Source organism: Malania oleifera, chromosome 10 (genome assembly GCF_029873635.1).
Source record: "Malania oleifera isolate guangnan ecotype guangnan chromosome 10, ASM2987363v1, whole genome shotgun sequence".
NCBI classification, from domain to species: domain Eukaryota; kingdom Viridiplantae; phylum Streptophyta; class Magnoliopsida; order Santalales; family Ximeniaceae; genus Malania; species Malania oleifera.
In genome coordinates this window covers 8,714,832-8,859,010 of record NC_080426.1, presented here as the reverse complement: position 1 = coordinate 8,859,010, position 144,179 = coordinate 8,714,832, and the positions used below count along the sequence as shown (strand labels likewise).

Below are 144,179 nucleotides of genomic sequence, written 5' to 3'. Positions count from 1 at the left end.
GTCATCCACAACACCGATAAATTGGTCACGTCAACAATCCTACTATCATTCACACGACCCGACCCACATTGGGTACCGGATAAAAAGTTATTTTATTATACAACATAACAGCGGAAGACAATATATACATATGTGTCAGAATACAATACCTAGAGTATCAATATACACATAAATACACAATACTATCTCATATCCAAAAACAACACAACCCTAGGGAATCACACCTCCCTAGTCCCAACTCACCCTCTATATCGGGGTCCCAGCTCCCTATGATCACGGAGCTCTATCACCTGATCTATCTCTGTCCCCTGAAAAATTTAGATAATTTGGGTGAGGCACATCTCAGTAAGAAGGAATAAATTATTTACAGGGTGTGGCCATATGAGTTTAGTTATAATACACTTTACTTTTCAAACCATCGTTTCATCTAGGAAAATACACTGATATGCACATTCACATAATCGTATAGATATACAACACAAGTTTTTCTTTTATAAGCTTTAACATCATTTCTCAAATTCAATGATTTCCAACACATATTAACCCGCAAAGTTCATAAGAATAGGGAAGATTACCCGCCCATACAGGTAGCTTCACTCTACCCTAACACGTTATGCAGCTGGGTATGGTCATATCTGATACCGATCAGGGCACTCACCTTACTTGGTAAGCTCTGAAGCGGAGAGTTTCACTTCGCATCAATTATTTATATTATTAACTCACGCGGTTCCTTTTCTCAATTTTATCATTCTTTATTTCTCAATTTCCATTCTTTATTTCATTTATCATTTTAGTCAATTTTATCATTCTTTCACTTTTCATTTCCACTTTACTTTCCGGATCATGAGTATCCTCGGTATCAAATACCAACATCGCATTTGTAACTCATGGCCACCCTGAGAATCTTTCTATACACCCCATGCTTCCCCCTATGGTCACGGTTGTGCGGCCCAAAGGCTAGATCTAACCGCGGTTGGCCGACCCGGTTATATCAAATATCATATCACATATTGCGTCTATAGTACAACTGGCCGGCCTATAACCCTGATCCAGACTCAGGGGGCCCAACAACCCTACACAATGGCACAGTCGACTGTCACGCCACACGCTCCAAGAGTCCGTGTGGTTACACTAACACCACTCGCAACGGTACCGTGCTCAATATCATAACCATCCAATAGGTTTTACCACCACATACCCGCAATCATTATGCGGTATTGGCATTTTATCATTCATATTTCACGTATTTCCACATTTCTCATTTTCATATTGTAGAATTAACATTGCAATATTTTCATTTCACATATTCACATTTCAATATCAGCATTCTCAACACATTTTATCATTTAAATGATATTTTCTCAGTTCATAATTCATCTCATCTCATACTATCATATACATAGCTTATTTCACAATTACTCAATATTTCTCAAAACACATTTCCATATTTCACCTTTCTTCATTTTCTCATGGAACACATTTCTTGCACATTTTACTTTCATCATTTTCCCACGTTTCAATTTTCATATTAAAATACATTTCAGTATCACATATTTCACAGGGTAAATCATCTAACTCAGTTTAAACATTTCTCAATATAAATCATATGCCACACAAATTTCATCTCATATTTATATTATAATAAATTTCAAGTAAAATAACATACACCATTTTTACATATTTCTCAACTCATAATTTTCATAAAAATACTGTTATAATTTATTTCCCTTACTTGACTTACTGAGAGTCTCGCTAGAATCCCAAAATCTCACGCCCTTGGCGTCCGAAATTTAACTCTTGCAATTTACACTTTTTCCAGATTAATTAATCTATTTCTCCAAAATAATACCTATCTAACCTTCCCTAGGTTCCATATACTTCAAATTAATATTTAAACTATCATTTAACACCCCTACTTAATTTTCTGAATTTTACCTGCGAGTTCCAAAATTACACCTATGGTGCTCACCTGGGTCATAAATTTCAGAAATCCTACTTCAGCCCCAGATGTTCAATATTTCGGTATTTCTAAATTAATGTTAATTAATTAAAAATAAGCTCTTTAATAACTCCCGTACCCCAAATTTGGGGTTTTGGTCCAACACCCCGACGAGAATTTCGTCCCGCTAGACTTATAGAGAATCATCCCTAGATTTTCGTGGTGGTGTCCGTTCGTCATTTAGGCTTATAATTTGTAAGAAATTAAAGAAAAATGGAAAAATGACTTACCACAGGAATACGCCTACGCCGCTCCTACCATCGATCCGCTCCGATAGAAATGACGGTAGCGGAGAATGAAGTCTAGTGGTATCTTCGGATTTTCGATTAGGCGAAAATCCGTCACGAAATCGGGGAGAGAGGGAGAGAGGAGAGGGAGAGAGTTCAAAGCTGCGTGGAATAAGAAAAGAAAAGAAAAGAAGAAGAAGAAGAAGAAGAAGAAGAGAAGAAGCCTCAAGCTTCCTTCAGGACAATAATAATAATAATAATAATATATTTAATTAATATTAATAATAATATATTTTATTAATAAAATAAATAAATTTTAATTATTTTTTAAATCCGATTAATTAATTAATTAATTAATTTTTTTTCAATCACTATACTAATCTTCTATAACCCTTTTTGGGGTTATTACACGATTTACATATTAATTCGTAATATAGTAAACTGCCCAGGAAAAATATACTTTCGTTGAAAACAAGGTCTGATCCTCTTCATAATTTTATTTAACTCAAAATACCTTCTATAAGAAAAAGGAGATGATCAACATTACACACTTTGGTTTTTCCCCAAATACAAATAATAATCAAAACTATCATTTTCATATGCCTAATTCATTCCGAAAAGCATATATTACATATACGAGTCTATATACTCAAGTTTAAACCATTCAAATACGAGAAAAAACTGACATAATCTATTCCCCTTACATGTTCCTGAAAATCTGCCTTCCACGTTCTTTGGAACGAATTATAACTTTTCCTTTAACTCGTTGAGGAAAGGGAAACCGACAAGCCAAGAGGAGGGAGAGAGGATTGGAGAGCATGAGGTGGTTGATCAATTAGCCTAGAGTTAGGTAGGTTGTCGATTTCCTATACTTGTTGGTTATAGATGGACATATTTATAAACACGATCCAAAAAAATAATACTATCATGAATAACAATATAAGTATAATAATTTTCATGGTTCTATTATAATTTTCAAGAAATCATTTTGTTCCTCCATTTTATATGCACTAGCAAAGCATGCAAAGCTTTTTCATGCGATCAAGTCTCCCAAAAGTAAGACCACAATATTCTAATAAATGTCATAAACCTTTGCAATTGTAGAGTTGATGCAAATATAACTTTTCACATCCTCTTATTGATTTTTGCAAAATTGACAAATTCAATCTTTTGTTTTTAGAGATTAAACCACATTTGTTGATTTTGTTAAGTGAAAAAATGTCCTCGACAAGGTTTAAGAAAAGAAAAAAACAATTACACCGCGTTTGGTGTATGAATTTTAGCCATTAAATTTGATTTTAAGTGAATTTGAATAAATTTTAACATAACATTATATTATATTTCATCAAAATTTAAAACCTCTCAAAACATAAAATTGAAATCTAAGGAGTCATCCCATAAATTCTCCACTTAAATAACCCATCGTCAACAATAAAAGGGAATTGCTAAAGAACTTTCACAACTTCCCATAAGATGACTTTGCCCCATCTTCATTGTATTTTATTTTTTAAACCGCGATGCTAGAAGGAATAGGTAATTTAAGATAGCATTTCTTTCCTCTTCCGACAAAAAATTGTATTCAATTCATCCAGACACCAACTTTTTCCCAGCGTTGCATTATTTTAATGGGGCAAGATTGCTCCGGGAAAGGCGATACATTTTTCATTATTCAAAAGTCAAAACAACGTAGAACATGGCTACAGATTTTGTTCACAAGGGGAAGGGGTGGCAGCAAGGATGTCCCGGCAATGCAATTCCACATTTCCACTTTTCCTTTTCGCAAAAAGGATATATTTCCCAGCCACATAATGCAGAGATATCACCATCCATTCATTCCTGTGTTTACCCACACTCACAAAACACAGTGGAAATCATTTCCCCTGTGGCCCCACAAACAGCCACGAATCCGTACCTCGACACGAAAAGTGCACTCGCCGGAGCGCGTGGCAGCACGTTCACAGCGCCGGTAACTGTGATGCCGGCAACGGAGAATACCACATTCTAGCGACCTCAAATTCTTTCCGTGCATCAGACACTGACACCCTGCATATTCTGGTTTGTTCGTCGCCGAAACGCGCGGAATAGAGCGAGGGCTCATGTTTGTCGCGTGGAGGTGAGCACATGGAATCCCTGCTGTCCGCGAATAAGATGCCCGCCAACTGCGGATTAATCTACAGCGGCACAACGCGCTCAAACGCGCGTTTGAATTTAGTTTCCCAGCGAGTCGTACATTTTCATATTTTTGTCGTCTCCTTCTCGTCTAGGGGTAAACCCTAGTCACTCTCTGGCTCCGGTCTCTCCCCCCAGTTGCCCATCGATCAGAGTAACTATCGGACCACCAAACCCTAGAGTTCTCCTCCGCTTGGCCGTCTTCTTCCTGGTGTTCTGCATTTCGCGAGATCGAAGTCTGCCGGCCTCGCACAACCGGAGAGTAGAGGCCTCGGAAGCTGCACTCCGGCAAGGCGATCAGCTCGGTCGTTGAAACTTGAAATTGCGGTTTTTATTCAGGTGTTTTACGGTCTTTGTTTCCGGTTTCGTCGTTGCATTTGAGTATTTCTGCAATCCAACTCATGCATGTGTGTGTTCCATGAGTAGTGCAATCATGCAATCTAAATTTCTGTTTGCTTTTGTTTAGTGTGAAGTCAAAGGCACGTGGTCGCGCTATGTAAATTTCGAAGTCGTAATCAATTAATGTTATTTCTAGCAGCCTGGTGTAGTTTGAGTTTCGGGAGTTTGTAGCATTGCGTAGGTTTGTTATTTCTGAGTCCCAAAGTTTGTTATACCTTTGGATTAAAATTTTGTTATATAGACTCCAAATGGTCAATTATTCCTGTGCTGCATTGGTTCTTCTTTGGACTCTTAATTATGTTTAATGGTTTTGGCTTTATGGAATATGCTTCCCTATTGCAGCTGATTATGTAAATTACCCTGATAGAAAAATAAAAGTTGTTTTTGACATGATGTTTACTTGATAGAAAAATAAAATTTGTTTTTGACATGATGTTTACTTTACTCTTTTTGGATTTTCCAGATCCTTTTTTCTGTAATTTCAATGGGAAGTTCACCAAATCACAGTTCAGAGGAGGATACGGATGTGAGTGAATCCGAAATGGATGAATATGAAGATAAATCTTATAAAGAACTGAAGAATGGGACTCACAATGTAAAAGTTTCAGAGGATGCTTTTACTTGCCCATTCTGTCCCAATAAAAGAAAAAGAGATTTCCTTTATAAGGAACTCATCCAACATGCAACAGGGGTGGGTAATTGTACCTCAAATAAGAGAAGCGCAAAAGATAAAGCAAATCACCTAGCACTGGTGAAGTACTTGGAAAAGGATCTAGCAAATGTAGGTGGTCCATCAAAGCCTGTGGATGGGGCTGATCCTCCTATTGGTTGTGATCATGATGAGAAATTTATGTGGCCCTGGACAGGCATTGTTGTTAATCTTCCAACTGAATTTAAAGATGGGCGTTATGTCGGAGAAAGTGGATCCAAGCTGAGAGACCAATTAATAAGGAGAGGGTTCAACCCTATCAGAGTTCATCCACTGTGGAATTATAGGGGCCATTCAGGAAGTGCTGTGGTGGAATTTAACAAAGACTGGCCTGGGTTGCATAATGCCTTGTCATTTGAGAAGGCCTATGAGGCAGATCATCACGGGAAGAAGGACTGGCAGGCATGTAACGGCAAAGGATCTGATCTTTATGCTTGGGTTGCGCGTGCCGATGACTACAATTCTACAGGGATTGTTGGAGATCATCTCCGGAAGGTTGGAGATCTTAAAACGATATCTGATATTATAGCAGAAGAAGCCCGAAAGACCAGTAAACTTCTAACTAACCTGACAAATGTAATTGAGGACAAGAACAGGCACATGAAAGAAATAGAATCCAAATTCAACGAGACTTCTGTGTCCCTCAACATCCTAATTGAAGAGAAAGATAAGCTTCATTTAGCCTATAATGAAGGTATGTTTCATTATGGAGCTCGACTGCAATTTTTGTTTACTCACTAAAGCTGGATCAAAATACAATCTAATAAACTGGTTGTGTAGATCCAATGTCCAAGGGGTTTATCTGTACAGACACTCAATAGTTAGTTAAACTGGCAAATATTTTTCATTATGAATCTGCGTAATTTCAATAATCTTTGTTTTACTAGGCAATTTTAATGACAGTGCTTTATTCTATGTTTATTTGGCTCTTATCAGAGATAAGAAAGATACAGCTCAGTGCACGGGATCATTTTCAGAAAATTTTTAATGACCATGAAAAGCTTAAGTTGCAGTTGGAATCTCAGAGGAAAGAGCTGGAGTCGCGTGTTGAAGAATTAGAAAAGCGTGAGGCTAAAAATGAAAGTGAAAGAAAAAAAGTTTTTGAAGAGATAGAAAAGGTGCTGCATCTTGTGCTTGGGTCTTGCATGTTGTTTCAGTTTAAACCATTTCTACTAATTAAGCGAGTAGGGGACTTTTGTATCATTCTGAAAGTAAAGTGTGTTTAAACTATCACTACCCTATGTTCTACAGTTTTTTAGTGGTTGTCCTCTATGATACATGCTGAACAGTTTTTTTGCACACTTTATGCTTATTTTTAAAATTTAAAATTTTACAAAAAAATAATACCCCTGAAATCTGTGGAGCACACACATCATGCATGCCCGCTACCCAGAGAAAATTAATTGATCTGGTGCTAATTGGTAATGAAGTGCCTGGTTATGAATGTTCGATGTCTCACTGATCCTTGAAGGAGCAAGTCTTAAAAAGTAGCGCCTTAAGTGCTGTTGCTTATTGATTGTGATGGAATGATGGACCAATGAATCCAACTTGCATGACTAGAATGCAAATACATTTAATGTGATGAAGTAATGCGGGCAGTTTTCAGAACAAGATAAAAGTCATTGTTATTGGACTAGTCATTGCCTGAATCCATCAGTGATATGTGTTGCAACTAAATGGCCTGTCTTTATGACTAGTGTATTTGTTTATCTTATTCATTAAATCAATTTCACTGCCAAGTAGTCAACTAAATAATTTTTGGCCCCAATATTGTAGACATCTTTTTGAGACATCTTAATGATCTGCTTCGTTCATCACACACCTTACTTTTCTTTGTTGAACGATTAGGAGATCTTTTATCCAAAGCTTTTTAAAAAACACTGTAGAATTAGCTTTTTAAAAGCACTGTAAAATTATCTTTTAGTCGTGAGTGTCTGGCCTTATTTGTGATTGCAACTTTGGGGCTTTGGCTTGTTTATGCCAAAGCGTTTTGGTCAAAGGAAATCCTTAACACTACAGGTTTATTTTTGTTCTTTCAGAATGCCTTGAGAAATAGTTCACTTCAACTGGCAGCTTTGGAGCAAAAGAAGTCTGATGAAAAGGTGTGGAAATTGGCTGAAGACCAGAAGGTTTGTTGATTCTTTCTTTTTGGAACTGATGAATAAATGGAACAGTTGAGTTGATTTCTGAAATAATTTGTTCCGTGGCATTTGGTCTATTAATTTCAGAGGGAAAAAGAGAGACTTCACAAGAAAATAATTCAACTTGAAAAGCAACTGGATAAAAAGCAAGCACTGGCATTGGAAATTGAGCGCTTAAAGGGGACATTAAATGTTATGAAGCACATGGGAGATGAAGGCGATACAGAAGTTATGAAAAAGATGGAGGAAATATTCAAGCTTTTGAGGGAGAAGGAAGGATCACTTGAGGATTTAGAAGCACTGTACCAAACTCTTATAGTGAAGGAGCGAATGAGCAATGATGAGCTGCAAGATGCTCGTAAAGAATTGATAAGTGTAATTCCTCTGATTTTAAATTATAGTTTCAAAATCCTGACACTGCCAGCAAATTTTTCAAGTCTGATTGAGAGGCGTTTTGTAGTTTTGATGTTCATAATATAAATTTTTGAAAATATGGTTTTCGGGTGGTCTAAACTAGTTTGTGGTCCATTTGGCAAATTATTGGGCTGCCCTGTATTGCTTAATTTAAACAATTTTAAATGATGTGGATAAATTGAAGAAATAACTTCTGATGGGTTGAATAGCAGCATGGAAGTTGTGCAAGTCATGTTACTGATTGGTGGTACAAAACCACCTGGCATTATAGTGATGTTTATAAATCACAATTCCTTAAATCCTTGTTTAAGCATAGGAAGTAGGAACACAGTGATGCTGACTTGTGAGTTATAGGTATTCCTCTTTTTCCATTCTAAACTTCAACTCTTGTCAATATGGGGTTTCTAAGTTATCATCATGTAAGAGGAACACACCCTTTTAGTTGTTGATGTGAATGCTTTGTACTGAGACTTGCTGATTTATCAATGTTCAAACCGGTAACATGATTTGCTGATTGGAGTTTATTTGATGTTTTCTTTGAAATTTTGTATTATGATTTGTTACCTGTGAGTACTGGAGCTTGCTGAAAGACTGATTTCCATTTTATTTGTAGGGCTTGAAAGAAATGTCAAGTGGTTCTCATATTCGTGTCAGGAGAATGGGGGAACTGGACAACAAACCATTTCATGAAGCAACCAAGAGAAAGTATCCTGAGGACGAAGCAGATGAACGAGCTCTAGAACTTTGTTCATTGTGGGAGGAGTACCTTCGAGATCCAGAGTGGCATCCTTTTAAAGTTGTTGAGGTTGAAGGGGAGCATAAGGTTTGGATTTCATAGATCGCTTTGTCATCTGCTCTTCTTATCCCGACTTGGCTGTCTGCATCGCTTCCATTTGCCATGGATGTCATGCATGTGCATGATTTAGTCTTTGTACTGCTAACTGAGATTTGGCACAACATGGCATTTGCATTAATCTGTTGTGATCAGCATAATCTTCTATCACGTGAAATTGAAATAATTGTATGACTGCATTAAAGTGTCATGGTCTCTAATCTTGTACTCTCTCTCTCTCTCACATGCACACATACACACACACAGAAAAGTTGCTGCCACAAACACGCCAGATTATTTTGAACAAAATTCTTTTGCTCCCATTGGCTGCACTAGACAGGCTTCATATTTTCTCACCATCATGATTTATTTAAATTCTTTTGCTCCATTCTATCTTGGCAGAAGCTATAAATTGGATCAGCTGGCTGCTTCAATGTGCCGTGTTGTATGAGTTGATAGTGGCAAATCTAATAAGCTGTAGCAACAGGGTGCTTCAATTGTCAATGCTGCATGAACTGATAGTCCTCTCTCTCTCTCTCTCTCTCTCTCTCTCACCCCTTAAGTACAGATACAAGCATATTAAAACCTTTAACTTGTGCCACTATGCATATGCTATTTACTCATCTGCAGGCAACAAGGTTTTTATACTTTTCAATCAAACCCATGCCTTGTTTTAAAATCTAAAATTCTCAGAAGTGAATACATACAATGCTTGTGTATGTGTTATTTGTGCTTGATTTTTATCATTTAAGTGATATAAGGACATTTAATTCCATTGGTTTTATATTTGTGCTTTGCATTGAATAGTTCTTCCTTGCTTCCTTTGCTTTGATTTTGCCATGTTTTGATTTGCTTAATCCCTGGTACAGGAAATAATAAATGATGATGATGAAAAATTGAAAGGCTTGAGGAATGAGTTTGGGAATGAAATGTACAAAGCTGTGACAGCAGCCTTGATGGAGATAAATGAATATAACCCAAGTGGGAGGTATATTATCACAGAACTATGGAACTATGACAAAGGAAGGAAAGCTACTCTTAAAGAGGGAGTGTCTTTTATACTTGACAGATGGAAAGCATATAAACGCCTAAGAGTATTGTGAAGGTTGGTATTTAGTTTTGCTTTGTGTACTATTTATCTGTCATTTTCTATGTAGTTTGACAATGGTTGATAAATGAAATGACCATTGAAATGTTGATAAAGAATTACTAATTGGATTGTAGTTTAACCATGATCGTATGCAATGGCTGTTGCATAGACTCTTGTGTAAGGGCTATTTTGGATAACGAATTTTATAAATGATGGGTCTAGGTTGTCACCTTGAAGTGACAAGCTGTGTTGCGGCCCATGCATTGTGTCAAATATTTGAGGGTTCTTGCATCATTCTAGACGTGACACAGGTAAAGAAGTTCGTTTAGGAGACTAGGGTAAGATAGCAACATGGAATATAGGGTTAGTTACAATTAAAAGCATGGAGATAATTGACACAATGATTAGAAGAAAAATTAACTAATTTGCCTTCAAGAAACTAAGTGGGTAGGGGAAGCTAGAGAAATTGAAAAATCAAGATTTGAACTTTGCGACTAGAAAAGAAAAACATAATATTGGGTTAGGAATCATTGTAGACAAAGACATATTGTTGTAGATGTTAAAAGAGTTGGGGATAGATTCCTAAAAATCAAATGATCTTAGGTCAAGTGATAACAAATGTCATTAGTGCTTATGCTCCTTAAATAAGCTTAGCAAAAAACCTTAAAAGACAAATTTGGGAAGATACAAATAGTATTATTCAAGGATATTAGGGACTGAAAAAATATTCATAGGAGTTTATATGAATGGACGCATTGGAAAGGACAATAAAGATTACAAGAGGATGCATGGAGGACATGAATATGAAGATAAAATGACTCTAGAGATATGATCTCAGATTTCGCCATGTCATATGATCTTATTACGATGAGTACCTGCTTGAAGAAGAGAGAAGAACACTTAATAACCTTCAAGAGTGGATAAAATAAAAGTTAAATAGATTTTTTCTTAACTAGGAGGATAGATCGTTTATCATGTAAGAATGTAAAGTATTCCCTACACATTATGGAGTTCTAGTGTTAGATATACGTGAAAATATGGAAGAGTAAGGGTAACATAAATCAATGCAAAAATGATGGTGGAACTAAAGGGAGAAAATATAATAAAATTTAAAGATAAAATGATCAAAGAGGGTGATTGGACAAGAGAGGATAGTGTAGATGCAAACACTCTTTGGAGTAGGATAGCTAGTTTTATTAAAAAGATAGCAAAAGAGATCATAGGTGAATCTAGTGGATGATGCTCGGCTAGTAAAGAAAGTTGATGGTGGAATCAAGATGTCCAAAAAACTGTAAAGACAAAAAGAATTTGGTATAAAACATGGCAAAAATATAGAAACATGGAAACCTTTGAAAAGTACAAAGGCAAGAAAAGATGCAAAGAATGCTGTTAGTGAAGCTAAACATAGAGCATATGATAATTTATATGCTAGATTAGATACAAAAGAAGGGAAAAAAGACATATATATACTTGTTAGAGCTAGAGAAAGAAAGACTAGTGACTCAAGTGATTTAACATGCATGAAAAATGAGAATGATAAAGACATAAAAGAAAGATGGTGAAGTTACTTTAATAAGTTGTTTAATGAAAACTTAGTAGAAGGCTTAATCTTAGAATTAACAAATGATAAAAGAGTAAAAAAATTGAGATTTATTTACAAAATCAAAGTTAATGAAGTTAAGTTTGGAAATGCCTAGTTGGTAATGGAATTATATGATTAACTGATTTATTTTACACAAGTATAAAAACTAAGAAAATGCTGAATGGAGGAAAAACACTTAATACCTATATACAAATAAATGAGATATCCAAAATTGTAATAACTATTGTGGAATTAAACTTATGAGTCATACAATGAAATTTTCAGGAATGGTAATTGAATAAAGACTAATTTTAGAAACGATGATCTTAAAAAATCAATTTGGTTTTATGTTTGGAAATCAACTACAAAAACTATATATCTTTTAAGAAGATTAATGAAAGTGTTTAGGGAAAAGAAGAGGGACTTGCATATGGTTTTATTGACGTAGATTATTGACTTGGAGAAAGTGGCTGGGTACTTAGAAATTCTATGGTGGGTTATAGGAAAAAAAGGACTCTGTAGTAGGTGTAGTAGGTTATTGATGTTATTAAGGATATATGTATAGAGTAATGACTGACATTAGGACTACAAGTGAAGAGTCTAGAGAATTTCCAATCACAATAAGTATACCTTAAGCCTGTATCTTTCTGCACTAGTGCTGGTTGGACTTACTAGGAGTATCTAAAATGAGGTTTCATGATGTATGTTGTTTGCAGGTATATTGTCGTTGATTGATGAAACTAGGGGTGGAGTAGAATCTGATTTAGAATTATAAAAGGTAGCTTTAGGGTTTAGAGGTTTTAGGATAAATAAAATAAGACAAAATATCTGAAATGTAATTTCGTAGAACGAATGTTGGTAAAGGATTAAACTCGATGGTCAATATATTAATTGCATTACTAAATTCAAAACTTTGGATCTATTATGTAAGCTAAAGGAGAAATTGAAGTTGTACATAGAATTAGAGCAGGGTGAATAAAATAGAGAGATGATTTGGGCATGTTGGGTGATCGAAGAATCCCCTTAAAATTAAAAATAAAATTTTATAGCACGACTATGATTGTGCTATATGGATCAAAATATTAGCTAAGAAATTGTATCCAAAAAGTAAAAGTTGCTGAAATGAGAATGCTAAGGTATCCAGTGGTATAATGTTGAATGATAAAGTAAGGAATAAATATATTTGTTGTAAGTTAGATATAGCACTTATAGAAGGTAAGATTTGAGAGGGGTCACTCTAGTAGTTTGGGCATCGACAATGTAGGCCAAATAGTGTTGTAGTGAGGATAAGTGAGCTAGTTACTTTTAGGAGCAGTAGAAGGGGTAGGGATAGACCAAAAATATAGTGGAATGAGATTATGAGTAAGGATTTTATAGTTTTTAAATTATCAAAGAAATTGCTACCATCGTGTAAATTGGTAGTAAAGGATTCATGTAGCCAACCCCACCTAGTAGGACTTGAGGCTTGGGTTTTTTTTTTTTTGTTGTATTGGACTTGAGTTCAGTGTTTATAAATCCTGGGATGACTAAGACTCTTTATTTGGGCGACTCTTGTTTTAGTGTGGAATTGCCTACTACCGTCTCTACTAGTCTTTGAAATTCCTTCTCATGGACAAGTGTTTTTTTATTTTTTTTTATTTTTACAAATGGCTCATAAAGAGATGGAATTTGAAGAGGTTGAGGGGTCAAAATTCCAAATTGAAGCCTTGGGAGGATTTCCCAAATGGACCAAATCCCAAGTTTTGCTATTCAAGCAGAGTAGAAATCCTTAGTTCTAATGAAATACCTTTTCCAGACTGGCTCAAAGGGAAAATTTTCATATAAATCATATATGGTTTAGTTTTCCTGCATGAATTGATGAGATCTCATTCTCGCCTACTTTATGCACCTCTTTATATCAGGTTCAGAAGTGCCAAAAGCAGGCCTCATCTTTTTTGTGTTCTTAGTTTATCTTTGGATGTGAATAAAATTTTGATAAGATGGCTATAAAACCAGTTATGTTGAGCGGATCAACTTGGACTGCTAAGAAACATGTCCAAAAAGTAAATGTAGGTGGAATGAAAATGTTAAAGGTGGGCAAATAGTGTAACTATAAGATAAGGAATGAACGCATCCATGGTATGTTAGGAGTGACACTTGTAGAAGGTATGGGAGTGTGATCAATATGTCGGGCATTTGCAATGTAGACCAAATAACACTCCATCAGAGAAGAATCATTTGGTTGATATTAAAAGGTTGCATGAGGGAAAGGGTAGATTAATTATGATTGAGGTGGTAAGCAAGGATTTGACAGCAGTCCAATTTTCGAAGCTATATTAATATGTCGGGCATTTGCGATGTAGACTAAATAACACTTCATTGGGGAAGAATGGTTTGTTGATGTTTAGAGGTTGATGAGGGAAAGGGTAGATTATGATTGAGGTGGTAAGCAAGGATTTGACAGCAGTCCAATTTTCAAAGCCATCATGCTAGAAGGTATAGAGTGCTGGAAAAGGACTTATGTAGACTTGTAGCTGACTCTATCCTGTGGTACTAGAGCTTGGTGGTGGTTCTTGCTGATGTTAAATAAATCTTATATTCAAACAATTATTGTGGGATGTGCAAGTAATAATTGTCAAAGATGAAAGAAAATGACTGCATTTAAATATGTCCTGTTTATTACCCTACTCGCTGAGAAGAGAGAAAATGATCGGGGCCAATAGTCTAGAAAAACCCCAAAGTACAGGTTAGGATATTCGTTTTATATCAAGTTTGCAAAATATAATTGTGCTTCTATTTGGTGAAAAATTTTAATTGCCTTTAATTAATGTGTGCATGTATCATATCAGTGTAAATATTGGGATACCATGTATGTATGCAATCCCAAATTGTTATCATTTTGATTACCTTTCTGAGCGTGATTGATTGGATTAATCACTGTAGGATATCCATCACCTACTTTTGCTCATCAGAGAAGGCAATGATACCTATTGAGCAGTGGAGCTAATTACATCCTGTTATATACAGGCACTTAACTTAGAGAGTCTAGGCCTGTTAACATGGCAGGTTAATCAGGTATCTTGAATCATTCTGAGATGCAACTGAAAACCAGCAAGTTCTCCTCTTCCCCCCTCCCCAGGTTATATTGCTCAATGAATGAAGAGCGGTGATGTTTTTCATCTGCTGATTCTTACTCCTCCACTTCTCCTCATTAACTAATAGCAGGTTTGAGTTTTTATCTGCATTTTCTTTCTTTTTTGTGCATAGAACCTATGGTTATCAATTTTTTTATTTCACTAAAAACACTAGCAATCTAATGTTTGGATTTTATTTTAGCTGGTTTGAGTTTTCCATTGGTTCTTAAACAATATATATATATATATATATTCAGTTTTGACAGTTAAAGAGTGAATGGAATCATTTTGTGGCACCAAGGGGGTGCCAACTCGTATATAAAGAGACCCATTTATGAGGAATAAGATCGAATGGGTGTAAAAAAGCTTGTACATCCAAGAAAAGTGATGACAATTAAACCAAAAATGCAAGGTTTCGATCCACGCATCCTTCATAATTTTTAGTGTTATTTTTTATTTTTTTTCCCTTGAAGATTCTCTCATTTCTTTTCCTACTCACACCCCAAATAAAGGTGAGTGGATCAAAGGAATGAGTTTTTTCATCTTTGTACATGTATGTACAGCTTCAAGTCCAACCTAACATCTTCAGCTGCATTTTTTTTTTAACAGAGCTGACATTTGTTTACAAGGATTAGATTCCCCTCCCCCCTCTCTTTTGCAGGTTGTTTATTGTCAAAATCCTCTCCTTGGTTTATTCCTTCAAAAAAATAAAAAACTATCTTTGTCAGAGCAAAATTTCTCCAGATGGCCTTTTTTGGGGAAATTAACCCTTGTGCAGACCAAGTTCCTTTTTGATGAGGCCCCACTAGTAAGATCTAGCGTTAAAACAACTTCCATTATCAGTATCCGCATTGGATGATCTTCCAAATTTATGTTTACTATTTTGTAGAAAGTAAAAGAAGTCTGAAATGACCTGTATCTCCCAATCTTGATCACTTCTCTCTAATGGGATATTTTAAACAACTACTCCTCTGAAGGAACGAGCATGGGAATAGGAAGGATCTTTTGAGAGATAGGGAAATTGAGATTTCAGAGGGGTTTCTACACACAATCTCCAATGATGAAGAAAAGAATCGAATTTCCTTTGAAAAGAAAATTAGGGTTAGTCTCTATGTCTCATAGTCCTTTAAGTGGCTAGAATGGGCTGGTATGTACAGTTTCAGTCTTTAACTGGTGCATATATATTCTCTTCCCAGTTAACTTATTCATTTGTATTCCATGGGCCAGTATTTGTCTATTCCTCTTATGTAGGGCATACCATCTATTCTGCTGGTACACAAATTTTAGTATTTTTTGAAGGGTAAATATCATTCCTTATTGCTTGCTTCTGCATGCAAGAGTTGCTCCTTATTTGAGCTCAATATTTACCAGTAGGAAGAAAGAAAGATCTTTAATGACGATGAGTTTTCAATGCTAAGAATGCCTTTGATTTGTGGAAAGTGATACACTATGTCTAAAGCATTCATTCCCCAAATTTTGGCCATGGGTGCTGCATCATCTTGCCTATAATCTGAGTCTAAACTCCATGCTACTTTTATGCTGTTTGGGGTGTGCCCCCTGCCAGCATCATCAATGTTTCAGGAAGTTTTAAACTTTGAACCTCTCCATGCCACTGACACTATTGACATATGTGCTTCTGTTGTATATGTGGAATGGTTTTGGTTGGATGACTGAAAGTATAAATAGTCTTGACACTGTTTGCTTATACTTAATGCTTAAAAATCCACTTTTTTCCATGTGCTTTTGTTGGAACAGAATGGGTTAGGAGTTGGATGGCATAAAAAATTGTATTAAAAACATGTACGACCAATTCCACTTCCTTCTTTAGTACCAAGCTTATCATCTCATCACTATATTTAAATGAAAAAATTGTTGGCGGGCCCATCAAATGCTTTATTAATCTCTCTGCATTTTTTGTTGGGGAGGGGTTGATAAACCATGCAATTGTTGGCAGCAGTATCAGGTTCTGTATTCTACAAACTGCAAAACAAAGAAATCATCTTTCCTTTAAAAGGTATGTGAGACACCAATTTTTCCTTAGAAATAGAGGTTGGCTGTGGATGCCTATTCACTTCAGATGGTATATAAATAAATTTGAATACCTGTGCAAAATCATGTATATAATAAACTCCTCATTTCAATAGCATCCTTGTTTATTAGCATTGCAGTTGTAACACAATACATCTTCATTTAATTTGTTTATAAAATTTATTAATTCCTTTAGTTTGTACTATTTTTATAATTTAATTAGCCCTCTGTTTGGAAAGGCCTCAGATTTGGATTTGTATTGGATTTGAATAAAATGTAATATAAAATTGTACTAAAATTTGTTCAAATGCACTTAAATTCAAATCCAATGTCTAAATTCTTTTTGTGTCAGTCGGGAGATTTTAAGATATAAGGTAGAAACCAAAGAAAGAGATGTTGGTAGTTGTGAATTATTAACGAGCGAGTTATGGATTCATAAGTGGTAGGTAAGTACCCAAGATGTTTGTGGTTGTGAATTATTAATGAGTGAGTTATGGATACATAAGTGGTATATGCAAGTACCCATAGACTAGTTATTGGAGGCTTTTTATTTTTCCTGTAGTGGCGTAGTGCCATTAGTTTTCCTATTCTACTAATACTTTGAACAGGGATATTGGACCCCAGAGTAGGGGAACCCCACTTCCATATATGTATATAGAATAATATCCCTTTGAAAGATGTAAAGTCTTTCGGTTCTGGTAATTTTTCTCATATGGAAGCGCTAATGATATTTGATGCTACAGGAAATAACAGATGGAGTGCTGAGGTGAAGTGGCATGCTGGCATGTGTTGCGCGAGATGTCGGAAGACACCAGCATGTGGAAGAATGAGAGAATAATTTTATTTGATGGTTGTACACTTGTACCAGCAAATTGTTTACTCTTGTGTAAATTTTCAAAATTATGTTATAGGAGTATGTGCACCCAGGATACAGCTTTCTGGGAATGAACTGCAATATTGCGGACATATATTGACGTCGTTAGCGGTGTAGAGAAAAACAAATGTGGAAAGAGGACCTGCTTAATCATGTAATGTTCAATCCGTGTTGCATCATTCCTTCACTGATTGTTGAATGGTGACATGGAATTATAAGTATGCCGCAGTAGTATACATGCAAATACGTAGACCAGTCCACCAGGCTAGAAGCAGGACCTCAATAAGGTGACTTGGCATAGATGAGATCCAGCTTGGGCGGGTTAGGCCTAAAAATTGGTATTCTGTAGAATTACAAAGGTGATCGAGGCCGTAGCGCTGGTTTATAGCATTTGAAGATATCGGTATGATCCCCTCGTGAATTAGTGGTGCTTATTTCGTAAGACGAGTAAAACGTGGTGCCATTTGGGGCCACTGGGTAATTTGGTTTTGGGCAGATTGATGTTATTTTCCAAATCATGCATGCATGAATGGTTTATTCACACAAGGTGCGATGTCAACGTGCATGTGTTTAAATTGCATTTCCAAAATTGGATGCATTGCATTTAAATCTAAGGGGTGAATTTATACTTTTAAATTGTATTTTGTTTAAAGAAAAATAAATTTAATTTTAAAATCTGAGTTGTAAGCTTTTAAATATGGGTTAAGGTTGTGTTTGTGGTCAGGTGTTTCCAGCTCTGAATTTAAATTCATATTTGACCCAGATGAAATACAATATGACTTTGTTTTATAATTTGTTTTTTTTTTTTTTTTTTTAAAAAAAGTTCATACAATTGCAAATCCTAGTGTGAGGTGGAAAACTATACATTTCAATCCCCCGGTGGAAAAAGAAATTTGTATTGGGAAGAACCACTCAATGGTTGAAGCAAGATGAAACAAGTTCAATGGTACTTATAAGACGTCAAACAAAAACAGATGGAACATGGGGCTAGAAAAATGCGGAGGTTTTTTCAATATTAATACTTTTTTAGTAAAAATTATTTTAAAATAATTAGAACTTAAACAAAAAGAAAAAGAAAATGTTGGACGAACCAACATTTTTTGGCTGGGAGCTTCTCCTCTTCGTCTGTTGCCGTAGAAACTCGAGAGAAGGAGACGAGGACAAGTAGGAAGTAGCAGGTCATTGGGATATGCTCTCTGCAGACAATGCTCACAATCCTGAGCCTTCAAAATCGAACGCCTCCTCCCTTCGGTCTCCCCTAAGAAAAATTTTTTAGAATAGCAGGATCTGCAGACGGCCTCGTCGTCAATGGAGTCGAAAGACAATCTGACCGTCAGTACTGTGTGTGGTCCGGAAAGGAGTTGGACGCATCGCTAGGGGCCTTCAAGAAGACCAACTCAACCAAATTCTCGAAGCTTTGGAGGTTCCGAGACCTGAAGGTCCGGAGCAGCAGCGACGGCAAGGAGGCCTTTGTACTCTTGAACATGGTTATAGCCTTGCTCCCCTCTGCAGCATCGTGCTTCCCAAGCTCCTCGGGCAATACCAGGTGCACCACCCCCTGCACCTTCCTGGACGACAGCATCATCTGGCCAGAATATCTGGTCAGCCTCGCCGCCTCTCCGGCCAACTGGTCGAACATGTTGCTCTTGTAGTTGCTCAAAACTTTCATGGACTTGGAGGATACCCCCAGCTCAGGGTGCACCAACTTCAACAACCTGTACACGTACCTTTTGTAGACCCTGCTTTCATCCCCACCGCTACTTCTTGTCTCTCTCTTTCTCCTCCGCTTCTTCACTGTCTTGCCGCCGTCCCACTATCTGGTACTGCAACTTCTTTTGATTCGGGTTTCCTTATTGATTCCCATTGGTCTGCAATTTATGGTTTGAAATTTATCCTCTAAACATAATTGAATATTAACATTAATATTGTATTAATTTAAAATATTAAATCACAATTAACTTCATTTAAAAAGTACAGATAAAGATTAATGAGTGATGATTTCATTTTTATTTTAGTTTAATTTGTTGTGGATATTATACATTATTAAGCTAGAATGTGTTTTGGTGTGGTCCCTGGTTCCCTTAATGACGAAGTGGGCAAAAAATTGTTCATTGGTGAAAGGAAATTGTTCATCACGTCATTGGCCTCGGTTTAGCACTAATTATGGTGACCTAACCGTCTTCAATTTGATTTTGGTTTTGAGATCAAAATTTTGGTTTTGCAATACTCAATAGTTTAACTTTTAATCCTCTATCCTTTAGCAGTCAAGTTTTGGAGAGGAAGTCACTAAGAACAGTGTGCTTTCCTTTGATGTGTTTTATCTCAAATTTATACTACGAGAACTAGTTTGCCCATCTAAGCAATTGACCTTATGGTAAGATCTTCTACCTGAATTGGATTATCTTTGGAAAAGATGACATATCCATTTCGACTGTAAAAGTATGACCGATTAGATGAAACTCAAACTTTTCAATTCCTCTTTTTACTGCCAGAATCTCTTTGAAAGTAAAGTGATAATGTAATTCCGATTCTTTGAAGGCACCGCTCTTGTAACCACAAACATGTCTAGTCCCATCTTTCTTTTCTTCTATTGAAGCTGCACCCCAATAGTAGTCACTGACATCAATCTGAAGGATTTTTTTTCCTTTGTCAGGAATCTGGAGTAGTGGTAGCTTCATAGCCATTGCTTTTAAAGCGTGAATTGTTGTGGTATGCTTAGATTCCCATGATGGTGCATCATTCTTTTTCAAAATCTAGTGTAGAGGCGCGGTGTATGTATGTTACCAGCTTTGGGACAAAGTCTGCCATGTAATTGACAATACCAAGAAATTGCTACAGTTGCTTTGACGTCATTTGGTTGTCCGGAAAAGTGCTGAGCTGTGCTACAATATATGGTTGGAGTTCGTACTTTCCTTGGCTAATTTTTATACCAAGAAAATCCACAGTATTAACTCCAATGATCATCTACTTTTCAGACAACATAATCCTATATTGTGTGATTAGTCTCTTAAAATCATTCAAAAGTTTGCCATATGTCTCCTCATCTTTTGAGAATAATAAGATGTCATTAATGTAAACCACGACATGATGGAGTATGAGCTGGAATATTCTGATCATTGCATTCTGAAAGATAAATGGAGCAACTTTAAGCCCAAATGCTGTTTTGGGCATGTCTTTTGGGCTATTGCCTAGTTGCCAAAATCCAGCTTTGAGATCAAACTTTGAGAAGACTTGGGCCTCCAAAAGTTGTGAAAAGAGACTAGCTCGATTTCACAATGGGAATTTATCATCAGTAAGAAAGTGGTTGAGTGGCTGGTTGTTGATGACTAACCTGAGTTTCCCTCTCGTCTACTTAGCCCGTTTATTGACATAAAAGGCTTCGCAAGCCCATTGTGATTTGGTGGGCTCAATTAGCCCTTCATCTTGTAGTTGGGCTAGTTCGGCTTGGGCCAATGTATAATGATTTGGGTTCATTCCTTTGTGACTTGCCTTCATTGGGTTAATGTCTTCATTTTTCTTGAAAGGAAGGTTGACAAAGAATTCTAAATTTTTCCATAATGACTTTGGGCATTTCTTCATGAATTCTTTGTGATTATCTACAAAGTTAAATTGGATGAGTTGGGCCTTGATTTCGTTCATTGTTTGAGTGATATAGAAAACTGTTGAAGTCCTTATCCACTAGAGCAGATAGTTTCGAAACTTGAGTCCTTGTTTTGTCCACTGGATCTTGCCCATGTGTCGGATAATATCGAACCCAATAAACATTTCTTTGTTAGGCAAATTGAATCCATAAAATGTGGCTTTAATTAAGTCCATAAAATGTGGCTTTAATTAAGTGACCAGGATAGAGTCTAATGTAGGTTGGAACACTTTTTCTCTGAATGCCAAAATTTCCTCCTTTTGCAGTTTTGAAACCTTGGGAACACGATTTCCATTTGTCTTTGGGCAGGAAGTTGGGATCCAAGAAGCTGCATGCTGACCTTGTATCAAAGAGAGCAATGACCTTGATAGGCTTTGAGAACTTTTCAGCTAGTACCCAGACTGGAGCTGCTGGAGTAATATGATTTTCTCTTTTGAACTTAGTTGCCATTGTCTCTTGGATGGAGCAAAGGTTGAGGATTTCATCCTCCTTTGTTATGTTGGGACAATCATGATTTTTTATGGGTCGAATGTTGGAGCATTCATAGATCTGGAAACTTTTGAGCTTGTCATCTTCATCGTTTGAAATATTAGTTATTCCATCTGTCTCATATGTCTGCTGGAATGCGAGGATTGACTCATCATTTTGTTCATCATCATCGAGAGAATACCGATTCAATGTTGTCCTCAGTGTCCTAGTCTGTGCTCTTGTGCAACATCTGAACAAGTCTACTCGTTTCTGTTTCTTTGGGCAATCTTTTGCATAACGCCCCTTTTGATTGCAAAATGTAGCATCTTTGTCTTTTTGGGTCTCTTCGATGCTTCCTTTTTCTCATATACTTCTATTTTTTTTTCTTGTGTCTCGACTTTTTGGGTTTCCAGTGTGTTCGAAAATCTACTTCTCTGGGTTCTCCTATTGAGCAGGAGCAAGGTTTATCTCCTTTGCACTTGATACGAAGGTCCTTCCTCTTGCATTCTTTACTAATTTTTATGCCTGCTTTCTGGACTCTCTTATACATGTTGTATTCTGCAGAGCGCATCTAGATTCATAAGAGCACTTTGATAGTGTTTACTAAAGAGGTATTCTCTAGTCTTTTTCCACTTATCTAGAGTTCTTGAAGCACTTCTTCTCCAAATGGATTTGGCAGGCTATTTAGGTTAGCTTACTTCAGATTGATATCATCAGGTCCGCACAAAGTATAATACCTTTTAGAGATAAGATTATAATGCTTCTTAAGATCTTTTCTTTTAAGGGAGCAGCATTTAATCTTTATATACCATTCTCGGGCTTGGGTAATGTGATCTTCCCATGCTCCACAAAATTCTTCAAGGATCTGGGAGATGAACACATCCAGGCTTGAAACCTATGAGAGTCGAAGCTGTCTATATTCTCCAAGGTTAATCCACTAGAATCTTAATCCGCCGACAAACTTTGAGACAACTCGAATGATGAATTCTCTTAACGTGATTCCTTCTTTCATCATTTCTGTCGTACACCAGGCATGAAGTTCTAGAATTTTATTTTGCCATTGATTAGGTGAAGTCCTTCGAGCGAGATAGATGGACCATTTGCACTTGAAGCATTTGAGCTTTGGGGAGGATTGGCTAACGAAGTTCCTTCAGAGAGGTTGATGTTGTCTTCGATTTCTTTTTCATTAGAGGGATTTTTGTATCCCGATCTATGAGTGGATGGTTGAGTTATCATTGCTGCTTTAGGGGATGAATCCTCCTCCTCAGATGAACATTAGGACGAATCGTCCTCTATTATTTGGAGAGCTGGGAGCATTTCATCCTTTCTCAGGATTTCTTTTGGACAGTCTTGGGAAGGTGTCGCCAGTTTGGAAAGAAGCTTGGAGATGGAGTTGTCTTTCTCCAAAATTCCCACATTAGGTTCATGGCTGCTGGTTTTCCTAATCTTTTGTTTGTCTTTCTTCTTGGCGGATGAGGCTTGCGTTGTTTCAACCCTTTCGGTTTAGGTTGGTTGTTGTTGCGTATGCTGCCTCTTCTTTAGATGTAAAAAGGAATCACTTCCTTTGAATAAAGCTTGCATTGATATTGGCTGGAATGTTGGTTGAGGAGAGCTAAATGCCAAGCTGGTTGGTTGGAATAACAGGTCAATCCTGGTCTGACTATGTTGTTGTTGCTGACTCTACTTGAGAGAATTCAGTTGAGCTTTGAGGTGTTGCATTTCTACTTCTTTTTTCTTAAAAGCAGGTGAGAAGGATGAAGTATGCTGAATTATCTGCATGAGCTCTTCATGGACTCTTTAGATTTGGCTTTGGCACTTATCGATTAGAATGACCGTGATGTCAAATCTGTTGTCAACTTTATTTGCCAATTCCTTTTGGTTGTCAACAATCTGCCGGAGCATTTTGTTATGGGCAAGGACATTTTCAGATTGCCAGTTGAGGGTGGCTTCAACTGTAGAAATTTGCTTAGAGGACCCATTTGGATTGACGATGCCAGGGTCTCTAATCTTCTAGGAATGTCTTGTTTTGAGTCTTGGGTCTTCATACTCCAATGGTGGAAAATCATTTTCGTAGTTTGAGGTCCTAATCATATTGACCTGAGGAACATTATCACCTTTGTAGGGATACCTACTATCATCGCCTTGCTGTTCTTCTGGATATCCATATTGTGAGAACCCAAATAATAATGGGATTTAAATAATAAAGAGGAAGGAAAGTGAAGACAGTAACAGAAGGAGGAAGTCGACAACATTGCACTTTGAAAGGAATAACCGAGGGAAATTATTAGGGCTTCGTCGATGAATACAGGGGATTCGTCGACGAAGGTATAAGAGGATTCGTTGATGAGGAAATACTGATAGAGATTTTTTAGCAGACTGAATTTCGTCAACGAGGAGTGGATTTCGTCGACAAAATTATTAAAGGACTCGTCGACGAATCCAGCTTTATAAATATCAAAAATATGGATTTTTACTTCCCAATTAAGAAATCTCTCTCCTTTCTCTCTCCCCTTCGGTTTTCTATCTCTTTTTCGTCAATTTTGGGCCAAATTTACGCCGGATCGACAATCCGAAGCCACCACGATGCTCTTGGGGAAGTTCTCTCCAAATTTGCTGGAGCGAATCGTTGGTGAAAGTAAGTTGGAAATCATCCCTGAGTTGAGAGGTTAGATTTTTTAAGCCAAATTTGGTCTTGCGGTAGTTATAGGAAATGATATACATGTAGAAATACTGAAGTTTAATACTGAGAGTTTTCATTTTCAGGGTATTGGTCAGAAAATCCTACAGGTGTTAGACTAGAATATTTTGGGGGTTTTCTCAGTAGTCAGGTAAGAAAATAAACTAAAACAGTTATTTTTCATGCAAATTACTATTATTTATGAGCAAATTGATTTCCTGAAAATATGTACGATATTTGAATATTATGGAATTAATGCACGTTTGGGAAAAATACTGCTATTATGTTGAAACGTGTATATATGTATGAGATGCTAGAAATCATGATTTTCAAAATACAATGTATAGTTTTATACAGCAAATGTGTGGTATGAATATTATTTTACGTGAAGAAATATTATGATATGATAATGATATGAATGCAGTATGGTTTGAGAAATTATAAAAGTATACAGTACATTATGATTCTGACAAATACATGATAAAATGATTATTTTTAGAATGATGTATTTATGTATGATTTCGGCACGAGGCCGTATTTATGTATGATTTCGGCACGAGACCGTATTTATGTATGATTTCGGCGCGAGACCGTATTTATGTAAGATTTCGGCGCGATGCCGTATTTATGTATGATTTCGGCACGAGGCCGTATTTATGAGACGATCGACACGAGGTAGTATTTATGAAATGTTCGGCGCGAGACCGTATTTATGAAATTATGAAAGATGCTATATTATCATGTACTATATGTTATCAGAACCCGAATATTAGTTTAGTTCAGTTCAGGAGCATGGTACTGTAGCTTATAGATCAGACGTTTATGATCAGATTAGTATTAACCATCCCACGAGGGGGTGGGAGATGGATAGTTAATGTGACTTTCAGTAGAGTGTGGATGTCCACCTAGTAGTTCGGATTAGGGTGTGGCGGACCCATCGTACTTACATACATATTTGACTTGGCAGTGGTCGGCCAGCCATTGTCGGGTCCAGCCTTGGAGCTGCACAACTCGTCATGGGGGGTAATACCTGACATTAGCTAGCTATTCATCCTAAGTATGTTTTCAGTATTATCAGTATAACAGATGTTTTACGTACGATATGATTTACTAGCAATTATGAAAGTATATGATTATTTAGTATGTTATGATAAATGTTTACATATATATGAAATGTACTGTATATGTATAATTGCATTAAACGTTCATGTTGTCACACAACTGTATTTAGTTTATTTTCCCTTAATGAGAAGTTTCTTACCCCCGAACTAAATATATTTTTCAGGAGATCTTGAGTGACCGGCGGGTCGTGGCCGCCGTTGAGTTAGTGATATTACCTCGTTAGGAGGGTAAGGTTTTGTACAAGGGTTAGGATTATTTTATGTTTGACCTTAGAGTTATTTTGATGTTTATGAGGATGTATATAAATACAGTTTTATGATGTTGTAGTAAACTCTGGTATTATGCTTTATGGATGGATGATTTAGATTTTATACTTGCTGCTGCTTAGGTTTTCGTTGTGATTGACAGGTGTCCCTATTACCCATGGGTTCGGGTCGACTTTTCCATTTATTATATTTCATTTTCTATTAAGGGATTTGAGGTCGTTACACATATGGCCATCCAGCTATGTAGTTAACATAATAGTTGAACTTTTCGGATGGTTCTCCCAACAAGCTTACTATCGGATCTCCTCATATCTTTCTTTGAGCCACTATTGAGAATTCTTTTTCTTCTGTTTTCTTTTTTCAATTTTTTCTATTTTGATTATCTTCAAAATCATAAATGGGGTTTGTCAGGTAGTCATTGCATGTGCAATCAACATTGAACCATTTATGTCCATCCTTTGTGTAGGGTTGATACACAGGAGCGTCATCTCTTTGGAAATAAGGAATTGGGATATTAGATCCCAATGCATTTGGATATGCCAAGTTGACATTATGAGATGATGGTTTATTTCTGCCTTTTTCTCTTTTGGATGGATGGGAGATTTGTGGTATGACTGAATCATCATGGTAGGGAAGACTGGTTGGGAATCAGGTGTGGATTTATGGGTTTTTGGAAAATGATATATGGACATCTCCATTTGGCATGGTTTTGTAAATAGGATCATGAAGGATGACTGGTTTGGGGATATGATGGAGTTGTTCATATTTGGTTATCCAGACTTCTGGAAGAAGTTTGATGAGGTCTTAACTAGATATCTATTTGGGAATATGGACATGTCTCGGAACGAGACTGGTATCATAGTTAACTAGGAGTGCATCCTAATTTTCTCTTAGTTCAACTAGGTCAAAGGAATGGTTTTGTAGTATGTAAACCATCTGGTGATGAAAAGTGGCTGCACAAGTGTCAGAGATCTGCGGAGCTCCAACAATTTGAATTTGGACCTTGAGAGTTGTTCGCATACTTGGATAAGTCAGAGGTATGCAGTAGTTTGGAAAGATTATGAAGCTCACCGTTCCTGTATTTAATGTTGTTTGCATAGTAGCGATGTAGGCATGTTCATACTTGCAAAACTTGGAATCCAGTAAAGCAATTCTGGAATTGAGGAGTGGATGCAGTTTGGCTGAGTTAAGGTAGTGTAGAGTATGATAACTTACCTGGAAGGCCGACCAGAGTTGAGTTCCGCTTACGGGCCACACAACCCTGTCATGAGGGGTCAAATCATGACATACAGAGTCTTAGGGAAAGAGCATAGTTATGTATATGTATATGTATATGTTACAACTTTTGTTGTATATAGTATGATATCAGTAGTATGAATAATAGAAAGTTTAGATGATATAAATATTTTAAATTACTATGCATGTGATATATGTGCTTTACAAATTTGTCAGATCATGCAGTTTTAAATACTATTATTATAGTTATACTACTCGGTCGCCATACACTAGTAATAACAAATTTCCACTTATTGAGTGTCGTCTTACCCCATTACTTTACTATTTTTTAGATGAGCCGGTTAGGCGAGCAGATCAGGCTCGCAGATAGAGAGGTTACTTGGTTACCTTGATTGTAGGATGAGTTTGTGACAGAGTTTTGTATTTTTGGGGTAGGTGATACTGGAGGGAGTTGTTTAATATGACTATGGTTTGAATATTTTGAGTTCTGGTATTGTACAGTATAAATGGTTGTATGACTTATGTATCCGCTGCGTAAATATGGTTATATATATATAAAAAAAAAAATTGGTGAGAATTTTGAGGACGTTACACCTTAGGTCTTACTCCTTCATAATTTCAACAAAATAAAATCACTTATACAAAATCAATACTTTCTACCCTAATAGATTATCAACATGACAAGGATATTAGGATAAAATCAAAGTGTCTAGTGCTTTGTTCATTACCGTTTTGGTGTGGAGGATCCACATAAATGTGGCAACCACAAAGCATGCTTAGTGTAGAACTATAACCTGTAGAACTAGAACCTCTGTAGGTGAACAAAGAGATCCATCATTCAAGGAGTGATAGAGGCTCTAAAGGAGTCTCTAAGCTGCCATGACTCAGTGTAGGATCATGAACAAGATAGAGCCGGAGAGAGAGAGTATTTTATTTACTATGCATACTTTGATTAGTTCATTTCAGTTTGATTTTTATGGTTGTAAGGCAAACAAAATTTATCAATTTGATTTTGATTTGTGCAAGAGGTTTGGTACACTACAAATTGATTGTCAAAATAATAAAAAAATATTTTTAAATTTTTATCACTCCGACCAACTTAATTGATTGTAGACCCATGATGAGCAACATGACTCAATAAAAATATTAGGGAAGTGTTTATGAGTATGGATTTTAAACCTTGAATTTGATAAATTTCAATATAATTTTACATTGTATCTTATTCAAATCCAATAAAATCCAAATTAAAGCCTTTCCGAACACATGGTAAATGTAGTTGGCGCATAGCTTTTCATCAGAACACAAACTCTTAAGGTGCATACAAGATTGAAATATACAATGTTCCTATATATATATATTTTGGTAAATGAAAATGCACCACTTGAAGTGTATAATTTTCATTATTAGTCAGCCCTTTGTGGTTGGGCTTCTATTTTATTATATAAACTTTGATCAGTTTAATTTGGTTTCAAAGTTTATACATCGAACTAAGTAAGTCACTTTGGTTTTGTTTTATGCAAGAGGTTTGGTTTAGTTTGACCCGTCAAAATAATTACAAATTTTTAATTTTTATTTTCCACTCAAATCAAATAAATTGTGTGACTACACGACCTTAACAAATGTGGAACCCTTCTTACTTGTTTTTCATGTCAATTTTGTGATGATCATAGACTCACGATGAGCAACATTACTTTTAACAAATACTAAATGAAGTTTGACACATACTTTTCATTAGAGACACAAACTTTTGAGGGTGCATATATGACTGAAATGCAAAATATCATATCTTTCTTTTGATAGATGGAAATTAGCATAAAATTAAATTAACATATGAAATGCATTACTTGTAGCATATAATTGAATGAACATTTTTTTAGAGTTCTTAAGTTGTAATAATTTAAATGCTTTCTTAAAATGAGATATCCTAAATCTCTTGTCTAAGAAACGAAAACCGTTTTATGTGTTTTGTAGTGTAATATACTCATAATTTTTAATTTTATAATTTTTGATAGTATTTATAAACGAGTTTTTTCCCATTTTATTATTAACGATAAATAAAATATTAAATAATACTCTGAATGGGAAAAAAATTCCCAAACTAATGCTTACGTAATCTCGCAGCTTGATGCTGCGAGATTTAAATTGATGGCCACTAAGAAGATGACGCGTGGCAAGTAGAAGACCAAATCTCGCAGCTTAGAGCTGCGAGATTTAAAGAAAGTAGCCACTGAAAAGTTGACACGTGGCAGGGAGCAAATCTCGCAGCTCGGAGCTGCGAGATTTAGGGTGAGGCGTGGAAAAAATTCCTTCTCGGCCATGGACTCGAAGATCTGCGCGCTGGATGCCTGCAATCCCACCAATGGCGACGTAGGCAGCCCACCGAACGGCTTCGCCACTGCAATGCACAGCTCCGTAGCGCCCTCCGTCGTTGCGTCCTCCGATGCCACCCTCGGCCGCCACCTCGTCGAAATCGGCGTCAACGACGTCTTCTCCGTCCCTGGCAACTTCAACCTCACCCTCTTCGGCCACCTCATCGCCGAGCCCGGCCTCAGCCTCTCGGCAACTCGCAGCAACAGTAGCCGCCGCCGCCGCCGCTGCCGCTCTCTGCTCCACTCACCCAGCCTCCCTGCAACACCTCTTGAAGCAGAACTAGTCCTTGCCGCCACCGTCGCCAACACCCCTTGCCGCCGTCGTCGCTCACCATCCTTGCCGGTAGCATCCAGTTAAATTCCCTGTAACTCAATCAGTGGAAGGCTTCTCTGTTTAAATCTTGCAGCTCTAAGCTGTGAGATTTTCTCCCCTTATGCGCCAGATGTTAACTTCCCATTGGCTATTCTTTTTAAATCTCGCAGCTCCAAGCTGCGAGATTTGGTTATCTCCTTGCCACACGTCGTGTTTCCAGCGGCCCATCACTTTAAATCTCGCAGCATCAAGTTGCGAGATTACGTAAGCATTACTTTGGGAAATTTTTTCCCAATCAAAGTATTATTTAATATTTTATATATTTTTAATAATAAAATGGGAAAAAACTCATTTATAAACGGTTATTATTTTATTTTATTTTTTGCATTTTCTTTTTTACAATGCCCATGTTGAAAATACACGGGGCCTTTTTGATTTTCACTAAAACCTCCATGATGCGCCGGTAAACTGAAACCCTAGCTCCAAAAACCTCTAGAATCAAGCTTCAGGTATGTATCTTCTTTCTTTCTTATGGATCTCTTCCATTGGTTCTACATGGTCTCTCTTTCCTTTGTTCGGGGATGTGGGCGATGATTACAAAGAGAGAGGCCTCGAGTGGGATTAACAGGAAGAACCCTCATTCGATATTTGGGTAGAAAATGAGAACGGCGAAAGAGACGAGAATGACGAGATGGTAGATGCCGCCGTGGAAGGCTTTGGCGTCCGAGTCATCCCATCTTTTTCTCTCTTCTCTCCCAAGTTCGATCTGGGTTTTCCCCCGCGATGACAGAAATTCTGAAAAATAGTTACACTTGATATGAGCCCTAATCCCCAAAACTACGAATGGAGATCGATCGTCCCATCTCAATGTGTGTGTGTGTCCAAAAATAAAAAAAGTGTGTGTGTAATCTTTTTTTGCACTTGTTCTGATTCTGTGAGAGACGAATTTTCCTTTTTGTCTCTCGCCTAGACAGAAGTGCATACAGAGATAGTTCCCTTGCCTGCCGTTTGTTCTGCAGAAGCAAAAATTGGCTTTTGAGGGAGAATTGTTGGGTAAGTGGGAGCAGCGGCCAGACAACCGTAGAGGTGTGCATTCCACAGATAACGGGTTTTCTTCATCCCATTTTTTCTACTGATTCCATCTCACATTTCTTATTCTTTTTCTTCTTCGCTATTTTGCCGTTTTTTCCCTCACCCCATTTTTCTGTTTGGAAAAACTTGGGAGAAATACCATTCCGTAGCTTGGTCATTTTCTTCCCGGTTTTTAATTTCTCACTTGGTTTATAATGTCAATTCATATTTTTTTCAGTACAACCGTCAAATGCTACCTCCATGAATTTAAATTCAGCTCAAAAAACTATGAATTGCTTGCTCCCCATATCAATAAAAAAGGGTGATATTCTATAAAAAGATTACATTTTAAAGAAGGTGAGTGGTCCCAGGATAGGGCTGTCTAATTGTATGCTAGTGGCTTAGCCCCATTTAGCCCCCATTTGAGAGCACCTAAAAAAAGTGCTTATATCACTTATCACTTAAATGAAGAACTTTTGATTTATACTACTACAAACATTTGTTGCAAAAAGTGGTTTTCTAGAACCACTCTTTTTTTTTTTGATCAGTAAAGGGTAAATATATTGATAAAAAATGAAATATGTACAAACATACACCGATTGAGGAAACAAAGTTCCCCCATCCAAGTAACACAAGTAACAAGGAATACATCAAAACCTGGGCATACCTAGGTGCATGAGGCTATTTCACATAAAACTCAACCATGGATCAATACAATCCATTGGAAACCTACTCAACTGAACATATTACAATTAAATCATGTGTAGGTCAAATTTATCAAACACGACTCTGTAAGTATGTCTCTGGATAACCTCAATCAACTCCTTAGTTCCAATAGCCTTATTTTCAAATCTCATCTTATTCCTGAAATGCCATAGGAAAAAGACAGTAGTAGCAAGACCAACCCTTTTCCCCACTGCACTGATAGCATTTCCTTTTACTTCTTTATGTAGCCACTTCACTGTTGCTTTTAGTGTAGACATGGACCTCTCTATTCCCAACCACTTCCTGAGACTGTCTCAAACTTGTGAAGAGAAGCTGCAACTAAAGAAAACATGATCAATAGTTTCAGTTTCATTTTTACAAAAAACACAGTTATGATCATCATTTCCCCAACATATCTTATCACTCGTGAGTAGCTTCCCTTTGATCCCCAGCCATAGTGTGAAGGCATGCTTTGGAGTGCTTCCATTCTTCCATACCTCTTTAAACCAAGGAACTTTACCCCCCTTTTGCCTCTAGAAGTCATAGCATTGTGAAGACCCCTTGTTATCCAAATCCCACTCCTTCTACATTCTCTCAGCATCTTCAATTTGATTCCCACATTTCAGAAGTAGATGGTTTTTGATATCAATCATTTTTTTGAAAAAGGGGAGTCATCATGCTTCGAGTTCATTCCCCAAATATTTGAACCTTTTAAATAAAATTGGTTAACCCACCTGGACCATAATGAATCTTTCTCGGCCTATATATTCCAAAAGGCTTTAGTAAGGAGAGTCTTGTTCCAAGTTCTGAGATCCAAGACCCCCAACCCTCCTTCAGATTTTGAGAGGCAAACCTCCTTCCATGCCACTAACGGTTTCCTCCTTCCACCCCATAGGAAAGCCTTGCAAAGTTTCACCACCTGCTCAAGGACATTATATGGAATGGGGAATATTGCCAACCAAAAACATTCTATACCCTAGATAACAGAGTTTATCAATTCCAGTTTCCCTGCATAGGATAATGTATGTCCAGGCCACTTCTTAAATAGATTGGCAATTCTATTTACCAGTGGATGATAATGAGCAGCAGTGAGCCTGGAGGTAGCAAGTGGGATGCCAAGATATCGAAAAGGAAAAACACCTTCATTAAATCCAGTTATCTGCTTGATTTCCCCTAGATCATACTCCTTGATTCCAGCATGATAAAGGTTAGACTTGAGGCAATTTGCAGATAGACCCGAGCATTCTAAGAACTTTCCAAGACACTCCATTAGTAACTTAACTGAATGACAGTCCCCTCTAGAGAAGAGTATTAAGTCATCAGCAAATGCCAAGTGTGTAATTCTCAGCTTGTCACATTTTGGGTGGAAGTTAAAGTTTGACTTTTGCTCCATATCCTTCAACAGCCTTGATAAGTATTCCAAGCATAACACAAACAATAAGGGGGACAAGGGGTCACTCTGTCTAAGGCCTTTCCTTCCCTTAAAAAAACCATGAAAGCTTCCATTCAGGGAGAGGGAGAAAGAAGTGGTTGAGACACACTCCATGATCCAATCAATCATGATACTTGGATGCAGCAGCATCTCTTTTAGGAAGCTCCATGATATTGAGTCATATGCCTTTTTTAGGTCAATTTTGAACATGCACCTTGGAGATACCCTTTTCCTAGCATACTTCCTCACCAATTCTTGAACCAGATAAATATTTTCCACCATACTCCTTTGCTGTATGAAAGCAGATTGAGCTGAATTGATGATCCTTTCCAATCCTGGTTTAATTCTATCAGCTATGATTTTGCAATCACTTTATACAAAACATTACAGCAGGATATAGGCCTATAATCTCCAACTGATGTAGCATGATCAGATTTAGGAATCAAGGCTTTAACAGTGTGGTTGGTTTGCTTGAGTAATTTTCCAGTCACAAAAAACTCCTTGACAGCTCCAGTGAATTCCCGTCCCACTATATTCCAAGCTCTCTTGAAGAAGCATGCAGTAAAACCATCAGGACCTGGTGATTTATTATCCCCAATACTGAATAGGGCCTTTTTAATTTCTTCGTCTGCTATGGGAGCAACCATTCTCTCCTTTTGAAAGCCAGCCAACATAGGGCCATTTTCAACAATCTGCTTATCAACCCCAGCCGTACTCACCTCCATTCCCAGAAGCTGGTAATAGAATCCCAGGAATTCCTCAACCACCTGAGAATGAGAAGTGGTTTGTTCCCCATTGCTCTTACATATAGCAGATATGTGGTTTCTACTTACATGCCTTCGCATCAGTCCATGGAAGAATGAAGTGTTTCTGTCACATTCCTTCAGGTATTTGACCTTGGCAATCTGTATTGTAAACATCCTGTTGGCCTCTGCAAGTCTGATAGCCACAACTTTTTTATCATTCAATTCCTTTTGTATATCTAAATCTGTAGGAGAGTCATGAAAGCCTCTGTTGTAACTCCAAAACCTCCTCATTTGCTTTCTCAGCTCTGGCAGAAATATGAGAGAAATGTACTGCATTCAAGGATCTAAGAGGTCTCTTTAGAGCCTGAATTTTTTTAACAAAACTGAACTGTCTGGTACTCTGGTGCCCTGAACATTCAGATTCCATCTCTCCTTTATCACCTCCTGGAAGCTGTGAGCCTGTGATGCAATGTCCACATGTTAAAAAATTTGAAGGGCTTCCTGACTTTTTCCTCCTCCTCAAACAGTGTTATAATGCTCACCGAGTGGTCAAATAATATCCCTGGGAACTGGAACTCAGCATGAGCTCTTATTCCAGCCATATACCAGAAGTGGTTTACCAGAATTCTATCTAGTTTGCACTAGATACTGCCATTTGTCCACGTCAAGAAGCATCCTGAGGACTTCAGATCTGAAAGTCCTGTATCAAAGAAGCATTCTCCCATATCCTTGGTTTCATAACTAGTTACTGGCACACCATTCATCTTCTCTTCTGCTGACAGTACACAATTAAAATCCCCTACAAGCATCCATGGTCCCTGTGCAATACTACCAACCTGGCAAATATTATACCACAAGGTTCTTCTTGCCACAATAGAGTTAAATCCATAAATAAAGCTAATAATCATTCTGTTGGCAGTAATTAAGCATTCAACAAAACAATGAATAGCTTGAGCATTCACATGACATACCTGAGGCTGCACTTTCTGAGGGTTCCAGATTACAAGAATTCTCCCTGCCCTGTGGTGTTCAAAATTGTTCACCTTCTCCGACGAACTAAACTTTTTCCTCATCATAGCCTCTAAGTTTTCTGCCGACAATGTAGTCTCCAAAATGCCAAACACATTCACTTTATTTTTCCTTAAGAGGTTATAGACCCCATTTTGCTTTAGGGGCTTGTTAAAGCCCCTAATATTCCAGCTGGAAACCTTCATTTTGATTTTGAAGGGGGCTTTAACCCCTTTCCAAACACTAGAGGATTGAAGTGTGTAACCTTGCCTTTCTTCTTCTTCTTGACTGGAGTGAATTCATTCATCTTCTCCTTTCCTTTCTCTTTTACTTTCACAGTACCTTCTTGAGCATTTCTGTTAATAGCCACTTCAACCCCAGCTTCCTTTTCCCCAACCTCATCTCTGCCCTGCCCAATTCCTTCCCTCTTAGCTTCTTCTATTTTACCAGGTTGTCTATCACTCATTTCTGGGGTCTGGCCATTTCCAGTAATCACATTACCTTTACTGGAAACACCAGTTCTATCAGGGTTTAATGGAAGGACATTTGTAACATGCTCTGAAGTGTCATCAACTGATTTTAGCAGATTACCCTTAACCACCTCCCCACTGCACATATGAACTCCCTGTAGCTGGGAGGACGAAGACCTGTCACCTTCCTCAACAAATTCTTCAGAAGGGTCAGTACACTCACAATCAGCAGACACAGATCCTGAATTAATCTGAGCATTATCTGGTGGAACACCCTCACCCTGCAACTGTTCACAACCTCCATTCTCGATGGCCTGATGTGACTTTGTCATTCTATTGTCACTCCCTTCTCTGGTACAGCTGATTGCACTGGAGCTTTAGGACGATACTGCATACCACTAGGCCTGGCATCTCCCCTTGGCAAGCAAAAAGCCTCAAGTGACCAATAGAATTGCATTTTTTACAGAACCTTGGCAACCCTTCGTAGACCACCTCTTGCACAATTTCAACATCATCTGGTAATGCTAGAGTCGCACTGTATTTTATTTCCTTTGCTATATCGACCTCCACCATTGCTCTAGCATACGAAATTCGAGCCTTGTTGGTGGCTAATTTGTCCATGCACTTTGGTCTTCCAATCTCGGAGCATATTCTCCCAATTGCCATAGGATGCCAAAGTTTGAAAGGAAGATTCTTCAACTGTATCCACACGGGCACCACTGTTGTTTGCTCAAGCCCAAACTGGAAGTACTTGGGCATTCTCTGTAGTATAAGTGTTCTACCATATACTGAGTATGGCCCATTCATAAGGACCTCACACAGGTCTTCCTCCTCCTGAAACTTAAGCACTAACCATCCTTTTTCATGCTGGATTTTCTGAACTGGTACTCTCCATGACTTGAGCAGATTATTGTATGCCACCTTGCCAGGGAATTTCCCTGTAAAGTAGCCCACCAAGTGTTTGTTAAAAATTCCCTCAGAACTATAAATTTCAGTAGCAGAGATTCTAGCTTTTTCTCCATTAGCATTGAATGCAGGTAATGATCCACAGTTAGAGGGATCTCTGTTCTTAGCAAAGAGCTCAGACCAAGCCACCCTTTTGTTGCGTCTTAAGATAGTTCTCAATTCATCAACTCCCTTCTGCTCAGGAGAACGGTCTACAGGATCCTCCTCCTCCTCTACTCTTATCTTAACTTCTTCACGAACTGTAGCAACAATATCACTTGACTCGATAGCGTGCAAGACAGAATCTGAAGGAATCTCCTCACCCCTTGATCTTCTTCTTCCCTCATTACTCCCATGAAGATTTCCTTTCATACTCCCCATGTGTTCCTCATCAATGTGTTGCAATCCGTCATCATCACTCGAGGAGACCAAAGCAAGGCCATCATTCACACCCACTCCCCTTTCCTTACCATCTTGCATGTCTCTCTGTGCATGGAGGTCCTCTAGAAGCTCCGAGGATGACTTCAGACCTTCCCTATCATTACAGCTTCTTTGACTTGCCATTCGAGCCAACCTTTCAACTTCTGCCATGACTTCTGAATGTTTCCTGTTCACCCAATCACTCAGTAAACCACCCTTGATTTCAATAAACTTTAACACGTACTCTTTCTCCTCTTTCTTTTCTGACTCTTGATTAGAACATCCAGCAACCCTAGAAGCTTTCTGGTGTCCCATTGTTACGATTTCAGGTTCGAAATTTCAAACTGCCCGCATGAGCGGGAAAATGGATAATGAGCCATGATCTTACAAATCACCTACCAGGAGTAGAAATAAACCCTATGATCAGTCCAAGATTTATTAATCAGCTCAAAGCTTTGCAGAACCAGCTGCAATTGCACCAGAACTTAGGATTGAGTACTCCCAGGGTGAAGCAACACCAACCACCCACGGGGGACAGTCCCCAGAGAAATCAGGTAGCAACAAGCGCTGGAGACAGTCAATAACCAGACAAGCAACCTTCGACACAAACAATCCACCCCAGATCCAGCAACAACCGCACTCAATTGAAGGGAAATCTTGGAAGAACACAGCCCCAAGCACTCACGACATGCACCTTCTAGAGAGAAGGGAGAGTTTCTCTCTCTAACATCTTTACGTGTCTCCTATGCAGTTTAGAACTACTTTTTTGATAGCTATTTAAGTGAGTTTTGAGAAGCAATTTAAGATAACTTTTTGGCCACTTATAAGTAGCATTGTTGCAGTTCAATTTTGTAAATAGAAGAAATTTTTGTGACTATTTTATAATTTGAATATATATTATAAGATAAATAATATATTAGTTTATTGTGTATTATAATATATTAATTATTGATGAAACATATTTCAATTCTGAAATAAAGAAGAAGAACCATCTAGTAATTTAAATTTGATATCAAAAATTAAAAATATTAATTTAATTAATAATATTATTTTAATATAAATTAATATGATAATCATATGTCATAATATAAAGTAAGAACAAGATTATTGTTAGTCAAAAATAATATTATATTATTTTTACTATTATGTTTATTAAAAATAACAGTTAACATAATTATTAATTAAATTGTTAAATGAAAATTAATCATATATTAATTTATTATGCATCATAACTTATTATTATTAGTAAAATATAATTAAATTCTGAAATGATTTAAAAGAACCATCTATAAATTTAAATTAACCATCTATAAATTTAAATTAACATCAAATAAACTAAAATTTTTAATTTAGTTATTAATGCTATTTTTAACATAAATTAATATGATAATCATATATTATAAGTATACATTAATAACAAGATTATTGTTAATTAATAAATAATATTATATTATTTTAGCTAATGAAAATATTTAAATTTTAATTTAAAATTAATATAATTATCATTTAAAATTTTAATTATAAAAATATTATTATTTTTATTTAAAATATATTTTAAAATACATATTAGTTATTATAATTCAGTTTTGGATTGAACAAAAACTATTTATTAATTAAAATTAACATTAAATAAACTAAAATTAGAAATTTAATTAATAGTATTATTTTTTATCATAATTTATTATGATGGCAATATGTTATAAATATACAGTAATAAAAAAATTATTATTAATTAAAAATAGTAATCTTATATTAATTTTTAATAGAAAATATTTATAATTTAATTATAAATAATTTAAATAATTATTACTTAAAAATATTAATATTTATTATTTAATATATGTTTAAAAATAATCATTTAGTACCCTATAATAAAAGTAAGTATGCAAATACCACTTATTAATAACACTTATTAAATTCAACATTTTTTCTGAAAAATACTTGTGCATAAGTGATTCCAAATGATCCCTTAATGAACGAGCAGAGCTCATGTCAGCTTTTAGGCCTAGCTACTTTTGCCAAGATGAAGATAAAGAGTTTGTAATTATGCTGCGTCTTTTTGATGGCCTGGTGGCTGACTATCTGCCATGAGGGTAATAGGTTGCTCTGGTTGTCAACCGTGGAGGTGTACACAGGTCGTCGTACAGATGCTTTATCCTATGGGTGGTTGTGTGTAGTGAAGTAGAAGAAGAAGTGGAGAGAAAAAATATGAATGAAGGGTTGCCATTAGTTTTGGTGTTGGTGTTGGTGTTGTGTGGAAGAACAATAAGAATAAGAAGAAGACGGCTAGTTCTTGGTAGGGCTTTGTAATTGTGTGCTTGTATCTTTGTGGGTGAACTATGCTTCGGGGGCTTCTTAGGTCTAGCTTAGTTATGCAAAGATGAAGATGTTTGGTGGATGGTTGTGTTGTGTTATGCAAAGATGAAGTTGCTCTTGGTTATCAATCATGTGATTGTACATTGTTGTTTGTACACCGGTCTGTCGCACAATTTTGGCTATGTGCAAACTGGATGAAGAAGTGGAGACAAAGAACACTTATGAAGGGTGGTTCTCAAGTATGGAGGTGTTGGTGCTGTATTTGGTAGTTGTAGACCACAAGGGGTGACTTAGATGTTGGAGAGCGATTTGTCAATCAACAAGAGATGACCATTACACATTAGATCACATCAAAATAATGTTTAAAGTTTAGTGTTGATCATTCATGAAATTTACATGAATTAATGTGTAGTCCTAAAATCATGTCCTCTCATTTTGAATGTTTTCTTTTTGGCAAGCCACTCAACTTAAGCTTATTTTGCTTTCATCAACTTTCATACAAGGAGAAAAAATTTGGTACCAGGCAGGTACTGTATCAACATCCTGGTTGGTACCTAAAAAATCAATAGCTATGTGACCTATATTGTGGACCTGTCAGGAGTTGCTGAGCAGGTGGCACCCTCCCATTCCCTCCCCCCAACACCTGCCGTCCCACCGCCTCAGGAATATAATCACTTTCTGCCCTCTAGCAGCAAGATTCTTCCATTTCTATACAAATTACAAAGGCTATTATTTCAACTTAATTTCATCCTTCTTCAACCTCTGTAATTCCCTATGCTTTGGCTTGGCCCGCACTCTAATTGGCTGGGTTGCTTCCAGTTTCAGTATTTTCTGAAGTTCATGAACCTTAATTACCCATAAAAAAAATCTCAAATGGAAACTTCAGTAAGAAATTTCTCCAAGGTTTGTTATTCCCCACCCTTTTTGTTCTTTTGAATTTTTAATACTGGGTCTTTCAAAGTCCATTCAGCAGAGTTGCTCTCTCTCGCTCTCTCTCTCTCAAAGGTGAGCAAGGGCAGTTTGGGTAGTGACAGCGCTGGCCAGCGGTGGGCTCTCTGTCTGTCTGTCTGTCTTCTTCTTCTTCCTCTCTCTCTCTTATTGTGTGCTATTGCTGATCTTCTGTTATATTGCTCATGTTTGTTAATCTATTTGAAATAAAAAAATGGTTTGTATAGATTTAATAAACTGTCACCAATTAGTGTAATTCTTATTATTACATGATCAACTCATGATTTTCAGCTATATCTCCCTTATTATTATCCATTTGCTTATATCTTATGATTTTTGCCTTCTTCTACCCAGATTTGGAATTCGTGGAGATGGAAGGTTGTGACTGGCGATGGCAATGAACAGAGTATTGTGATTGTAAGAGGGAAATTTTGAGAATTTTGGGGAACATGCAATAGTGATTTTTTTTTGTTTATATTATCTGCAGGGAAAGTATTGTTAAATTTTTAATGGTTTATATTTTAAATTTTTTATTATAGAATTTTGTCTAACATATATACCCATCGACGGTTTATGATTATCTTGGATTTTACGCCATTGATTTGAATTTGTGTGGATTTGAATAGAATACCGTATAAAATTATGTCGAGCTTCATTCAAATCCACATAGATTCAAATTCAGGACTCAAAATTCATGCCCTCTAAACTACTCACTACTTTAATATTATTGTCTAACAAGTAACCAAGAAATGATTTTTATGTGTGTGTGTGTGTTTTTTTTTTAATTCTATAAATATTATAAATCTAAATTTTAAAAGTTTTGGGATATATTTTAGCAGCTTAAATTTGCAACTGAATGGTGCACCTGAGCCTTCACATAATTTTCTAGCTCACTTTGTTGAAGTTTGATGACACTTACTTTGTTTTAGCCAATTACATGGGCCTGCTAGGGGTCGTTTTTGCCCTTTTCTTCCAGGTTTCCACTTCAGCACAACCCATGCTTTTGTTAATAATAGAGAAAAATGTTTTTCTGAGATTTGTACTTTATTTTAATTCATTTGATTTGCCCAATAAATGAAATGAGTTGCACATCTGGGTCAAATTCTCAGAAGTATTTTTGTTTTATGTTAATTTTTTTGTTTGGGATAAATCAATTGTTAGTTTGTGAAATATATTTCTGCACAACAAAGAAAGGACTTTGTTTTCTTAATGATAGATAGTATCTTTTTGGCAACTGATGCTAAAATGAAATTGCAGCTAAGAAATCCGTAATTTGAATTCCTGAGCATTAATTGGTTGGACATGTATGTTCTGTGTGCGCATTTCATGTATGCAAACATGCACAGAAATATGTTTTTGTGTTTTGATAATCAAGAATGTGTGTTTTTCCGATTTTCTTTGGGAGATTTTTCATTCTCCTTCTTGTAAATTATTTTCCCATTAATATAATTTTCTTTTGCTATAAATAAATGTATGTGTGTGTTTATTCTCTTTATTACAGCTTTATAACAATTTTTGTGTGTTAATGATTCATGGCTTTATGTAAATTATTTATTATTTATTTATATTTACAAATTAATATAATTAAATCCAATTTTTTATTCAAGTTAAACTACAAATGTGTGTGTGTGTGTAAGCCTTTGTGTTTGATCTTTAAGTTAGATTACACACACAACCTGTGTGTGTATAATTTATTAAAGGAAGAACAACAATGGTGCAACCAATGCACAGAATTACACCTCTTTTTATTGCCCTTACGTTTGCTAATGCCATTCCAGCTGCTTATCTTAATTTCTATATCATTTCCAAACTTCATGTTATTATTATATTTTAATTACATCACCCATATATCATTAACCAATATTCATTTGACAATTCAGTAGGCAGGTTTAGGATTCCAGTGAATACTTCAAAAGTTTTAGGCAGCTAATGTAGCACCGTTTACTTGGCTCTTATTTGCTTTATATTCAGCATTTATTTTGCATTTGCAGACTATGTTGCACAAACACACACGCATTGTGATTTATTGAATCTGATCATATAAAATCCTTGATACATTAACCATACAGCTGCTTTAACTTTTGCATGTTACACTATAACTATTGTTTGCCTATGCAGGGTTTATGACATCAGCACTACACTTAATACTGTGCTGCTTAATTGATGTGGTGATGACCAAGCATATTATTTTTAAAGAAAAAATTTGTTCATCTCTCAAAAAATGTAACAAGCTTTAAAATTAAGTTTCTCTATCTATTATTATTATTTTGAGTATTTTGAACTGTTATAATTCATTTCTTCCTTAGCGTCCTTATTCCACACCCACCCACCTCCCCTTCTGTTGTTGCATATCTTACTTAATTATGCTTGAAAGCAATTCCTCACAAGTTAAGGGATTTGAACACACCAACTGTGTTCTCATTTGCTTTAGTTTGCTTGGCATGACATTCTGTGTTGCTTTTAAACCATAATTAAAATTGACATATATTTAGGTTATTAATATTTTTTTGTTTCCTTGCAGGACGCCAATGAATTTTCTTTGTTCAAGTAGTGGTTGAGTTACATACAAAATGAAATAGGGATTTTCACTAATGGAGTCATATTTTAAAAACAAACATTGATTTACGTAGGTTTTCTTTTGAAATTAACATCACAATGTGCTAATTTAATATTTAAAATTGTTTTTTAGTAATCAAAATATATTTATTTGTTAGTTATATTGAACACTTGCAACAAAAATGTTAAGAAAAAAATTGATAATTTTATTATGAAGAATGCAAAAAAGTGTGTAAAAGAAAAAAAAATAAAATACATTATGTCTATAAGAGGCTCAGGCGCTCAGCCCCAATGATCAGACCTGCCATTGCTCAGATGGAGTATTAGTCAATTACCAAATCATATGGTCAGAAACCCACTACATTTTGATCCATTTTTTTTCTTACTGCTATTTCTACTAAGCTTACTCCCACTCCCAGGTACTCTCTCTCTCTCTCTCTCTCTCTCTCTCTCTCTCTCTCTCTCTCTCTCGATTTTGATCATTTTAGTCTGCTTCATATCTATGCACAGAAACATGTGCTTCTGTAGCATCTTCCTTGTTAGAATTCTTCTTCGTCTTCTTCTTCTTCTTCTTTTTGAAGAGCATGGTGATTTGATTTAGGCTTGAAACCCTAAATGCTCCCTTATATGTTAATGGGGAAAATTTTGAGTAAGTGCTTTATTATAATAATAATAATAATAATAATGGACTCAAAACACCAACTCTGTCCTAGCTGAACCTTGGTTGGTGTTTGTTATGCTATTGCTTGTTACTTTAAGGGTGCAGTTATTTTAGATGTGTGTGATTTGAATTTTTTGGAAAATGGCAGTTCTTTTTTGGTGAAACCTGTGATCTTGTGGGCATTATGTAGGAAAATGGAGCTAGATGTGTCCTGCAGCAGTGCATGGTGTGTTACCTTTATCCCCATAGAGTTAGAAGGGCATATGGGTGAGTCTAAAGTTTCAATGAGACAAATCATTTGTCAAATTTCTGTTTCATGCCTGAAGGTAATTTCACAATGAAGTGAAAGACTGAAAGCAGAAAGGTTGTATGGAATGAATTTAGGAAGGTTAAGAAAAATTAATGTACCCCACCAGAGGACTTCCTTTCGTGAAAAAGCTGGTATGATGAATGTTCTATGGTGTGCGCAGGCATGAATTTTTTTGAAGGGAACATCTGAAAATGTTGGGGAAAGACGCACCATCAAAGCTTGTGTTTTGTCAAAAAGTTGAACATGATAAGTATAGCATGTTTAGATGTCTTAAGAAGTGTGTTAGGGAACAGGTGTCGTAGCCTGCATCAATTTTTCTACCATGCATCCATGACTGAATCATTCCCATTTTTTTCATGACTAGGACATGGTGCATGTTTCGTCATCAACAAGCTATATGGAGGCACTAGGTTATAAACTTATAATGATTTCCTCCCCTAGAAATAGATGTGTTGATTAGCAGGTAGGAATGGAAGAGATTTGTTTAATTATGTATGCAAACTGTATTCGCTGTTTTTAGAAGTGTACTTTGTAGTATGGTGCCTGGGTATCTATTGAATTATTATTGAAATTACAAAAAAATCTGGTTTTGTAACATGGACTGTATAACGGCACTAGGTCTTGGGAGATGGTGTGGCAGCTTTGTGCTCTGGGTGTTAAATTTTTGGGGGTGAAAAAGGGGTAGGGGGCAGTATTGTAAAGAAAATGTGAGATGCCCTGAGTCGCGTGCCATGCTAAGCATCATCTAAGTGTGGCTTGTGATTTTTTCTGAAAAGATGATGCTTCTCCTTTGTAAAAGATGTTGTCTCTTGCCCTAACTGAAGCTTCAAAGGAAAACCTTTTTGCATTTTTAGTTGCTATCTCATGCTTTGATAGAAATTCTTCTCAAACCCATGTATCTAAAATTAGTTTAAAGGGGATAAAAAGGTAAACTGTTAAGGCTGCATATTGTGTTGCTGGAGTACCTAGTCAATAAAATACATTTAACAATACTTTTTGGTGGGAGGGGGCAAGGTAAAAGAACTACAAAATGAAGGACTGAATTTAAAAATGGGTATCAAGCTCTAGGAGTGCCGTGTCCCCCTTTGTCTGCCATTGGCACTCTGCATTAGGACCCATAGCAAGCAGGGTGCATGAACAGGGTTGCATTATTACCCAGACATATTAGGTGTAGCTTGCTGTTTGACATTGATGTGTATCTGATTTGAGAAGGTGCTGGATTGCTTGAAGAGAATAAAAAGGAAACTGCACAAGAATAGGAGTAGAAGTCTCATTCTAAAGAGAGTGTTGCGACTTGGGAGCCTTGGTATAGCATAACTGCTGGATTGCTTGAAGAGAATAAAAAGGAATCTGCACAAGAAAAGGAGTAGAAGTCTCATTCTAAAGAGAGTGTTGTGACTTGTGAGCCTTGTTATAGCATAACAAATTGAAGATTCACAAATCTTGTTGCTGATTCATTAGTGCTAAATGAAGAAAGATGGTAACACGAAGTCTTAATTGTAGAGTACATATCCATGAAAAATTCATGTTCTGATGGTTAATGAGTTGTGCAATAGTAATTTCCCTCCTAGAAGGACAGAAATCTCATCGAAGGGAGCTGTGTTTGCCAAAGTTTCCAGTTTCAATTTGATTCCTGCTTGATTATATAGTCTATTGAGGGAGTGCACAATTCTATCTTTTTGATTGCAATAAATGACTGATCAAGTAAAAGTCAAATTGCCATTGGCATGCTTCAAAAGCAATCTGAGATGTGTGTAAGGAGGTGATGGCATGAGTAAAAATGCAACAAAAGTATTCATAGATAGAGGGGTTGTTATGAAGGCATGTGAGAATACTTATTTTGAGGAGGCAAAGTGTATTGTTCAGCATAGATATTTTGTGTTGTTTTTGCATTCCCCTTCACGTGTTTGATGTAACAGATACTTTTACCAGGAGATAGGGCCAGCTGAGAACATGTCTTGTCATTGTGATTTTGAATTGCTTTCATAGTTCGTATCAATCCATTATCACTATGATAAATCTTGTTGCCTTGAAGTTGCCTTAAGCACTGGATTTTAAGGTTTTTCAATTTTTGTAAAAGAAGTCCATCAACAATCTTCAATCCGTGAGCACTGCAATTTTGATCTTACAGGGTTGAAATCACGTTAAGGCACCATTTTTCTTGTTTTATCTAAATTAGCTAATTAAACGATGATTTCCTTTTAATACTGGACTTTTAGCACATCATTAACACTTGTATTTTAATAATGTTGCAGGCATTCATATCTTCACTGTTAAATGGAGAGCCAAATTCTTGAGGAATTAAAAAGTGCTCGCAATCTTGTTGTGAGTCTTGCCAAGGAAATTGATGTAAAAAACCAAAAGTTGTTGGTCATGGAGCGCAAGAATGAAGAAATATCTACATCTCTTCGCAAGATGACAGAAGATAATGCTAAGATGTATCAGGCATACATTTCAGGTATGTCTAATATTATGTTCTATGAATAGAGAGAGAGAGAGAGAGAGGGAGAGAGAGAGAGAGAGAGAGAGTGTGTATTGCTGCAAGCACATAAACAAGCATTGTGGAAATTCTTGAGGACTGTATTGTACAGATTTTCTTAAGCACTATTCTTTGAGGAAGTTATATAATGGGCCTAATATATGCTTTTCTTGATTTTGTCTCATTTTACACTAGGCCCCTTGCCCTGTCCCTTCTGCCTTTGTCCCATATTTCCTTTTTTCTTTTAATTTATTCTTTTTCCTGTTCTCTTTTTTTTTTTTTCAATTATTTTGGCATAATAAAAGGATCTAACATGCAAGTTCAATGTGTAAATTGCTTCCTCAAATGAAAAGAACATGTATGGTTAGTGGTAGGACTTAAGCAAGTGGGCAAACATTGTGCAAACTTAAGTCTTTCCACCAAGCCAAGCATAGATCTTTAGTCCCTGAGCTTTGTGGATTGTGGAAGTTAAGTATAGTTGTTTTACTTTAGGCATCGGAGTGGGAGCCGTGTGCAGTGAGTGTTGCATTAGGTTTGGCTCGGCTAGTTTCCCAATTATTGTGTTCATATTCATTTTTACAGTATATGGTCTTTACTCTTTTCCATTTTGCATTATGAATTATCTATCAACTGCTCCTTTATGTCAAATATCTACTTGAAGATGCTAGGTCCATCCATATTTTGTGAAGAAGAGTCCATCTTTATGATTTTATCTTCTTCCTGTGCTAGCTGCTTTATGTTTTGGTTGGTATGCCAGTCCGTAAATTGCATTACTATATCTGCAAGCTGGGGGTTTTTATTTATTTATCATTCAAATTTGACATCTGAATGGCATAGTCCTACACTTAACTAGCAGTCTTACACTGCATCTATATATGCTGGAGATCTGTTCTCACATTATACCTACTGATGTCTTTAGAAAGGAGGAAGGTGCAGTTAATTGAGCTGGAGAATTTGAAGCAGCAACAAAGCTTGATGATTCAAAGGAAAGAACTTGAGCAGTACATTGAGAAATTGGAGAAGCGAGAGGCCCAACTTGACTTCGAGCAGAAAAATCAACTCGAGAAGAAAAAGGTAAATAACTAGATATGCTTCTCTTTTAAGTTTTAGGGAAATGTTTGGGAGTTCCTCTTTATTTCATGTCAAAGGATATAAAATCTCCATAGGTTTGGGTTAATCTGAAAGCATCATTCTTATTATGAGAATGTGATGAGGCCAAAAGCATGAAGAGTTTCAAGTTGGAAAATCATGGAGCACTTTTCCCACCTTCTTATCCATGATCTTTGTATTTACAATCTTCATGTGGACCATCAGAAGATCTGTCTATTTCTTTAACCTTCTAAATCCAACTGTAATAGCCGAGGGAAAAGTCATGTGAAGAGCCCTGCACATGCTTGTGCTGCTATTAGTCTCAAAACATATTCCTGCATAGGCTCTAAATTTCATGTTACAAAGAATGTATTGAATTGGGGCATGTGTGTATCACACGTACACATGTGTGCATGTGCATGCATTGACCACCCCACATCCCACCCCCATATTCTAAGTTCCAACATGTTCATTTTATTTTCAGACCTAGTGCATAAAACTCCATGTTATGTCTAAACTTCTCCTTTTTCCTTAATAGAGTGCTTCTGATCGTCATGTAGATTCAAATGCAACCAAATGAGATATTAATGAGTTACTTATTTCCACCTGAGGTCTATCACATTCTTCTAATTGGCTAGTGCATTAAGTAGCATGTCTTATTTTGGGCCTGTAATGAGTGAAGTGTTATAGTAGAGAGAGCTAGTGTTTCATACTTGGAGCCAAGCTAAGCTCCATCTAAGGTAACAGCTCTAACTGTGGGGATGTCCAAAAAATAGCTCTTGTTAGATGCTTTGCACTCACAACTACGACCTATACTCTCTCTTCTTCTTTCCTTTGTAATTTGACTAGTAGACAAGCCTAGTGTCCCCAACCTAAAGGAGACAATCACCCTCTACAAGTCTAAAGTTTTCTTATTGTACATTTTGGTGAAGATTGATTTTCTACATCACTGTTCTGTTCATTTTTGTTCTATGTAGATAATTTGCTGTTTTGCTGGGTTAAGGCACTTGTCATGGTGGTGAAAATCTATGTAGAGTGACAGTTTTGTCGTGGATATAGGAATACCAACTGCATGAGCACTATGTTGGCCTTTTGTGCTATATTTGTGTACTGATTGATGGCTTGTTACGTTTGTGGCTTTTTTAGTCCTTTGCAAGATTATTGTGCATCACAAATTGTGAATGTCAATGATTCATTTCCATATTTTTTGCTAACTTTCCTTTTGCGTCTGATTGTTCCTAGATGTCCAAATGAATATATTTGTTTGTGCTATTTGTTGTACTGACTGTTAACTTGTTACAGTTTGGTATGCTTATTTCCTAACTTTGCAAAATTCTTTTTTTCATATGAAAATTGTATATATGTGCATGCATTAGTGTCATATTTCGCACAAACTTTTCGTTTACTTCTGATGGTTGTTTTTAGCTGAATTAAATTCAGTTCTTCGGTCAGTTTTCTGCCTTGATTGCTGACTTATTAAATATTAGGTTGGTTACTTCTTAAACTTTGCAAAATTAATTTGTTTATATTACAAATTCTAAATGTCAATGACTTGGTGATATTTCCCACAAACTTTCCTCAACTTCTGATGGTTTCCTAATATAGAATTGAAGATGGATACAATACTTGTTAGAGTTTCTATGTTTTGGATTTTAGATTAAGCTACAGCTTAATTTGACTACAATAGATGCAGTTGGAGTCTGAAAATTTCGAAGAGAGCAACTCCAGCTCTATCATCCAGATCAATGCTTTGAGAAAAGAATTGGCTGAAAAAGCTGATGAATTGCAGTTTGTAGAAACGCTTAGCCAAACTCTTATCCTCAAGGAGCACATGAGTAATCATGAACTGCAGGATGCTCGCAAAGAATTGATGAGTGTAAGAATTTCTCTCTCACTTTTTTGGGGGCATATGGTTTGTCAAATGTTTCTCATCCCTTAGGTATTTGACTACATCTTCTTCATCTTATACTGAAATCCATTTTCTTCCAAACATTTTAATAAATCTTCGGTAGGATATCCTTGTTTTTGCCATATAGAGTTTGCAAGATTTTTGGAATAGCCAGACCACAATTGGAATCAAAAGAATGGGAGAAATTAATCAGCAACCTTTCAAAGAAGCATGCCTGCAGAAGTTCTCTGGTGGAGATTGGGAAATGAAATCTCTGGAACTGAGTTCATTATGGCAAGAGTATGTGAAAAATCCAAGCTGGCATCCTTTCAAGAAAAAAGTTATGGATGGAAAACTGCAAGTATTTTTTCTGCCCCTTTATCTTCTTTATTTGCTTTAATCCATCAAAAATAATATTTCCATCTATTGTTATCTTTTTTATTCTTTTATTGGGTATCGTAGAACCACATTGAGATGAAAACATTCGATCTGTATTTCCATATCACTTGAGCATGTGCTTTTTCAGAAGGGGGGTATGCTCTATCCAGCAGTGATAGTTGGAAATAAGGTTATTTACTAAAAGTCCTCAACTGACATTCATTTCCACTAGTATGAAGAACAGCCTAAAAATGGGTATAATGGGAGAGTTCCAACTGTTTGTCTGAAACCATATGCAGTGTTGAACAATGTCTGTTAACTTGCATTTGCTTTTTACACAGGAAGTAATAGATGAAGATGATGGTAAGTTGAAAGAGCTGAGAGGGCAATGGGGCGAGGCAGTGCACAAGGCTGTAACCAAAGCATTGCTGGAGCTGAACGAGTACAATTCAAGTGGGGGGTATGTGGTTCCTGAGCTTTGGAATTTCAAGGAGGGAAGGAAGGCCAGTGTAAAAGAGGTAGTTCAATGTGTGATTCATGAATTGAAGGCTCTTAAGTCCTCCAAGCGTCGAAGATGACAGAACCTGAGAATGTCTTCAGCCTTGCGCTGTGGCTGTTTTCCTACTCCTTTTTTGGGGTTTGTGCAGTATATTGTAGCTTATTTCAAGTTTCCACTGTCCAGAATGCAAATCATTCATGATGAAGCATGGTTTTGGTTTTTGACTTGCTTCTTAGATCGGCTATTTTTTTTCATTTTTTTGGGGCTAAATTTTGCGATGTTCATGTTGGTTGAATCCTTGAAAAATATGATATTTAAGAGGGCACATACCTGACCCCATTGCTAAGAGAAGTGTATACTGTTTCAACGGAGAACTTTAAAGTTAATGGTTGAGACTTTAGGAATGGAAGGTTCATTAGACTCGAGCAGTGGGGGATAAAGCATGGCGCTGACACTGTTGAAAATTTAATCTTAATAATTAGTAGTCGAATGCAAACTACACTACCGGGAGAAATCATTCTGAATTATATTGTTTTAGGTAAATGAAAAGGAGAAAAGTAAGCCACGCTTGAGAGGCGGGCATTTGATTGTCACCAGAAGACAATGTCTTCTGCCCGAAACATTAAATGTAGTTGATGCACATACTTTTTATTAGAACACAAACTCTGTTCGTGCATGCATGATTGAAATGTGCAATGTTACTCATTTTTTTTTTGGTTGATGAAAATTTACAACTTATGGCGTAGAGTTTTCATTAGCAATCCTCTCCTCGTGGTTGGCCTTTTATTTCGTTAGGCAAGCCTGGTCAATTCAGTTTGATTAGCTTTAGGCTTATAAATCAATCAGTTTGGTTTCAATCTTAGGCAAGAGGTTCAGTTCAGTTTGACGCCCCAAAAGGTTGAAAATTACCAATTTTTAATTTAATTTTTTCATCCCAACTGGTTGAATCAAGTTGCACAATCCGAGTTGATGCCAATCCCTTCTCACTTGCTTGTCACTTTAGTCTATGACCATAAGAGCAACACGAGAGAAATATAAAATGGAATTTGACACATAATATACTTTTCATTAGAACACGAACTGAAGCGCATATATGATTGAAATGTCGCCATTTTTTGGTAGATGAAAATGTACCACTTGCAAGATAGAATTAAATTAACTTTCTTTTTGGGATTCTTAATTTATAACTATTTAGATGCATTCTTTCAAAATTTTCTCCTGCTAAATGAAATACTAGAGCAACCTTTAATATTATGCATATATTAATTTATGATAAATATTAATATTTTCAACACGGTAATTTGTTGCGAGTGTGTAATAAATTAAATCCATAACCTAAAAATCCAATTATTATAAATTCTCATCATCTAAAACATAATATAATATTATATAAAGATATTTATTTGATTATTATATGTTACACTATTATATCTTTAATAATACTTAAATATTATATTATGTTTTAATAATATAATATTATTTTATATTTTTGATATTATGATACTTTATTATTATAAATATCAAAATAGAATATGACAATGATATTTTATAAGATAAAATGCATTATTGTATTATTTTATGAATATAATGCCATGAAATGGATGACAAAAAACTATAATAGTATAATTTAATATTATATAGTAATATGAGGACTTAACATATTTAATAATATAATAAATTGTCATTATAAATATTATATAGTAAATGATAATACTTAAAAAAGAATATAATGGTGTAAATATGTGTTATTAACTTATTATATTACATTATGAAATAAAATAATTTTGTAACACATGTATCACATTATATAGACAAATTTATCATATGGGGACATTGATCTTTAGTGTCCATAAAATTGAAAGATAATTAATATGATTTCGATAATTTTATTTATTATTTTTGGGGGAAATCTAAAGTATTTGTAAAATGAAATTTCTAATTTCAAAAAATAATTGTGTTTTTATTTATTATCTTACTCTTTATTCTTTTTGAATTAGAAAAATAATTACAAGGACATTGTGATACTTTAAAATAAAAGCATTTTTGTAATTTACAGAATAAGTTATTTACTTGTCATTTTTTAAAAGTTATATTTCATTATTTTCTTTTCACAATGCCCCTGTTGAAGTACGTAGGGCATTTTAGATTTTCACTATAAAACCTCCATGATGCTGTGCTGAACCGAAGCCCTAGCTCCCAAAAAACCCTAGAAGCGAGCTCCAGGTCTGTATCTTCTTTCTTTATTATGGATCTCTTCCGTTGGATCTCCACGGGGTTGTTTTCTTTGTTTGTGGATGTGGGCGATGATTACAAAGAGAGAGGGCTCGAGTGGGATTAACAAGAATCCTCATTCGATTTTGGGAGAAAACGAGAACGGCGAATGAGACGAGGATGACGGGATGGAAGATGCCGCCATTGAAGGCTTTGGTGTCCGAGTCATCCCCGTCCTTTTCTCTACTCTCCTCTCCCAAGTTCGATCTGGGTTTTCCTACGCGATGACAGAGCTTCTGTAAAAAAGTTACACTTGATATGAGCCCTAATTCCCAAACCTACAGTATGGAGATCGATCGTCCCATCTCAATGTGAGTGTGTAATCTTTTTTGCACTTGTTCTGATTCTGTAAGAGAGAAGTTTTCTATTTTTTTTCTCTCACATAGACAGACGTGCATACAGAGAAAGCTCCCTTGTCTGCCGTTTGCTCTTCAAAAGCACAATTTTGTTTTTGAGGGAGAATGGTTGGGCAAATGGGAGCAGCGGCCAGACAACCGTAGAGATGTGTATTCCACAGATGACGGGCATTTTTTCATCCCGTTTAGTCTACTGATTCCATCTCACATTTATTCTTCTTCTTCTTTCTACTTCATGATGAGCGCTAAAAAGACAGCCTAAATCTATGGTCGGAAATTATTTCTCGATTCACAAATAATGATATGAAAAAATAGTTTAGCAATAAAATTTCATCAGCAGGTGATGAGAGTTATATGTAATGAACTAGACTTTAAGCATTGATTCAATGTGATGTCATCTTAATCAATGAGTTGGTCATGGGTCACAATCAAAGACAATGCTTCATACCACCGATGACAACCACCACCGTCGCTTAATTTTGAGCTTTGAATTTGATTACATCTGCGAACGATTTTAGGATTTGATTTTGAATTTAGGTTCATCTAAATAAAATCCAATATGATTTTATATTACATTTGTTCTTAAAATCAAAATAAAAATCTCTTCCTGACATAAGGTACATGAGGTCAGACAAAGAGGCATGATCTAAGGCATGAATTAACAATTTTGCACTATAATAGTCTTCTGACTATGAGGCCTAGGGCCACGAATTCCCTGAGCTCCTACCGTAAGCAAAATGCTTGTGCCAAATCCAAGTACCTGAGGCTGTTTTATGTTCAAATTCAGATGCCTCCCAGCCCTCGGCATCTTGCTTTCTCTTAACGAAACAAAAAAAAATAAAAAAGGGTTTTTACAACAAAGAGTATCAATAACAAGCAGAATAAGGAGCCCTTCCATCTGAAAATTCAACAGCCCGAAAGTGCCAAAAAAAAAAAAAAAGGGTAAAATAGCAGCGAAGTAAAAAAATTAGTGATTAAAAAGACAGAAAAATGCTCTAGGAGAAAAAACACAGCTAGGAAAATCTTAAAAGTTAGCTACAATTACAAACTCTCCATGAGTTTTGTGCATGCGTAGCTTGGTCATCGAGTTTTATTTCCCCCACTTGGTTTATAATGTCAATTCATATTTTTTTCATTACAAACTTCAATTGCTACCTCCCATGTATTCCAATTCCTCTCACTAAAACAATGAATTGCTTGCTCCAAATATCAATTAAAATAAAATAAATAGTTAAGTGAGGATACCCATTTAATCTATTTAAAAATGAGATCTTCATGGTCCATACGAGTGTATCCTAATTTTTTATTCATTTATGATGAGTATGGGAGGACTAATGGGTATGGATGATTGTCACCATTACCTATATTATTGGTGCTGTAAAGTCTTTGTGGGTGAACTATGCTCAGGAGGGGCTTCTCAGGTCTAGCTTAGTTGTGCGAAGATGAAGACGTTTGGTGGATAGTCCTGTTGTGCTCTGCAAAGATGAAGCTGTCACGGTTATCAGTCGTGAGATTGTACATCGTTGGTCTAGCGTGCAACGGTGGCTATGTGCAATGTCGGTGGAGGAGTGCAGACGTAGAATGTGAATGAAGGGTGGCTCTCAAGCATGGACACCCACAAGGAGTAACTTAGATGTTGGAGAGCAATCTTTTATATGGTTGAAGTCCTAAAGAGAAAAAAAGTAGACAGGTACTACATCAATATCCTGTTGGTGCCAATAAATCAATAGCCATGTGACTTATATTATGAACCTCTTTCCTTCTTAAAATTTTAATACTTAATATTTTCTCTTTTTTATGTTTTGTTATCAAAGAAAATAAGAACGAAAACAAAAAAAAATATCATGTCAGTAAATAAAAATATGATTATTACGAATCATTTATATTTGATTTTTCTTAATTTATAATTATTTTAAAATAAATTTTTGTCTTAGTAGTATTTGATATAGAAGGAAAATATAGTAAAAAATATTTTCCTCTCTTATGTTCCTTTTTTTTTTTTTTTCCTTTTCGCCAACCAAAACCCTTGATCAAAATAGGTCCTAAAGAAAATCTTCTTTTTGTCTATTAAAAAAAAACATTAGTTTATTTTTCCAACCAATTAATTCATTTTCATATACGTACTGCATGATTAATGATTTTATTTATTTTATGGAATACATAAGATAAGCATCCATATGTAAGCATTAAAACGCTAAGCACATGGCCAATGCACATTTTTCACATACAAATGGTTTCCAAGCTATGCTTTAATTTTATTATGTACGTTGACACTTAAAATGATAATTGTCTTAGTACTAACCAGACATGTATTTTCATGCTATATACATACTTTATTATATTCATGCATATATAAAAGTGCTTACATACACTAGCATTTAACACAAGATTGTGTGATTTTTAGCATCAACAGCATTGTCCTCAACTTTGGCATTGATTCCTGTGTTGCTGCATTCAATATACAACAATCTCGAGGTTTGATGGCTGAAGTCCAAACAGGCCACTATTTGTCTAGAACCTCCTAACCGATTCTAATTTTGAATTATCAAATTCTTGAGACTCAAAAAAATATTAAAAAAGAAACTGATTATATGATCTTATCACCCGTTGGAGCCTCAAAACTAGGGATTTTTAAGCTAAGTGATGATGGATCGCTAACAACGGATTCTAATTTTGAATTATTAGGATTATCAATACTCTCACATTTATCAATGACTAATGGGCCATCCGTATTAGAAGATTTTCCAACGATTTCAGGTAACTAACTAAAGAAAAACTAAAACACGAAAAACAATGATATTTTTATTCAAATAACTAAGTCGTGAATACTACATACTTTAGAGAGGACACAAGCATGAGTATTTATAGGGGATGAATGATATAATTATGGTATTTTGAATTTCAAAAAATTCAACTCCTTGAAGATTGGAATCATTTCTTCAATAAGCATGAGTTTTCATGGATGAAATTGACGTTTTTCCATGGGTAGAATTGATTTCTTCACGTGGTGGAATTGAAGTGTCTTCATGAATGAAATTGATGTTTTCATGGATGGAATTAATTGAGGGGAGTGTGTTTTAATACCCTCTCGCAAGCTTTGCTGGGACTGGACAAATAAGAATTCAACCTTTTCCCAACTAAATTCAAGCTAGAAAATTTGTCTGGAAGTTCTTGATATATAATGAAGAACGAACTTTGAGGGTGCGGATATGTTCGACTATTGTTGTCTGATTTTTTTTTCGAATGTAGTTGATCTGTTGATGACTTTTGCATTTATAATTGAGCCATGCTATGATGTAACATTGAGATGTAGTGTACATAATGGTGATATGGATAATACAGTGGCTGTGAATTTTTTTTTTTGACATAGTGTTCACAATGGCTCTGATACCATAAAGAAAATTTGCAACATGAGGAATGATGATATTTTTATTCAAATAATTGAGCTGTGAACACTACATACTTTAGAGAGGACACAAGCATAGGTATTTATAGGGAATGAATGATATATTTGTGGTATTTTGAATTTCAAAAAATTTAGCTCCTTGAGGCTTCTTGAAGATTGGAATTAGATCTTCAATAAGTGTGGTGCAATGGTTTGAATGTTTGAATTCTTCTTTAATTGATGTGGGATTTGCTGAAGTGTCTTCATAAATGGAATTGAAGTGTCTTCATGGGTGGAATTGATTTCTTTGTGAGGGTGGAATTGAAATGTCTTCATGAGTGGAATTGATTTTTTCATGATTTGCTAAAGTATCTTTCTGGGTGGAATTGATATCTTCATGGATGGGATTGATGGAGGGGAGTGTGTTGCTGATACTGATTAGGCTCTATAGAAACTGAGTTACCTAGATCCCAAGATGATTCCAGCTCAACTATAGCATGCAGTTTGAGATTCAAAGTTTGGTGGATGATGGTATGCACAATGTACTATAAGCACATCATCCATTCTTTCACATGTTACTTCATTGTTAAAACTAGGGGAGCATTGTTCTTGTTTCAATTGGCAATCAAGATCATTTTTCGATTCCGATTCGATGGTGTTAAGTGTATCCATATGATTTTCTGTTTTGATTTCAATTTTATCAAGATGATCACCACAAGAAGTTGACTTTGGAATATTTTTACTATAATAACCAGAATCAAGAAAATATAAGAAATAAAGAAAAGAAAAGAAAAGAAAAGAAAAGAGGGAAGTTGCTTTGGAATAAGATCAAATTGTTGAAAGTTTCAAGGAGCCCAGGAAAACCGTAGACGATTTTCTTGCAAGCAAACTATTGAGAGCATTTTTGGTTTGGCAGATGGCCAAATTATCGACGGTTTCAGGGAAATCGTCAACGGTTTTCCTGCGGGCTGAGTTATTTAAGGGCTAAGCAAGTTTTTATTTTTCATAACTTAACATTTCTCTCTCTCTCTCTCTCTCTCTACTCTCACTCTCTCTCGTGGCTCTCTCTCTCTAAGATCACTCGGAGTTCGTCATCGGTCCCTAGTCATTTTTCTCTTCTCTTTTGGCTTGTCGGTTCACTTTTGGCGGCAGGTTCATAAGCTAGGGTTTCGGTTCTTTAAGGGTTTTAGGTAGATTTGTTCCAGGAAACAGGTAAGGGAATTAAGTTATATCAGATTTTTATTAAATCCGAACTGATTAAACTGAAGTATTTTGTTAGAAGAATACTATGTGACTTTTGGGAGAATTTAGGTTTATGAAATTGCTGATTTTGATGGTTACATATTTGGGAAAAATCAACGAGAGTAGGGTAATCATCTCCGTTTTCTTAAAAATCATATACTTGAGTTAAACTAAAATCTGAGATGGTTAAATCCTTGTTTTCGGTAAATTATACTTTTCTGGACTATTTGTTATATTATGGTGTATTACTCAAATAAGTGTGGCGTGAGATTGATGTTTTGGTTTAAATGAAATTGTTGGTTTCTTTTTGAAGCATGAAAAACTATGGTTTTGAACTATTTTTCATGAAATGTCGAAAATGATATGCCGATTTAATATCGAGGGTTTGCCGGTTTAATACTGGGGATTTTGATATGCCGGTTTAATAGCGAGAGATTATGAAATGCAGGTTTTATACTAAGGAATGAATGAGTTTGTGAAAATATTGAATTGTTTTGAATGTCTTATGAAATGAAATCAGGTTACAGTTTTTATTACTTAAATTGCATGATATGATTTAAGAACCCCGATGACCGGTTGTATTGTAAGCACGGTACCGTTGCTAGTGAATTATTTGGCTAGGCGCAAAGTGTAGTGGGTTTCAGACGGTTGGCCTGGGAAGAGTTGTTATACCTTCCCTAGGGTCCGAACTAGGATGTGGTAAGGCAATCAGACCTGTAGCCGAGCTTGCAGACGTACTTGCAAATGGTTACTTTGACTTCGTTTGAGCTGATCACTCAGGCCTAGTCTAGCCTTCGGACCACACAACCCATCATGGGGGTTAATCATGTCGTTTGTCCTAGGGGTGTCTTCTATGCATATATGTGAATTTACATAAATAGTGTTATCTATTAATGAAACGAGTTTACACTGTGGAAATAAATGAGTATTTTCAATTGTATAGGAGTGAGTACAATTCTGAAAATGCTATTTTTGATTAAATAGAGAAATGGATATTTTATAATTCTACTAAAACTTGTGTTGGCCACACCTTGATATTAACTTAATCGTCTTACTGAGAGGTGTCTTACTCCAATGATCATTTGACTTTTCAAGAGGTACCAGAGATCGTGCTTAGCAGGTTAAAGGGGCTGAGTTTTGTTTGTTTAGTTTATGTGCTTGGTTTGTATGGACGAAGTTGGTTTTTGTCTTTTATTTTTGGGTTGTAATATTAAATGCTTGGAGACCCTTGTGGATAATGGTAGTCTAGAACTCTGGTAATGTTTTGGAGAATGTTTAAATTATTTCCATTGCTTTTATATGATGATTATGGTATTAGAAATTCAGATATTACTAAAGTAGCACCCTGAGCCCCACGTGGTGGGTCGGGGTGTTACAGGTGGTATCAGAGCTTAGGTTTGCTGGGTTCTGCAGACTTTGATGGTTGAACTTAGACTACATTCTAAAATGATTCCGGCGCGAGACCGTGTATATATGAAATGATTCCGGCACGAGGCTGTGTATATATATGAAATGATTCCGGCACGAGGCCGTGTATATATGAAACATTTTCGGCGCAAGGCCGTATTTATGGAATGTTCGGCACAGTGCCGTATTTATGAAACAATCGGCACGAAGCCGCTATAATATCATGTATTATATGTTATCAAAACCCGGATGTTAGTTTAGTTCAGTTTCAGGAGCTTGGTACCGTAACTATATAGATCAGATATCTATATTCAGACTTGTGCTAACCACCCCACGAGAGGGTGGGAGATGGATAGTCGGTGTGGCTTTCAGTGTAGAGTTGTAGACGTCCACCTGACAGTCCGGACCAGGGTGCGGTGGACCCGTCGTACTTCGAGACATTTTTGACTCGGCAGTGGTCGGCCAGCCATTGTCGGGTCCCGCCTTTGGGCCGCACAACCCGTCATGGGGGGTAATACATGACATTAACTAGTTGTTCATCTTAGATATGTTTTCAGTATTATCAATTATAACAGATGTTTTATGAACGTTAAGATTTATTAATAAATGTGAAAGTATATGAGGATTCAGTATAATATGATGAATGTTTATAGATATATGAAATGTACTGTATATGTATAATTGCATTAAATGTTCATATTGCTATACAATTGTATTTAGTTTATTTTCCCTTACTGAGAAGTGTCTCACTCCTGAACCTAATTAATTTTTCAAGAGACCCTGAGAAACCGGCAGATCGTGGCTGCCGTTAAGCTTATTAAGTTACCCCACTAGGAGGGTAAGATTTTGTACTAGGATCAGAATTATTTTTGTTGTATGATCCTAGGGTTATTTTGATGTTTTGGAGGTTGTATGTAAATACAGTATTTTGATGATGTAGTAAAATCTGGTATTATTTTTTATGGTTGGATGATTGAGACTTTATACTTACTCTTACTTAGGTTTCTGCTGTAATTGAGAAGTGTCCCCGTTACCCACGGGTTCGGGTTGAGATTATCATTATTAATATTTATGTTTCATTTATGTTAAATTAAGCAGGTCATTACATATACATCCCAAAAAGGACCATAAATACCTTAGGGTCATACCTAAAAAAAATTCATCCTGATTTCAACCCAACTACTTACCCTTCAGTCAGGGTAGCACTATCAGCCTCCTCTATCTCGAAGCTCGGTCTGCTTGTCTATATGGATTTCTTGTAACATTGTATTTCTGGGGTGAGACACCTCTTAGTAAGGGAGTATGACTAATATCAGTGTGTGGCAACATGAGAATTATTGTGTTATAAACATATATTGTCTGTGATAAACTATTTCTAATAAGTAAGGAAAATCTGTACATAGTTTAACTACATTTGATAAATCAGGTAAAACTGTTTTGTATAAATCTGAGTAAATCGTAAATCAACATAACATACTGTATCATACTAAAATTTTGTATACATATGAATCATCTGTCATATCTGTATATTACTGAAATTATACTCTAAATGGAAGGCTAAATTATGAATTAACCCCGCATGATCGAGCTGTGCAGCTCGAGGGCTGGACTTAACCATGGCTGGCCTACCAGGTTAAGTCAAACATGACATAACTGCGCACTATTGCGCACCCAACCTAGTCCGCCCATCTTACTCTCCGTAACACTTCTCGGGTTGGCACATAGTGGGTATTGTGCTCGACCCAACACTTTCTGAATAGTGTGGTTGCATTGCTGGCTAACACCAACCTGGTCCGCCCATCCTACTCTCTACAACACTTCTCGGGTTAGCACACGTGGGTTACACTGTCTGATCTGGCTAGCTAGTTACGATACTGTGCTTATAACATACTTAATCCATTAGGGTTCTACTATAGTGTAGTATATTTCCTTAATAATTATAATAATACTGTTTTATGATTCTGTATAAAATTTGTCATAATAATAATATTTCTGAATATATGTTATAAATATATCTAGTCACGACATTTGCGCCGGCTGAATATCATGACATCTGTGCAGGCTAAATATCATGACATTTGCGTCGGTTGAATATCACGACATCTGTGCCGACTGAATATCATAATATACTGAATATCATAATTTTTCGGGACTTCCACCTGATCGTGAAGTGGAGTTTTCTATTGATCTAGTATCGGGGACAACATTGATTTCAAAAGTGTCGTATAGAATGACACCGGCAAAATTAAAGGAATTAAAGGATCAGTTGCAAGAATTGTTAGACAGAGGATTTATTCGGCCCAGCGTGTCGCCCTGAGGAGTGTCGGTATTATTTGTGAAAAAGAAAGATAGGTCGATGAGAATGTGCATCGACTACCGTGAAATTAACAAAGTGACTGTCAAGAATAAATACCCGCTTCCCTGCATCGACGATTTGTTTGATCAGTTTCAGGAGACACATGTTTTCTCAAAGATAGACTTACGGTTTGGGTATCATCAAGTAAAATTCAGATTAGAGGATGTTTCTAAGATGACATTTAGGACTCAGTATGTGAATTTTAGGTTATGCCGTTTGGGTTAACAAATGCTCTTATGGTGTTTATGGATTTGATGAACAAAGTTTTTTACCAGTATCTAGATCAGTTTGTGGTGGTATTTATTGATGATATACTGGTGTATTCAAAGAGCCTAGAGGAGCACGAAGAACATCTGAGAATAGTACTTTAGATATTGAGGGAAAGAAAACTGTTTGCAAAATTTAAGAAGAGCGAATTCTGGTTAGAGTAGGTTACCTTCCTTGGACATGTGATATCCAGGGGTGGTATCTCAATAAACACGAGAAAGATCGAGACGGTAGTAGATTGGGTACGACCAAAGAATGTGCAGGAAATTAGAAGTTTTCTGAGATTAGTTAGATACTACCGCAGGTTCAATAAGCGTTTCTCTAAATTGTCGGGTCTATTGATGAGGTTAACCAAGAAAGGGGTAAAATTTGAATGGTCAAAAGAATATGAGCAGAACTTCCAGGAGCTGAAGTAGTGACTCATTACTGTACTGGTGTTGATGATTCCTTTAGGTGAGGAGGGTTTCATGATTTACAGTGATGCATCACATAAAGGGTTTGGTTGTGTTCTGATGGAGTAGGAGAGAGTTATAGCATATGGCTTACGTCACTTGAAAGATTATGAGAAGAATTACCCTACCCATGATTTGGAGCTGGCAGCGGTAGTGTATGCACTAAAAATTTGGCGGAATTATCTTTATGGGGGTAGGTGTGAAATTTTATTGACCATAAGAGTTTGAAATACTTTTTCACGCAAAAAAGAGTTGAATATGAGGCAAAGGAGATAGTTAGAGCTGATAAAGGATTACGATTGCACCATCAGTTACCACCCGAGGAAGGCAAATGTGGTGGCTAATGCCTTGAGTCGGAAATCAGAAGGTGCATCGCTATCTGCAGTGAAGCATTCAATTCAGATGGATCTGGATATACTGGGGATAGAGCTCGTGGAGGGTGACCATTAGGTATTTATTGCCAATCTGGTGTTGCAACCAACTTTAGAGGAAAGAATTAAAGCAGCATAGAGGAGTGATATAGAGCTGGTAGAGCTAATATAGAAAGTACAGGATGGTTTGGAGAAAGGTTTTAGTATCTCAGATGATGGGGCCTTGAGGTTCCGTACTAGGTTGTGTGTACCTGCTGATCCTAAGATTAAAAAAAGTGATTTTGAGGAAGCGCATCGATCCTTGTATATGGTATATCCTGGTAGTACTATAATGTACAGGGATCTTCGAGATTCATTTTGGTGGAGCAGAATGAAAAGAGAGATTGCCGAGTTTGTAGCACAATGTTTGATATGCCAGCAGGTGAAAGCTGAGCATCAGAGACCGGTAGGGTTATTGTAGCCACTGTATATTCCTGAGTGGAAGTGGGAGCATATAGCGATGAATTTTGTCACTGGGTTACCGCCAACGCTTCACGAATAGGACACCATATGGGTAGTGGTGGATCGACTTACGAAGACTGCCTATTTTCTGCCTATCATAGTTAGCTACTCCTTAAACAGATTTGCAGAGATATATATATAAGAGATAGTGAGAATGCATGGCATGCCTGTGTCCATAGTTTCAGATCGAGACCCACTGTTCACATCCCATTTCTAGAGGAGTTTGCAAGAGGCCATGGGTTCTAAGTTGTCAATCAGCACTGCATTTCATCCTTAGACAGATGGACGGACGAAGAGGATGATACAGATATTGGAGGATATTGGAGGATATTGGAGGATACATTACGTGTGTGTGTGATGGACTTTGGAGGCAGTTGGTTAAGATTTATACCGTTAGTCGAGTTACGTATTATAACAGTTATCAAGCCAACATTGGGATGACACAATTTGAGACATTATATGGCAGGAGGTGTCGATCCCCCTTATATTGGGATGATATTGGCGAGAGACAGATATTGGGCTCAGAGTTGATCTAGCAAACTCAGGAAAAAGTTAGAATCATTAGAGATAAAATTAGTGCAGCGTAGAGCCGGAAGAAGAGTTACGCTAATACTTGCTGGCGAGAGTTGGAGTTTGACATAGGGGATCATGTTGTAGTAATCCTAAAAAAAAAATAAAAAAATAAAAAAAAAAAATAAAAAAATAAATTAAAATTAAATTTAAAATTTAAATTAAAAAAAATAATAAAATAATAATTAATTAATTAATATTATTAATTAAATAATATATATATATATATATATATATATATATATATATATCACATTTCCTGAAGGATCACGAAACAATTTTATTCTTCTTCTTCTTTCTTTCTTTCTTTGCGTCAACGTTCTCCTCAGCTTCTCTCTCCCACTCTCCTCCATCTCGTCTTCGTTATTCGGCCGATTGGAAATTTGAAAATACCGTTGAGCTCTGCTCGTCGCCACCGACATTTCTACTGGAGCGGATATGTCGTAGGAGCGGCATATGCATAGCTCCTGGGGTAAGGCTAAATCTCAAACTTACCTAAATTTCTCTTAAATTATAAGCCCCATTAACAAACAGAAATTGTCAGGAGACTCATGGGGAGATTTTATACAATCTAGCCGGAGCGAGTTTTCGAATTGGAGCTCCAACGTACCAATCCTAAATCGGGGGTAAGTTTGATAATTTAAGATTTTATTAGGCTATTTAGGGTACTCAAAATTTAGGAAAATTTTAGGGAAAGTTACTCTAGGAATTATGGCAAATAATATGGTAAAATTTGAATTTCAGGGTTCAAGGGTTTTTGAACACTTGAGGCGTAGGCCAGGGTGTTATCGGGCTTTTTTAGGAATTAGGTAAGGGGATTAAGTTAAATCAGTAATTTTATGAAATTTGAATCAATTAAATTGTTATGTTTATGTAAATATAAATATTTGTTTATTTATTTAATTATTTGTTTATTCCTTTGGGAATTTAAAGGCTATTTTGGAAACCAACCGTTCGAAATGGATTTTACAAACCTAAGATATATGGTATGGTATTTTTGAATAAAATGAACGGTGAAAAGTTTATTTATTTATATGGATATGTTAAAATGTGAAAAATTGTGTGGTAGATGACTTAATTTGTATGGATTATTGTATATCTGGATTTGATATTTTGAAATACTAAATTGTTTGAGAAATATTGGAATTGTTGAGAAATATTGAAAATATTTGTGAAAATACTGGAATTGTTTATGAAATGCAGGTATTTGAATTAACGGCTAATGGTTGGGTATTATTTGATTAGCCAAGGGCCAGGATTATTATTTGATGGCCGAGGGCCGAGTTTTAATTAATGGTTATATGCCGGGTTATATTTTGTGGCTGGGGGCCAGGTGTTTGGAATAATAGGAAATATATATGAATTAATATTTTAAATGGTGATTTTTATTATCTAAATTGCATGATATGCTTTAGGAATCATGGGGACCAGTGTATTGTGAGCACGATACCATTGCTAGTTAGACCATGTGCACCCACATTGTCTGGATAGAAGTTTAAGGGATCCAGCCGATTGCCTGTGTGAGGTTAAAGTAAGGGCGTCGGACCTGCAGCTTTGCTGTGGATGCCTGTAGATGTGTTTGCAGAGGATGTTATATTTGATTTTGTTTGGGCTGATCACTCAGGCTTAGTCCAGCTTTCGGGCTGCACAATCTATGCCATGGGGATGTAAATGGCGTGTTTGTCACAGAGAGTGTCTTATATGCATATCTGTTAATTTATGTGAATACGGTTAATTAATAAGATAATTTCGAGAGCTTATTGAGAAAGGTGAGTGCCCTGGTAGCAGTAATGATACTAAAGCAGAGGAAAGCTACTTGTATAGGCGAGTAATCTTCCCTATCCTCGGCTAATTGTGTGTGTGTGTAAAATAAGAATGTTTTCATAAATGTGTTTATCTGCTTAGTAAACTGGTTATTTTCTGTACACTAAATGCATGCTGGCCACACACTGACATTAACTTAGTCTTTCTCTTACTGAGTTGTGCCTCACCCCTGCTTTACAAACTATCTTTTCAGGAAATCCTAAAAATCGGGTCTAGCGAGTTATAGGAGCCGGGCTAGAGGTATAAATTTATGTAGGTAGTGTGTAGATAGAGACTTTATTTTTGTTTAGTTTTATGGGATGTAATTATGTGAGGATGGATATATTTGTATATAAAGATAGTTAGAACTCTGATAATGTAATTTGGGGATTTTATATTTTATTTTCATTGCTTATGTGTGTTTTATATTTGATGAATAAGGTATCAGGTACATTAACGTCACTAAAGTAGCACTCTGGGCCCACGTGGCGGGTCGGGGTCGTTACACATGTGTTCTTAAAAGTGGCACCGTTGAAAGGTGTTATAAGATTCGGGAGGAAGGGTAAACTAGGCCCTAGATATATTAGGTCATTTGAGATTTTGGAGAGAGTGAGTCTAGTTGCTTACAGGTTGGCTTTGCCGCCTACTTTGTCTAGAATCCATGATGTATTTCACATTTCGATGTTGAGGAAATACATCTCGAACCCCTTCCATGTGATCAAATATGAGGCACTGGAGCTCAGTGATGCTTTGTCTTTTGAAAAAGTGCTAGTGCAGATTTTGGATTGGAAAGAATAGGAGCTGCGTACGAAAGTATACCATTGGTAAAATCTCTATGGCGCAACCATGCAGTAGAGGAGGCTTCTTGGGACTTAAAAGAGCAGATGCGCCAGAGATAGCCACACTTGTTCGGCGAAAATCGAAGTTAAGGTATGTGATTTAATTTGTATAATGTAGGTTATGTAGTGTTTAGATTTTAATGGTTTTGGAGAGAAATTTATTTCAATGGTTGTAATCCCCTAGGATCCTTTGTAACCACGATATCCTCCGCCATAAGTGAGGGTATATAATAAAATAAGTAGCCAATTTTTCTTCAGTGGATGGTGTATGTTATAGATAGTAAATTTCGAGGACAAAATTTTTGTAAGGAGGGGAGAATGTAGAGACCCGGAGAATTATAACAAATAAATAATAAAGGAAAAGGAGAGAAAAGGAATTTTTCATAAGGGACTTAGTAGGGTCTCGTCGACGAGCGCTCTTTGTTGATGAGAAGCCTTCTTGGGCTCGTCGACAGGAACTCGTGTCTCGTCGACGAGAATTTACCGAGAGGGGTTCAACAGAACCTGAAGTTCGTTGACGAGGGTTATGAGTTCGTCGACGAACTCCCTTGATGGATTTGTCGACGAGGTGACGTATCTTATCGATGAATCTGAGTCTTATAAATAAGCTGTGCTCGGGATTAGTGAGAAAATTTCATGCAGCTCATTTCTTTCTCTCTCTAAACTCGTCCCTCTCCCATTCTCTCTAGAATTCTGATTTCGTTAAAGCTCGGATCAACGATCGGAAGGTACCACGCTATTCTTAGGAAGATTTTCTTCAAGTCTACTGGAGTAGTTGATTGGTTAGGCCAACTTGGGCACCATCCCAAAATCAAGGTAAGTAAGTGATTTAAGAGTATTATGAGTTGTTTGGAGTATTTGAAATGTAGGTAGTATTATACTAAAATTGTTGTGGGAAATGAGGTGATTATTTTGTTAAAATATGATTTTTAGGCTTTTGAGTTGGGAACGCCGAGGAGAGTCAAATTGAGTGTTGTTGTGAGTATCTCGGTAAGTTAGGTAAGGAGAATAAATTATAGCAGTATTTTGATGGAAATTATGGGTTGGAAATTATGTGAAAATGGTATATGATTGTTTACTTGAAATTTATTTATAATATAAATATCAGATGAAATTTGTGTGGCATATGAATTATATTGGAAAATGTTTAAACTATGATAAATGAATTATCCTGTGGAATATGTGATATTGAAATGTGTTATGATATGAGAATTGAATTGTGGAAAAATGATGAAAGTGAAATATGTAGGAAATGTATTTTTTGAGAAAATGAGGAAATGTGAAATATGTGAATGTGTTGAGAAAACACTGAATATTTGTGAAAAGAGGTATTTATATGATAAATGTGGTGAAATGATTCACGAGCTGAGAAAGTATTATTGAAATGATAAATGTGTTGAGAACAATGGTTTTGAAATGTGTATATTGTAAGTTAATTCTACAATATGTATTCTAAATTGTGAGAGATGAAATGTTGAATTTCGCACGGGGAATACAAACATGAAATGGATGAAATGCCAATACCACATAATAATTGTTGGTATGTGGCAGTGAAACCTTGATGGATAGATATGGAAACCCTAATGATGGGATATGATATTGAGAGTACGGTACTATTGCTAGTGGAGCAGTGCAACCACATGGGCTTATGGAGCATGTGGCGTGGCAGTAGGCTGAGCCGTATTATAGAGTTGTTGTGCCCCCTGACTCCGGATCAAGGCTTTGGTCGGCTAGTCGTACTACAGACATGAGATATGTGATGAAATTTGACTTAACCTGGTCAGCCAACCGCGGTTAAGTCCAGCCTTTGGGCCGCGTAACCCTGACCATGGGGGGAAGCATGACGTGGAGAAAAATCCTCAAGGCAGCCATGAGTTACAGACACGGCAGTGTGGGTTACCGAGGAAACTCATGTGCTAGAAATGGAAATGGAAAAGAAATGGAAATGGAAAAGAAAAACAATTGGAAATGGAAAAGAACTTAAAAAGGGAATAGAAATGAAATTGGAAATGAATAGCATGAGTTAATAAATACTAAAGTGAAGTAAAACACAATGCCTGAGGGCTTATTGAGTAAGGTGAGTACTCTGATATGTATCAGTTGTAGTTGAACCTAGGTAGATTGAGTTAAACTGCAAGCGATATCAGGGTAGAGGGAAACTACTTGTATGGGTAGGTAAGTTTCCCTATTCTCAGGAATTTCGCAAGTAAATTTGGGTTATATTGGATGATTTTGGAAATGAAAGTAAAAGCTTTTTGAAAGCTTCTTTTTTATATCTATACGATAGTAAATGTGGAATGGTATATTTTTCTCAAAAAATACTAACACTTGTATGCTTATATGCTATAATATAAATGAATCTCATATTGCCACACACTGTAGATAATTTATGCTGTCTCACTGAGATGTGTCTCACCCGATCATTTAAATATTTCAGGAAACCAAGATCGAGCTGGTGATAGAGCTCCCAGATAGAGTGGAGCAGGTACCCTGACTTACAGGGTGAGTGTATAAACTAGAGATGAATGATTCCCCTAGAGTTTTGTTATTTTGGGATGTATGTTGATATATAATCCTTTGGTTGGTTGACACTCTGGTATGTGTATTCGTTGTAGGATATAAATACATATATGTAATGACTTCCGTTGTTAGGATTATATATGTGAGTATGATGTATACTCGGTACCCATTTGCGGGTCGAGTTATGTATTACGGTATCAGTGGTTGACGTGACCGATATATGTGGTTTTTTTAAAAAAATGGTATGAAAAATTGGGGTGTCACAAAAAGGGTTTACCTTACCATAGGGGTGGTGCCTATGTCGCTTCTATAACAAATCCACTCTAGTAGGAATGTTGGTAGTAGAGACTGGAACCCAGTGGTGTTATCCGGTTCTCAATCGACCGAGAATCCGTTAAAAAACATGAGGAAAGAGAGAAGGAGGGATGGAGGAGGAGAGAGAGAACACATAGACGAAATTAGGGGGGGGGGCATTATCTGCGTTAGAATTCAATTCCTAAAGGTTCTATCCTTCAGGATGTAATATATATATGTATGTACACCCATCATATTATTTAATTTAATTTATTCAATTTAATAATATTTAATTAATTAATTTTTTAACACTCCAAAGCATATCATTTTTTAGGGCATTACAACAACAAAAAACAACACTTTTACTCATTTGACAAGATCAAAAGGAAAATTTTTTTTTGAGAAATTTTAAAGACTGCATGAAGAACACAAAGAACATGTGAAGAACACTAAGAAGAACATGTGAAAAATGCACAAAGAACAATAAAAAATTACAGCAAAAACTCAAACAAACAGGCTAATCATTAAGGCATGAAGGGGAAAAGATAGAAAAGGGAAGGTGACATACCTTCTGCAAAAGCGACTCCCTTTAAAGATGATAGAAATGAGCAACAGAGGGAGACTACTTTTAGACTCATGGTGGCACGAACCACAACGACACGAATCATGATGGTGCATTGCATATTATGATACTCAAATTCGGATGACTCGAATCTTGATGCTTTGATAAGATCTACTTATTGAATAAGCATCGCTCATGAGGCAACCAAGGAGTGAGCAATGCTCCCCATAAATGACCTATCTGATGAACACCACTCATGAGGCTCCGAAAACATGTCCATTTGATGAGCACAACTCATGAGGCAATCTAGGAGTGAGCACTGTTCACTAGCAATAACCCATCTGATGAGCACCGCTCGAGGCCCCGAAGACATGCCCATCTGATGAACATAGCTCGTGAGGCAACGAATGAGTGAGCAATGCTCACCAGCAATGACCCATCTGATGAACACTACTCATAAGGCCCCAAAGACATGCCCATATGATAAGCACAACTTATGAAACAACCCAAGAGTGAGCACAACACACCAGCAATGACCTATTTGATGAGCACTGCTCTTGAGGCATGAAGACATACCCAATTAATGACCACAGTTCATGAGGTCCAAAGATATGCCCACTTGATAAGTACAACTCATGAGGCAATCCAAGGGTAAACTCAGCTCATACGGTACCCTTTGTAACATTGGTACAACAGATAACAACACTTGCTCAGCAAGGAGTTGTTCCACAGAGAAGTAGCTTCACAAAATTTGTTTGGAAAAAGACCGCTCGGATAAGATTATCCAAAAAGCTGCCCTAAAAAGGGTACAATTATTTGATTAAAAACTTGCCTTAAACATATGCACTAGCACAGATTGAGACCGAAGAGTAAGGTAACCTGTTCAGATTGAGCCGAAGAGCATTGTTACTAGCTCAAATTGAGCCAAATTGTTCAGTAACCGACTCAGATTGAGCCTAGACCCATTGCAACCCGCTTGATCGAAGAGTAAGGTAACCTGTTCAGATTGAGCCGAAGAGCATTGTTACTAGCTTAAATTGAGCCAAATTGTTCAGTAACCGACTCAGATTGAGCCTAGACCCATTGCAACCCGCTCGAGTTAAGCTGAGGAGCACTACACCCAACTTGAATTAAGCTAATAAGTTTTGTAATCAACTCGGATTGAGGTGAGAAGCTCTGCAACCAACTTAGTTTAAGTTGGAAGGCCCTAAATCGGCTTAGATGGGGGACCAAAATCACACACACAAGGTAGGTGATTCGAAACACTCTCGAATAAAAGAAATTTTGTTAAAAAATTTGGGAGTAAAAGAGGGGAGGGACAACTAATATACCCAAAATCAATAGGCACATTCATGAAGGGTTATGGTTATAAAACCACCATTAACACCCTCGTGTAAATGCCCTTAAATTATTTATGAACCCCCATAATTGTAATAATATGCCCATAAATACTAAATTAAAGGAAGATATGCCTCCACCACTATAAAAGGATACCCCAAGAGGAGGTAAGTATCTCATTCTCATTCACCTCTCTCTTACTGTTGTAATCTAAACCTTTCTCAAATTTTAACTTAGCCATCTGAGTGATTTCCTGGAGTATACTTCGAGTTCTCCATGCCATTTTTCTTTAAATTCTTAGAGATGGTCACAATAAAAAATAAATCCATGCATGCCATTCAATTTTTGGAAGCAACACTACTTTTAAGAATAACCATTTTTGACAAGCTAAAGAGATTTATTGCCATCCAGAAGTAATATCCTAAGTGAATTGAAAAAAAACCTTTAAACTCAAAACTGATAAAACAAAAAAAATGGTGACGATAACACGGAAAAAACTATATTTCACATAAAACACAGTAATCATTAACACTATGAGTAATCATTAATTTTATTATTAATATTATTTTGCAGGGTAAAATGTAAATGTTGAGATAGCATATGTACAGTTATGGCAGTGTAGCCAAATATGAAATTCACAAATCCCTAGATAACGCATTCCTTCAACCCACATATGTAGAATGTGATTCTAACATCATGTGATAGTTTGAAATAATTTCTAAAAAAAAAAATTACATAAAAAAATATTTATTAGAAATGACAGTAACAATAAATACTTAACTTTAAAAAACATGTTGACGTTATAAAAATGTCATGCTGCAGTGTCGGTGAGATTTACAACAGAAAAAGGTCCTAACTTTAATGATTAAGATTTTTCATGAGAAATACAACTTAGCCATTTTGGGAAAAAAAAAATTGGAAGAAAGAAAACAATTCCCCCTTGAATGCATGAACATAGTGTCCGTTAAATTGAAGAATATAGATGTTAAATATTTATGATATATTGCTATATGGATCAGAATATTGAATGACAAAAAAATATAATATCCAAAAAGTAAAAATTATCGAGATGGGAATGTTTAAATGGATGAGTGGTATCACATTAAAAGATCAATTAAGAACTAAACATATTCGCAATAAGTTAAGTGTAACTCCTATAAAAGATAAGACAAGCGAGGGACGACTCATATAGTATGTACACTTGCAACGTAAGGCACATAGTGTACTAGTGAGAAAGAGTAAGTCAGTTATTATAGAAGACAATAGAAGGGATAGGAGTTGACTTAAAATAACTTGGGAAAAGATAGTGAATAGAGATTTAATATCCTTGAATTTGTTAAAAGAAATTGTCCATGATCGCTTAAACTGATGGAAAATGATTTATATAACCGATCCGACCTAGTGAAAATTAAGGTTTGGTTTTGATGTTGTTGTTGTGTTAATTAATATACAATTATTTGCAAAATATATATATAAAAAATTTGCTAGTCACTAAGAGATAGAATTTTGAAATATTTATGCATGTAATATGCTTTAGAGAGTGCTATGGAGGATCTTACAGTCAGTTTTAAGTTTGGAATATTTTCTAGTCATTAAATTAGAAATTACTTGGAATAATTAAGGAGACAATAAATTATCAGTTACGAACTCATTACGTTAAACCTAATTTGTAGATATAATCTCCAAGCCCAAAATTAGGCTCTGTATGAAATTATTGACATGCCCTCTGTAAACATTTATTTTTTGCACATAAGTTTTTGTACTGATTAAATAAACTAATTGCAATAATAAACCAGAAAATGTTACAAATTTGAATCTCATTAGTATTTTATCCTTCTAGCTACTCTTTAATTTATTTGAGATTTCAAAAAGTAAGGTAGACCTTTTACATGTTTAAATGACTTATAAAAATTATTTTTTGTTATCTATATTTAAGTTACTTAAAAATTTAGAGTTAAAAGGGTAAAAGTCAAAAGTTTTAAAAACAAACATACATGAATTATTCTTGAGTTCTTGCTCGTTCCAAACACCCTCTACGGATAATTGATAGGGAAGTAACTAGTTCGGTTCAATTGGTTCTAAAGAAAATTTGACTCCTAAATTGAAATGTTTGATTTATGAAATATATGGCTCGATAGAACTGAAAAAATGTGTAAAATTGAATTAAGAATATTAGCTCGAGGTCGAGTCGGGAGTCAAACCATGTTTTAATTATGTCAATGAAACATTAAATGGGCCTTGTTAAATAATGATAATTTGACCCAAAAAAAAAAATGACAGTGTTTTGAATTTTAGAATTTGATGGGGTCATAAGAAATAATCTAGTGTTTTGCACTCATGGTCACTTAACTACTAACCAATAACATGTCATCTCTATTTATATGAGTCATATATACCCAATTGCTTCCATTTGAATCTTCCAAACTTAAAATAAATAAATAAATAAAAACCGATAACCAAACTGATTTTGGATTTTCTCTCCACACCGGCTGCTTCCAAATGGGACCGTTTCCCCGGCACAATCCCTGTACATATGTGCCACCAAACCAGTTACCAGCCCAATTTTTTTTAAAAAACACCCAATAGAAACTCACCACGTGTCAACTCAGCAATTCGGCAAACCTGACCATCTAAATGAGTACTCAATGGGTGTTTGGCTTAAACAATATCATGCTAATAATTATTGAATTAGAAATGAATTATGGGGAAAAAAATATTCCAAATTAATACCTTTTATTGTAAAAATTAAAGAAATATACAATTTGAACGAATAAGGAGCGGAAAAAGTCGATTAAAGGTTCAAGATCGCTGCCTTGACCAACCCAAATTCACTTGCCAAACTCAAATTCGAATAATCGCAATCCTAACTCAAAGATAAAAGGATATACCCACCTAATTAAACTAATCGGCCCAAACATGATATGATATATTTTTAAAAAATTGGGCACCCATTTGATCAATGAACCGGTTGCTCTAAAATATTTTAGGTCAAGAAATGTAGAACGGAAAAAAAGAAAAAGAAAAAGGCATCATGCACTAGTACTTAAAAATTCAAAACTCACTTTCAATATATGTTATAGATGATTGTCTAGTTTACAATATGTAAGATTACTCATCTTTCATCGAATAACATTCTCACTCTTTTCAAAATTCAAACTTAAAATTTTTAATATAAAAACTTCGACTTCAAACCTCCACTCTTTAAAAGACTCTCATATATAGTTTGGTACATGTTTCTATGCAAAAAAATTCAGCTCCATTATAACATTATATTTTGACAACACTTCAAATTCAAATTTTGAATTATTTTAAATTATTTCTAGAATTCCACTACTTTGAATTTGATTTTTAACATGTGGTTGAAAAAAAAAAAACATTTAATGCAAAACTTCCAAGGCTATTTCGTGCCCAAAAGTTTTTGTTTTTTCTTTTTACTTGATTTTTTTTTATACCCTTTTCTCATAAATCAATTATCACTTCTCATTGAATCTTACATTAGATCAAATTAGTCAAAAAATACATAAGCTCATGCATTGCCGCCTTTTGCATTTCTAGAAAAAAAAAAATTCTCTAATCTAAGATCCAATGATGATGGACTGATGGCCATCGAATCTTAATAGAAGCGACAACAAATGACAACTATGTATCCATCAGTTGAATGCGAATTTTAAATTTATTTTTTAAAAAAAGAAAAATAAATACAAAATTTTTAACAACCTAATAATTATTGTCTTTTTCTACTCGACAGTGCTAAGTAGGGAAGTTCAAGGGTCACAATCAGTGAGCAACGCTAGTCGTACGATGGGTTTCAAATCAAGGGTCAAGAGCTAACCGAGATAACTGCCCGACCTTCTATCACCAATAAAGCTCACTCAACCTATTTCATTGTAATTAACCATCGTTCTTTCTTTCTTTGTGCTTAGCTCCTTAATTTGTCGCTTGGTCTCTTTCTCTCCTTTTATGCTTCCCCTTCTCTCTCTTGCATGGAGTTTGATACAAGCAACTTAAGAAATGATCTCGGCTTCCCTCCAGGTCTTTTCTTTGAAAATTCATTTAAAGTTGATAATGAATCGAAAAACATGTTTTCTTCTGTGGAAGGTTTTCCTTATGAAGGAGAAGTATATCAAGATTTTTGCCATATTGATCTATTTTCTACGGAAGGGTCTTCATCAAATATTCCCTTTTTTGGGATTCCAGCCCCGTATTTTGATACATTTGAAGCTTATGTAAATAAGCCTTCAACCTTCTCGAGAGATTTTAATGCGCGCACCAAGGTTATGCCTTCTACGTTAATGATCGAAGGAAATGGAAATGTAGTAAGGTATGACTCTCATCAAGAACTTGGAGGCCTTTTGGATCATCACCCTACACATTTCCATCAAAAAGCAAATCCAACCCAAGTGGAGCAAAGCCTGCAGATATATCCTTCATTAGTTAATTCTTCAGAATTTAGATCTTTGAACCCCACCAAAGTGCTTGATAATCAAGTTTCATGCATTACTACAGAAAATGGACATTATAAGGTGGGTGATCTGAATAAAAAGGGGAGGCTCGAGCCAAAAATGAAAGACAAAGGTCGTAAAAAATCCAATGTTAAAGGATGGACTCCCGAAGAAGATAGGTAAAACATTTGACTCGAGTTCGTTTATTTTGGCTAATTTAATTTTATTGAACTGACCGATATCTTTTGTCATATATATTTCAATTTGTTCCGCTATTCTATTTTTCTTTTTTGGTTGAGATTTCACACTGCCAACTTGTAGTTGAGACAAGGAATTGATCAAACAAATTAATTTCTATAGGCTCTTGGTGCAACTTGTAGAACTGTATGGAGCGAAGAAGTGGTCTCTTATTGCTCAAATGCTGAACGGAAGAGTAGGAAAGCAGTGTAGGGAGAGATGGCACAACCAGTTAAGGCCTGATATTAAGGTTCTCCTCCTCCTTATTCTTCTTAAACATAAGATTCATAGGATGCGCCATTTCTTTCTTTAATGCATGTTTTTAATTTATTCATATAATGGGTTGACCTACATAACGACAAAGAATCGGTTTGACCATTAATTTTTATCTAAATTTGAACAAACTTTCAAATAAAATGTTAATCATATCTATATATATATATATATATCTATAACTTTTCCTTCTTGCGCCGTTCCTTTTTAAGGGTTAAAATTTGACTATGTACAAAAATTAGTCTTTACACGTTGCAACTTAGTCCACTAGTATATTTGATACTCAACATATATATTTTTAAATAGCTTTAAGCAAAATAGTTCGCCTGTAACGTGCTCTCGTATTATATGAGTTTAATTAAATATATAAACATAAATTATTAATTTATGACATTTAATTTATTTTATTTTGAATTATACAAAGTATTAGTTTTGAAAAAACGGCCTTTTCTTTTTTGTTGTAGAAAAGGATTTTTTTAAAATAAACTGCATATACAGCAAGTTATTATATGAGTTTTTGCACATGACAAATGGGGTTTTGAAAACAAAAAAAGAAAAAAATGTATCTTCTTATTTATTATGAATGGATTTACATAAATTACAACAAATTGTATATGATATATATAGGTTTGCCAACCTTTTTTAAATGCATTTTGTAAAAATAAATTTAAAATATTAAGGTAATATGCTTTGTTAAACAACAAATTGCCGATTGCTAAAGTATGTTTTGAAAGATTAATTAATTTGCCAAATATTGAAGTAAGCGCTTTTAAATGCAAATAATATTCCTCTAAATATATAAATAATGTAAAAATAAGTTTTTTTTTTCATAATGATTAACGAAACAATAAAAATTGCTTTGTGGTGAAATGGATTGCATTGGTATGTTTATATATACATTTTTTTTATATTAAACTTAATTTTCTGAGTTTAATTATAAAAGGAGAAAAGTTGGTGATTTTTTTTTAATCCCCCCCCCCCCCACCAACTTTATAAGCTCCATGATTATTACATAATAAGCCCACTTTTTTTTTTTTCATTTTATTTCCCTAGAAATTCTTCATAAGAATTTGGGGTGTAACTCTGTCTCTCTAGTACAAAAATATCATACATAATTTAGTCCTATGTTCATAGAGTAATGTGATAAGCTATATTTTTTGGATGAGTAAAATGAGATAAAAGGGCATTTGTTTCACTTGTGCATTGATTAACATGTATTTCAATGAACACTTTGCTTGCATATATATCCACATAAAGGCATTCTTTATGCACACAAACAACAATTATTCACAGCATTTCATGATCATTTTAATGTTAGCAGAAGGAAATATGGACTGAGGAAGAGGAGATGATACTAATTCAAGCCCACATAAACTTGGGAAACAAATGGGCAGAAATTGCAAAGAGGCTGCCAGGAAGAAGCGAGAACACCATAAAGAATCACTGGAATGCAACCAAAAGAAGTAAACTATCAAACCGTAAAGGCCGAAAACATCCCTTGAACACCCTGTTGCAGAACTACATCAGGAGTGTGACAACTTCACCTGCTGCAAAAACAGATCACAAGAAAAGCACATCCACAGGGTCTGACATGAAAGGGCTTGATCATATTACGATTCCACAAGTTCTTCAACAAGAGAGCATGGATTTCGGCTCTACAGATCATCAGCCTGCAAGCCTAACTAATAGCTACTATGGTTTTGGTGATGAGATGATGGAATTTCCTTTTGACACAAACATGCTTTCAGAAAGACACAACAGCAGTGTTGGGCTCATGCCTGGTGAACATGAGATGCCTTGTGGTTCTATGGTTGATGGGAGCAGCAATATGGACTTCATTGTGCCATTTGAAATGGATAATCAGGGTGAAGTGAGGAGGGAGATGGATTTGGTGGAGATGCTTTCTCAAAATAAGCTTATTTAAGACTTTAGGGTACTAGTTGGAATGGGAGAATGAGCAAATCGTGTCATTTATAATTTTCCTTTAGTAGTAATATTTTGCGCGGAACTATGGGGATAGAAAATGAAATATCATTATTGTCCCCCAATTTATGAACCCTCTCTTAAATGTTTTGGGACAGAATAGGAAAAACAAGTAAAAGTGTTCTTTTTGTTTGTGTTGGGAAGCATGGATTTCAAACATTTGATTTAGGTTTGTATCGGTTTTACGAAACTCAATACAATTATATATTGTAATTTGTCTAAATCCACATAAATCCAAATTAAGATCCTAACTTTGAACTCCAAACACCCAAACACTAGATTAGAATTCTACTTATTCCAAGTAGCAAGATTGAATTTCAAAATGAATTCAATTCTATTCTATTTAAACGTGATTCCAAACATAGTGCAAGTCAACAATATTAAAAGTGTGTTTGGTAGTTTAGAATTTAGAGTTCAAATTTTGAAATCTTAACGGTTATGTAAATTTTAAATCTAATCTAAATCCACACAAATCTAAATTTAAAACCAAATATGAAGTATAAAATCAGTGGGGGCATTCACCCAAACAAAGCTCAACAGTAAAGAAATGCAAGGGATTTTATGGTTTAGTGACAAGAAAGTACAGACAAAGCAAAGAACAAAAGATTCTAGCTCAAACTCCACCAACTCACAGAAGTAATATCCCTAAGAATACAATTACAATGGAAATCTCTCCCTCTCCCCCCCACCGGGCGCAGGCGGCACACCCACCCTCCCACCCTTGTCAGCTGCCTACTAGCAACAGCAACTACAACAAACATTCAAGAAGACAAGTCAAGAGATTCACATGTTTGAAATTATGAAGGGGACCCAACCCACTGGTTTGAAATGGTACACTTCATCATGATTTTAATGAATGAAACATAATAAAGTAATATGATAATGACTCCTCTTTCATCCATGAGTTCCAAGGGCTGCCTGGCATGGACTGAGCTCCCAAGCACAACATATAGAAAAAGGGCTCCCATTTACAAGGATGAGCAAGAAGAAAATCTAGTTCCAAAGTTGGTATTAAAAGTTTACTTCCTTTCGTCATTAGTTCAACCTCTCGATTTTTGTTTAGTTGGTTTAGATTTTTTGATTTTTTGTTTTTAGTTTATTTTATTATTTTTCTTTTTGATAGGCCTGTTTAGATTTGTTTCTTATTTAGTTTTGTTTAGATTTGTAATCCTGTTTTGGTTGGTTGTTGGTGTTGTTTTTGGGAGACCTTTAATTTTTTATTTTTTTATTTATCTATAATCTCCCATTGCTTGTCTTATAACCACAGTTTTTCTCCGCCGAAAGTGAGGGTATATCAATAAATAATTGGAGACATTCATTTTAACTTAGAAACCCCAGTACGATGAAAGAGAGAATTCACTTTCTATACAAATTTATTAAAATTTATGTAGTTTATACATACCATTAATATTTACATGTGGATAATAAATTAACGAACCTATTACATACTAAATATAGATAAAAAAAGAATTCATCATATATTGAGGAAGGCCACTATCCATTCCCCAAAGTGTGATAAGAATAGCTTTTCCACTCTCAATGAGACTCACTAGTCCGAAGCATGACATAAGAGTGAGGACTCCATCTATAACGACAAGGATCATTAACCGAAGGACACTAACAAGATTTTATTCTTTCCTACAAAAAAAAGCAAGTTAAAATTCATACATTGAGGCTGTCACAAGGTTCAATAGCTGAAGTGCAGTAACAAAATCCCATCCATTCTGAAGTGCTAGATGAAAAGGACACCAAAGCAGGAACAAGATTCAATTTCATTCACTAGACTAGCTTTTATCTCTAATTTCTCTGAACCTTGACTTCATCCCAACCTTGATTTCTCACTCATCCACAATGTAATCCAGGAGCGGAATCCATTTCCAGCCCAAACTCATCAGAGCTGTTCTTCTATAAACAGCTTATTGAAATCCTAGACCACGTACAAGGCATTAGCAATCAATGACATGCATCTATCATTCACGTGCATTGCATGAGCTACTCTAGCATGCTCCTGTGTGAGCAAATTTTCAAGACCAAAATGGGTTACCTATTCAATGTAAGAGATGCTTACCATGCAAGCGTTATAGCCAAATTCAGCAGCATTTAAGCTCCATTTCAACCTCACCTTCATATTGGGTATATTTGGTTCTAATGAATTGAACATAAGTGTTTAAAAAGCCTTAAATAAAAAATTCAATCAGCGCTGAAACATGTATTGCTAATCAAGGGTTCCCCCTCTGCAGGAAGGCTAAAGCCCTTACTTTGAATAAGCTACTGAGCTAGAAAACATATAAGTGTTAGTGAATGGCTTTAATCTGTTGCTGTATTCTTCATTGTGTTAGTTTTAGCCCAAATTCATTGAACATTATTTCAGTAATAAAATTGCTTTCGTGAGGATATTTTGAAGACATAAGGAGTGAAAAGTCCTCTCTCTCCTTTTATATTTTTTTGTTGTAATCAAACCACGCAAAGGTGATTGAACCTAGTGTTGGGGTTAGAATTAGTATGCCCTAGATCCAATCTCACATGTAATAGTTTGAACACATTTTTAATCAACAGTTTTGATTAGTAAATCGCATTAGCAATTTTATTATTTAGTTATTTAATTAACTAAATAAAGATCCTTGATTAAATTTATAGGCTTATCATCATGATGGAGAACGCGAAGGTGATTGCGCCTAGTGTTGGGGTTAGAATTAGTATGCCCTAGATCCAATCTCACAAGTAATAGTTTGAACACATTTTTTGTTGTAATCAAACCACACAAAGGTGATTTAGCCTAGTGTTGGGGTTAGAATTAGTATGCCCTAGATCCAATCTCACATGTAATAGTTTGAACACATTTTTAATCAATAGTTTTGATTAGTAAATGACATTAGCAATTTTATTATTTAGTTAACTAAATAAAGATCCTTGATTAAATTTATAGGCTTATCATCATGATGGAGAATGTGATAATGAGAGTTAGGCCTTTTACTATTTAATTTAAATTATTTTTTGTCATAAGATCATTAATATTAGGACATTAATGATCCGATTAGATCAATATATATGTGGTGGTCTTTATAAGATAGAGATTAGTTGATCTTATTAACTAAATTACATATATAGATGATGCATATGGAGATATGATCATTGAACTAACTCAATTGAAAATTCCTAATGGTTAGAATTACCATCAAACTGTCAATAAGATATTTTATTGAGGAATATGATGTAAGAATTTTCTTTGACCTAAGATCTTCATAGTAATTAACATGTTATTTATCATACTTTGATTCTGGACACCTATTGCCCTACGGCGATAATTGAAAGGATATTGGGCATGATTTAATACTCGTAGAATTAATGATTGATCAAGATGGAATCCATCAACTCTAGATAATGAGTTTGAACTCTATGTTGTCATTAATTATAATGACTAAAATAAGACCTTGATAAGGGCAATTGAATGAAAGAAGAAAAAAGTTTCTTATGTCATTCATTGGTCAATTATAATAGACATGAAACATAGTAGGTTACCAATTGGGATTTGATAGTTAGACCATATCCTAGGGTATACCCGGAGCTGTAATGATGGAGGAAAATACTACATTATTCTTCTACAAATTCTTGAACGTAATTGTGTACTTCATGCTATCTGGTCATTAAGGAGTATTGCTAGACATCAACCTTGATTAGTAAATTGGTTTGACCAACTTACTACCAACTTAATATTGAACCTATGGGACTGCACACTAACGAGTGTTCTAATCTTTACTGGTAGATTATTTATTTTATTATTTGATAATTAAATTAGAGAATTTAATTTAGTCAAATAAATAAATTTTTAGTCTAAATGGAATATTATTATTATTTTTTTGCTAGCATCGAGAATGTAATTAATATTGGATACAAATTGATGATTTCCTATTTAGAATAGGAAATTGATAATATCTCTGGGTTATTTCACTGATTGAAGGAAAAATAATAATTTATCTCCACTAATAACATCAATGGAGTGTGACTGCATTATTGTAATAAATATATATATTAATATAATGGATGAACTGTGCGTGATTGCTATAATGCATCAAGTGAGAGTGCAAGTGCTCTGTAAGATTGGAGCGTATATAATAATTTATAATTGTTATGAAATTATTGCACACAATAATAAATTATTATAATATGAAGTGTGTGTGTGTGTGTGTGTGAATGGAAGAGATGAGAGTATATAATAGTTTATAATATAAGGAAGACAAGAGGAAGACCTTGTCTGTTTCGATTGCAATGTAAAATCAAAGTCTCTCTCACAGTTATAATATTATATCCAAGTGTAATGGTTATAAAAATATTATATTATTAGTTTATAATATAAGGGAGACATTGTCTGTTTTGGTGGACATTATTGCAGCGTGTATTTCTCTCTCACATGGCTTATAGGATATAATAACTTTGTTATAAATATATATAAATGCCATGTGGCAGTCCAAAGCATCCACCAACTCTCAACCACTTGTCTCCTTCTCTCTCCATTATACGCCCACCACCCCAATCAATTATAATAAATTGATAATTAAATCATTACTTGCTTGGCCTCTTATGCTTATATTTGGATGAGCAAATTGATATGAGAGATGAGCAACATAATTTTTCTAGACTAAAAAAAGGTAAGCTTTTCCCGCTAAAGAACAGGCAAGCACTACAAAATTCCTAAAACCCAAGAGATATACTATCGAGTTTGTCTACTGTTTCCGTTAATTAAGGAGTTGATTACGAAGGTTAGTCTCGGTGTGGATACGCATAGAGTTTTCGTATTATCGAAAAATTTCTATATCTAAAATTCACTTCCAAGTAAATTGTTTTTACGTTTTGGAATCATTTTAAACGCAAATAGATCAACCTTGGATTGTTTTTAATTTTTCCGCTGCGTGTTTTGAACACCGACAATCCAATAGTGGTATATCTCCCACTTGCACTAGAGCCAATTGGTCATGTATTTCATTCCCAATTTCCACTTGTGCTTGTCAAACTCCTTTGTACCAAGCGCCTTAGTGAACGGATCAGCTGCATTTTCTTTTCCTTCAATCTTTTGAATTATGAAATCTCCATGTTCAATAATTTCTTTAATCAAGTGATACCTACGCAAAATATGTTTGGATTTTTTATGTAATCTTGGCTCTTTTGCTTGAGCGATAGCTCCAGTATTGTCACATAACAATGGAACTGGACCCTCTATTGAAGGAACCACACCAAGTTCACTAATGAACTTTTTCATCCAAACTGCTTCTTTAGCAGCCTCACTTGCTGCTATATATTATGCTTCAGTCACTGAATCAACTACAGTAGTTGTTTGGAACTTTTTTACCTCACTGCACCATCATTTAAGGTGTACACATAACCAGTAATAGATTTGCTATCATCTTTGTCTGAAGAAAAACTTGCATCGGTATAACCTTCAAGTTTCAACTCAGAATCTCCATAGATGAGGAATTGGTCTTTAGTTCTTCTCAAGTACTTAAGAATAGTCTTGACCACTTTCCAATGTTACTCACCAAGATTCGCCTAATATCGACTAGTCACTCCAAGTGCATAAGCCACATCAGGTCGTGTACATGTCATGGTATATATGATAGCTCCCACTGCGCTAGCATATGGGATTCTACTCATGCGTTCTCTCTCTTTAGGTGTTTTAGGACCATCCTCCCTACTGCGAGTAATTCCAGTGCCTATAAGTAGATAGTCTCTTTTGGAATTTTCCATGTTATATCTTTTTAAGATGACGTCAATGTACATGGACTGAGAAAGCCCAAACAACTTCTTAGATCTATCTCTATAGATCTTTATTCCCAATATATAAGCTGCTTCTCCAAGTATTTCATGGAGAACTGTTTAGATAGCCAAATCTTAGTATTTTGTAATGCTGGTACATCATTCCCAATGAGTAATATATCATCAACATACAACACTAAGAAAATAATCGTGCTCCCACTGACCTTTTTTGTACACACAAGGTTCTTCTTGACATCTAACAAAATTGAACTTTTCAATTATCTTATAAAAACAAATATTCCAACTCCTAGAAGCATGCTTTAATCCATAAATGGACTTTTGTAGCTTGCAAACTTTATTATGATCAAACGAGGATATGAAACCTTTTGGTTGTGTCATATACACATCCTCTTCCAGCTCACCATTAAGGAAAGTTGTTTTCACATCCATTTGTCATATTTCATAATCATAGTATGCTGCTATAGTAAGTAGAATCCGAATTGATTTGAGCATTGCCACGGGAGAGAAAGTTTTGTCATAGTCAATTCCTTCTTTTTGACGATATCCCTTGGCAACAAGACGGCTTTGTAGGTCTCCACCTTTTCGTCTGCTCCAATCTTTTTCTTATAAACCCATTTACAGCCAATAGGTATGATATCCTTTGAAGTTTCAACCAAGTCCATACTTTGTTGACCTTCATTGATTCCATGGCTTGTGGCCATTTCTTACAATCAGAACTTTGTATAGCCTCTTCATAGGTCTTAGGGTCATCAACATTATGATCAACCTCATTTGGCGATATCTTGCACCATCAAATTTAATCTATTTCATGCATGATGTTGTCAACTAGACCTTAGACCTTCTAAGAGGTTCATGTACAACTTGCTCACCTTGCATTGGATTTAGTTGTTGCTCATTTGGATCTAGAACTAGTTCACTAACCTATTCTTGAACCATAATTGGTTCTTGAACTTCAACTGTTGAAGATGGCAACTTACTTGTCAACTTTAGAACATCCAGTAAGGGTTGCTCAACTTGAATCTTAAGTTCTTGCTATTGTGTAGATTCATTAATTTCTTGAACTTCATCAAGTTCTATTTCTCCACCATGATTTCCTTCTAAAAGAAATTCCCTTTCCAAAAAGGTTGCTCCTCTGGCCACAAACACTTTATGATCAGAAGGGTGATAGAAATAATATCCCATTGTTTCTTTAGGAAACCCAATGAATAAACATTTATCATATCTTGAATCAAGTTTTTCTGTTTGCAATCTCTTAACATAAGTTGGACAACCCCAAACTTAATATGCTTAAGGCTTGACTTACGTCCTTTCCATATCTCATATGGTGTCACAGAGATTGACATTGTGGGAACTTTATTTAATAACTATGCTGCTGTTTCTAAAGCATATCCCCATAAATTTATTTGAAAATCAGTGAACCCCATCATGGACCTCACCATATCTAATAAGGTTCAATTCCATCTTTTAGACACACCATTATGTTGTGGTGTTCCAGGAGGTGTCCACTGTGAGAGAATCCCATTCTCTTTGAGATATCCAATAAAATCATCGCTAAGATATTCTCCTCCTCTATTAGCTCTCAATATTTTGATATTTTTACCAGTCTGATTTTCAACTTCACTACGGAATCTTTTGAACATTTCAAATGACTCAGATTTGTGTTTCATAAGATACACAGATCCATATCTTGACATATCGTCAGTGAATGTGTAAGAATATCCTCCTTTGGCTTGAATTTTCATGGGTCCACAAACATCTGAATGAATTAGTCCCAATAATTTAGAAGATCTTTCTCCAATTCCAACAAATGGAGATTTGGTCATTTTCCCTTTGAGACAAGATTCACAAGTTGGATACGATTCATAATCATAAATATCAAGGTAACCCTCCTTGTGCAACTTGTTAATTCTTTTCTCTCCAATATGACCAAGTCCACAGTGCCAAATATACATTTGATTTACTTGAGCATCTCTTTTTCTCTTAAGATTAGGAACATGCATAATCATATTAGCATGTACATTAGGTAAGACATAAATATCAAGTTAGAGATAACCATTCACATATAAATCATCATTTAAATAAATGGAGCAAATGTTATTATTGAAAACAACACGAAAACCATGCTTGTCCAATATTGCAACTTTAGAACATCCAGTAAGGGTTGCTCAACTTGAATCTCAAGTTCTTGCTATTGTGTAGATTCATTAATTTCTTGAACTTCATCAAGTTCTATTTCTTCACCATTATTTCCTTCTAAAATAAATTCCCTTTCCAAAAAGGTTGCTCCTCTGGCCACAAACACTTTATGATAAGAAGGGTGATAGAAATAATATCCCATTGTTTCTTTAGGAAACCCAATGAATCTTCATTTATCATAACGTTGTGGTGTTCCAGGAGGTGTCCACTGTGAGAGAATCCCATTCTCTTTGAGATATCCAATAAAATCATCGCTAAGATATTCTCCTCCTCTATCAGTTCTCAGTATTTTGATATTTTTATCAGTCTGATTTTCAGCTTCACTACGGAATCTTTTGAACATTTCAAATGACTCAGATTTGTGTTTCATAAGATACACAAATCCATATCTTGACATATCATCAGTGAATGTGATAAAGTAAGAATATCCTCCTTTGACTTGAATTTTCATGGGTCCACAAACATCTGAATGAATTAGTCCCAATAATTTAGAAGATCTTTCTCCAATTCCAAAAAATGGAGATTTGGTCATTTTCCCTTTGAGACAAGATTCACAAGTTGGATACGATTCATAATCATAAATATCAAGGTAACCTTCCTTTTGCAACTTGTTAATTCTTCTCTCCAATATGACAAAGTCTACAGTGCCAAATATAAATTTGATTTACTTGAGCATCTCTTTTTCTTTTAAGATTAGGAATATGCATAATTGTATTAGCATGTACATTAGGTAAGACATAAATATCAAGTTAGAGATAACCATTCACATATAAATCATCATTTAAATAAATGGAGCAAATGTTATTATTGAAAACAACACGAAAACCATGCTTGTCCAATATTGAAACTGAAATTATGTTTGAAACAAATTTCGGAACATAATAACAATTTTCTAATACGAGCACTTTGCCCATAGGCATAATTAGAGAAATTGATCCTATTAAAAATTATGTTATTTATTTATTTATTTATTTATTATGGCTTTTATCACAGCCATTGGATCGTCTATAAATCCAAAAGTTGTGTGGTGTCATATATATCTTTGTAAGTCATGGAAAAAAGAGTAGATTACTGGTCATTTTGTGTAAGGAAGATAGAGGGGGCTTTCTCTCTAGGAAGATTTTTTCTTCACTGGTTTGACAGGTGAAGGGGTGTACAAGGGATCTGGGATCGGGGAGAGTCTGATCAGATCTTGTACTGCCATCGTTTCATAGTGGATTTTTCTCCAGGTACACACTTCGTGGACGTAGGCAATCTTGCCGAACCACGTAAAATCTCTCATCTACATTTTTTCTATGAATGTTCTTTGAGCTATTTATTTTGTTGATCAGAAGATTAAAATCGTTGCCCGTCAACAAGTGGTATCAGAGCACGGTTTCAATTGGGTGCAGATCTGATAGATCAGATCAGATCGAAAGAAATTTTTTGGATAGTTTTTCTGTGGTAGTGCTCAAGATCAGAGCGGTTCGTTCAGATTGGATTGAGGTACTCGGATTTAGATCAAGTGCTGAAAAATTATTCCGGAAATTTTCAATTGAAAAATCAGATTGAGGTACGCGGATTCATACCAGGTGCCGAAAAATTATTTCGGAATTTTTTCAATTGAAGGAGGATCTTTTTTCAATTGAAGGTATGAAAAAAAAATTCGGAAGGAAAAAAAATTTTTCGCTGATGAAGAACATGATGAACAGTGCCAGAATTGGGTGACAGACTTAAATTCAGAATCGAGTCGAGTATGGAACGCAACGGGTTGACATGTGGGTCAAGAGGCTGGGTTGCGGGTCGGATCCAAGTGGAAACCGCAAGGTCAAGGCGCGGGTCAACACCCGGGTCAGCTAGAACACGTACGGGTCACACATGCAGTGGATCAGGGATCCGAGTCGAGCGGAACGGGTCAAGTCGAGGCATGGATACTCCTCGTGGAGCGCTGACGTCACGTTAACGTCATCCTGACAGGTGCTGACATTAGAGGAGAGAGAAAAAAAAAGGATAAAGAAAAAAAAATTTAAATGGCAAGTACTTCGACGGCCAAGTTCGAGGTGGAGCCCTTTAATGGAAAAAATAATTTCAGTTTGTGGCAGAGCACTGTGAAGGATGTGTTGGTCCAACAGGGATTGATTAAGGCACTGTATGGGAAAGACAAGAAGCTAAGCTAGAGACCATGTCAGATGATCAGTGGGAGGAGCTGAAAATGAAAGCGGTAAGTACCATTTGCTTAAGTTTAGCTCCAAAAATTAAATACAGTGTGTTGAATGAAACATCACCAGCTGAACTTTGAAAAAAATTAGAGAATATTTATATGTCCAAGTCCTTAGTTAATAGACTGTATATATCTATCTAAACAAGTCTTCCAGTGGTCTCTCTCCCACCCAAAACCATCCCTTCCAATGTTAGCGCACAAGAAGGAGCTTTTGGCAGTGAGTCGAAAGTGTTTTTGAAGAAACAATTGTATTAATTGAAGATGACTAAAGGCACAGAAGTCAGAGACCACCTCAATTATTTCAATAAAATAATCACGCAGTTGCTAAGTATTGAGGTAAAAATAAAGGAGGAAGATAAAGCACTGATTCTGTTGTATTCGCTTCCCAGTTCACTTGATACTTTGAAAACCACACTGCTATTAGGTAAGGAGACTCTTACAGTTGATGAGGTGACTACTGTCATTCTGGAGAGTGAGAATTTTCACAAACCAGATTATCCGGGACATGGAGAAGGGTTGGTGGCTAAGGGTGAGTCTAGCCAACAGCGGGGCAGGAGTTCTAGCAGGGATAATTGGAATCGAGGGAAATCTCGATCCAAGTCCAGGGGTAAGAATGGGAACTGGAGGAGTGGTTCTTTTTATTGTGGGAAAGAAGGGCATATGAAGAAGGGTTGTCTAAGGAGGAAAAGAGATTTAGAGGAAAAGAATAGGAAAAAAGACTGAGCACGCTACTGTAGTGGAGAGCAGTTCATCAGTTTTTTATGGGAATCTTTTGGCTGTTACTATAGGTTCCAGTTACTTAGCTGATACTTGGACTTTGGATTTGGCGTGCTCATATCATATGTGTCCATCCAGGGACTGGTTTGACTCCTATGAACCAATCTTTGGAGGGACGGTGTTGATGGGTAATGATGCTTCCTGTGGTATTCTTGGCATTGGAACGGGCAGAATCAGAATGTTTGATGGTGTGGTTAGAACCATCAAGGATGTGAGGCATGTTCCAGATCTGAAAAAGAATCTAATTTCCTTGGGCTCTTTGGACAGTAATGGTTTCTCTTTTTCAGCTAGGGATGGTATGCTAAAAGTGGCTAGAGGTTCACTGGTAGTAATGAAGGGTCATTTGAGGAACAATTTGTACACTCTGGTGGGTAGCACAATGACAGGTGGAGCTGTAGCTAGTACCTCTTCAGATACAAATACAGATGATACTACTCTGTGGCATATAAGGCGGGATCGCATGAGTGAGTGTGGTTTGCAGAAGCTGCACAGGCGGAAAGATAGTAGTTAGAGGCGCGAGGCGAGCCGAGGCGCAAAGGGTCTTTGAAGCCGAGGCGCGACGCGAAGGCACGCGCCTCATGAAGGTGAGGCGCACAATTATTAAAATGGTGTAAAATGTCTATTTGGGGTAATTGATATATGAACATATGAATATCTAGTAATATTAGAATTTAAAATGCCAAAAAATTCAATTACAAAATTGAAAATTTAGCCCAAAAGCATCAACAATTCAACATAGTTCATCATCAAAAGAAAAGAGTACAAATCAAAAAATAGTAGCTAAATTTCAATAAATAAATAAATATTATGTATTAATTATAATTTATAAACTCACATTAATTAAACTAAATATTACAAATTTAAAAACAGTAGGTAAATTTCAGTAAAAAAAATAAATATTATGTATTAGTTATAATTTATAAGCTTAGATTAATTAAAGAAAATATTTAATTTATAAGCTTACATATAAAAAAGAAGAGGAAAAAAAGTAGCCAAATTTCAATAAAAAGAATAAATATTATGTATTAGTTATAATTTATAAACTTACATTAATTAAACTAAATATTACAAATTTAAAAACAGTAGGTAAATTTCAGTAAAAAAATAAATATTATGTATTAGTTATAATTTATAAGCTTAGATTAATTAAAGAAAATATTTAATTTATAAGCTTACATATAAAGAAGAAGAAAAAGAGAAGCAGCACGCAGAACGCAACAATCAGCAGCACGCAGCAAGCAGGCAGCAGGAAGAAGAAGAAGAAGAAGAAGAAGAAGAGAAGCAGAAGGCAACAGGCAGCAGACAGCAGGAAGAAGAAGAAGAAGAAGAACTCGCGAGGGCTCCTGCTGGTTGGAAACGAAGTCGCGAAGGGTCGTGCTTCTTCAAAATGTCGAAGACGAACTCACGATCCTGGTTCGAAGCTCGAAGACGAAGTAGCGAACGCTTCCGGTTGGTTCGAAGGCTCGCAGACGAGCTCACGTTGCTGGTTCGAAGGATCGTGAAGGCTCCTGCTGGTTCAAATGTGCAAAACGAACTCATGAAGGGCCAAGAGGGGCTAGGGGCTATGTTCGTTCAAGTCGAATGAGGGCTACGGGTCTGGTTGTGGCTGTTTCTCTACTTTAAATGACTAAAAATTCACAAGGCGCGACTCACTGCGCCTGTCGCCCTAGTGCGCCTCGTCTTGCCTAGCGTCGCCTCTTGCAGGTCGCCTCGCCTCACCTGGTTTGAGGCGCAAGCCTCTTCGCTTCACTGCGCCTTGCGCCTAGAGGCGCACTTTTAACTACTATGGGCGGAACTTACTAGGAGGTAATTCTTGTTGTAAGCTTTAAGTTCTGTAAATACTGTTTGTTTGGTAAACAACATAGGGTGAGTTTCAGAACAGGAAAACATACGAGCAAGGAGGTGCTAGAGTACATTCATTCAAATGTATGGGGTCCAGTACAAGTACAGTCTCACAGTGGTGCTATTTATTTTGTCTCATTTATTGATGACTTTTCCAAGGAAGTCTTGGTGTATTTTTTGAAGCACAGGAGTGAGGTATTCAGTAAGTTCATGGAATGGAAAACTAAGGTAGAGAAACAAACAGGGAAACATATGAAGTTTTTAAGATCTGACAATGGACTGGAGTACAAAAACAGCCAGTTAATTGACTTCTGTAAGGAAGAGGGGATCACTAGGCACTATACAGTTCCACATGGGCCACAGCAGAATGGGGTGGCTAAAATGATGAAAAGGACATTACTAGAGAGGGCAAGATGTATGAGGATTCAGGCTAATCTGCCTAAGTCATTTTGGGTAGAAGCAGTGAGTATGACATGCTACCTGGTAAACAGGTCTCCTTCTGCAGCTATTGACGCAAAGATTCTTGAGGAGGTATGGACACGTAAGCCAGTAGATTACTCTGTGTTGAGATAATTTGGTTGTCCATCGTATGTGCATGTGCAGGAACAGGAAAGATCAAAGTTGGACTTTCAGTCCAAATCGTGTGCATTTCTTGGTTTCCAAGAAGAAGTGAAGAGATACCGGTTGTAGGACCCTATGGCACTGAAGGTGGTCATTAGCAAGGATGTGGTCTTCGATGAGGAAGTCATGTTGAAGGAGAATGCTAATAAGAAGATGGAGTCTGATTCAGCGGAGTACCCATTCAAGTGGAGCATGACAATATTCGGAATTCAGGTATAGGTAAAACTCAAACTACTGTTGTTGATTCTGTTGCATAGGATACAGCGAGACAGGCTACAGTTCCTCAAGAAATTCTTTAGACAGGTGATAGACATGGGCCTATAGGGCTAACCATGAGCAGAGAAAGGAGGAATGTTAAGCCTCCGATCAGGGATGGGTTTGAGAACTTAGTTACATTTGCTCTGATTACTAGTAGTGGAGATCCTTCTGATTTTCAGGAAGCAGTTCAGAGTTCTGAATGAGATAGTTGGCTTGGAGGCATAGTTGAGGAGATGGAGTCTCTTCATAAGAATTAACACTTGGGTGTTGGTTCAGAAGCCCAAGGACAGGAAGCTGATTGGTTGTAAGTGGGTTTTTAGAAAGAAAGAACCTACTTCATAATCAGAAGGGATAAAATATAAGGCCAGGTTAGTAACAAAAGGATACAAACAGGAAGAAGGTATAGATTATAATAAAATCTTTTCTCTTGTTGTTAAGTATGCTTCTATTAGATCCTTGTTAGCATTGGTTGCCATTCATGATTTAGATTTGGAACAAATGAATGTAAAGACAACTTTCCTTCATGGTGAGTTGGAGGAAGATATCTTTATGGAGCAACCAGAGGGGTTTGGGAAACGAGGTAAAGAACACCAGGTATGTAAGTTGAATAGGTCTCTTTATGGTTTAAAGAAATCCCCTAGGCAATGGTATATGAGATTTGATTCTTATATTTTGAGGATTGGGTATGTTAGAAGTAGTTATGACTGTTGTGTTCACTTCAGATTGCTTAACAGTGGTGTATATGTGATCTTTATGCTATATGTGGATGACATGTTGATTGCCTCTAACAGTATTGATGAGTTGAATGTGTTGAAAGCCAAGTTACAAGATGAGTTTGAGATAAAGGATCTTGGTGCAGCTAAAAAGATCATTGACATGGAAATCAGGAGGGACAAACAACAGAAAAAGTTGTGGTTGTCACAGGGTAAGTATATTAAGAAGGTGTTGGAAAGGTTTAATATGGATAAGTCTAAACCGGTAAGTACACCTCTAGCTGCTCATTTTCAATTGTTTGCTAAACTGTGTCCTTCTACTGATGAGAATAAGTTGGATATGGTTAGTGTGCCTTATGCCAGTGCAATAGGGAGTCTGATGTATGCTATGGTATGTAGTAGACCAGACTTGTCATGTACAGTTAGTTTGGTAAGCAAATATATGGCTAATCCAGGTAGAATGCATTGGAATGCGGTGAAACGGATTTTCAGATATTTTCGTGGCACTTCAGATTATGGTATCTTGTTTGAAAGTACTGATGATTATAATATTCAGGGTTATGTGGACTTTGATTAAGCAAGTGATTTGGATAAGACGAGGTCTACTTCTGGCTTCATTTTTACCATGGCTGGTGGTTCCATTAGTTAGAAGGCTATGTTACAACCTACTACAGCTTTGTCTACTACAAAAGCTGAATACATAGCTTTGGCAGAGGTAGGTAAGGAGGCTTTTTGGTTAACTGGACTGATTCACGAACTTGGTATTATGCAGGATAGGTTACACGTATTCTGTGATAGTCAGAGTGCAATCCACTTGGCAAGGAATCAGGTCTACCACTCTCACACAAAGCATATTGACATGTGGTACCATGTAGTTGGAGGTTGGGTTGAAAGTGGTAAGTTCCAGTTATTGAAGATCCACATAGATGGAAATGCTGCATATATGCTCACAAAGCCTGTTACATTAGCTAAGTTCAAGCGCTGTCTGGACTTAGTTATTGCAGTCTCTTGTTGATTATTGACAGAGCATCCCAGAGCATGGGGATGGAATGATGTGCTTGGCTGTGATTAAAAGCCAAGGTGGAGATTGTTAAAAAAATATATTTGTTTTTATTATTTATTGTGGCTTTTATCACAGCCGTTGGATCGTCTCTAAATCCAACGATTGTGTGGTGTCATATATATTGTTTGTAAGCTATAGGAAAAAGAGTGGATTGCTTGTCATTTTGTGCAAGGAGAGCTAGAGGGGGCTTTCTCTCTAGGAAGATTTTTTCTTCATTGGTTTGACAGGTGAAGGGGTGTACAGGGGATCTGGGATCGGGAAGAGTCTGACCAGATTTTGCGCTGCCATCATTTCATAGTAGATTTTTCTCCAGGTGCACGCTCCGTGGACGTAGGCAATCTTGCCGAACCACGTAAAATCTCTCGTCTGCATTTTTTCTGTGAATGTTTTTTGAGCTATTTATTTTGTTGATTGGAAGATTAAAATCACTGCGCATCAACAGATCCTACAGCTCGGGCAGCAACATTTGCACCATTCCCAACTTGAAAATTAACTTCTCCTTTCTTCAACCACTTACTGATTTGAAGTCCTTGCAACATATTGCAGATATTAAAACTACTATCAATATCTAATACCCACATAGAAGAATCAGTAACAGTTAAAGAAATCATAAAAACATTTTTCATGAAAATCTCACCTGGTTTCTTTAGAAATGCAAGATACTCCTTGTAGTTTCTCTTCCAATGACATTTCTTCTTACAAAAGAAACATTCGCTAGTAGCTTGATTAACTGTGCCCTCTTTGCCTTTAGGTTTGGTCACACCACCTTTAGGCATAGTAGGCTTTTTCTTACCCTTACCCTTCCTATTGGAAGAACTGCCAGTCAACATGATAGATCATTTATTCTTCTCGGATGCAATTTGATTATCATAATAATCAACCAACATAGAGAGCATCTCATGAAGATCACAACTCATTTTATTCATGTTGTAATTAACAATGAATTGTGAAAAGGAGCCAGGTAGTGACTGCAAGATCAAATCTTGAGAAAGCTCCTTGCCAAGTGTGCACCACAACTTCTCAAGTTGTTCAAAAAGATCAATCATTTAGATCACATGGGGCCCAACTTGAGAGCTCACAGTTAGTGAGGATTCAAATAAATCTTATAATAGTTGGTATCTAGTTGTCCTACTTTGTGTACTGTACATCTTCTTAAGATGTTTGATGATTGAAGTGGATTCATATCCTGATATTTCCTCTGGAGTTCAGAACTCATAGATGCCAGTATGATGCATTTGGCAATAAGACTTTTTTCCAAGTATTTATGAAAATCCTCGGTAGCCTTAGCATCATCTAGGGATGGGGCTTCTTTGACAGGCTCATCGATCATATCAATAAGTTTTTCATGCATGAGAAAAATTCTTAAATTTCGGTACCAGTCATCAAAATTTGGTCTAACCAATTTACTGGTATCAAGTATACCACGCATGATATAGCAAACATTTTGAGCATTATGAGATTAGGAAAAATAAAATAATATAAGAACATTATATCAGAAAGACATGGGCTTTTATCTAAATGATATTTCCACTAATATCATGAACTACGTTACCCTCATTGTAGTTATAGAAAACTCTATTTTCTTTTAGTGGAATATAGGAATCTTTTAACAATATGAATGAGCACCTTGGTAGTCAAGTTGTTTCTCATGCATATTTTAAAAGTAGGTACTTTTACCAATTGTATCTCTATACAACTTCCATAATTAGCTCCATGCCAAATAGTCCCTTGGTCGTTCCTATTGGCATAGTTGAGTTCAACCATCACTTTGGAAAAGAATCAATTAAATGTCATACCCCCCGGGTAGTCCAGGCATATAGTATAAAATTAAATATTTCTTTCCATGCATGCATCAAATGCAATAAATAATTCTATTTTATTCTTTGAACTACAAGTGTCCTCGTTGTCAAGTCGCACCTTGTAAACAAGAAATAAATATAACTATATATTTTGATGTAAAACTTTATAATAAAATATCTTATATTTTATTGTCCAAGAACTCAATTTTCAATGGGAGGGAAAAAATTATTAAAACAATTTTAATAACATAATGAGATAATCACCAAAAACATATGGATTTAAATTTAGGTTGTCTACATGCAATTAATTTACATCACATGTAATAAATATTTCAAAATTACTTGAAGTACAAGTATGCATGTAACAATGAAACAAAATCAATATGTTAATTATTTTTAAATACATCACATGTAAAAAAATAGAATAAATCATTATATCACATATAATTTGAATTTACTAAAATAAATTTTATGCTACTGTTATTAACATCACATGCTTCAATAACAATAAAAAAAAAAACATATTTTAGAAAACGCCAAATTTTTGGAAAAATATTTAAATGCAAAAATTGGCTCTAATACCACTATTGGATTGTCGGTGTTCAAAACAAGCAACGGAAAAATTAAAAACAATCCAAGGTTGATCTATTTGCTTTCAAAATTATTCCAAAACGTTAAAAAAATTTACCTAGAAGCGAATTTTGGATATAGAAATTTTTTGATAATACGAAAACTATGCGTATCCACACTGAGACTAACCTTCGTAATCAACTCCTTGATTAATGGAAACAATAGACAAACTTGGTACTATATCTCTTGGGTTTTAGAATTTTGTAGTGCTTGCCCGTTCTCTAGCGAGAGAAGCTTACCTTTTTTCAGTCTGGAAAAATTATGCTGCTCATCTCTCATATCAATTTGCTCATCCAAATATAAGCATAAGAGGCCGAGCAGGTGATAATTTAATTATCAATTTATTATAATTGATTGGGGTGGGGGGCGTACGATGGAGAGAGAAGGAGACAAGAGTGGTTGAGCGTAAGAACCTGATCCGTGAGATCTGGATTAAATAAATAAGGAAAGGGCAAGACAGTAAATTGAGTAGGGCTTTGTCGACAAAGCCAAAGTTTGTCAACAAAGGCCCTTCTGTTGTTCGGCGACGAAATGCAGGTGCTCGTTGACGAGAAAAAGCCGAGAGGTTTCGAGAAATCCAGAAATCTCAGGCTCGTCAACGAAGCCACCGCTACGTCGACGAACTACCTACGTTGACTCATTGACGAAGACACTGCCTCGTCGACGAGGTTGGCTGAGTCAAAGGTGCTATAAATATCCATTTGGGTTGCTTAGAAGTTAAGTTATCAAGTTTTCTCTCCCTCTCTCTCTAAGAACTTGAACTCCACTCTCTCTCTAGATTTCTTCGTCGTACGTTGGTAGAATCGACGATCCGACATTACTATGAGGATCAGGGAAGGTATCTCTTCGAAATTTGTGGAACGAATTTTCGTTTCAAGCATTTTCGAAATTTGACCCAAAATCGAGGTAAGGCTCGATTTTCATTTCCGTTTTGGTAGTTCTGTAAGTGATGGAATTGTAAGTATGTTTTGTACTATGATTTATAAGCTTTGGGAACTCGGTTCATTGTTTAGGAACCGTAGAGTTCAGGGTTGGATTTTTGGGGAAAGGCAAGGGGATTCTGTTTATATCGGTTATTTTCGAAATCAGATTCAGTAGAACTGTGGTTCATGATCCTGTGTGTGTTTTGACTACTCATTTGGGAAAATCTAATGGGTGAAAATTACGGGATTTTCATGTTACAGTTTTGTGAAAAAGGGGGCATTGGGTTGCATCTCTGGTTTCGTTGGAAAATCGTGGATATATTATGATATATATTGTGTTATAAAGATGGTCGTGCCTTGACTTGTTTAAACTGTATTTTTGGAAAATCATGATTTTTAGATTGCCAAATGGGCGTGGATTGAATTGTTATATGAACATGCATGAGTTGTGATTTTCTAAAATGAGATATAGGAACGGGGTTCCGAATTGTTCCAGGTTGTGAAAGAGTGTCCGGCTCTATATTCGAGGACGTGAAATATAGCCTTTTCCGGCTGATCACCGAAGGGTGTGGATCCACCAGTTGTACCGGTACGATGCCATGGGAGCCTGGGGCTACGCCATGTGCCGGGGACGCCGTATAATGCGGGCCGGCTTCAAGCCGAAGAGTGTAACGACATTGAGTTACTTGATCATGTGTGTGTGTGTGTGATGAGCACTATACTGAAACTGTTTTGTGAAAATACTAGAAATGTATTGAACTGTGTATGTTATATGTCATGATAACACTCATATGTCACACACCGATATAACCTGAATCTGCCTTATTGAGAGGTGTCTCACTCTTATTGTACGTATATGTTTTCAAGTCCTTCGAGTAACCGGAACTAGCGTCCTTGTGTTGGAAGCGTAGTGGTCGGTGTACTACATGAAATACTTGCGTAAGTACTAGGATTGTAACAGGATTGTTGTTTTGGGTATTTGCTGGCACCCGGGGTTATGTTGTGTAATATGGAGCTTAGACTCTTTTTGTGTAAACTCTGGTATGGTACCATGTATGTATAGAAAGAATATTTTCCGCTGCGTTTATGTCATGTATGTGAATGTGTATAGGGTGTACGGAAACCCCACGGGGTCGGACCCTCATTCATTATTGTATCAATTGTGTTTTGTATGATACAAGGATAAGTTAGGTTACTACATCACACCCTGGGTCCCATTGCCGGGTTCGGGGCGTGACATTGAGAGTTGGTGAATGCTTTGGACAGCCACATGACATTTATATATATTTATAACAAAATTATTATATCCTATAAGCCATGTGAGAGAGGAATACACGCTGTAATAATGTCCACCAAAACAAACAAGGTCTCCCTTATATTATAAACTAATAATATAATATTTTTATAACCATTACACTTGGATATAATATTATAATTGTGAAGGAAACTTTGATTTTTACATTGCAATCGAAACAGACAAGGTCTTCCTCTTGTCTTCCTTATATTATAAACTATTATATACTCTCATCTCTTCCATTCACACACACTTCATATTATAATAATTTATTATTGTGTGCAATAATTTCATAACAATTATAAATTATTATACACTCTCCAATCTTACAGAGCACTTGCACTCTCACTTGGTGCATTATAGCAATCACACACAGTTCATCCATTATATTAATATACACATTTATTGCAATAATGCAACCACACTCCACTGATATCATTAATGAAGATAAATTATTATTTTTCTTTCAATCAGTGAAATAACCCATAGATATTATCAATGTCCTATTCTAAATAAGAAATCATTAATTTGTCTCAAATATTAATTATATTCTCGATACTAGTAAAAAATATAATAATATTCCATTTGGACTAAAAATTTATTTATTTGATTAAATTAAATTCTCTAATTTAATTATCAAATAATAAAATAAATAATCCACCAATAAAGATCAAAATACTCGTTAGCGTGCGACCCCATAGGTTCAATACTAAGCTAGTAGTAAGTTGGTCAAACCAATCTACTAATCAAGGTTGACGTCTAGCAACACTCCTTAATGACCAGATAGCATGAAGTACACAATTACGTTCAAGAACTTGTAGAAGAATAATGTAGTATTTTCCTCCATCATTACAGCTTCGGGTATACCCTAGGATATGGCCCAATTGTCAAATCCCAATAGGAAACCTACTATGTTTCATGTCTATTATAACTGACCAATGAATGACATAAGAAACTCTTTTCTTCTTTCATTCAATTGCCCTTACCAAGGTCTTATTTTAGTCGTTATAATTAATGACAACATAGAGCTCAAACTCATTACCAAGAGTTGATGGATTCCATCTTGATCAATTATTAATTCTACAAGTATCAAATCATACCCAATATCCTTTCAATTATCGCCGTAGGGCAATAGGTGTCTAGAATCAAAGTATGATAAATAACATATTAATTACTATGAAGATCTTATGTCAAAGAAAATTCTTACATCATATTTCTCAAAAAAAATATCCTATTGATAGTTTGATGGTAATTATAACCATTAGGAACTTTCAATTGAGTCAATTCAATGATCATATCTCCATATGCATCATCTATATATGTAATTTAGTTAATGAGATCAACTAATCTCTATCTTACAAAAACCACCACATATATATTGATCTAACCAGATCATTAATGTTCTAATATTAATGATCCTATGACCAATAACAATTTAGATTAAATAGTAAAAGGCATAACTCTCATTATTACAATCTCCATCATAATGATAGCCTATAAATTTAATCAAGGATCTTTATTTAGTTAATTAAATAACTAAATAATAAAACTGCAAATACCATTTATTAATCTAAATTGTTGATTAAAAATGTGTTCAAACTATTACATGTGAGATTGGATCTAGGGCATACTAATTCTAACCCCAACACCTACTTCTAATAACAAAGTAGAGATTGAGACTGATCTTGATCTAGCTTCATTAGTAAGGCAAGCCTACATCAATATAAGATCCTTTCTTTTCTTTTTTGTTAATGGTTAGTCAAGTCAAGATAATCAATTCAAGCTCGACCAACTCCAAACAACTTGAGTTTCTGCAAGTGGGTTCTTCATGAATCACTGGGATACAAAATGCACAATAAATTTTACCTCAAATTCATTGCCAGTTCTACACAAGTTTTAAGAAAGAAACAGACAAATAGAGTCTCAAGAGACCCAACACTAACGGGGAAACTTTATTAACTACTGCTTAATTATTACATTTTTTGTTTACCTAGATTGCCGAACTCCATCAGGCGGTGACCTTGGCAAGAGCTCCGGCTTCAGTCAGCAGAGGCACAAGCTTCCCTTCCCTGTGCTTGGCCGTCGTGGCTGAAAAACATTGAAGGAATTAAGCATCAGCGAAACAATTTCCTAAGAAAGTGTCACAAATGCATGCGAAATTGAAATTATAATGCAAGCAAAGTGAATAAAAAAAAAAAAAGACATACAGTCACAGCCACCGATGTGATTGCCGCCGATGAACACATTGGGCACCGTCCTCTGTCCCGTCCACTCCGCCAGGGCCGATTGTATCTCACTCCCATCAGCTTCAATTAAAATGATGAAACACATACAGAAAATCATAAATCCGATACGAACACAGCAGTTGACGTTAATTAGAATAGGATTTGATGAAAACATTAAAATGGGGAGTCGCTTAATTACTTTCGGTGTCTAATTCAATGGCCTTGAAGGTGGCTCCCAAATCCGACAACAACTTCTTCACGTTCACGCAGTAAGGGCAACGGGACTTGCTGCAGACAAAGATTGTCGTTCAGCAAAAACCCAAGAAATCAATAATCGATACAAGAAATTAAAGCAACTGAGAGAGAGAGGGGGAGACCTGAAGACGACGACTGGAGTGGATGAAATAATACCCTTGGCCTTGTCCAGCGCCATCGCTGCGCCTTCTCTTGATCGAACCCTAAACAGAGAAAAATGGTTTCCCAGCTTTTCACCTCTATCAGGCTCTTACCTGTTGCGTTAATCTAAAGCAGTTGGAGCTGTCGACCCTCGCCCCTGCAACTAAATACTAGCGATAAAACGCGTGCATATCCCATCTTAATATAAATGAAAATAAGCACTGCCTTTGGTTCATAAATTTTGAACGTTGCATTTAAAATTAGACGAATTTGTAAAAAAAATTTAATATAATTATTTATATTATATTATATTTAAATTCAATATAAATCTAAGACTCCGAACATGAGATAATGATATTTACAAGCCAAAATTTTAACTAATCTAATTTAGTTGTATTGAAAAATAATAATCTTAAGTTCCGTTCCGTAGTAAGAATATGATTTGATTTGATTTGATGTCTTACTCACTTGAATTAAATGATTAGTAATTTAATTTATTTTTTTAAAAAAAGTGAAACAAAAGAATATATCTTATGTTTATAAGTTTTGAATTTGAATTTGTATCGATCTGACTAAAATATAATACAAGACTATATTAAATTTTATTGAAATCCATTCGAATCCAAACCCAAGGTCATAAATTTATGTTCTCAAATGTAGTTTTTAATAAGATTATTTGATTACTGTTTTACCTAAAAGGTTAAAGTGTTAGGTTGTGGGCTATATCAAGCTTTTAACACTCTCTTACATATACACAGCACATCTCACAATAAATAACACTCATTATAAGGGACACAATAATTTTTTTAACATACCACAAAATAAATGCGGACAACAAGACTAAAACCCACAACTTCTTGAAACTTGACTCTAATACCATATTAGATTACTATTTTATTTAAAATCTTAAAATTTTAGGTTGTAAGTCAACAATATATGTCAATTTTTAACAAAGACTATAATTTTACTAGAGACATTTGTAGCATTGAAAACACTTGCATAATTTTTTTTTTCTTTTTAATTTATTGGAGGCATCATTGGCTTATACACGGAAGGTTCATAATCAAGACTAGAATATAAAAATTCAAAGTTATAATATGATGTTCCTTAGTACTTTGCATTGACAATATATTGAATAAAGAGTCTCAAAAATAATTAAACAAACATAATATTTTAACATAGATATTTGCATCAGGTCATCAAATGCAAAAGATATTTTAAAAAAAAAAAAGATCAGAAGCTTCAATCCCCAATTTAACAGATGCTCACCCCCTTAATTATTTTGCTATTAGATGAATTTAGTCAGGTTGGAGAGTTCTTTAAACAGCCTAAATGAAACTATAATTTATATTAGAAAAACTTAATTGAATTATTATTATTATATTAGGCATAAATTTTTATGTGACATTAAAGTTATGTTTGGCAATACTTAATTATTAGATAATCACTTCTCTCATAAGTGATTTTATATAAACATATTTATACTGTAAGTACTTTTATAATATAATACCTACTTACATTCAATTAATCAATAAGCACTTTTCTTATGTCATAATAGTTTATACAATAAAAATATGTGTTTGATGTCCAAGTTTAAACATTACTAATTTTCTTATAATGATATGTATTTTTTTGTCAAAAACAAGACTCATTTCACAAAAAAAAAAGATTCACAAAACAAATCGGGTGCAAAGATAACAACTCTCACATGACAAGTAAATAAATCCCATAAAGAGATTGAATTTAGAGACGATAAAAGCATAATTAAAAAAATAAAAAAATCAATTATAGCTAATTAGCAATGGTTTGAAATCAATAAAATTCAATATTACATGAATAACAGCTATAAATGAAAAATCAATTACGGCTCAAACTAGTTCAAGTACAATCTCATGCACAATTGGGCTCCATCAAGCATCCATGTCTCTCGATATATTGGATCATGCATGCATATGTATGTCAACTCCTTTTAGGAACCAAATCTTCCATTTTATTAAATTTAATGATGCATCCTTCCAAAGTGTAATAAGATTGTTGAGCAGTGCAAAAGACAGCACAAATCTCCTAAATACTCCTCTCAAATCGATCCATAACACGTTCTCTTTTACGCTTCCCTCCCCTTTCGTTACAAACTGGATCTTCCCCTTTTCTTGACAGTTTGAAGGAATTACTCTCTAGTGGTATTTTTTTACTTTCCTCCTCCAATGGGGCGGATCCCCTCTACATGCATAGAATCTTTAGAAATGAATGATGGGTGTGTTCCTTGAGAAGGTGCCCAATAATGCTTTCCTTTAGCTGTGGTACCACTAAAAGGAATATCAAATTCTTTTGCATATGCCAAGGACTTTCAACGGAAGGCCTTGCAGTCAAGTTTTTCCTGTAAAACAAACATGTTATAGTTGCAATTTAATCCATTCATAAAGTAAAGCTAACTAGTAATATTCAACCAAAGAAACAGTAAAAGAACTCAAAACAAAATAATCAAAAGTTACAAAATACATAATGGCCATCGATAACTGAACCCTTTTCTTTTATTCTGCATACAGGTATATATTAGGGTTTAAGGGCCACTTCCTCTCAAAATCCCTTTTCTATATTCTGCATACATGAGACATAACTGTCTAATTAGCTCCCTAAAGATTTTGTGGCCGAGTCTTGTGGCAGGTTTGTTGGTTTTGTATTTCTAATCTCCCCCCAGCCCCTGTATTGCAAACATCTTATATTTCAGTATGCATAACATGAGAACTTCTGCTGAATTCCATAGTTACAGAAATGTGAACAGTGAATGAAGGGTAGCAGGACAAAGCCATAGAACTGCCGGCTTTTCAGGATTCCATTTCCCTTTTTTGTTCATTGGTCTTCTGCTACAAGACTCGGCCTTAAATCATTGAGATGTTCCATTGGGGACAATATTTGTTGATGTTTAATACGCATGAAGAGATCACGGGTATGTCTGCAAATGGTTTGTATTATTTGGAAATGTGAATAACAAGATGAGACTGCAGAAATCATGAATTGGGTTTGTTTTTCTCAATATATATTTAAATTGAAAGTGAAGGAAGAGGGTTTCAGCGACGGAACAGCAAGTGAAGTCAACAGTGGTTAAAGCAGAGAAAATGAATATCATATCTGAGCCCAGGTTTCTTTTGGATTTGATGGATAAGCTTAAAGATGACTCTGGTTCTTTAGCCACAAAGGAAGGAATTACCGTTTCAGCCTCTGGAATAAGCAATACTGGCTTTGGAAAGAGAACTCCCAAAATTGGTAACACAGCAACTTCTTGAGTTTGCGTGCAGCAGAGGAAGTACTTCAGCTCCATAGTATAGAACCAGAACAGAACATAAACAGCAGCTCCTGTACTTTAATTGACTATGGCCAACAAGTCAAGTACAAAACAGTACACCTGAAAGCTTCAAGAAGCACAATCCCAACCAAACGTGAACACATCAAAACCAGCAGCAGCAAAATTGATAGGGTATCCATGAATTTGAAATGGTATTATGCGATAAAAGCTCATTTTGACTTGGAGGCATCAAGCAAGAAAAAGGAGCAAATCAAATTTCTTCTACCTATTTTAGTTCCCTGAGGCTGATGAGCGAAAGTATACATTTTCTCCTGACATTTTTAGTAAGAAATGGAATCACGATCTTCTTATGTTGATTGTCATGTTCCATTATATTCTTAAAATCTCAACCCTCAAAAAAGAAATCTATGACAGTACTTACTGTTGGAAAATATAATAGAAGGAAAAGTATTCACTAATAAAATTAATATTAAATAAAAATATAAATACTAATCAGAAGCTGAGCGTGGAAAGACCACTATCCTTAAAGCTGATTTCACACCTATGGAAAACATTTCTCGGTGCATATAGCCACTGCACACACGACCTTGAGGATTACTCAGCTCGCTCAATTTTGTGTGCACTGACAAATACCAAAGCTATAGGAGATGTTGTGTTGTTTAGCTACCCAATAAAATATAAATCTCAAGAAATAGTAGAAGATAAAGTTATTAGAAGAAGAAAAAAAAAAAACCATATCTTTGAAATGAAGCTGGATCATAGTTTATATAAGTACAATTAAGAATAACTTCTAGCATCATAAATACAAAACCGTTAAAGTAGTAGTTAATATTCTAAAAATGTTAAAACTAATTAATATATTAAAATTTAATGTATATTTAATTAAAATAAAATCAACGACTATTAAAAAGATATTTTTTAATTTGAAACATCTAACATTAATACAGTAATGCCAACAATCTCCCACATGGTTCAAATTAAAACAAGCAAAGAAAGATAAAAAACCAATGTTGGATAAACTCGAAATATAATGCATTAGGTGACAATACCTTTCAGTTTGAATTGCACTTAGAGAAAATATGTTATGAGTTACAAGAACTTGGTGAATATTAAATTCTTGAACTAAATTTTTTTAGCGTAACACTATAAACATATCACCTCACACAACATCTCTAGACAGAGCTCCTGTAGATTGGTACAAATAGGTCATATGCACCATGCCTGGATATTCATGAGTGCTCTAGAAAGTTATAGACCAATAAACTTTCATAGGAGACAGCCCCACTTTTACATTCACATAGGTAAATCCATCAAGTGTGTAACTGTAACTAAACGCACCACCTAACAAAGGATATGAATTTATTAAAAGACAAACACAATCTCACAATTGTTACAGTTGCACCATTCAAACACCATAGGGATTATCAAGACAAGTAATAGTGCTCACCAAACTACTCAATGACATGTTTTTACCCATTGAATCTAATTCATGGGATCTCTAATCACATAAATTAGGTAGCCATCATTAGTAGTTTATATTAAGGCTTAAGACACATCCCCCTTTATGTTTATTTTATATTAGCTTTTTAGCTAATCCTTTAGTTAAGGAATTTATTAATCAACAGTTGTTTCTTAATTCTCATATTTTGATCATATTGATACTAGGTACCCCAACATTTTGTGATCACATTAACAATAACCCAATTTGACTATTGAAATAGTTCAGACTAGTCCAGAGATACACTAGTCAATGTCAATACTATGGCTATGTGCCTATTATCCATTTGGAGAATGCACTACAAAATTATACATCTATGTGTATTGATTATCATGTTCCAATTTATTTTCCTATGTCATTTATGACGTGTTCTAATTAGATGACTCCATCACCACACTACTGCTCCCGTGCAAAGACTATCTAATTTGCACCTATCTTACTTTGCAAAAGTATTAATAATAATTATCGAACATAGTAAGTTAATTGTATATATATGCACCACCATCTATTTCACATAAATTTATGTGCCTTACAAAAATCACATAATCGTATAATTGGGGAAAAAGAGATTTTTTTTTAAAAAAAATTTTTCAACATGTGCAATTTTTTTTTCCCTTCAAAAATAGATAATAGCATTCAACTTTAAGATTGTTGGAAAATATAATAGAAGCAAAAATATTTACTAATAAAATTAATATTACATAAAAATACAAATACTTATTAGAAGATGAGGCGTGGACTGTCCTTAAAGCTGATTTCGTGCCTACAGATAACATTTCTTGGCGCATATAGTCATTGCATGCACGACCTCCAGGATTACTAAACTGGCTCGGTTTTCTGTGCACTCACAAACATCAAAGCTATAAGAGATGTAGTGTCGTTTAGTTATCCAACAAAATATAAATCTCTAGAAAAAGTAGAAGATAAAGTTATATGAAAAAGAAAAAACTGTGCCTTGAAATGAAACTGGATCACAGTTCATATAGGTAAAATTAAGTATAACTTCCAGCATCATAAATACAAAACCATTAAAGTAGTCGTTAATATTTTCAAAACATTAAAAATAATTAATATATTAAAATTTAACATATATTTAATTAAAATAAAACCGACGACTATTAAACATATATTTTTTAATTTGAAACATCTAACATTAATACAGTAATACCAACACTTACATCTGTCAACAAATCAAATTTTTACTTTTAATAACAAAATAATAAATAAAAACATGATGACATTTTATGCTTGATGGGCACAGGAGAAGTTCCTGACCCAAAAAAATGGGGAGAATTGCCACATAATGTCTCTGCCTAATGGGAGTTTGCATTGTCTACAATAATAATGCATGTGTTGTCTAGAGTTCCTTCAATTCCACCAATGGTAGCATATGCAGTAATTTAGACTCCGAATGGTAGGAAAGAAAAGAAAGGAAGAGAAAGGGAATGCCTGTGAAGATATTTTCTTTCTAATAGTGTGGTGGAAAACCAAGGTAAATGAGAGGAAAATGCCCTTTTCCTCTCGCATACAAAATTCCACTCTTCAAAAGTGGAAAAAAGAATACATGGAAAGAATCTTGCTACTCAAATTGGATAGTAGCTTTTTACTAAACACTTCCTTCTTCAACCAATCAAAGCTCCTTCCACTTTCTATCTCTTGCAGCTTTCAGTTTCCATCCCTTTTCCTTCTCTGCAAATCACAGCCTTGGGCTGGTTTCCTGCCCTAGTAGAATGAAACCTTTACTTGCTTATGTATGGGACTCGAAAGATTTTTTGGGGGGCCAGGGGGGTGGGGGTGTCCAAACAGTGAAACGTCATGATTGATGAGCAAGTTTTAGACATTCTAATGTCCTCATAGTGGAACCTGTCTTTTCGTCCAACTGCTTACTGCTTCCATCCATGAATGCAGGGAGAACCACATGATTGCCTGCACTCTGTTCTGTTTCTCTCTGCTTAATTTGCCTACTAGTCCTCCCAAACTTTCTCCACACTGCCTATCTCACAACCATCAGACAGCATGATGGTGTTACTTTTTCTTGAAACAACCAATCCCCCCCCCCCCCCCCTTTCAAATTTGTAAAAGGGAAAAAATATAAGCTCAATGGGTTGTGTCATGAGGTCTCTCAAATCTATTCCTGAATTTTAGCATTGGTACGAGTGGTTATTAAAGTGTTACTCAAACTGTACCTGTAACGACCCGGCCCTTTACACGGACTCAGGTGTCACTCACATACATCAAATACCTATACCTGTTCAAGATATGGAAACAACCTGCCCTAAACAGGGACATACGGGTGTAAAACATACATAATCATGATGTAAATGTCGCGGAAAAACATAAACATCCATTGGGATTACTACTAGCCTTATACCAGAGTTCACTAATACATCCATAATTTACATACATTCGGACTTAGAGTAATCGTCATATTACAATCCTCCAAAAAGGACTTTCATCAAGTTTAGTACAAAAATTTAGATGCTTACGTAAGCTAACCAAAATAACCTCCCTAGTCCTTTTATCTACTAGGACCGACGCACGGATGGACCTGAAAACAAGGGTTGTAAGATAGGGTGAGACACCTCTCAGTAAGGAAGAAGGAGTTACAACAGTGTGTGACTGCATACATGCATATTTTCATTCAACATCTGGAATATAAATCAAATATTTTCAATACAGTAATGCATCAGGTATATCATTATTCATATTACAAAATTTCCACATCTGTCTTTCGACCATTTAATGATTTATCAGATGACCAACAGCAAAATATCCCTATAACCAGTTTTACCCCGTGGCTCGGGTTGTGCACTGGTACTCGTCCAATGCCCTGTTCGTGCAGACACTGCCGAGTACCTACATACGATCCGACTGCCTCCATTGGCCCAATATCAGCCAATGGTTTCACCCTGCTAGCCGACCATCTTGGTACCCACATCGTTTAGTACGTGTGGTTGCACGTGTACATCTAGCTACGATATCGTGCCGTATCATATAACAGTAGTTTATTTCAACTCTGCAAAGAAAGTATTTTTCAACCCTCCCGGGACTCTCAAGCTGTGGTTCTGTGTATCATAAATTCAATTTATACAAATATGATTTTATCTCCCATAATCTATATCAATGCTATAGAAATAATTCCAGCAGGTTCAAACCAGCGTCTTTCCACTCAGTTTACCCCTCTTTGTTTACTGATGCGGCTCGGTGTATCACCAGCCTCTGTTTATCACATTGTCAGTATAACAAATTGGAATTTCATTCCCATATTCTATATCAGTAGTATAGAAAATACATTCATTTCCATTTCAACATATATCACACAAGTTTAATACAAAAACCCGCTAAATGATAGAAATTCAATATACATAGTTTAACTAAATAAATAAAGGAATCGAGCCTCTCCTACTATAGTATAAATACAAATAAAGATGTTTGTAAAATTTGGAGATCATACGTCGAAATCCTCGTTTTTACCAAAAATCGTAAAATCGTCAAACCGGCATTTCTACTCGGTAGAATTTCACAAATAAGCAGTTAAATCATACATAATAACGTAAACTAGCTTTTTAGCGGTTTAGTTTTCCAAAATAAATGTTGTAATCAAATTCCCCTTACCTTATATTCGAAATGAAACTTCGTACGAAAACGGTCCAAAACAACAACCCGAGATCCCGAAAACCTAAAACCACAGAACATAACCTTACTATGTTTTCTACTGCTATCCAAATATCCAATCAAAATTAGGATCAGATTCCTACCTCGATTCTTGGGAAAACCCGAAACTCTCCGAAACGACGATCCGATCCACTAAAAGTGTAGAGTTTCCTCTTCTGATCCACACAGTACCCTCCGTTTTTGGAAACGGACGATGAACGGCGAAGGATCTTAGAGAGAGAGAATGAGAGAATGAGAGAGGATAAGAGAATTTATAGAATAAATCCTTACTTAGCCCTTAAGTAATCTAAATAAATATCTCCTCCAAGATATTTATATATAAATATCTAAAAATATCTCTTTTCAAAATATCTTCTCCAAAATATCTTCTTCTTTTTTTTTTTTTTTTTTCTGGGGTCGGGTTACTACAGTACCAAACTACTAAATAAATTTTGGGTAGAATAAACAAACTGTGTCCCCCACAATACATGGAGCCAATAACCGTCATGAATCCAGGCATGTCCCAGTTTAGCAAACCTAAAAAGAATAAGAAAACAGTTCAAATCATTCATGCTCACAGAATAAACAGCGGAGAGATTTTACTTGGACAATCAACTGAATGAGAGCCAACCAATCAACAGGTGAAGCACTTAGTTGGATTCAGGCATTCAGCTCTGATCCAGTCACCCAAAGAACATGGCCTGATGCCCACAATCTGCATATTCGAAAACAACACATTGGTTTCAAATCAGTTCAAGAAATCAAATTAGAAAAATAATCACTAGAATAATTCACTTCGGCCCTTCTGCACAATCTAAAGCAATGTCCTCTAACAAATTGAAAGTTCTTATGTCCTTACTAGGATAACAAAATCCCAATTCAAAAATATTACAAGTATAATATCTACAAAATAAAGAACATTGTCCTTGGCAATCAATAGATCACACAAATAATTCGTTAGTTGTGAAAAGCAGAATACAAGACAATCAATAAAAATCAAACACTATGTTTATGCTTCTGCAATTCAGTGACCCATCCAATATCTCGTATTCATAGAAAGACATATTTTCTTGATGCAAGGAAAATGAACTGTTGATCATTCGGGATTCATACAGTGGCATTTCTTCCTAGATATACTTAAGGCACTAAATCTGATGGGTTGTGTGCATACTCATTTTTCTTTATTTGGACAATGGACCAGAGCTGTTAGAGTGTCACTCCACTTCATCGCCTAAGCAAATATGCTTGTCACATCTTGATCATATTTTGGATTTTATAAAACAGTTGATCAGCTTAATTTAAACTTTTTCAAATTGATACCACTCATAACAATTAAACGATGCATGGCTAGTATTGAAATTGTTGGGAGCATGCTTACCATCTGTTTGGACCTAGGCACTGACATTCAGAGTATGTACATCATTTTTTACCATCATGAGAGGAGTACATGTGCTTCAATTTGTTCATCATGAAGCGACATGAAGCACTGAAGTGTCAACTACTTCAGATCAATAAGTTGTTAGTTTGGATTAGTATTATGGCTGAGTAAGAAAAAGAAAAATATCAATTCATTATGTTCTTTATTTGAGCGCAAATGCGGGTATGTGCAAGGCAAGCATGCCCATGCTTTTACTGTTATTTGATACAAGTTGGAATTGATTTGATCTACGCATCAACTGCTATTTGATTTCATATAAATGCCTGAACAGTGTAGTCTTGGTCCTGCATTAGTAGAAGCTTTCATGGAATTCATATACACATACTGACATATAGCTATTTGACTTCACAATGTTCTAAAAACACATAGCAGATTAATTTCACACACACACATATTTTGACAAACACCATGTACGCAGCAAGAACTACACAAACTTTAACTCATGCATGTCAGAACAAATTTCAACCAAGCACTAGCTTAGAACAGATGTCAAAATGAATTATACATAAGAGACTAGAAGCTTCAAAAAACGAATTAAGAACAAATCTAAAAGTGATTCAGACTCGGAAGAGACATTTGTTGAGCTCAAATTCAGAGCAAATATAGGTCTAAACAGATCAAATTTAGAGAGAGGAGAAAAAAAAAATTTAATTGAATCACTTACTAGTTGAGATTTCAGAGGGGCAGATCGAGTGCGAAGAAATGCAACCTAGCCTCCTAAATTCATTAGAAGCTTGCATTCTTTGAGGCTCAGCCGCTCAGGAATGACGAAATGCATTTGTAATGGCTAGAAGCTGAAAGAGGCGAATGATTTCATGGCTGAAGGATGTGTGCCATGGCTGGGTTCAAGAAGCGTCAAGAGGGAAACCAGGATTGTCAGGAGGGGAAGCTGAAAAAAAAGCTAGTGGTTACGCTGAAGAAAACATGTTTATATTTTAAGATATTGTACGCAGTAGTCAAGATTTTTAGCTTCTACCTATTGTCTTAATTAAGTGACAAAACAAATAAACACTTTTTTTTATATAAGCATTTTTTTAAAATAATCCACACACTACTTATTTTATTCAAATTACTTATTTAAGTCATAATAGTTATTAAGTGCTAATTTTTGAATATACCCAAACAGGTTCTAAGTCTTATAACATAAACACTGAGCTGCATTGTCCAGTACAAATTATGGTGATTCATAGCTAAACAAGGACAAATGCAGGATTGTTGCATTAACTAACACCAAAATTTCACAGCTAGAGAACAGCAGAAGTCCACTGAACCAAGCCTAGCGCAAAATGTGGCCTGGTGGGATTGAGCTTTGGAAGCCAAAAACTCTCTATCATGCAAAAACTCATCCATTTCACTATTTGAAAATGCATCAAAAAACCTTCTCACTTGCAGAACAAAGAGTCCAAACAATACAACCCTAAAATCACACCCTCCATTCATCTCATCTGCAGAACCAAAGTGTTCAAATAATTACACCCTAAAATCCCAAAAAAATTGGTAGCTGATGACTACCTGTAGCCAATAAATCATAATCAGCTCACTTCTTTAATAAATGCCAAAAAAATAAAATCATAGCCAATTACGTCACAGATTGGCAGTGCAGTAAATGTAAATTCCTAAGTTCTTGACACGAAGCCAAAGTTGCAGAACAGTTACAACAATTAAAACCAAAAAAAAAAAAAAATCAAGCATAACAAAATGATTAACAAAGTATTTAACCCAATCCTGTTTCCTATTACAGTAAGTAGTATTATCTTATGAATTTAAGTAAATTGAGTTTTCCACCACTTACTGAGCACTGAGCAAATGGAATACAAGTTGTTTTTGGAAGATGTTTTTGCTCCTTGGTTGCGATGGAATTTCAAATAAATCATAATATATTGAATTAACAAAGAAAACGAAATAAACCTTCCACACAAAATAATAAAATAACATTTAATTAAGATAATTCAGTATAAAGTAAACAATATTACATAGCCAAATTCCCAAACAAGCTTCTGCCTTTTATCTGGCATGTGAATATATAGCATGCTTTATTAGAATTTGCATTGAGAGCTACCTGCCATATTTGATTGCCAAATACGTAAAATTGGAAAAAGCATACATAGCTTGCTCACTTTGATATATGCTCTTGTTAAGATTTGATTGAAATGAATGACCTAACTTGAAGATAGGTCTCTTCCTCTATTTAGAATACAAATTAAATACATTCTAATGACAATAATACCCTTAGTAATTCTCACTAATTAACATATTAACACACTTAATAATAATAATAATGCTAAAAGACATAAATATCCTTGAACACTCCACCTCAAGCTGGAGCATAAATGTGTCATGCTCCTAGCTTGTTACTGTTAAGATTTGATTAAAATGAATGATCTAGCTTGAAGATAGGTCTCTCCCTCTATTTATAATATAAATTAAATACATTCTAATGACAATGATACCCTTACTAACTCTCACTAATTAACATACTAACACAATAATAATAATACTAAAAGACATAAATAACCTCTAACACTCCCCCTCAAGCTGGAGCATAAATGTCATATACTCCTAACTTGTTACAAATAAATTTAACACGAGCATCCTCCAATGCTTTGGTAAACAAATCGGCAAGCCGCATATTCGACTTTAAATAAGTGGTTGTAATGAGCTTATGCGCAAGTTTTTCCCGAACAAAGTGACAATCAACTTCAATGTGCTTCATCCACTCATGAAAGACTGGGTTGGAGGCAATATGAAGAGCTGTTTGATTATCACACATCAACTTCATAGGCTAAGAATAAGAAATACCCAATTCTGCCAACATGTTCTTCAACCAGATAAGTTCACAAGCAGTGTGAGCCACAGCTTAAATTCTGATTCAGCACTTGACTTTGCCACTACAGCTTGTTTTTTGCTCTTCCAAGAGACCAAATTATTACCAACCAAGATACAATACCCGGTTGTGGATCTCCAATCAGAAGGCGATCCAGCCTAATCTGCATCTATATATCCATGGATATAAGTCTAACCCAGATCACAATATAAAAGACGTCTCCTAAGTAGGGGTGGCAAAACGGGTTCATGGGCTAGGTTCAGTCGGGTCGTAAACTGGCCGGAGTTAAACGGGTCACAACCATGTAAACCCTAACCCGCTCGTTTAAGAAACGAGTCACCTATTTTAAAATTTTATGACAATTTAAAAAAAAAGAAAAAGAAAAAAGAGCACTCCTTCTTCTTCATTTTATTTATTAATATTTAAATAAAAAAACATAAAATGTATCTTCAGCATCAGCCCAAACCCAAACACAATTACACAAACAATAAACACAAAACATTGCAAGCTTGTCTCAAACATTCAAATGGCAGATCTGAGATGGCAATCACTCTTCCGACACGGAAACACATGAACTCCATAAACCAAGCACTGTTCATGACAAGAAACCCTAGAAAAATATGTAAAAATATCCATTAACCAAGCATTGTCCTCAAATCTAGCATGCCTGGGGGGTACTGAGTTCTACCAGTGCCGAGTACCGAGTGCCGCAGCACTAGGGGTGAGGCTTCTGCAGTGTCGAGTTGCCTTTGAGCATGTGACCTGTGAGGCTGTGCGTAAGTGTGATAGTGTGAGACGGTGGGCCAGTGAGTGTCATGACTTCTGAGGCAGTGAGGGTCGTGAGGCTGAGGGAGAACCGGGGAGTCAGGAGATGGGAATGGGATCATGGGAGATGGCCACAGGCAGCAATCCACTCCACTACTCTAGAATCCATTAGGGATTGGGGATTAGGTTTGATTTGGTATATACAAATAAGTTAAACGGGTCACCCGCCGACCCAAACCCGAGTTGACACGTTTATAAACGGGTCGGCTTGTATAAAATCCTACACCGTTTTAAACGGGCAGGTGACGGGTCACCCGTCGGGTTTGGACCCGTTTTGTCACCCCTACTCCTGACTACACCTTTAACAAGATGCAAATTGCTGCGCCCCAATAACTTGCCCTCAGAGAATCTAGAAATTGCCTCACAACACTTGCTACAAAAGATATATCTGACGAGTGACAATGAGATAATTTAACTTTCCAACAAGTCTCCAATATTTTCCAGGATTAGGTAGCAAATCAACCATATCCGACACTAACTTACTATTAGGATCCATGGGTATATCCACCAGTTTACATCCCAACAAACTAACTTCATCCAACAAATCAAGAACATACTTCCTCTATGACAAAATAGTTTCGATACGAGATCTAGATACTTCTATACCAAAAAGTATTTCAACGATTCCAAATCTTTGGTCTGAAACTTAGTTTGCAAAAAAGTTTGAAACTAAGAATACCTTTATCATGATCACCTGTAATAACAATACCATCCACATAAGGTGTTGTACCGAACAAACCATGCTCTGGAGACTATTTTAAACCATATAAAGTCTTCTTGAGCTGACACACTAAGTCTAACTCCCCTTGAGCAACAAACCTAGGTAGTTGCTCCATATGAACCTTGTAACGACCCAAAAATCTATACCATTTTTTTTTTTTTATAAAATAAACAGCAAAATATAACATTATGATACCCCGACAACGCTCAGTAAGAGGAAATATGCTATTACTAGTGTGTGGCGATTAAGTTTCATAAATACCATACTGACAATATCTGAAACAGTAAAAGCTGGTAAATCAATATACAGCATAATTTGCATATATCATAATTTAAAGTATAACTGTAATATCTGAGTTTCTACTTTTTCATATTTCTAGTATCATACTATATCTGTTGATATTCTGTAAATCTGTATACATATACATAACTATGATGTTTACCCTGAAAAACTGTACGTCATGATTTAACCCCTTATGACAGGGTTGTGCGACCCGTAGGTGAGACTTAATCCTGGTTGGCCTAGTGGGTAAGTCAACTGTAACTCTACCAATCCTCAGCCCGACCAAACTGCAACCTCTCCTAGGCACGGAACTGGTAACTACCTCGTCAAACCGGCCACCTCAACCCAGTCTTATGGGGAGTCTGCAATCCCTCCAGGCACAATTGACGGAAACCTTCCACACACTATCTAAGATGTGTGGTTGCACTTTGATCTTGTACTAGCAACGGCGCTGTGCTCTGATAACTAAATATTTACTGAACTAATTCATCAGGATCTGATACTATATAATACTGATATACATAATTATCTTGCTGTTTCATCATGATTCCAAAATAACCATAAGACTGAAAGCTAATCCTAAATATACTGTAATATCTGTACTATGTAAACTGTAATACCATAGTGTCATGGAAAATAACCATAACACCGGAAACTAATCCGAAAATACTGTATTATCTGAGTTGTATAAAATGTAATAACATAGTGTTATGGTTTTAGTATTTTGGAAAATCATGGTAATCTACATATGCTGTAAAATATCTATCTGTATAAACACTGTAATTCATACTCTCGTAAAATCTGATAATACATATCTCTGCGTAATAATATAAATCATATCAATCTGAAAACTAGATTATTTCTGTACTGTTCTGATAAGGTCTCAAAAACATATTTCTGCTTAGATACGATAATAAATAATAATCTAGAAACCGTATATTTCATATATTGGCCTAATTCTGTCTCATGCCACACAACTACTTAAATATCTCAAATACTGCTACTGTATTTTTTGATATACGAATAATTTCTTATCAGAATACTAATCAGGAAAACATATAATTTATAAATAAATATTCTAATATTTCTAGCATAGCATATTTCCCTTACCTAACTGGTTGGGAGGCTCGCCTCCAACTCTATTCTCACGCTCACGGCGTACTATCCCCAAAATCCTGAAATAATGCATATAATCCTATTTTCAATAAATCAACTAAACTTCCCGAACCTTCATACTCGTAATTTTCTATATTATAATTTACTTGAACTCCTGGAAGAATATCCACTGGGGTCCTCAGACCATGCCGGCAGGGTCCCAAAACACCCTATCCCTAAAAATATAATTCCCTAGTTTTATTCCACAAAACTCCAGCAGATCCTCATATAATACAAAATATGGACTCAAATAAGCTTGTTAATACTGAAAATACCTAAATAATCTACTTACTCCGATTTTGGGATGATGCCCAAATTGCTCAAACCAACAATCTACTCCAGCAGACTTGTAAAGAATCTCCCCAAGATCAACGTGGCAGTTTCTGATCGTCGAAACAGGGGGCAATGGAGCCAGAAACATAGAGAGGAGGGAGGGCCAAGCAGGAGAGAGAGAGAACTGAGAGAATAAATTTCCTCGCTGAACCGTCGTTTTCTGCTATTTATAGACCTTGCCACGTGGCCTCGTTAACGAGCCACGTCACCTCATCGACGAGTTTCAGGCGCAAAAAAAGCCCCTCGGTAAACTCTCGTCGACGAAACATGCATCCTCATCAACGAGCCCAAGAAGACTGTTCATCGACGAGGCCCTGCTGCGTCCCCCTTTAAAATTTCATTTTTCCTCTCATCTTTATATTATTTAATTTCTATAATTATCCGAGTTACTATATTCCCCCCCTCCTTATAAAATTTTGTCCTCGAAATTTGCTATCTGTATTGAACACCATCCATTGAGGAAAATTGGCTACTTATTTTATTAATTACCCTCACCTATAGCGGAGGAATACCGTGGTTACATAAGCAGTTCTAGGAGAATACAAATATACTCATAAAAGAAAATTCTCCCAAAACCAAAACACTACCTACCCTATAATCTAAAATACAACTATACATTCTTCACTTTGTACTAAATAAAATAGAATTATCGTTACCTGAACAACACTAACTATTACTGTATCCTACAAAACAAGTGTGGGTATTTCTGTCTGATCTCTTCTTCAAGTTCCCATGAAACTTCTTCTATGGCATGATTTTTCCACAGAACTTTCACTAACTGAATTTTCTTGGTACACAATTCCTGTTCTTTCCTGTCTAAGATCTATATTGGTACTTTCTCATATGCTAGTGAATCTCTGAGCTCTATCTTTGCATAACTGATCACGTGGGAAGGGTTTAGGACGTATTTCCTCAACATGGAAACATGAAATACGTCGTGAATTCTAGATAGAGCTGGTGGCAGAACTAGCCTGTAGGCAACTAACCCCACTCTCTCAAGTATCTCAAATGGGTCAATGTACCTAAAGCTCAGCTTACCCTTTTTCCCGAATCTCATAACTCCTTTCAGTGTAGCTACCTTTAAAAATACCCGATCTCCTATGTCAAATTCTAACTCCCGACGACGAGTATCTGCGTAACTTTTCTACCAATTCTGAGCTGCACTGATTCTATCTTTAATAAGTCGGACTTTATCGCACGCCTGCTACACCAACTCTAGTCGCAAAACTCGTCTTTCTCCCACTTCATCTTAGTATAATGGAGAACGGCACCTCCTACCATATAAAGCCTTGTAAGATGTCATCCTGATGCTGGACTGATAACTATTATTGTACGCAAACTCGACCAATGGCAAATATTGAGTCCAACTACCCCCGAAATCCAGCACACATGCACGCAGCATATCCTCAAGTATTTGAATTGTTCTCTCTGTCTGCCCATCAGTCTGAGGATGAAAAGCGGTGTTGAATGCTAACTGTGATCTCATAGCCTCCTAAAAGCTCTTCCAAAACCGTGATGTAAATCGGGAATCTTGGTCAGAGACTATGGATACTAGCACACCATGGGAGCGCACTATCTCCTAAATGTACAACTCTACTAGCCTATCCATAGAATAGTTAACTTTGATAGGGATGAAGTGAGCGGTCTTCATCAGTCGATCTATGACCACCCAAATAGTGTTTTGTCCCTGTTGCGCTAGTGGTGGCCCTATTACAAAATCCATGGAGACGTGATCTCATTTCCACTCAGGGATATAGAGTGGTTACAACTGCCCTACGGGTCTCTGGTGCTCAGCCTTTATCTGCTGACACATCAAGCACTGCTTTATGAATTCAGCAATCTCCTTCTTCGTGCCGCTCCACCAGAAGGATTCTCGTAGATCCCGATACATTTTAGTACTACTTAGATGCACGGTGTATAGGGATCTGTGTGTCTCCTCTAAAATAGTCCTCATAATCTTAACATCCGCAAGAACACATAATCTGGTACAAAACCGCAGGGCTTCGTCATCTGATATACTGAACTCTTCCTCTTGCCCGTCTTGCACTTTCTCTATCAACTCTACTAGTTCTAGATCAGTTCTCTAGGCAACTTTAATCATTTCTTACAATGTAGGTTGTAACACCAGGTTGGCAATAAATGTCTGGCGATCATCCTCTATCAATTCCACGCCTAACCTCTCCAAATCCATCTAGATAAGGTGCTGAATCTCCACTGGTGACACCGCAGCTCCTGCTGTTTTCCTACTCAATGCATTAGCCACCACATTTGCTTTCCCTAGGTGGTAGCTAATAGTACAATCATAATCCTTGATAAGCTCCAACCATCTTTTTCTACCGCATATTCAAATCTTTCTGGGTGAAGAAATATTTTAAACTTTTATGATTAGTGAAAATCTCACATTTCCCACTATAAAGATAGTGTCTCCATATCTTCATAGCATACATCACTGCTGCTAACTCTAGGTAGGTTGTGCACAAGGTAATTATTTTCATACTCTTTAAGTTGTCTCGATGCGCAGGCAATGACTCATCCATGCTGCATTAACGCACATCCGCATCCCTTCAAAGATGCATCACTGTGTATCACAAATACATCCTCCCCTGATGGAATAAACAGTACCGATGCAGAAACCAACCGCCGCTTTAATTCCTAGAAGCTTTGTTCACGTCCATCGGTCCAATCAAATTTCACGTTCTTTCTCATGAGTCGTGTCAGTGGACCTGATAATCTGGAGAAGTTATCCACGAAACGATGGTAGTACCCTTCCAGACCTAGGAAGCTTTTGACCTCTTGAACATTTCCTGATCTTACCCAACTCACCACTGCCTCAATTTTACTCGGGTCAATTGATATACCGTCCCTGGAGATCACATGCTCGAGGAAAGTAACCTGCCTCAACCAGAATTCACATTTCTTCAACTTCGCATAAAGCTTCTTTTCTCTTAATACCTGCAATACCCGCCTCAAATGATGTTCATGCTTCTCAAAACTCCTCGAGTAAACCAGTATATCATCTATAAAAATCACAACGAACTGGTCCAAGTATTGATGGAACACCCGATTCATAAGATCCATAAATACTGCTGGTGCATTAGTCAACCCGAATGGCATTACCAGGAACTCGTAGTGCCCGTATCAGGTTCGGAATGCTGCCTTTGATACGTCCTCTGCCTTGACTTTCACCTGGTGATAACCTGACCTAAGGTCAATTTTAGAGTAGACCTGGGTCCCCTGGAGCTGATCAAATAAGTCATCAATCCTGAGAAGAGGATGTTTATTCTTGACTGTTAATTTGTTTATCTCCCTATAATCCATACACATTCTCATGGTCCCATCTTTCTTTTTCACCAACAAGACTGGTGCTCCCCAGGGCGACACGCCAGATCTGATAAACCCTTTATCCAACAATTCTTGCAACTGATCTTTCGATCTGGTGGTAAGCCAGCTAACTCTTTTGGAAAGACATCTGGAAATTCTCTAACCACTGGAATGTCGGTCTATTTCAGTTCTTCCTTTGGCAGCTCTTTTATGTAAGCTACATATCCTTGGCATCCACCCTGAATCAGTCGCCTTACCTAAATAGCCGACACAAGTTGTGGCGAGTTGCGCACACGTGAACCCACAAATCTATATTTTTATTCACCTGGCGGTCTAAAAATCACTTCTTTCTGATAGCAATCTATGCTGACGTGATTAGCTGCCATATCAAATCCCTCCATATCTAGTATCACAAGATTAGCTGGTAGCACTTTTCCCTGAATGGCCACTAGAAAATTTCTAAGTACTCTCCTACACCTCACAATAGATCTAATCGGCGTGGATACCAACAACTCAACATCTAACAATTGTGCTCCTATCCCAGCCACTTTAACATACCCCAACGATACAAAAGAGTGGGTGGCACCTATGTCAAACAAAACAATTACTTTATATGAAAAAATAGTAAGTATACCTATAACAACGTCTCCAAAAGTCTCAGCATCTCCCGGCGTCAATGCATAGATTCTCGCCGGTACAGTGTTCCTCTGCTGGCCTCCACGAGGCGCCTACTGTCGTCCACCCCAACCCGGTCTGGGAGCTGGTGCATAAATCGGTGGTCCCCAACATGATCAAGTCATATGACCAAGTCTTCCACATCGATAACAGACATTCTCACTTAACTGGCACTCGCCCGGATGTCTCCATCCACACTTGGGGCTAGTAGGATAAATCTGCCCCCCCTGATATCCACTATGTCCTGTCATCTTCTTCTGACCCCCACCAGTACCGCCTCCTCTCCATGGACCCCGACTAGATCCAGTCTAAAAATCCGGAAGTGTGGGCCTCTTCCTCTGGCTCGATCCTCCTATATCTCCCTGCGCACTCTCCTCTGCTACCGTGGCTCTGTCAACCAGCTCAAAGAAATCCTGTATCTTTAATACTACCACATGTCTGTATATATCTCGCCTCAAATTCCTCTCAAAAACTTCATCTAGAACAATACAAGGGCAGAAGCGCGACAACTCAATGAATCTCGCCGCGTACTGCTGGACCGTCATCGCTCCCTGAGACAGGCTCAGAAATTCTTGTACTTTAGCCTCTCTAACTGTGGCGGGAAAATATCTATCGAAAAATATCTCCCTGAATCTGCTCCAAGTCATATCCACGAGCATAGGCCTCTATTCCTCCAACAACTTTGTAGCTACCCACCATCTCTCAGCCTCGCCTATCAGCTTATATGAGGCATAAAGAACCCGCTGCTCATTGGTGCATTGGAGCACTATAAGTATTTTCTCGATTTCCTCCATCCAGTTCTCAACAGCTACAGGATCGGCTCCTCCTAAAAACGCTGAGGATTCATCTTTGTGAATTTCTCTATCGTGCATCCCAGAACTGTAGATGGACCTCCCAGCTCCCTAGAGCTCCGGGTAATCTCAGTCGTGACCTGCTGAACTACGCTGCATAAAACAGCATCTGATTCCCCGCCTCTTGCACCAAAAGGCCCTACTCCATCGTCGCCACTAGCATGGGCGTTACTACCTTCTGGATCCATCTTGCAATAACATCAAATTATCCTGAGAATTCAAACCTTATAATACTATTCTATCTAAAATACCCCACACTTCCTATCACTAATTTAAGGCCTAATCCTATCTACCATATGGAAATAGAAATTGACGATAGTTTACTATGGTTTTCCTGAAATCGTCACCCCAAGAAAACCACAGAAACCACCCTGAAATTCTACCTCCAGACCGCAAAACAGAACCCTAAATTCTCATCCTAATTCCCCAACATCAACTCACAGATATCCTGTTCCACTCTCCTTAAAATTTCATTCCTATATTCTGGTATTGTTTTCCGTTGTACTCTAGAGTCTGCAGAACCTAACAACCTAGGCTCTAATACCAAATTGTAACGACCCGAAAATCTATACCATTTTTTTTTCTATAAAATAAACTGCACAATATAACATTATGACACTCCTGTATAATCTCCTATAACATCTCAGACCCCAAGAGAGCATTGAGGAAAACCTGATTATATCACACACCTATGCAACGGAAAAACATAAAAATTGTTCACCCATATAAACAATACCAGAATTTTAGTACTCATCCCAACCATACAATCATATACACATCACCCCAGTATCATCTACTCAAAAATACTATCTCCTGTATACACTTACCCAGCAAATAGGACAGTTTACTTGCCTCCTCTATCTACAAGTTTGATCCACTCGCCTAACTGGATCACCTAAAAAATATTAAATCACTAGGATGAGACAACACTCAGTAAGAGGAAATAGGCTATTACTAGTCTATGGCGACTGAGTTTCATAAATACTATATTGAAAATATCTAAAACTTGCGTCTATCATAGTTTAAAGTATAACTGTAATATCTGAGTATTCTATTTTTTCATACTTCTAGTATCATAATATATATATGCTAATATTCTATAAATCTGTATACATATACATAACTGTGATGTTTACCCTGGAAAACTGTACGTCATGATTTAACCCCTCATGACAGGGTTGTGCGGTCCGTAGGCGACTTAATCCTGGTTGGCCTACAAGGTAAGTCAACTATAACTCTACCAATCCTTAGTCCGGCCAAACTGCAACCCTCCCAGGCACGAAACTGGTAACTACCTCGTCAAACCGGCCACCTCAACCCAGTCTTATGGGGAGTCTGCAATCCCTCCAAGCACGGTTGACAGAAACCTTCCACGCACTATCTAAGATGTGTGGTTGCACTCTGATCTTGTAATAGCAATAGTACCATACTCTGATAACTAAATATTTACTGAACTAATTCATCAGAGTCTGATACTATATAATACTGATATACATAATTATCTTACTGTTTCATCGTGATTCCAAAATAACCATAACACTGAAAGCTAATCCTGAATATATTGTAATATTTGTACTATGTAAACTGTAATACCATAGTGTCATGGAAAATAACCATAACACCGGAAACTGATCCAAAAATACTGTATGAGTTGTATAAACTGTAATAACATAGTGTCATGGTTTTAGTATTTTGGAAAATCATGGTAATCTACATATGCTGTAAAATATCTATCTGCATACTCATGTAAATCTGATAATACATATCTCTGCGTAATAATATAAATCATATCAATCTGAAAACTAGATTGTTTCTGTATTGTTCCGATAAGGTCTCATAAACATATTTCTACTTAGATACCATAAAACATAATAATCTGGAAACCGTATATTTCATATATTGGTCTAATACTGTCTCATGCCACACAACTACATAAATATCTACTGCTACTATATTTTCTGATATACGAATAATTTATGATCTGAATACTAATCTGGAAAACATATAATTTATAAATAAATATTCTAACATTTCTAGCATAGCATATTTCCCTTACCTAACTGGCTGGGAGGCTCGCCTCCAACTCTATTCTCATGCTCACGACATACTATCCCCAAAATCCTAAAATAATGCATATAATCCTATTAACAATAAACCAACTAAACTTCCCGAACCTTCATACTCGTAATTTTCTAAACTATAATTTACCTGAACTCCTGGAAGAATATCCACTGGGGTCCTCAGACCATGCCTGCAGGGTCCCAAAACACCTTATCCTTGAAAATATAATTCCCTAGTTTTATTCCACAAAACTCTAGTAGATTCTCATATAATACAAAATTTGAACTCAAATAAGCCTGCTAATACTAAAAATACCTAAATAATCTACTTACCCTGATTTTGGGATGGTGCCCAAATTGCTCAAACCAACAATCTACTCCAGCAGACTTGTAGAGAATTTCCCCAAGATCAACGTGGCGGCTTCTGATCATCGAAACAGGGAGAAATGGAGCTAGAAATGTAGAGAGAAGGAGGGAGGGCCGAGCAGGAGAGAGAGAGAGAGAGAGAGAGAGAACTGAGAGAAAATAAATTTCTTCGCTGAACCGTCGTTTTCTGCTATTTGTAGACCCTTCGCCACGTGGCCTCGTCAACGAATACCTAACCCTCGTCGATGAGTTTCAGGCCCCAAAAACAACCCCTCGATAAACTCTCGTCGACGAGACACACACCCTCATCTCTATATTATTTAATTTCTATAATTATCCAGGTTTCTACAAACCTCCTCCTTAAGGTCATCAAGTAAGAAGACATTTTTCACATCCAATTGATGCAGAGGCTAGTGACAAGTAGTAGCCAAGGAGATGAACAGACATACTGATGTAAATTTGACAACCAGAGAAAAAGTATCAGAATAATCCATACCATACACCTGAGTGTATCCCTTTGCAACAAGATAGGCCCTTAGACAAGTCACAAAACCATCAGGGTTGACTTTCACAGTGTAAACCTTGTGAGGCTGTGACAACCAACCACAGACTTGTTAGGAGGAAGAGGTACCAAGTCCCAATTACTTTGTCACGTAAAGAATTCATCTCTTCAACCATAGCATCCCTTAACCCAAAACAGGCTAAGGCTTCTTAAACAAATTTAGAAAGGATAGTAGATGATAAAGCAGTAACAAAACAATAATAGAAGGGTGATAAGGAGTCATAACAAAGTTGGAAATGGGATGTTGAGTACATGTGTGTTTACCTTTGCGAACAGCAATAAGAGAATCAACATCATGGGAAGTATGATCATTAGACGAGGAAACCAAAGGCGTGGTAATAGAAGCTAGAGGGGCCTCTATTCCTTGAAGCTGAAGTCGTGAATGCTCCTAGAAATTAGGATGATCAAGACAATGAGAAGGACTCAAACTACATGGAGACTCAGATGGTTGGATAGGAAAGGACAGCGACATAGAATTTGGAATATTTGGCAAGGAAGAGACTCACTAAGCTCAAAAGCTCTTAGTGACTAGGTGTAGTAAGGGGTAGACTCAAAGAAGGCAACATCGGCAGAAACAAAGAAGCGATGCAACATAGGACTATAACAACGATATCCCTTTTAATTATATGAGTAGCCGAGAAAGATGCATATTATACCACAAGGATCCAACTTATCCATCCCATAAGTTAGTTGATGAACAAAGGACACAGCCAAATATACGAGGAGGAAGAGATAATAAAGGTGAATTAGGAAAGAGAATGGAGTAGGGAATTTTACCACCAAAAACAGAGGATGGCATTCTATTGATCAAATAACAAGCAGTAAGTACAGCATCACTCCAAAACACTTTGGTACATGCATTTGATAAAGTAAGGTGCGAGTGATTTCAAGAAGATGTTTTTTCCTCTCTACAACCCCATTTTGTTGAGGAGTGTGGGCACATGATGATTGATGAACAATACCAAACTGAGTCATATAAGTAGTGAATTGTGCACTAAAAAAATTTTTAGCATTATCACTTCGAAGTATTTGAACTGGCAAGCCGAATTGAGTCGTTATTTTAGAGCACAAGGCACTAAATACATGAAATAACTCAGAACGATCTTTTAATAAATATAACCAAATCATTCTTGAATAATCATCCAAAAAGGTTACAAAATACCTCCCTTTGCCATAACTCTTACACTACCAATTTCACACTCCATAAATCAAACCAACACTTCCATTAAAATGAAAAGAACCACAAAAATGAAAGAGTTAGAGCCTAGCAACAAGATGACAGTGACCCAATTAATACACAATTTCAAAAATAATTTTGATGACCAGCTGGAAAAAGCTTACTTATATGACAGCAATTATCTATTTTTTGCCCAAATAAATGAAAAGTTTGACCTCTATTTTATATTTCCTAAAAATATCCCTACCCTACATCCTTATTTCTAAAAAATAGTCACCCCCTCCATATTTATAACATAATTTCTACTAAATAAAAAGAAAAGGTTCTCAAAATACATGGAAGCACATGGGTGGGAGCATAGTTGTTAGAATCTTATGATTCGCGATGCAATTCATACGATTTCCACACCAAATTGATTGAAACCTTTACCAGAGAATTTAAAAACAATAGAATTGTTGCTAAGAATATCAGTTCACCATGTGAATCTAACGATCCAAAACTATCGATTCAGATGATTCTAGACCTATCATCCTGACAAACCTGATTACCTTCAAAGGAGAAAATAAAACGGTCTTACAATGCCTTCACAAAACCATCCTGATAGGACGAGAAGCAGATATTTTGATGGATCATTTCAACCCAATTAGGAAGCCTATGTCAAAGAATAGGGTGAATGGTTTATTGGATCTAAAACCCAAATGTGCTTAGTTGGTTAGTTGTTTAAGTATGCGTTTGTAGTTTTCTTGTAATAGGATTATTTATGTTGGGGGCTTGTTTGTAGTAATTGTGTATTCTAGGGGTATGTTTGTAATGCAATGTAGTTTTAGGGTATGTGTGTAATTTCGTATGTTTTAAGGCTTTCTTATAAATAGTGTGTGAAAGCCATGATGTACGCAGTTATTGGTGAATTTGAATTGCAATTGAACGTGAGTTCCCCCCTGGTATCTCCTCTCTCCTCCCTTCCCTTTCCTTTCTTCTATTTCTTCTAAATTCTCCCATGGCTTCAGAACCTTGATGCTGCCCTTGCATCATCTGGTATCAAGTTTCAATCCTAGGACGTGTGAATTATGGGCCCACCACGCTTCCACTGCAGCCATGGAAGAGTTTAGAAGAATGGAAGAGAGGAAGCAAAGGGAAGGGAGAAGAGAGGACATAACAGGGGGAACTCATGCTCAATTCCAATTCAAATTCATCAATAACTGCCTGCATTATGGCTTTCACACACTATTTATAAAAAAGCCTTTAAACATATGAAATTACACACATACCCCTAAAACTACATTGCATTACAAACATACCCCTAAAATACACAATTACTACAAACAAGCCCCCGACATAAATAATCCTATTACAAGAAAACTACAAACACATACTTAAAACAACTAACCAACTAAGCACATTTGGGTTTCGGGGCCAATAAACCATTCTCCCTATCTTTGACATAGGCCTCCTGATTGGGTTGAAATGATTCATCCAATAAGCCACTTCTTGTCCTACATCAATTCCCTCCTTCTACAAAGAACTCGACTCCATCAAACTAGGGAAAGTACCAAGAGTCCACCAAGATGAATAGAGTCATCTCATTTCATAAGAAAGGAACCAGCAGTATGCTTTAACTTGGTGAGTGGAAGAATTCGTGATGGCATCAACTTATACTTCTTCTTGTCAATGGAGAGGGAATAAAAATTCTAATATGCATCATGCTTCACCTTCCTATCAAATAACCATGGTCGGCCCAAAAGAATATGACAAATTTTGAGAGGAAGGGTATCACGTTCTACTATCTCCATAATGGAGCCAATCTTGAAGGTAAGTAAGCAGCGATCATACACCTTCAAGTTGGTATTATTCAACCAAGAAATTTTCTATGATTTAGGATGAGGCTCAACTTCCAAATTTAACTTCTTCACAGCTTCTTCAGAAGCTACATTTGTGCAACTACTAGGATCAATAACCAAAGTACAAAGCTATTTTTGGCATACCACTTGAGTTTGAAAGATGTTGGTCCGCCTCCAATCCTTTAGCTCTTTAACCTTGTGAGAAGAAAGCATATGTCAAAGCACTAAACAGGTTCTCAAATTGACATCATCATCTAAGTCACTTGGAATTTCTGTTTTAGCTTCAATTACTCGAGTATCATCATCTTCTTCTTCTTCCTTTTCGACAACAGCCATGCATTGGTTAGGAAATGAGTAGGGTGAGCATTCAATCGGTTCGGTTAATGAGATTCCATATTTAACCGAAGTCAAAACCGACCAAACCGAATTTCAGTTAAATCAGTTAACCGATTTTAACTAATTTAATATTTTAATATATATATAAAATATAGATTTTTAATATATATATATATAATATTAATATATATAATATATAAAATAAATAAATAAAAGTTTAGTATATATAATATATAAAATATTTTAATATTTAATATATATAATTATTTATGCTATTCAGTTAATTGGGTTAACTGAATTAACGGAACCCAAAAACCGAACCGAAAACCGAAATTCAACGAAAATGAAAACCGAACCGAACCGAATAAATTAAATTCGGTTAATTCGTTTTTAACTGAATTATGCTCACCCCTAGACATGAGCAACGTCGGGCTCCACTTACCATATGCAAGTACCTCTCACTTCTGTTATTTGTTTTCTCAATACTCTTTTCTTATTTTGTTACCTTACCTTAAAAAGCTTTAAGAAGCAATTTACATGTTTTCTTAGGATTCTATATTTCTAGTTTTTGAATACATTGTCTCCTAGTGCTCTTCAAAATTCTCATTTCAACAAAAACCATTTTTTCCTTTTTTTCTTTCCTTTGGCTGGAATAGCCTACCCCAATAGGATTTTCTTGAAAACAAAAATTGTATGCATTAATTTCCTCACAACCATGCTCATAATGTCACGCTTACATTGCCCTGATAATGTTAAGCAAATAATGTGCACTTTCTAATAAGGTTTGGAGAACTGCTGTAGAGTCATGAATATTACTGTGAGGTCCTTACGTTGCTAAGGCATTCTCTTATTTCCAGGAAATATTACTTTTCTTCTGTTATTCCATAAATTTCTTCAATGCCTAGAACTTTTTCTGTTCTTAATTAGCTATGTTAATTTTCCCTTCACCTTATTAAGTTTTCCTCACTGCTTGATTTTTTTAACTAAATTTTTTTTTTGTAAATATGCTAATTCAAGTAGCTTTGTTCGTGTATAACTGCTAGCATCAATACAAAATGGTGAAAGATTGTTCTTAATTTTGTTAAAAAGACATCTTCATTTTGTTTTTACAAACAGCATTAGTTGACAAATGGATGCCTAGAGTGATTAGAAGTGGTTGAGAAAGTGCTATTGGCGGTAACATGCACTTGTCACTGTTGTCAGTAATACAACTTGAGTTATCCTCTTTGGTTAGGAAACTGGATTGTTTGTTTTTCCTTCTCCTTGATTTTTTTTGTCTTTGGTTTCTTTCCTTCCTTTTTTTTAAAGTCATACTATCACCATACTTTCACTGTTTGCACATGCCATTTTGATTTCATATATGGCTTCCCGTTTTATCTTCCTGAATCACAATAGAAGAATCAGAATTGAATTCAAGCTTAATTAGGCATAACATCAAATTGACAGATCTATAGACAGGGCTTCTACAGCTGTAGCATCTCCATTCTCCAGGGAGAAGGTCCCTTCCAGCCATAGCTGATGCCACTTACCTTCTTTCGTTCCTCACAACTGCATGTCTGCCCTCTGATTTCTTGTTTTTGTCCCAGGTTCCATCACAATTTTCCTCTACAAAACCTTCACTAGGCCTCTGCCACTTCCACCTAAAAGACCATCTGCCACTTCCACCTAAAAGACCATCTGCTCATCTCAACAACACACAAGATTCTAAATTCCTCTAATAAGTTGGGTGAAACTCACATTGCATCCTTAGGAGAACACCCTTCCTGCTTATGACATACTTTATTGCACTGAAACCAAAAACTCCAAAGCCCAAACATTAAATGATGCCAAGGATTTCTACATCTAAGCTTCATCCTCTCAAAGATTGAGTTCTTGGCTTCTTGAGTCTCTTACTTAAATGGTTAAACCCAAATGAGCCCATAATTCCTCAGCCCATAACAGTCCACAAGCACATGAGAAACTGTTTGAGGCCTCATGCCACATGGCACATAACACACACCAGAAGGATGTCCTTTAGGCACACCAAATCACAAGCCTTAAACCTTCAGAGAACGACAATCAACTAAATCTCCTCATGAAGATCAAAATTTTTGGGAAGGGGAGGACAGGAGGAGGAAACCATGGTCAAACCTTTCTGATGGTGAAGCATAGAACTGCTACCCTACCGCTCTCCAGTCATAGTTCCCAGATTTATTCTCTAGCCTGATCAGTATCAGGTCCCTTAAAATTCACTGGAGTTCTGAAAATAATCTCCACCTCATGAGTAGTGAAAAACCTTCTTCATCAAACCCTCCTTCACCAACCACCAAGCCAAATCAATATCAATAAGATGCATGATTACAGCATTATTGTGCAGTTCAACTGGAGGAGAAATGACCTTAAATGTAGAGGGAGTTATCAGCTATTTATCCTTCCAAATTTTGGTTCCTCCTTCCATCACCTATTCACCACCTGCACTCTGTCCAAATAACCTCTCTAGCTTCAATCAAGCTTCTATTACCCTCCATAATGAGTTAATTTTGAAATAGTAGCTTGAAAGCACCTGTGGACCAGAGATTTGGAGTTTGGATGGAGTCCAGATTCTACAACATTGGTTAGCAGACAATGCTAGGCCAAACACATTCAAATAATGCTCCATGCTGCATTTTGATATTCAGCAACAATGGTCATCTCCTTTTCACCCCAACCTCAAAAAGCTCATGCACTCATTCAGACCACCACTACCAAAGCTGAAAAGGATGTTTAATAAAGAAAACTTGAAAACTCAAAACAGTAGCAGTAAAGATGAAATTAATAAAAAATGGTTTGGATTCTTAAATTTGAAAAATGCATTAGTTAGAGTTCAGTGGCACAAGAGTGGGGGAAAAGTAGTATTTTTAGTGGGATAAACCTTTAATTCACCAAAAAGTCCTTTCCAATTTTAAAATTTCACTGAGGATAAACCTTTAGTTTACCAAAAATTCCTTTCCATCTTTAAAATTTCACTGAGTTACATCATTATATGTGGGTCCGCCACTACCTATGTTGCACATGCCCAAACCATTTGAGCTGCCCCTCCCTTATCTTATCTTTAAAAAGAACTACACCTAACTTACAGCAAATATGTTCATTCCTTAATTTAACTTTTAACATCATATACTCATCCACCTTAGCATTCTCATCTCGATAACTTTTACTTTTTGGACATGTTTCTTAACTGCACAACATTCAGATCAATATAGCATAGTTGGTTTCACAGCCAACCCATAAAGCTTGCCTTTAAAATTTAAGGGCATTCTACGATCATACAACACACCCGAAGCACTCCTCCATTTTACATAACTTACTTTAACTCTATGTATTAAATCTTCAATTTCTCCTTCAACTTGCATAATCAATCGAAGGTATTGTTAATAGTAATATTGAAAATTCTAACAAAACAAGGCCTTGTTTTCTTCTACCACATGATTTTCCAATATTTCTAAGCCACAAAAGTATTCGTAGTTAAATATCTGGTTGATAAGGCTCCAATTCCATATTTACTTCAATTATTTATTCAAAAATTCAGAAGTTTACTTCTCTTCTCCCTCCTGCTTGTAAATGGGTGGCACCCCCTTGGTACCCTTTTGAATTTTCTTTCTGCCAATCAAAAACCTAATTCCAAAGTTTACATGAAGACTCCCACCATTTCTTAAACTTCAAGCATCAACCCTAATATAAATCAAAGCACCTAGTTAATGGTGTGGATTTCTTTTTATGATCTCTGTGTGTGTGTGTGTGTGTGTGAGAGAGAGAGAGAGAGAAAGCGAGGGAGAGAGAGAGAGAGACCTGGGTCAAATCCATTCAATGGCACAAACACCCTGATTAGGGCATCCTGGCCACGCATTAATTTGTCCTGCTGACTCTAATTGAAGAGCTGGGCAATCTCAAACAGCACAACCAAAATTTAATGGAAAATGTAACAATCTAATTCTTCAATTTAAGAAAACAAGCGAAAGACTATAATTAATTTATAATGTATTAAATAGCTAGCTTAAATATACCATGAAAACAAAGGAGTAAAAGACCAAAAATAAAAAATAAAAAAAGGGACAATCAAAAGCAGCAGCTTGTTCTTACTGTTAAATAATCTAGCTAGTTTGTTCATGCATAAAGATCAGAAAATAAAAATAACTAAAAATTTAAAAAGCAAGTAACAAAAACTCAAACCATAACCAAAACATAAGGAAAATAATAATAATAAACGATGGGAAAATAAAAACCCTTCCTCGATGAGTGGTGCATCAATGATCCATCGGTAGGCTCGATGCTGAAGAAAAAGAAAAACGATATACGATATGAGAATTTGGGGAACTAGGCAAGTGACGGAATAACAGAAGACTGACTCTAAAATATGAATTGAATCATTGAAGGATGGGAGACGGAAACAGCCATGACGATCTTTTAGGAATTTTCTTTTATTCTTTTTTCTCAATGGATCTTCGGACAAGCTCGATCCTTGTTGAGCCAACATTATGCAGAAACTTGTATTACTCATTGAAAATCGGATAGCTGAGGAAATCAAAATGCACAAGCAGTTTCTTAAATTTGTCATATTTGATTGATCGGATTTAAAATGTTATTTTAAAATATTTATTTTAAAATTATTTTTGAAATTTATTGTTTATGTTGACGATATCTTGATAACGGGTTCAAGTTCAGCTGCAATCAACAGTGTGATTAATTGCTTGAAGGAAACATTTGCTGTCAAAGACTTGGGTTCTCTGACTTTCTTCCTTGGTGTAGAGGCACTTCAATGTCCTGATGGCCTTTATATAACTCAGCGCAAGTATATTGTTGACTTGCTTAAATGGAGCAACATGGATAAGGCCAAACCTTGCAGCAGTCCTATGGCCTCTAATTGTCAACTTAAATTTACAGATGGAAAACCTTTTGAGGATGCAAGTCTCTATCGAAGTATTGCCAGCAGCATGCAATATCTAGCATTTACAAGGCCTGATTTAGCATTTGCTATACACAAAGTCAGCAAATTCATGCATAGGCCTCTTGATTCCCACTGGCTCGCAGTCAAGCGAATATTGCGCTATGTTAAACATTCAATTTCTACAGGCTTACTAATCACCAAAGCTATGGATTTCAGATTGCAGGTATAGTCCGACTCAGATTGGGCAGCTGAAGCAGTACTGAGGCTGAATACAAGGCGCTAGCAAATACAGCAGCCGAAATTACATGGATCAAATCAGTTTTATCTGAACTTGGTTTTCCTCTAAGACAAGCTCCAATCCTATGGTGTGACAATATTGAAGTAACTTACGTCACCTCCAATCTTGTGTTTCGTGCAAAAACAAAACACATCAAAATAGATTTTCACTTTGTTAGAGATCAAGTTTGCAGCAAACAATTGGTGGTTCAATTCATTTCCAGTAGAGATCAGTTGGCCGATGCTCTTACCAAACCATTACCATCAAAAAAATTCAAACAAGTTCAAAACAATCTCAATGTTCGTGATCTACCCTCCAGATTGAGGGGGTGTGTAGAGGATCAAGTAATTGTAGCTGAAGTCAAGGCTGAAGATCAGGAAGGTAAGTATCCTATGTTATTGAAAAATATACAAGTCACATGAAGTGCTGAGATTATAGCAGCAAATCAGGAGGAGATCATAGCAGAAAATCAGGAGGGTGACAATGAGGAGATACGATCCTGAGTAACTGAAATTGTGTAGCTGTAGGAGTTTGAATTGTTCAACATAAAAGTAGGAAATCAGTAGTAATTACATTAGTATAAATTTCTATGCTACACAAAACAATATACAGAAATACAAATATTTTCAAAATTCTCTGCCTATCAATTCTCTCACATGCCCAAACCATTTGAGCTACCCCTCTCTTATCATATCTTCTAAAGGTCATTTCCAATCCTACACCCCCTATTTTCATTTGTTGCTGGAATAGAGGAAGGAAGAAACCGAGACCAACTCCTTCAAATGCCCAAAGTTCCCTAGAAAAAGCGGCTCTACTTTTCCAAGAGCTACACCTAACTTGCAGCAAATATGTTCATTCCTTAATTTATTTTTTAACATCATATACTCATTCACCTTAGCATTCTCATTTCGATAACTTTTACTATTTGGACATGTTGTTTCTTAACTGCACAACATTCAGATCAATATAGCATAGTTGGTTTCACAGCCAACCCATAAAGATTGCCTTTAGAACGTAAGGGCATTCTACGATCATACAACACACCAGAAGCACTCCTCCATTTTACATAACCTACTTTAACTCTATGTATTAAATCTTAAGTTTCTCCTTCAACTTGCATAATCGATCCAATTATCATTGATAATGATATTGAAAATTCTAACAAAACAAGACCTTGTTTTCTTCTACCACGTGATTTCCCAATATTTCTAAGCCACAAAAGTATTCATACTTTAATTTTTGGTTGATAGGGCTCCAATTCCATTTTTACTTTGATTATTTATCAAGAATTCCAAAGTTTACTTTTCTCCCTCCTGCTTGTAAATGGGTGGCACCCCTTCGGTACCCTTTTGAATTTTCTTTCTGCCGATAAAAAAACTAATTCCAAAGTTTACATGAAGACTTCCACCGTTTCCTAAACTTCAAGCATCAACCCTAATATAAATCAAAGCACCTAGTTAATGGTGTGGATCTTTTATTAAGATCTCTGTGTGTGTGTGTGTGTATGTGTGTGTGAGAGAGAGAGAGAGAGAGACCTGGGTCAAACCCGTTCAATGGCACAAATTCCCCGATTAGGGCATCCGGGCCACGCATTAGTTTGTCTTGCCGACTCTGATTGAAGAGCTAGGCAATCTGAAACAGCACAACCCAAATTTAATGGAAAATGTAATAATCTAATTCTTCAATTTGAGAAAAGCTAGCTTAAATATACCCTGAAAACAAAGGAGTAAAAGACAAAAAATAAAAAATAAAAAAAGGGACAATCAAAAGCAGCAGCTTGTTCTTACTGTTAAATAATCTAGCTAGTTTGTTCATGCAAAAAATATCAGAAAATAAAATTAAATAAAATTTTAAAAACAAGTAACAGAAGCTCAAACCATAACCAAAACATAAGGAAAATAATAATAATCGATGGGAAAAGAAAAACCTTCCTCCGATGAGTGGCGCATCCATCGGTGGGTTCGATACTGAAGAAAAAGAAAAATGATATACGATACGAGAAATTGGGGAACCGGGCAAGTGGCGGAATAACAGAAGAATGACTCCAAAATATGAATTGAATCATTGAAGGATGGGAGACGGAAACAGCCATGATGATCTTTTAGGAATTTTCTTCTTTTGTTCTTTTTTCTCGATGGATCTTCGGACAAGCTCAATCCTTGTTGAGCCTGCATTGCGCAGAAACGTCCTACTAACTGAAAATCGGATAGCTGAGGAAATCAAAATGCACAAACAGCTTCTTAAATTTGTCAGATTTGATTGATCGGATTTAAAATGTTATTTTAAAATGTTCTAATCTTTCCTCAGATTTGTCAAAAATGCAATTAGCTCCTCTCAGATTTGTCAAAAAAGACAAACCTCACTTTATATTTTGTAAAAAGATAAATTTTTTTACCTCACAAGTATCTTTTGTCCTAACTATTATTATAGTAATTCATCATTATAAATGCAATAATAATAATAATAATAATAATAATAATAATAATAATAATATGAAAGCTTTTTAATATTCAATTGGCAAAAATCAACTCCCAAATATAGATGTTCATAAAAGCTACTTTTAATTATAAAAAAATGTATTTTCTATTTTTATACTTTTAATTTAGTTTTAAAACCTTTAGCTTATATTTTAAAAATTCTATTGAGAATTTGTTTAATTGTGCAAATAATTTATCTATAAATTTTAAAACAATTACAAAAAATAATAATTTATTTTAAAATTTTTCAAAAACTATACAAGGTAATATTTGAGTTTATAAATTTTGGGATTTCAATTTCTATTTGCTTCAATTAGAAATAAATTCAATACAATTTTTTATATTATATTTTGTTACAATTTACAAAATAAATAAATAAATAAATAAATAAAGTTCAATTTTTGAGTTTTATGCTACTAATCCAAAAATATAGAAAAAATATTAAAAGTATATATTTTTAAACTTTTTTATACAAATTTCTAAAATTAAAAAATAAAATGGTATTTGTGTAATTATTTAAAAAATAGATATATAAAATAAAACTATTTTCACAAGAAAAATAGATATATAAAATATTCATCTTTTTATATAAATGTTGTAATATTAAAAAATCAATTTCAATTTTTTGTAATTATTTAGAAAATTAAAACAAAAAATGAAAGTTATTTTTCTCAATCAAATAGACCCTAATTTCTTATTTAAAAATACACAAGAAAATAAAATTACTAAAAAAATCTTTCATTTAGTTGTTGTGAGATCACATTATATTTTTGAAAATGTTAAGAAAAATTAACAAGTAAATGTCTCCTCCATTTTTTAATAATGACAAGTAGAAGCTTGATAATTTTAAATTTCAAATTATTATCGAAAAGAAGAGTAAACTGGCCTTTCCTACAAAATTAATCACTTAAAAAAAAAAACAAATAGAAACAAATACTAATCAAATTGAATAATATATTTATGGGTGGGTGTGTTAAGTAAATTGAAATGCATTTTAAATTCATTAATCTATCAGTACATGTACATCACTTATTTTTGAATTTAAAACATAAATTTCTTATATAATTTGAACTTATACATATCTATTTATTTAAAGTGTATTTTATATTCATCTATGATCATTGGCCTATATTGAACTCATTAATATTAGCGTTTATATTAGTTTCGTCTTCAGTATATTTTTTTACATAATTTAAATACTAGATGCTTTGTCTAAGAAAAAATATTAGTCAATGTAAGTTAGAAATTGAAATATTTATTTTGGTTTGAATGCAAATCAAATACAACTTGCATTTTATTTGTAAATTTAAGTTGAAATAGGATTGAAATTCAAGTTGTAATTTTAATTTTAATGTTTCATTGACAAAATAATTAACGAAAATGATCCATCACTAACATTTACAAAAATAATCAAGAATAAACGTACATTTCTTTTCATATTTTGCATTTTTCTTATTACTGAATGAAGCACTTATAAGCTTCTACATACTAATTACTATATATATATATATATATATATATAAATTGCTTTATAAAAATAAAACATATATGAACGAAGTTAAGCCAATTAAAATGAAGTACAAACTTTATTATTTAAATGAAATTAGCACAAAGCGACACGACGTCGTACAAGGCCAATAAAATATACACGTGTATGCCTCCCCACATATTACCATCTTAACACTAATTATTTACGTTTCTCTTTTTCTATGTCTCCTGAAAAGTTCATAAATAATTAGTTAATCTCAACACAACCAACGAACCCAAAAACGAACGCACCCAACTTTTTCTCTCCTTTTCCCTGGTCCATTTTCCAGGAAAATGTAAGACCGAAAATTACAAAACCGCCGCATTTTAAATTTTTGAAGCGGTCGGGAAAATTTTCAGACCTTGAAATTTTTTCCGACGTAAGTTTTTCCGAACTCCCAGTTGGAGGAGACGACGTTCCAGGAGGTGGAGGTGCGGTGGTCGCTGCCGGTGACCCTGAAGGAGAGTGACTGCCCAACCAGAACGGCGTTGCTCTGCCAGTTCTGACCCCAGTTGCGGGTCATGGCCATCCAGCCGGTTCTCGACCCTTTCACGCTCGCCTTCATTATGTCACCTGCACCCGCGACGTTGGTGATCAGAACTAGGTTGAAGTACGGGTTGCCGTTGATCGTGAATCTGATGCCTCCGGGTTTTCTGCACGGCACCCTGCAGACAAATTTTTTAAAAAAAAAAAATTCCATTGTTAGATCGAGGGTAGTTTGGGAATTTAGCTAAAAAGGCGAATGATAGCCTGTAACACGGGTTCTGGTATCCACGCGCGGAAAGGGAAGCGGTGAGGTCAAAGCCGCTAGTCTAGAAGACCTTTTCACATTGATGGACTATCTTACGGATCTTAGATTTCTGGCCCACCTGTTGGGTTTGTTTCCAACCGTACGATTGGAATCTGAAAATGATTGCCTAACCTAAGCTACCGGCGGTTCTTATCTTTTTATTATTTTAATTTAATTTTTAAAAATTGAAGAGTTGAATTTTGTATATTTTTACATGAAAATAATTATAAAATTAAATATTAAAAAAATAACTGGCATGAAAGAAGGAGAGTCAAAAGTTTCACGGTGGACATATTTTAATCATGCGTTTGGGATCCTCTAAATTCTGGAGAAAAGACGACGCGTTTTGGCTTTGTAAGCCCAGGTACGACGCCGTTTTGACGGAAACAGAGAAGAGGGAGGGAGGGAAAGTAACGAAAACAAGAAAAAGAGAAATGTAAGGCAAGCTGGGAGCTGACCGGCGGTGGGTGACGGGGACGATGCCGGCGCGATACTCGGCGATCTGGAGGAACATGGGCATGGCGAGGTCAAAATGGAGGCGGGGAGGGTTGCACCAGCCGCCGTTGTCGGAGGCGAGGGCATAGTTTGGGGGGCAGAAGTTGGTGGCCGTGACGAAGATGGAGGGGCTCCCGGGGTGGCACCACTTCCCGTCGTTAATGCACTTTATCTCGAAGCACGCCCCGCAGCTCTTCCCGTCGTTGAACAGCGCCGTGCTCAGCGCCGCCGTCTGCACTCCGTATCCCTGGCTGTACAAGTTTCCGTACCCACATGCTCCCCCTACCAACCAACCAAAATAAAATTTAAAAAAAAAAAACTCAATTAATTGAACACAATGAGAGACAGAGTTGAGATTAATTAATCATTATAATGTAGATGATTTCTGGAATGCAGGCGTTCACAAGGGGATATTTTTGTCCCTATACATTTGGATTAATGCGTTTGAAATGGCTTATGACATACTAATACAACTCTGTTTCATGCATATTCATACACTCTGCATTTAATTTCAAAGGAAAATGTTGAAATAGAAGAGAGTACTTGGGAAAATTGATTTTCTCGAAATGGATCAAAATCATATCGATCAAGCATTTTTCAGACATTGGATTGGAAATATATAAGAGAAGAGTCACATTTAAAGGTGAATATATGTGTGTGTGTGTGTGTGTGTGTGCGTGTGTGTGATTCTATACATACCCATGGTGCCAGAAGCATCACTGCCACCATAGAATGTTGCATGGGCATTCTCCCACCCACTGCCAGTGTAAACCCCGGGAATTCGAGCCTCAACCACTACCGACGCCAAAACCCAGATCACAGACACAATAAGGCACATTACTGTGCTACCTCCCACAGCAGCCATTGTCTTCTTCTTCTTCTTCACAACACTACTCTATTTGTCACACACAGATGCAGAAACACTAACAGAGAGAGAGAGAGATGAGGAATGGAGTTGAAGCTGGTGTGTGAAAATGAGTGAGAAGAGGGGTGGGAATTAGTAGTACTTATGGAAGCAGAGAGGGGAGGAGTAGGGTTGCAATGTCAAAAAGGTCAGGTACGTTGGAACCAAATTATTAGCTCCCCTTAATCAATGCCGTTTGTATGCTCTGTCAATTCCTTAATTTGAGCTCTCTCTCTCTCTCTCTCTCTCTACAAATTCAACAAGTCAACAGTGAGTTTTGCCTTTAATCCTCTTTTTAGGACCCAACAACCCTTGCTGTTTACTCATTTTTTGTCCAAACTCATGAGTTGGGAGCTTCCAGGAAAAAGAATTAAGGGGGGCAGTGTAATTAATAATTAGGAATGGAATAATGAGGTGTTTTTGGATTTCCTTTTGTTCTGTTTCAATATGCATGGGACAGAAACTACTGAGGAAAATAAATTAAAGCAATAGGAACTAAGCAGACCAGAAGGCTGGCATACATGAAACCACTTTGCTTCACCCCCAAGTTGTCCCAATTCTCTTTGCATGCCTCTTATATGCGCTAATAAATAGCATCAAACGTTTGTCGCCTAATAATACAACATTAAAACGCATCCTTACATTAATATGAAATAAGTCATATTAGCCATTTAACGAGAAATTTTTTGTTTATTATGCAACAAAATCTTGGAGTAATCCAATTGTACACGATTTTGTGAGCATTACAAATAGAAAAGAAAGTAAAATGCATAAATCCATCATGATGCATGCCCCTAATTGATCTCTCTCTCTAATTGGCTAGGTAATAATTTCTTTATCCAATTTATTTTTTATCAAGTAATAACTAGAATATAATTCATTGTTATTCCAAATAAACACACGCATCATCAATCAGTTATAATTAATATATTTAAGAGTAGAGTATTAGCAACTAAGCAAAGCAAAAATTATAATTTCCCATATTAGGAATTTTGAAAATAAATAAATAAAAGAAAACAATCCTCTTGATGAGGGAAAATAATAAAAATAATAAAAAAAATTTCTTCCACTATCTCACGTGGGTGTGTGCTGTAGAGTACCGTAGCAACAATGGAGAAGTCGAAATCGTTTTCATACGAGGAAGAGGAAACTGGTTTCGGCATGGCAATTGGTAAAACGGCTACGAAAGGGCTTGCGTAGATTGGACTGTGGGGCCCAGTTGTCCGCAATCAGCGGTCCACGTATTGCGCCGTGCATTAACCGTACTACCACGTAGACTACGGGTCATGGTGTGTTGTGCATGCATGGACATGGTCCTCGTTTCAGTCATTGCCTCTTCGGCCCTGCCCAGTGCCCACCGCCCCCTTACTCTTCTTCTTCAACCTTTGTCATTTTTTTCCACAGCCACATCTGTTTATCATTAATTATTTTTTTCCTTCAAAGGTTGTTTGGATCGAGCATTTTGCTTGAGAAAAAGAGAGAAAATAAATAAGAAAATAAATTTTTATTTTTTAGTTATATATCAAATAATATTAAAATAACTTGAGAAGAAACAATGAGTAAGAATTTAATATTATTGAATCTATCAAAAGAAATGATCTATGATCGCATAATTTGACGAAAAAATGATTCATATAACTAACCCCACTTAGTGAGACTAAGACTTGATTTTGTTATTATTGTTGTTGTGTTATCAAATAATATTTAAAATAAAATTTATTCCAATTTAAATAAAATTAAGAAAATTTAACATTTCATGATGTGCAAACACATCATAAAAATTCCTCTATAGGAAAATATTAAGAGCTCGACTCGTGATTCATAGACCCACATAACAGAAAATGAATGAATAAATATCATGAAACACTATAAACTCATGTCTCAAGATTAAGGTAAAGCGATAAGTTAGCGTACTTGTGCAGCTATATGCTCGCCTCATGCCATATGCATAGGCAGCTCACAATAATCGTGCATCCGCAACTTTTAATATTATTATTTTCTATAATATAAACTTTCCAACTCCATTCCTCATCGTTCTACTTTAATTATTTAGAGGGCAAAAATATGATCATTTAGGCTTGGATACACATATTATTAATTAAAGTTTAATTGAAATGAAAAAAAATTTTAGTATGCAATGTTATATGCTTTTAAAATGATAACTTTTTTTTTTAAAAAAAAAGATACTTTAAAATGATAACATGAGCAAAAAATTAATAATCATTAATTATTAAAAGTGGCCAGCCAAACACTACGTATGGACTAAGTAAAACTTAGATCACCAAGGTAAAGATAGCGGTATATTGTACCTAAATTTATTAATTTATTTTTAAAAAAATAAAAATACTTGCACAAACCTTGCACTCATTTATTTTACTCGAGCATGGGCAGAACATCATGGAGTCGGATACCTTTGCCTAAAATTGTGAGCTTCCTAACAAGATCAATCATTAAGAACATCTAATAAAAAATGGATGTGTTTAACAATATAAATTATAAGTATGAAGCTCGTGCTCTTTGCATGAGCTAATTATTATAAAATTAATTGTGGCTGAAGATTATTAAAGCTATTTGTTTAATTCATTGCTATTTAACTAGTTCAAATGGGCAAAATTAACTTGTAGAAAAAATATTAATTTAAAAGATTAGAACAATGTTAGACAACACAAAGTATTGATCGATCTCTAATTCAAAGTAAATTAGTTATATAACTAAATTAAGTGTCACTTAATTAAAAGCTTATGTTTATTGGGTTTCTTCTTCTTAATTTTTGCAGATATATAATAGAAAAAATAATAAAAGCAAAATAAAAAAGATGCATTGCTTGTTTTCATTTACCAATCACGGCCTACTCGATCAACATGTAAAGTGAAATGCAATCTTGTGCTAACCTTCATTGTATTTAACAATTGACAATATAAGCAAACTGTAGTTTTGGTAGTGTATTAGTGAAGAGGAATTTGTTATCTTTAATGAAGTAAAAATCAAAATTAATTTCAAATTACGAAGACTTAACTCACATAAAAATGACAAATTGAAATTATAAAAGAACAGTGTACTCAAATTCTGTTGAGAATTCCACTTGCGAGTTTGTCCCACATTGGAAAAAGTGAGTAAATGATGGGTGCTTATATACATGGTTGGCCCCAAGATCCAATAGGCTTAAGCATACACCAACTTAACTCAAAAACTTAAGCCTATTGGGTCTTAGACTCAACCATGTATATAAGCACCCATCATCTACTCAAATTTTTCAATGTGGGACAAACTTACAAGTAGAATTCTCAACAAATTCAACCTTGGAGAATTGAATAACTAATTCCTCTAAACTATTCTTACTATGGAAAGTTTATATGGAAAATGTAGAACACTTTCATTGATGTAAAGATGTCCTATATATAGGACTTGTACAAATTATGGTTGTTACAAATTTAAAAGTATTTAAATACCAAATCAAAAGATCTTAAACTATCAAATACAAAAAAATATTCAAGTAATACAATTGAAGAATCTTAGACTATCGTGGACTATCAAATTTCAACCAATTTTCAGCTACATAGGTTCTCGGCAATTCAGCAACCGACAGAACTGTCGACGGTTTGCCGAAACCATCCACGGTTTGCAATAATCAATCGACGATTTGATGAAACTGTCGACGATTTTCTCCTGAAAATCATTCTGCCTAAAATCGTCGAAGTAATTGTCAAAGGGTATATAAAAACTATCGACAATTGGTTGGAAATTACACAATTTCCTTTATACTTACGACCTAATTTTAACGATTTGCTACTCCTGTTACTAGAAGAGATAATTTTTTTGTGCCAACTGAAACTTACTTCTTCTTCTTCTTCTTTTTATTTCTTCCACTTTTTCTTTAATCACCTTTTTCTCTTGCATATCTTCTTTCTCAAATCACTACTTAGTACTTCCCCTAGTTTCTTTAATTTGGATTGGGTAAGTTTCATTTTATTTGCAATAATCCTTCACACGTGCTTGTCTTTGGGGGAGGGGGGCTTTGGCAACGTCAATCACATTTAGATTTTCCTTGGTATAAATATTTGAACAAAAAGGATACTCCCTACTTTTAGCAATTGAATTGCTATGTGTCACAGGCCTATTGACTTTTTTCAAAAAGTTTCATAAGTGTATATGCATATTAATGTGTTTTCATCTTTGTCTGAACATATAACACATTATATGTAATCTCTCATGATAACAAAATATTATAGCACTAAGGGGTTGTTTGTTTGCACTAAATAGCCTCTAAATAGAGGTTGGGTTCTTAGTGATTCAAAATTTAGTGGTATAATTTTGGATTGCATCTAGGGGAATCAACAATCTCCTTAGCACTGATTCAGTACCATTTGCAGTTCCAGTTACCGGAGGAGGTATGGAGCAAAAAGGAGGTAAGACTTTCACATTTAAAAGTTTTCGATTGCGTTGCTTATGTATATATTAATGATCAGGCTAGGGGCAAGCTTGATCCAAAATCTAAAAAATGCACGCTTCTTGGATATGGTGAAGATGAGTTTGGTTACCGCATATGAGATGATCAAAACAAGAAAATAATTAGAAGTCGAGATGTTGTTTTCAATGAAAGGGTTATGTACAAAGACGCGACATCATCAAGTAATCTTGCACTATATAACCCTGATATTGTAACGTTGGATGATTTCACTAATAGAAAAGTGGCACAATAGACTATCGATAATTCCCACACAGGGGAATCTATCATAGAGGAGTGCTTTGAAGCGCCACAGGCTCCTACTCCGACACTGAGGAGGTCTTCCCGACCGCATTACCAAATAGGAGATATCTGGATTACTTGTTACTGACTAATGCAGGGGAACTAGAGTGCTATGATGAAACATGTCAAGTGGATGAGGCTAGCAAGTGGGAACTTGCCATGAAAGATGAGATGAAATCCCTCACCGACAATAGGACTTGGGAGCTAGCTAGATTACCCAAGGGAAAAGAAGCTCTTTTAAACAAATGGGTGTACCGCATAAAAGAAGAGCATGATGGTTCGAGAAGATACAAAGCAAGACTCGTGATCAAAGGTTTCCAACAAATAGAAGGTATTGACTACTCAGAAATCTTCTCACCTATTGTGAAACACACAACCATTCAGACAATTTTAAGCATTGTTGTAGTAGAGAATTTACATCTTGAGCAGTTAGATGTAAAAACTGCTTTCCTCCATGGTGATCTAGAGGAAGAGATATACATGCACCAACTTGAAGGTTTTGAAGAGAAAGGCAAAGAAAAACTTGTTTGTAGGTTGAATAAGAGTTTGTATGGTTTGAAACAGGCTCCAAGGCAGTGGTATAATAAATTTAATGGCTTCATGTAAAAGAATGACTACCGAAAATGCAACGCTGGTCATTGTTGCTATTTCAAGAGTATAAATCAAATTACATAATTATTTTGCTTTGTGTTGATGATATACTTGTTGCAGGATCAGACATAAACAAGATCAGAAAATTAAAAAGGCAGTTGTCCACTGAATTTGAAATAAAAGACTTGGGTCTAGCAAAGCAGATGCTTGGGATAAGAATTACTAGAGACAAGAAGAAGGGAACCTTGCAGTTGTCTCAGGCCGAGTACATCAGGCAGATTCTCAGAAGGTTCAACATGAGTGAAGATAAGGCAGTTAGCACACCATTAGTCGGTCATTTCAAGTTATCAAAAACTTAGTCTCCAGAGTTAGAGGAAGAGAAGAAAGAAATGGACAAAATTCTATATGCTTCAGTTGTAGGAAGCTTAATGTACGTCATGGTTTGCACGAGACCAGATCTCAATCATGCAATGGGAACCGTTA

The 144,179-nt window shown here is 35.8% G+C and overlaps 5 protein-coding genes, 2 long non-coding RNA genes and 1 other non-coding gene across 22 annotated transcripts; 5 read left to right on the top strand and 3 right to left on the bottom strand.

The window, feature by feature from the left end:
• The first annotated feature begins 4,066 nt into the window (after positions 1 to 4,066).
• LOC131165316 (protein INVOLVED IN DE NOVO 2) lies at positions 4,067 to 17,764 on the top strand. Of its 4 annotated transcripts, XM_058122976.1 has the most exons (9): positions 4,450 to 4,734; positions 4,862 to 4,975; positions 5,258 to 6,197; positions 6,440 to 6,621; positions 7,543 to 7,632; positions 7,732 to 8,019; positions 8,672 to 8,881; positions 9,760 to 9,995; positions 17,447 to 17,764. In XM_058122976.1, the coding sequence occupies exons 3-8, from the start codon at positions 5,279 to 5,281 to the stop codon at positions 9,991 to 9,993; spliced, it is 1,923 nt and encodes a 640-aa protein (XP_057978959.1). In that variant the 5' UTR covers positions 4,450 to 4,734; positions 4,862 to 4,975; positions 5,258 to 5,278; the 3' UTR covers positions 9,994 to 9,995; positions 17,447 to 17,764. The 4 variants fall into 4 exon arrangements, with proteins under 4 accessions (XP_057978961.1, XP_057978958.1, XP_057978960.1 ...); XM_058122978.1 differs by lacking the exon at positions 4,862 to 4,975 and having other exon boundaries at positions 4,067 to 4,734; XM_058122975.1 differs by lacking the exon at positions 4,862 to 4,975 and having other exon boundaries at positions 4,103 to 4,734; positions 14,485 to 17,764.
• A 12,288-nt stretch (positions 17,765 to 30,052) lies between these two features.
• LOC131165317 (factor of DNA methylation 1-like) lies at positions 30,053 to 49,810 on the top strand. 8 transcript variants are annotated; one of them, XM_058122981.1, is made up of 8 exons: positions 30,053 to 30,177; positions 30,639 to 30,754; positions 40,084 to 40,146; positions 45,512 to 45,714; positions 46,655 to 46,809; positions 48,512 to 48,700; positions 48,861 to 49,073; positions 49,432 to 49,810. In XM_058122981.1, exons 4-8 carry the CDS (start codon positions 45,534 to 45,536, stop codon positions 49,666 to 49,668), a joined length of 975 nt encoding a protein of 324 aa, XP_057978964.1. In that variant the 5' UTR covers positions 30,053 to 30,177; positions 30,639 to 30,754; positions 40,084 to 40,146; positions 45,512 to 45,533; the 3' UTR covers positions 49,669 to 49,810. The 8 variants fall into 8 exon arrangements, with proteins under 8 accessions (XP_057978964.1, XP_057978968.1, XP_057978962.1 ...); XM_058122982.1 differs by having other exon boundaries at positions 30,091 to 30,177; positions 30,643 to 30,754; XM_058122983.1 differs by having other exon boundaries at positions 30,109 to 30,177; positions 30,643 to 30,754; positions 48,518 to 48,700.
• A 1,878-nt stretch (positions 49,811 to 51,688) lies between these two features.
• LOC131165315 (uncharacterized) lies at positions 51,689 to 54,107 on the top strand. The gene is made up of 2 exons (XR_009139537.1): positions 51,689 to 51,812; positions 53,624 to 54,107. It is a non-coding gene; the product is annotated as an uncharacterized LOC131165315 (long non-coding RNA).
• On the top strand, positions 52,293 to 52,428 carry LOC131167186 (small nucleolar RNA snoR143). Its single transcript, XR_009140043.1, has one exon. It is a non-coding gene; the product is annotated as a small nucleolar RNA snoR143 (small nucleolar RNA).
• A 19,909-nt stretch (positions 54,108 to 74,016) lies between the features above and the next one.
• On the top strand, positions 74,017 to 77,273 carry LOC131165314 (transcription factor MYB98-like). The gene is made up of 3 exons (XM_058122973.1): positions 74,017 to 74,744; positions 74,926 to 75,052; positions 76,397 to 77,273. Exons 1-3 carry the CDS (start codon positions 74,107 to 74,109, stop codon positions 76,997 to 76,999), a joined length of 1,368 nt encoding a protein of 455 aa, XP_057978956.1. The 5' UTR covers positions 74,017 to 74,106; the 3' UTR covers positions 77,000 to 77,273.
• A 21,678-nt stretch (positions 77,274 to 98,951) lies between these two features.
• Positions 98,952 to 99,992, bottom strand: LOC131165313 (glutaredoxin). Its single transcript, XM_058122972.1, has 4 exons — positions 99,746 to 99,992; positions 99,568 to 99,656; positions 99,351 to 99,449; positions 98,952 to 99,231 (listed from the first exon to the last, which is right to left on the bottom strand). The coding sequence occupies exons 1-4, from the start codon at positions 99,799 to 99,801 to the stop codon at positions 99,152 to 99,154; spliced, it is 324 nt and encodes a 107-aa protein (XP_057978955.1). The 5' UTR covers positions 99,802 to 99,992; the 3' UTR covers positions 98,952 to 99,151.
• A 1,540-nt stretch (positions 99,993 to 101,532) lies between these two features.
• LOC131165311 (uncharacterized) lies at positions 101,533 to 134,504 on the bottom strand. Of its 5 annotated transcripts, none has more exons than XR_009139536.1 (7): positions 134,092 to 134,504; positions 133,700 to 133,796; positions 110,323 to 110,547; positions 108,325 to 108,935; positions 108,182 to 108,245; positions 102,973 to 107,114; positions 101,533 to 102,141 (listed from the first exon to the last, which is right to left on the bottom strand). It is a non-coding gene; the product is annotated as an uncharacterized LOC131165311 (long non-coding RNA). The 5 variants fall into 5 exon arrangements; XR_009139534.1 differs by lacking the exon at positions 110,323 to 110,547 and having other exon boundaries at positions 102,973 to 103,174; positions 108,325 to 108,757; positions 108,852 to 108,935; XR_009139532.1 differs by lacking the exon at positions 110,323 to 110,547 and having other exon boundaries at positions 102,973 to 103,174.
• Positions 134,505 to 136,208: 1,704 nt separating this feature from the next.
• LOC131165310 (expansin-A4-like) lies at positions 136,209 to 138,439 on the bottom strand. The gene is made up of 3 exons (XM_058122971.1): positions 138,154 to 138,439; positions 137,418 to 137,736; positions 136,209 to 136,834 (listed from the first exon to the last, which is right to left on the bottom strand). Exons 1-3 carry the CDS (start codon positions 138,317 to 138,319, stop codon positions 136,525 to 136,527), a joined length of 795 nt encoding a protein of 264 aa, XP_057978954.1. The 5' UTR covers positions 138,320 to 138,439; the 3' UTR covers positions 136,209 to 136,524.
• Between the last annotated feature and the right edge of the window lie 5,740 nt (positions 138,440 to 144,179).

Bases quoted from the DNA above. Each gene is read 5' to 3' on its own strand.
- LOC131165314 (XM_058122973.1), top strand. From the start codon at position 74,107: ATGGAGTTTGATACAAGCAACTTAAGAAATGATCTCGGCTTCCCTCCA. The intron at 74,745-74,925 runs GTAAAACATTTG...TAATTTCTATAG, and splicing joins TGGACTCCCGAAGAAGATAG to GCTCTTGGTGCAACTTGTAG. The intron at 75,053-76,396 runs GTTCTCCTCCTC...TAATGTTAGCAG, and splicing joins AGTTAAGGCCTGATATTAAG to AAGGAAATATGGACTGAGGA.
- LOC131165317 (XM_058122979.1), top strand. From the start codon at position 45,534: ATGGAGAGCCAAATTCTTGAGGAATTAAAAAGTGCTCGCAATCTTGTT. The intron at 48,701-48,860 runs GTAAGAATTTCT...TTTGCCATATAG, and splicing joins CTCGCAAAGAATTGATGAGT to AGTTTGCAAGATTTTTGGAA. The intron at 49,074-49,431 runs GTATTTTTTCTG...CTTTTTACACAG, and splicing joins TTATGGATGGAAAACTGCAA to GAAGTAATAGATGAAGATGA.
- LOC131165313 (XM_058122972.1), bottom strand. From the start codon at position 99,801: ATGGCGCTGGACAAGGCCAAGGGTATTATTTCATCCACTCCAGTCGTC. The intron at 99,657-99,745 runs GTCTCCCCCTCT...CTTTGTCTGCAG, and splicing joins ACTCCAGTCGTCGTCTTCAG to CAAGTCCCGTTGCCCTTACT. The intron at 99,232-99,350 runs GTATGTCTTTTT...AATGTTTTTCAG, and splicing joins TCACATCGGTGGCTGTGACT to CCACGACGGCCAAGCACAGG.
- LOC131165310 (XM_058122971.1), bottom strand. From the start codon at position 138,319: ATGGCTGCTGTGGGAGGTAGCACAGTAATGTGCCTTATTGTGTCTGTG. The intron at 137,737-138,153 runs GTATGTATAGAA...GTTGGTTGGTAG, and splicing joins TGATGCTTCTGGCACCATGG to GGGGAGCATGTGGGTACGGA. The intron at 136,835-137,417 runs GTCAGCTCCCAG...ATTTGTCTGCAG, and splicing joins GTCCCCGTCACCCACCGCCG to GGTGCCGTGCAGAAAACCCG.
- LOC131165316 (XM_058122978.1), top strand. From the start codon at position 5,279: ATGGGAAGTTCACCAAATCACAGTTCAGAGGAGGATACGGATGTGAGT. The intron at 6,198-6,439 runs GTATGTTTCATT...GGCTCTTATCAG, and splicing joins TCATTTAGCCTATAATGAAG to AGATAAGAAAGATACAGCTC. The intron at 6,622-7,542 runs GTGCTGCATCTT...TTGTTCTTTCAG, and splicing joins TTTTTGAAGAGATAGAAAAG to AATGCCTTGAGAAATAGTTC.